The sequence below is a fragment of the Acomys russatus genome, chromosome 5, assembly GCF_903995435.1.
Source record: "Acomys russatus chromosome 5, mAcoRus1.1, whole genome shotgun sequence".
NCBI lineage: Eukaryota > Metazoa > Chordata > Mammalia > Rodentia > Muridae > Acomys > Acomys russatus.
The window spans coordinates 59,918,371-60,040,266 of NC_067141.1; the positions used below are offsets into that span (position 1 = coordinate 59,918,371).

The 121,896-nt window shown below is 48.2% G+C and overlaps 1 protein-coding gene across 1 annotated transcript; it reads right to left on the minus strand.

Annotated features, from left to right (window-relative positions):
- Positions 1–10,809: 10,809 nt before the first annotated feature.
- Positions 10,810–120,144, minus strand: Tll2 (tolloid like 2). Its single transcript, XM_051146539.1, has 21 exons — positions 119,555–120,144; positions 98,157–98,267; positions 73,982–74,056; positions 63,702–63,857; positions 60,467–60,584; positions 54,745–54,923; positions 53,271–53,376; positions 45,757–45,881; positions 42,483–42,598; positions 37,845–37,947; positions 31,436–31,552; positions 30,415–30,560; positions 29,111–29,306; positions 24,167–24,292; positions 23,342–23,502; positions 21,566–21,746; positions 19,346–19,471; positions 17,714–17,841; positions 14,814–15,027; positions 12,494–12,744; positions 10,810–10,984 (listed from the first exon to the last, which is right to left on the minus strand). Exons 1-21 carry the CDS (start codon positions 119,721–119,723, stop codon positions 10,850–10,852), a joined length of 3,039 nt encoding a protein of 1,012 aa, XP_051002496.1. The 5' UTR covers positions 119,724–120,144; the 3' UTR covers positions 10,810–10,849.
- Between the last annotated feature and the right edge of the window lie 1,752 nt (positions 120,145–121,896).

Genomic DNA, 121,896 nt, shown 5'->3' on the forward strand with positions numbered 1-121,896 from the left:
ACTCTGCACCTGACTGGCCCCTTCCCAGTTGTATATGATCAAAATGTAACCGTTCGACCCCACCGCATACCACATTTCCCACACATGCCTCTTCTTCTTTTAACATATTTTTTATTAATTTATTCATATTACATCTCAATTGTTAACCCATCCCTTGTATCTTCCTATTCCTCCCTCCGTCTCACTTCCCCCCTACTCCCCTCCCCTATGTCTGTGACTGAGGGGGAACTCCTCCCCCTGTATATGCTCTTAGAGTATGGAGTCTCTTCTTGGTAACTTGCTATCCTTCCTCTGAGTGCTACCAGGCCTCCCAATCCAGGGGACGTGGTCCGAAATGGGGCACCAGAGTTCGTGTGAAAGTCAGATCTCATTCTCCACTCAACGGTGGAGAATGTCCTGTCCATCAGCTAGTCTGGGTAGGGGTTCGAAGTTTACTGCCTATATTTTCCTTGGCTGGTGCCATAGTTTGAGCAGGACCCCAGGACCCAGATCCGCCCATCATAAAGTTCCACTTGTAGGTTTCCAGGACCCTCTGGATCCTTCTACTTCCCCATTCTCCTATGCTTCTCTCACCTAAAGTCTCAATAGGATGTCCTCCCCTCTGACCCACTTTCCTGGTAAGTAAAGTTTTTCATGGGACGTACCCCTTGGACTACTGTCTCGATATAAGTGAGTATATACCATTTAACTCTTTTTGCTTCTGGGTGAACATGCCTCTTCTTAGGGGCAGGTTCTGCCAAGGCCTCTGAGTGGCTCCTCTCTTCTCTCCATCCCTGTCCATCGTTCCAGGCTGGGCTGATTGGCAGGGATTTCCCTTGCTCTACCAAGTCCTTCCTTGGAGCTGGGACCCTGCTAGGGCTTAGCCCTCCGCCTTCCCTAGCCCTGTCCCCTCTTTCTACCTTCTGGACTTCATGAATCCTGAATCCAGACTCCTGGCTGAGGCCTCCTCTAGCCCGATCATCTGACACCCTGTTCTCCTGCCCCCTAGCTCTTGATCACCCCTGCAGCACCCCACAACTGGGCCTGTCACTCAATCAGCAACACATTTGCTGAGTGTTCACATTAAATGTTTTCCTACAAAAGGAATGCTGAGGTGTGGCGGGGGCCGGGGGGTGGGCAGCAGAGAGATGGCTCAGCAGGTAAAATCCCTTGCCACACAAGCCTGATGACCTGAGTTCCCATGCCTGGGACCCACACAAAGGTGGAAGGAGACAGAGCCAACACCAACTCCACAAAGTCATTTTCTTGCCCACACACAACTGACAAGGCACAAGCATAGCCCTTCCCTACTAATAAGTTTTGATAAAAAAAAAAAATAGAAATAATGAAAAAGAATGGAAACATATGAGGCCTGAAGTGCCTCAAAGTGCGAAAGATCTCATTGCGCAGGAGAGGAGAGAGGCCCAGAGACTCATGAGAAGTCATGGTATGAGCAAGTGAGCACAGTTCTAGCTGCTCTCTGAAAACATGGATCTTGTTCTGGTCCTGAGTCCAGATCACAGAGCCCCGCACATGCAATATACCCCTGCACCCCAAAAATCAATCAACCAACCAAAGAAACAAACAAAACCTCTCACCTGTGGGCTGGAAGTCACATGGGCTAAAGAATGTGAAATCCTTGCAGAATATCAAGTGTTTTAAGAAAGTACAACCTACACTTCCCCTGACTCCATCCTAAAGGTTAGCCCCTTTATTAAGATGGCCCCATCACAACAGTGACTTCCCACTGTCCTGCCACTTAGTAACAGGGAAGCCCCCATGGCCCGAACATGTGGATGAGTCACACAGCTTAGCTGTCATCAGAACTGAGTTCTCGGGTGACCCTCCCCGACCACACCACAGGGCTCTCCTGCAGAGCCTCAGTTCTGCAGGGGAATCAATAAACCTCCTCTTCTGGGCTGCTAGAGCCAGGGTGGCATCTGGGACTCTCAGGTCAGGGTCTCCCTGCCCAAGGGCTCCAACTGCTACCCCTCGTGTTGGCACTACCAGAGCCTACAGGTACCCCAAGGGCACTTGCTGATCACTATGGGGTTTGCAGCTGTCCAGACTTGTCTCATCAGTAGTGATGTCAGGAGGCCATAGACAAAGCTGCCTTTGGAAGAGATGGAAGAGGAGGGCTGTAAGCAACAAGCAGGCCTTTGCATGCGTTGTTTATCAACATTTGGATGACGAAGGGTTTGGCCAGTTTTAGAAAGACGTTCATATTTTGTAGAAACACAGTGCTGTGCTGTCATGGCAAGGAAAGGATGGCACGGTGCCCTCTAGAGACGCAGCTGGAGGGAGAGGGATGTGGTAGTGAGGCAACCCTGCGCTCTGGGCCACCTGATCTGGGTGTGGATATAGCCGTTGCCACTTTGAAGTTGTATGATCTTAGAGAAAACAAACTTTTTGGGACTCCGTATCCTCACAGGCCTTCTATCCTGCCGGGCTCAGATTTTCCATTCTGGAAATGGGGCACTGTTTATCCGGCCCACTCCCAGGAAAAGCCCAAGGGGCACACTGTCTGTGGCAGCTCCTCCCAACCTGCAAGTGCTCTGGGCTGATGGGACTCACATGATGCCATGTTCTTTAAGCACAGAGCTGGCACGGGGAGCCACTGGGCAGCTACTTGTCAGATGGAATTGTTAGCATCAAGCAGCCAGAGTGAAAGGAACTGACTTGTCAGTCAGTGTCACAGCTACAGAATGCTTCTAAAGGCCCATAGCCTCTTCCATGGCTGAGTATCCTTCAAGGGCTTGCTGCTTATGAAGGGAAAGAGGCAACAGGACAGTGACCGCAGTGGACACTGTTCTAATGACTTCCCATGAGGACAGCGCCATCATCCTTGCAGCCCAGTGAGGAAACCTACATCAAGGCCAGTTTCCTCCAGACGTCATGGTAAATATTGGGCAAGGTCTTAGGTCTTCTAACTCCTGGGGTTCCCCATCACTTCTCTTCAAATCCCATGTGAGATCCGTAATAGTAGTTTACAGCACACCTCCTTCAGTGTGATGCCCTCCAAGCCTCTCAGGCTTGTGGCAACCTTCGAATCTCCTCTGTAAAGGCTGGGTAATATTCAGCCAGGGATATTACATGCATATATATTTATACACACATACACAGAATATATATTTAATGTAAGCACTCCACCATCTCTTTAGTTACTCATTTACTGGCAGTCACCTGAGTTATTTGTAGGGAAGTTCACAAACTTTAGTGGCATTGAACCAGAAGTGCTATAGTACATAAACTTCTTCAGCCCACCCTGCAGCAACAACTTGATCTTGATTTGGTTGACTCTGAAATTGTTATATTAATGAAAGAGCTCATCTCTCATCTCAAGCCATCTGAGACAGTGCTGAAAAAAATATAATTTCCGGTAATGGGGCACTAAACGATCATAATTTGGTAAGAGTTTGGCTTCTATATTTTTTTTTTAACTTCGTGTTGTTTCACCTAGAATAAGTAGAAAAATTAATCAGGGCTTATAAACTAATGTTTATAACTAAAGCCACCCTAACTTTTAAATATATAATGTTTGTATATAATATACTTATTATAAGTCCTATACTATTATGTACTTTTATGCTACATATTATATACAAAGCCATTTTCATATAAATATATAGGATACTTTGAGTAGGCCTCTGCTACCCACGATCTCCCCCCTTTAACCACTTCCAGGCAATTTTACCTCTAATTTTAAATTTATATATATGTATATTAATATTACATAATATATTAATTATATATTTAATTATATATTTCAAGGATATATATATATATATATAATTTTATGCCTCTATAAACTCTAGGACTCACACACAGAAATAAAAAAGCCTCCTGATTTCCCTTCTGCTTTAACCAACCTCCCCGGCCGAGTGGTGGAGTGCTCTGGTTCGCACTGCTGAGAAAGCAGCCGGCAGAAGACTGAGCAAGGGAAGATGAGATTGCTGACGCAAAGTCAAGGCTTCCAGCAGGAAGTGAAAAGCATTGTGCGGAAGGCTTAACAAGAAAAGCTTTACATCAAGTAAAAAGCGAGAGCAGCACATTTGCAGTAAGAAATTTTTTTTAGTTAATATTTTGCATCTAGGAAAATAATTAAGAGCCAAGCTCCAGGACTTTGTAAGGGTAAAGTTAGATGTAGTGAACTGGGAGCATTGAGCCCTAAAGTCTTGGAATTGGCTTACAGTGAGAGAAAGGAAGGTTAGGCTGAGAAGACACGACCTCTCACTCACCATCTTTCACCGGCTTCCTTGCAAGCTTCCTCTCACTGGCACTGTGGGCCTGGTGTCTCCCATTTGTAGGACACCAGCTGGGAATGCTAGGGAGGCAGGGCTAGACGTAGTCCCAGGAAAGCCCTTGCCATGTATGGTCAGGGGAGTAGCCAGGCCCTCAGCTGATGAGCCTCTGTCCCCTGCACACGCATGTGCCTTGAGTCTTCATTCTCTTTGTCCTTATTGTCTGTCCTTTTCACTTTGCAATTAAGAAGCCACAAGCTGGCCTGAGAGCTTGGAGCTCTGGCAGCTGGCAGTTCATTAGAGCCAGTGGGTGACAGGGATAAAGAGATGGCACAGTAGCTGAGATCAGAGACCACTGCTGCAGAGGACCAGGGTTCAATTCCTAGCATTCCCTTTGGACAACTAACAACAGCCTATAACTACAGTTCGAGGGGCCCTATATGTTCTTCTGACCTCTGTGGTCAACAGAGACAGAGAGAGAGAGAGAGAGAGAGAGAGAGAGAGAGAGAGAGAGAGAGAGAGAGAGAGAGAGAGAGAGAAAGGAGGGAGGAGAAAGGGAGGGACGGGAAAGGGGGGAGGGGGAGGCAGAAAAAGAGAGAGGGAGTGTGTGTGTGTTCTTTTTAAAAAGGGGCAAGAAGACTGAGGTTAAGTGCTCTACACCCCCCCCCCCCGCCTCGGCAGACGGGCATCACACTAAACATGTTCCTATCCATGACATGGGCAGCATGCGTCACTATCAAGACAAGGTGTGCTGCATGATAGGCGCTGAGGCTCCTCTGTGGGAGGCAGGGTTTTGGCTGCCACAGTGAACAGCACAGCCAGGAGTCCATGGCCAGCCTGGTGGCATCTTTGACTTCCAGATCCCGTTCCTTGTACCTTGAATGCAAGTCTCCTGGAGCTGAGGCTTCTTTCAGTAGTTTATGATTTCTGTTGTGAGTTTTCCCAGTACAATAGTGAACTGTAGGGCTGTGGAGAAAGCTCAGTCAGGAGAGAGCCTGCCTAGCACTGAAGGGAGGGGAGAGGCAGAGAGAGGTGATCTCTATGTTTCCTAGAGCTCATTGGCCAGCTCACCTAGCTAAACTGATGAGATCCAGATTCAGTAAGAGACTCCTTCTCAAAACCTAAGGTGCAGAGAGACAGAAAAAAGCACCTCACATCAGCACTGACCCTTAGCTCCACACATGCATGCACACGCATGCACACACACACGCGTGCACCACATGTACACAAGCACACAAAAGTAGTGAGTTGGTAACAAAAAAGAATTATAATATATATAATCTGATCATTTAATCAAAACCACCAAGAGGAGACTATAGCATGAGGTAAAGAGAGGAAAAGCTGAAATGGTCAGGAAGATCGGAGGAGGCTTGGTGTGGCACAGACCTGTAGGCTTGGCATGCATGCAGACTTCCACCTGGTGCACACTCAAAACTGTCAGGCTGGTATGAACAGGGACACAGACTGGAGACTAGGTGTGCACACAGAGAATTGCCTTCAACTAGGTGGGCTTTTTTCATCCCATCTGCATCCCTCAATCCCATGGGGACTTAGAAATTTCCCGATGCCAAGGCTCTGCCTTCAGAGACTGTCATTAGAATGACCAGAATGGGTCAGAGTGTTTCCTGGATGTTAACGAATAGTCAGGAGCAATAGCCACTGTTGTCATCAGTCAGTGAGCAAGGCATTGGATCCCTCCACTGGACAAGATCCATGTGGCCTCTATTTCTGGGGGCTTCTAGTTCCCAAGACCACTGGTACCAAGAAGTCACAGAGTCAACATAGTGAGACCCGAATGTAACGTCACAGCTGCCTCTGTGGAAGGTGAGTGCACCGACCCAGCCTCCATCTCTGAATCTATAGACTCAACACAACTGTTCCAAGCCACTTCCAATGTATGCTGCTGCTAAAGACATAGAATTATAGGTGGACCCAAGAACTTTGCCAACCTCCAATTGGAGACCCTTGGCCCGTGGCCTGTGGCCTGGCTATGGATGCACTGAGGTCCCTCCTGGCTCTTTTTGCAATGTACTCAGTGATCCCCAACTCTCTCTCCAATGGGCACACCATCTCTTCAGAAGAACGCTTGTCAGCTTGGTTAAGAGGTACATCAGCTAGGTGTCTTGTACCAGACATCATCGATGGATGGAGCGGAGCGTGCAGAGAAGAGAGTCAAGGAACAAGGCTCTGGGAGACAATGGGTTGCTCCTGGACAGCCCCCTGAGGTGACCCCTCAGGGAAAGTGTGCTCCAGAAGGTCTCAACCCTTTTGCCAACAGAAGGAGCAGCTACTTGATCCGTAATGAGTCACATGCCAAGGAAGACTGACTGCTTCCTGGTCCCCAGTGCAGGTCCCTTCCAATTCCTAGATGTGGGTTTGCAGGATGCACTTGGATGTTTTAGGCCAAGGAGACAGGATGTGTGAGGTAAGCTGGCTCCCCTCCTCTGGGAGTACAGACTCCTTAACTTACAATGCATATGTCAAGAATTCGTGGAGCACATCCAATCTCCCAAACCTCACAGCTTTGTAACACCATTAGAGTGTCTTTTTCTGCCGCTCATGACCACATGGTGCCATTGGAGAGTATCTTATTGCCTATTGCTTGCTTGGTCAAAAATGGAAATTAAAAATTTAGAAGCATGGTTTCTACTAAACACATATTCTTTTTACACCATTGTAAAGTTTTCCACCCAAAACAGTTTCATCCAACCACAGTAAGTTTGGGGCTTCCTTTATGGGGCCAGGAGGAGCATCTCCTTAGAAATAGCAGAAGGAATGTCCTTAGTGGGTGAGAGGTTGGGGACTCAAACCATGGTTGTCCAATCATTTATGTTTTCCAGTATTTAAGTTTGGACATGCCTAGACATACCAGTGGTTTGTGAGGCAAGAGCTTGGTTATCTTTAGAAGCTGGTCCTGTCTAAATGCTAAGAGGCTGCCTAGGTTGAGAGAGTTGCATATGCTGGGTGCCTTATAAAGAACAGGGTACCTTATGCATACACTTCTGGAACTGTCAATTCCAAGACCGAGGTCCCAGCAATGTGTGATAAGGTCCATGTCTGGTTCATGGACAGCCATGTCCTTGCTTTGCTCTCATGTGGTGGACAGGGAAAGGGATCTCTCACTTTCCAAAAGAGCACCCCCTAAATACATCACACTGGGGCCAGGATGTCACTGTACTCACATGTGCTACAAAATACTATTGCAGTGGACTTGTTCTGATTTCTCCAAATGTTTCTCTAAAATGTCAGTAACAGAGACTGGAGAGATGTCTTGGCAGTTAAGGGTGTTGGTTGCTCTTAAAGAGGACCTGGGTTCAATTCCCGGCACCCACATGGTGGCGCCCAACTGTCTGCAATTCTAGTTCCAGGGGAATCTTATGTCTTCTTTTGACCTCTGAAAGTACTGAGCATATACATCCACGTAGTCAAACTCTCATATATAAAAAATAAAAACAAATACTTTAAAAAAAAAAACCCAGTGTTGTCTGAAGTAGTAACACAAACCCAGAACACAGCAGAAAATCCATATTCTTTAATGAAACCACCATTTTTAGACAAGGGTTATCATCTCCCCATGTTCCTGCCAAATGACACTTTACATGAAATGTAGTTATTCAAAATAAAAATACACTATGTTTATAGATAATAGCTTTCTTTAAAAAAAAAAAAAAGAACATTTTTAGATATTTGGAGTACTGATTGGAACTTTGATCACAATCTGCAAAGCAAACTTTAAAAACAACTATGGATGCTAAGGGACCATCTCTTCCCAAACTCCAGGAACAATACCAACGTCTATAAAAGGCAGGAAAGGGGCCAAACTGATGCCGTGTTCTTATGTAGATTTTTCTGGGTAACTGTCTTTAGAGAATTATTTAAACAGGCTGGGCAGTTTATGGGTACCGTGACTGTGTAAAGAGAAACACAGAGAGAAGAAATATTGAATCAATGCACAGCCTCCCCCCAGTGTTTGGAGAAGTTTTCCATCCTGGGGTGTAGGCTCGAAGTTCTGCTAACTCAGGGTACACTAGAATTAGATCTGCCTGGAGACGAAGCTCCAAATACTTCCTTAGGTCATTTGTCCCTGAGGTAGTTCTTGGGTCTTAGAGCTCCATGGGACACCCAGGCCTGGCCCCAGATAAAGGGGAAGGTAAGCTGAAGATCCTTGCATCACTTTATCCATCCACATCCAGGGACATTTTCAGGAAGGCCACTGAACAATTGGAAGGACCAAAGTGGGTACCTGGGTCTCCCTGCGGAGTTGACTGTTCTTGGAAAGCAGCCTGTGGTTCTTTGCAGGGCCTGTGTCATGTGTGAATCCCTGTGGGTGTCGGCCTCTAGAGGAGGGGCCCCCAGCAGCCTTCATTGAATCAGAGCCTGTCTTCTGGGAATATGTCACTCACAGGACTAAATAAGAGCTTTCATATGAGCCCCATTGTTGGCCTTTGCTAAAGCTGTGTGCTTCTGAAAACATCATCAGTGTGTCACCAGGGTGACAAATACTGAGGCCAACCCTGTCCCTCCAAGGCTCCCATTTTTCATGGCATTTGCCAATCTTATTTTAACTTCTAAAGGTTAAAAGTACCAAATTTTTGTCTCTGTGGAGTGGGGTTGGCAAGAGATACCTAATGCATCCTGATTTCCACTCTTGACAGACAAGAGGAGACAAAAATACCTAAACACACACGCAAATGTGCACACACACACACACACACAGCATTCATGCATGCAGACAGGCACTCATGCACCCATGTAGGCACGCACACACACCAGAGAAGTGGAGTCTGCTACAGTGGGCCAATAGAACCAGAACCATAGCATAAGCTGTCTCTTTTGCCATATAAAGCTCCTTACTGGGTGTGCTAGCAATTAGAACAAAAAGATGGAGGTCAAACCTCGCAGTTGAGGGCCAAGAGAAGCCAGAAGAGATTGCGGTTTTGAAGGGAGAGGCGTAATATGGGGCCAGCACCATAATCTGATGATAAGCCACAGCCAGTGGGTTGGCGCAGTCACACCACCCTGATTAAGGCTTTGATAGCTGATCCTTACATACATACATAGATACATATATACAGACATATATTAATAATAATAATAATAATAATAATACTTGGATTTTTTTCTGTTTTAAGAACAAAAATTCCCATGCATTTCTTTCCCCTTTCTTTGTGTCATTCCAGTTTTTGCTCCCAGCAGTCATTTCAGTTGGACGTCATCCTCTGGTTGGTATACTGTGATTTTTTTTTTAAGTAGAACCTTTAACTTTCATAAACACTTTGTTTAAAGTAATGGTCCATCACAAAGGGACTCTGGCGCTCGGGAGCCATGCCACTGCTAATGGAAACACTCTCCTGTGCTACCCTGTGTTTGCCACCAACCCAGCAGGACTTGCGGTTATGTAAACATTATTTTAAAATTATTCCAACATAAATGCTCTTGTAAAGCTAACATACCACAGCTTTTAGCTCTTAATGCCCAGAGATGCCTTAATGAAATGCCATTCAGAACTACTTCACTATTTCGATTATACGTTGAGGTGCTAAAATTATGTAAACATCGCCCTCTACACGTCTCTGGAACAAGTGCCAGACTGTTGAGAACTCTGAGTACAAACTGACTCTGGGTCCTGGCTAATCCCAGCAAAGTTGCCGATCCGCTCAACCTATCTGGTTACGCGAAGTGTGCCACAGACCGATTTGCCAGTAGAGAAAGGCTCTTACATAACTTGAAATTACTAGCCTTCTCCTAGCAAGACCTGAATTAGTCATGAGATGATATGGCAAGTCTTGCAGATGCTGTTTGAACTGGCTGTCCAGGGGCTGAGGTTCACTAGAGCAAGTGCCTCTGCAGCTTGGGGTTCTTGGAAGCCAGTGGGAAACCCAGCACAAGTGGCATCTTCTCAGCCTCTGAGTAGAAGGATATTGGGTGAACCTAGGTGTAGTCTCAGCAACCTGGGGCCGCTCACCAGCCAGTGATCTCCTGGGAATGACCATGGATTCTCCTTCATGAATGGAGAGTAATGAGAGGAGCACCCCAGAGGAGGCAAGGATAGCCCATGACAGAGGGAAATGTCCTAGCTCTATTACGCTGGTTCTCAGGCTAAGCCTCCTCTCTGTGCACCGGGATGCCTCTTTAACTCCTGTGTCCACATTCTCAGATTTTCTGACTGGCTTGATTCTGGCAGAGCTACGTAAAACTTCCAACCACACCTGTGAGTAACAACTTAGACATTGCCAAGCTTTTATCCTCAATGCCCAGTGCTGACGGAAGGAAGCCATGTCACCAGGATAAGCTCATGCTGCCGGTTACCTATGGAAGCCAGTCCAGAGTTGAGAATGAGGCAGCCTTTTGTCCCATAGGAGCAAAGGTTGGAGAACAAGTGTGAAAGAGCACAGCTTGTCTGCACTAACTTCAAACCTTGACCTCCTTTAGAAGCTGCGATTGATACTGCTGCAGCCAGAACCAACAGGACACCCTTTCCCCTCCTGTTGGTATGTATGTTCAGCCAGATAGATAATTTCAAGAATGTAGTTTGAGCTTTCATTGTGGAGAAAAATGCTGTACACTGGAGACTGCTCATTCGTAAGTGTTTAAAACATTCTAGTTTCTGTCTTTCCAGAACCGTGGTGCTATTTCCTCATGTGCAAGGCATCCTGGAACTTGGTGCTGGTGTATCGTGCGTGGAAGCCTTTCTTGTTGATGGTGTCATCTGTGTAGAATCGAATCATCAGCGAATCTCCTGCAGAGTAGATTTCCTCTAATGGCTGAGGGAAAGAACGAGGAAAGCTAGATTTTAGGTTTGTCGGTTACTGTTGGGATTTAAAGGAGGATGTACTGAGGAGGTGCCTAAGGATGGCCATGGCTTCCGTGAGGTCACCAGAAACTCTGACAGACATCTCAACAGGCTCCTTCTCAAAGGAAGACTCCCCGGGCCCTGCTTTTACCAGGTTGAACCTATGCACATGACACATATAGCAGCCATTAGGACCCAGGCAGGCCAGGCACTGTGGTGACCACACTCAGACCTCCTCTAGTGAAAACTTCACAAGCTTGTCATAAGACAGGTACTTGCTCCATTTTACACATACGAAAGCTAAGAGCCAAGTTCACATAGGTCAGCAGGATTCACACTTGGGGCTCTGTGATTTGTAGTGTGATATGAATGTAGACCATCATTCAGGCCTATGTCCTGTCCTGGCCAACAAGTGGGCAGAGCTGTTACTCTTGTCTGGAGGCTTCTGCCAGGTGGTCTGCAAGGTGGGAGCCAGATGCCAAGGCCACTGCCTGATGGATCCTAGGGATGCCAAAACGCAGCTTACCAGTAATGATGAACTCCAAGGGGCTTCTCCCCATGGACTCCTTGGTTTCAGAAAATTTATCAGAGACATCGGGAGCTCTCATTTGGTTGTTCTTTCTTTGGGGAGGACAAGAAGAGACATGAACTCTAGGCTAAATGTCTGTTTTGCACCAGGATCAGTAGTGCAAAGTGATTTGCACAAGCCCAGGCAATAACAGAGGCGTGAGCAATCAGCAAAGACTGTGGTCGAAGCCCATGGCAGATGGTGTACAGTGTGCTGTGGCTGGGGAGTGGCCAGGACACTGGGCTCACTGGTTCCTATACAGTCACTGTACAGTCTTCTATGCATAGACTATCCGTCCACCCTGACTCAGGTACTGGGGATACAGTGAGTCCAGGAGGTGTACCAAGGGGGGGGGGGGGACAAAGAAAGAAAAAGAAAAAGAGTGACCTTGAATATAAACATTGTGATTATACCAAGAATGATTTGTAATCTTCAAAGACATTTGGTTTTTCTTAGCATAAGAACTGTGAATACACCACGTGGTGTTGGCGCACACCTGTAATCCCAGCACTTGGCGAGGCAGAGAAAGGCGGATCTCTGTGAGCTCAAGGCCAGCCTGGTCTACAGAGTTCCAGCACAGCCTGGGTGACACAGAAAAACAACCCTGTCTTGAAAAAAAGGAATTGTAAATATGTATGTTTGTATACATAATGAATTAATAAAGCCCAGAGGCCAAATAAAAATTAGGGAGAAGACTCTCTTCAAAAACAGGGGCAAAGTGCGAAAGGATGAAGTGCTCTTCCACTGCTGATAATGTCCTTCCTGTAACTGGAAGGCCCCTGGCTCCTCCCAACCTGTCTCTGGGGAGTCTCCTTTCCTCTCCTGGCTCTTAGTGGCAGCACTAGCTAGGACCCCAGCTCAGATGTGATTCCCCACGCATCAGGAGGTTGCCTGGCTATCCCTCACACTCACCCCTGAGCCACAGAAGCGGCCAAGCCTCGGTGCCGAGCTGTCGTAGCCGTCATAGGCCTCCATGTAGTCATAGCCACAGTCGGCCTCCTCCTCGACTTCAAAGGTCCGGAATATCAGCTCCACACCATAGCCATCCTCTGCCACCAGCACCCAGTCACAGCGGGCCTGGCTTGGGTAGTTGTTGTCCCCAAACTGGGCGTGAGAGTAGAGCTCTTTGGTCTGCACTTCAGCTTTCAGCCTGCCCCCGCACTCTGCGGCAGAGAGAGAACAGCTTACCGGCACCCACTGGCCCTGACATTCCCCAAGAACGGGGCTTAAAAAAGACTAGTTGCTGCCCTCTCTCCCCACTAAGGGAGAAAAGGAGCCAAGGAGTGGATCGCCTGTTTGCAGGGATGTGACTGATCTAACTACTCCCAACCTAGGAAGAAGATCCTGCTCCCACCGGCTCCAGGGCATATTGTAATTTGTAGTGTTGGCCAGCAGAGGGCAATAAAAGCATATCAGAACTGCTGCTGAGCCTGGCAGCACAGAAACCTCCCTCTCTACTGGAAAGGACTGCTAAATGGGGGGGGGGGGGGGGGGGGGGGGGGGGGGGGGGATTGGGGGGGGGGGGGGGGGGGGGGTGAAGGGCAGAGGGATGGTAGTGTGGGGAGGTGCAGGTGGAGTAGGGAGGTGGGAGTGAGGTATAGCGGTGGGGTGGGGACTGTGGATGATTTTAGTTCTTAATATCCATCAGGGTGGGCCCAGCCCTGCCCAACTCTGAGTCTTTACTCCTGTCTTTACACTGGCTACAGTTACCTCATGCCTGACCTGCCTTTCAACTCATGAGACATACAATGAACACAGAGAGGGCAGAATGCCTCCTCCCCCACCTGCGGCAGCACCACCACCCCACCTCCCCAGTGACCTGATGCTCTATAACTGGATTCAAGCGTTGGCAACACTCACAGGTCAGAGGGAGGCTAGGCACCTTGCATGCAGAACCACCCCGACCCCACCCTCACCTCCATCCCCACCCCCACCCCACCTCCACACCTTCCATTCTTCCATACGGCCTTGTGGCTCTCAAACCCCGTCCTGTCCTCTGAGGTGTCTCCACACTCTGCAAGCCCCCGCTATAAATAGTCCTTCTATTCAGTTCTGCAAATGTTTTCCAAGTAAGCCCCAACTCCCCACAGACACCTTAACCCACCCTGAGTGGCTATATTTTATCTTACTTTATTCCGTGTGTCTGGGTGTTTTGTCTGCATGTGTGTGTGCACTATGTATTCGCAGTGTCTGGCAGCCAGAAAAGGGTCTGAGAGGCCCCTGAAACTGGAGTTACAGGCAGTTGTAAGCTACCACGTGGGTCCTGCAAGGGCAGCTAGTGCTTTTAACCACTGAGCCATCTTTCTTACCCAGAGCACCCATATTCTGCTCCATGCACAGGGACAAGAAGGTGAAGTCACTATCAGTGGCCTTAAACTCTTGTTGGGGAAGCATAGATCCTTCAGAGGTTAGAGAGGGTCTCATGAAATGTGGGGCATCTGCCTAAGCAGGGAAGGCTAGACTGCTTAGGCACGGGGACTGTATTTCTGTTTGCTCCGAGCCTTGTTTTCTGGCTCTGATTTAAAGGGGTGGGGTGAGGCTGGGGAAAGAGGGGCTATAAAAGAGCCACAGTGGGAAAGGAGCTTTTAAAAAGAACAGCAGTGCCCCACCATCGATCGCGACCTCCTACTCAGTGCCACAGACAAAAGCCAGCAGGTTCTTGGGCAGCCCCTGGCTCTCCCACAATTAAATGCCAGGATCAAAGGGCCTACATTCCTCCACAGGGCTGACTAAGATGGCAGAGCAGAGTCCATTTCCTTATTGGTCTTCTTATATTTAACAGTGTGGATATTTAACATTTCCTTCCAAAGGACCCAGCAGAGCTCCTGACGTTTGGAGCGCCACGAACTAAAAAACGACAAGCTAAGGCAGCGTTTTCCAGAAGTGGCCCCTTGAGAGTAAAAGGACTGCTTTCCACCATTCAGTTCTCAAACCTTTGCACTTCCCAGGCCAGCAAAATAACAAACACATTTTTAAGGGGAGGAACTGGAGGAGGAAAAGAGGAAGATGGGGGCGGGACGTGGAGACACAGCCCCGACAAAGCATTGCCCACATCTGAGTTTGTCGATTAAAAACATCGAAGGAGAGTCAGCCCATCAGCCTGTGGCAGCTGCGGGTGCTTCAGTTGCCCCGCTCTAACAGGGATGCCTGAGCGCATTTCTCCCCGAACCCTGTCCTGGCAGACAGACAGAAGGCGGTCCTTCACCAGCCTGTGAGGCCGGCAGCCCCGCACCTGTGCTGTGCACAGCCTGGAAGCCTTTTCTCTGCACCGAGGCATCCGAGTAAAACCTGAGAAACAAGCTGCTGCCCGTAGCCACCACGGCATCCGGCTTCTTGCTGCCACAGAAGCGGCCGAGGATGGGGGCCAAACCGTCCGTCCCGTCGTACAGTTCCAGGTGGTCGTAGGCACATTCCTGATGCCGTTCAATCTCAAATTCACTGAATGTCTGGGGATGGGAGAGCAGAAGTCAAGGCAAGGATGAGGGATTGAGAAGGGGTGGGGAGGGGCGCACAAGGCCGGCGGTATCTGTCTACCAGCTTTGCAGGAGTGCCCCCCATTGCCATAGTGATACAACGACCAGTCCCAGAGCCAGGCTCCCAACTGCCTAGATCCGCTCTTCCCCACCGTTCCTCTAATGCTGGGAGCCAGCTAGGACTGAGGGCTCACCCACGCTGGCAGATGTGTTATAAGCTTTACAAACGTCCCCTCATCCAGTCCTTGCACAATTCCTGCAAGAAGATACCAGATGGCAAGGCCTGTGACAGGTAACCTGGGACCTGTGGCTTCAGAGATGCTGCTCTTAGCCTGCGCCCACAACTGCACATTTGAAATTCTACTGGCTTTGAGCAGGGCCACGCCATCCTGCCATCATTCTCAAAGCTGCTGACATTTGTTGGGTATTATTTCCTTTCCGATAAATTACGGGAATTTTCTCACTGAAATTCTAATGAAGTTATGGAGAGCTATTAATATCCCAAGTGAGCAGAAGGAGAAACTGAGTCATAAAGATGCTAATTGGTTTGCTTCAATCTATTCATCTGGAGTGAGAGGGGAACATGCCCCAGAGCCGACCTTTTCCAGGACACCCTATTAACCATAACCAGATCCTGCCTTTCTTCCTGTCCCTCCATCAAAGACTGTCCCTGGTTGCTGGCCTGGGGAGCTGGACAGTTTCAGGCCATATACAGCTCACTGGGTGCTTGGGAGATAACTGAGTGGCTAATGAGCTGCCTGTGATGTCATGGTGAGCAGGGAGTGTTAGGTGAAGGTTTGGACCAAAAGCATAGATCAGGAAGGGGGACACTAGTGGTGTGTGTGTGTGTGTGTGTGTGTGTGTGTGTGTGTGTGTGTGTGTTGGGGTAATCACACTCCTTTAGTAACAAAAGGCAGAATTCAGTCAATATACCCATCAAACATTTTCAAAGAAAATGTCTTTCTCCGACTGAAGCTTGTGTGCAGACACCTCAGATAGAGGCTTCTCACTGTGCAGGTTGGGAGGTCCCACGCCCAGGACACACTGTTCTCTGTGATCATCAGGAAAGGATATTGCCAAACAAAAGTACAGCTTTACTGCAGATGGCAGTGTAGGGCAAAGCTGGCCTTTCAGGGGTACTCCCTAAGTCACCCTTACCCAGATTCCACACTGTTCTGAGGGACCTAGGGCAGAAGAAGATAGTTTCTATGTAGGCAGTACATGTCATGTACAGGAGGTGCCTGAGGAGCATGCCCCATGGTCTGGCATCCCTTCTGTACCCATGATGCCTTGGGAGCCCATTAATCTATCCTTGTACAGCAAAAAACACCCTGGCACTAGCATCTACAAATCACCCTGCTCTTTCTGTTCTCTTCTCCCCTCCATGCATTTTTAGTGTGCCATTCATAAGGTCCATCTGCTCATCTCAACAGTCTGGGGTGTGTGTGTGTGTGTGTGTGTGTGTGTGTGTGTGTTCCAATGTATGTGTGCATGTGAATGTGTGTGTGTGTTCCAATGTATGTGTGTATGTGAGTGTGTGTGTTCCAATGTATGTGTGTATGTGAGTGTGTGTGTTCTAATGTATGTGTGTATGTATGTGTGTTCCAATATATATGTGTTTGTGAGAGAGAGTGTATGTGTGTGTATGTGTGTGTGTGTTCCAATGTATGTGTGTGTTCCAATGTATGTGTGTATGTATGCATGTTCCAATATATATGTGTATGTGAGAGAGAGTGTATGTGTGTGTATGTGTGTGTGTGTTCCAATGTATGTGTTTAAGTGAGTGTGTGTGTTCCAATGTATGTGTGTATGTGTGTGTGTTCCAATATATATGTGTATGTGTGTGTGTGTGTGAGAAAGAGAGAGAGAGAGAGAGAGAGAGAGAGAGAGAGAGAGAGAGAGAGAGAGAGAGAGAGAGTGTGTGTGTGTGTGTAACAGGTTCTCTAACTGCCAGTTGCTTCAAACTCCAAACACTGTGGGTCAGGGGTAGGGAGCTAAGACATAGGAGCCAGAGAACAGACTCAGTTTTTTTTGGTGTTTTCGTTGTTTGTTTTTGCAAGACAACCCATCAGATACACAGATGAGACTTTAAATGATTTGCAAGGTAATTGTTGCTTTTTTAACTGGTCCTATTGTTAATTGAAAAAGATGTAGATTGCAGAAGAGTATGAATAATTGTATTTATTCTATGTGATTTGGGTAATTAAAAAAGTGTGGGAAACTTCTGAAGAGATCCACAAATTTCTAGAGTGGGAATGGGGCACCTGAGGACTTGTGACCTTCCCTCTCAACCTTCTGTGTAAATTAAGTGTTTTGGGCTTATTTTCTTCTTGAAGACTGAAATTAATGTTCTGTAAGAAATCAGCTCTGGACACAACTGATCTCACACAGCACTGCAGACCTGCGTGGTGGCTGCTACCTTTCTGGCGCTGGTGTTACAGAGCTCTGCGCATGCTCCCTTCATCTGCCCAGCAGCCTCCTCCCCTCCCCCCACCCCCCCCCCCCCCCACCCCACTACAAGAGTCACAGCATCGTGTCGTTTCCCAACAGCAAAACTGAGACCTGGACATGCTCCATGCTGGACACAGAGCAGGGATCTGAACCCATGCCTGCCTAACGCCAAAGTTTATGCTCTTAACAAACCAATGAGGGAACTCACAATTTTCACCCTGTGGCCTGCGGTTGACGAAATGTTCCAGGTACATTCCTTCCGACTGGGGTATTTGTCAGGCCAATTTGGGCTCATCAGAGTCCCCTCTGCACTGCTGATCTTGTACGCACAGCCAGCTGGAGGTCAGAAAGGGACACACACACACAGAGGGATCATTCAACTGGGGGCAGCATCATGGGGGGGGGGGCTCAAGGTCAATGTCCAATGTTTGGGCAGCCAGCTTGGATCTGGTGTGACCGGTGTTGGCTTTGTTTGAACTGGCCCAGGAGGAGAGAGGTTTCTGTTATGACTGTTCCCACAGAGGTTGGCATAGGAACATGGTAACATCAGCACCTGGTTAGAGCTTAGATACTGGGGTCGGTGGTGTTCAGTGAGAGTACTGGTTCCACAGCTTATGGTATTAAGACCTCTCAAGTCCTCAAGTGTAAAAGGGGTGCCAGGCTCATGCACATGGGTTAATGTCACAAGTAGAAGGTCCAGAGAGTGCCACCCATGGTAAATGTTAGTTAATAGAGATCCCTATGAGAGCACCGTGCCTTTCCTCCATCAGTCCATCCATGGGACACCTGCTTGGTCCAGGTCACGTGTTATTAGTCAGGCATGGTGCCAGGGCTTGCTTGGTGACTAGTATTTTGAATTTGTCTTCCTCTGTGCTAGGTGGGTTGCATGTACCCTCTCACTTAGTTTCTCACATCCCCAAATAAGAAAACAGAAGGAGGCAGGTGGTCTTCACATCTTCCCCCAACTCTGCTACTGGACCCAGGGCTGGGCAAGGCCTGAAGCTGTGTTCATCACAGACAAACAATTCTCCTTCACTGGGCAAGGTGAGAGCTAAGAGCAGAATTTGTCCACTAAGGCTGGACTTGCAAAGCTGTCTGACTCTGAAGGGTCTCACTGGAGAATGAAGAAGGAAGTGAGCAAAGCTCCTATTTCACTCTCAGTCCTGAATGGCCTTGTTATGACAAGGACATTGGCCTAGTGCTTGCTGACACCTAGAATACACAGTATGTGCAAGACTGTCTCAAACACATCCTTGCAGAATCCTTAGGGAAGAATCATGCTTACTTTATTTGTCACAGAAGAAGAACCCAAGGCTCAGATTATTTAATTAGCTGGCTGCAGTTTGCACAGCTGGTAATTGGCAGAGCCATGGTTTAGATCTAGGTGTATTGATTCTGGAGCGTATTAGATTAACTAGTCTACGATAGGCACTCATTTGGGACCTCCTGAAGAGACTGGCTGTCCCCTGGGAGGGCCACCAGAGTGGTGTCCTGCTGGAGGGCCACTGAGATGAAGATTCAGACAGAGATCTGATGGCATTATGCAGATGGCGGCTCCCCAGGCTGATTCCCACCCGTCCCTCAGCCATCCACTCACACATCGAGAAGGTGCACCCAGACAGTGCCCGCCCAGCAGCTCCCCAGGCTGACTCCCACCCACCCCTCCGCCACCCACTCACACATCAAGAAGGTGCACCCAGACAGTGCCCGCCCAGTGGCTCCCAGGCTGACTCCTGCCCATCCCTCCCCAGGCTGACTCCCACCCGCCCCTCCGCCACCCACTCACACACCAAGAAGATGCACCCAGACAGTGCCCGCCCAGAGGCTGCAGCAGCCTCACCTTCTTTGCAGCCGTGTCCATTCTCATGGAGCCGGTACCCGTTCCTGCATCTGCACAGGTAGCTCCCAAACGTGTTGACACACTCCTGCTGGCAGCCACCATTGTCTTTAGCACACTCGTCCTTGTCTGCTGAGAACAATGGACTCTCCTGAGAAGGGCTGCCAGCTCGCCACTGTCCCTGTGGCTCAGAACACCTGCTCAACAGTGGCTTCCTCCAAGGAGCCTCCCAGATCATAATCCCTTAAAGGGGTGGCAGTCATGGAGGGAGCATCTTTGTTTGTGATGGGCATCCATTGGTCTCTTTGGGGTTCTCTGTGCTCCTAAAGCACTGTCACCTGTTCTTGTCCTGCCTCCCACCCAAACTAAGGCGCTCCCAGAAGGACGGGCTCACATGAACAGCAACAGTGGCAACAATGAAAACGACCAGCATATACTGAGTATTTACCACAGAATAGGTCCCTGGCACCTCCTGTATGTTACTGTTATCTAAGTTAACTCCCTCTCAAGCTTAGAGGAGCATAGATGTACCCCCAGTTTACATGCACAGAAACAGGGTGAGGCAGCTTGGATTCCCAGTCATTCAGCAGGAAGCATTTTGTGACTGGAAGGTCTGGACACACACTGTCCCCTGCATGTGGAGGGGTAATTGCATGGGCCAGGAGCCACATGGTGAGTGCTTGAGGCTGTGTCTCAGGCCTCCTTGGGATGCTGGAGGGGAAAATGAATGGGAGCCAGGAAAGCCCTTGGAAGAGTGTCTGGCCCCCAGCAAGTGTTGGTTGTTATAATTATGATGACACGTGACTTCCAGTGTTGGCTCTTATCCTGTGATTCCTGAGGTTCTAACTGCTGTGGCCACCGTTCTCTGCAGTAAATGAGGTTCTACTTCCACCCCACTCAGTATATACAAGTCTCGGGGATGCTTGGTGTCATCCTTCCCTCAGTACTCTATTGCCACTATAGCCGTGGTGACCTACAACAGTTCACATTGTAGCTTCATCCTTGTATTTCATGGGGACAACCAAGACCCCATCCAGAGCTCTTAGATGCAAACTAACTGCTGCAGCCCAGTACAGGCCTCTCCTCTCCCTCCTCTCTTCCGAAGTCCTCTTGCTGACAGTCGTGGGTCTCCCCCTGCTCCCCAGATCTAGCTTCTCTGTCCCTGGGTTCTGTGTGTAAACATGAAGCTGTACCCCGACATTAGGACCTTGCAGACCCTCCTCTGAGGAGATTTCTGATCCTCTCAGCTCCGTTTTGCATGGCCTGGTTTGATAGCATGGCATTCGTAGGCCTCCCTGCTCAGACCCTACAGAGAGCTGTGCATCCTGTCCCATTGGATCCCATTCTTCAGCCAGCATTCATGGCCCATTATGGCCAAGCCTACATGACCTGGCCCACCTGTGGCCTCCCCAGATGGCAATGGTCCCTGCCACTCTGGTCTTATCTCAATCCTTGTGAACACTGAAGAACCCCCCCCCACATACACACTCCCCCCCCAAATCTAACCTCGTGACATCCCCTCATCTCCAAACCTTGATCACTTCCTTTCTAGCCATACCATTGCTTCCTCAGTCCTTCAGATCTGTCCCAGATCACATGCATCAGGCAGAGAGCTTTACCTGCTGCTTCAAGCCCCCTCTCCATAAATGCCAACCCTTGTCAAGCCTGACCTAAGACGAGGCTTAGCAGGAGGAAGATGTCTTTCTGGCCTCTGCAGCCAGGGTGAAGCTTATGCAATGCCAGATGCCATCCGGGCAGCCCCTGAGCTCAGGTCTGTATTGTGCCCATGACACGAAACAGAACTTGCTCAGTGAGAGACCACCTGATCCAAGAGCCAGAACTCTGAGCACCTGCAAAACCAACACATTATGGGCTGCTTTGACACTGAGCCCTTAGTGACCCAAACACCCCGTTGAGCAGTTCATACGCCAGCGGGATGTGACCAACAGGACCAACATGCTCTGTGGTGTCTTTGGATTCTGATTTCTGGCTCATAGAACTTAAGAGAGTAAAATCCTTTGTTTCAACCACACTTGGTGTGTGACAACTTGTTGAGGTATCCCCAGCAGATGAACTGGGCCACTAGTATTAAAAAAAAAAAAAAAAAAAAAAAAAAAAAACTTCAGGGTGAAAGAGGAAGAAGAAGTTGGAGAAGGCATAGAGGAGGCTGCAGGAACCCAGGGTCCAGGAGCCTTCGGGCCTCTGCAGGCCCGCCCCACCTGCCTGAGAAGAAGTGAGCCCGGAAGCCCCGCTTGGAGACCGTGTTGTCAGACTTGAACTCCACGCGCATGTTGTTGCTCTGCGACGTGATGACCTCGGGGGTCTCGGAGCCACAGAACTTGCCATGAAGCTTAGCGTCGGGGGAGAGGCCACTGCGCACCTCTACGAAGTCATACTTACAGACCTGTGAGGGAACATGGACCAGGGCAGTGTGCTGCCCCTCAGTTTCTCCACATATGTGTCCTCAGGGGCATTGATGTCACCCCTCCCTCTGTAACCTCTTGCCACCATAGTTGTGGTGTCCTAGAATTCTTTGTAGCTTCACTCTTTTATTTCACGGGGACAGCTAAGACTCCATCCAGAGCAGTAAGAGTGCAAACTGACTGCCACATTCCAGTACAGTGCTCTCCTCCCCCTCCTCCCATCCTAAGTCCTCCCACCAACACTCATCAGCATCCTCACCCTAGAACTATACTCTTCCCTGTGGGTAACTGGGCTCAGCAAGTCTTGGACTGAGTCCTCTGGATTGTCACTATGCTGGTGAGCACCAGCGGGTGATGACGACTTTGGCTTTCCAGCCAAGGCTCTGTGAGGTACTGTGAGGCCTGGCAGCAGAATGCAGGATCCCTATTTGCTTCTACTTGGGCTATCACAAGGCACAGGCTTCAGCAATGGGCCCCTGCTGTTAGGAGATGGCAGAAGAGGGGACAGCAAGGGAGGGAATGCCTTCAAGCAGCCCATCTCCATGATAGTCTCGTGCAGACGTACTAATGCTCAGAAGGTGAAAGACATTTGTCTCATGTCACTTGGCTCAGCAGTGAGAGAGCTAGAACTAGATTCCACAGTACCTCAGGTGGCCCAGAATTTTCTTTGAAAACAACTTAAATACTGAATGTCTGGTCAGTCACTTTCAAATGGCTATTATTTTTCTTTCTGTGAAATACTCATTTTGAGGCTAACCTTGATGGGCTCCAGAACCTTCCAGGCACTGTTTTTTTTTCCCCTCTCTCTCTTTTAAAGACGTGTTAGTTGCATGTATGTGTATGGATTTGTGCATGTGAGCGCAGGTGGCCATGGAGATCAGAGCAGTTGTAAGCCCACTAACAGAGGTGCTTGGAATGGCACCTGGGTCGTCTGTAAGAGAAGTATACCTTCTTGACTGATGAGTCATCTCTTGAGCCTCCTGCATTGGGGTGTTGGCATGGAAGCCTCTCTTAGTGCCCTAAAGGGGTGATGGAGTGGGTAAGAGCTGGCTGTGGCTGTTGATAAAGTGACCGCCTAAGCCGGGCTGTGGCAGGGGTACATGGAGAAGCCTACGTATCCTCAGGGGCTTATACTAAACCCAGGTACAGACATGGGGTGTTACTGTCACCATTCTGATGTCATTATCCATAGCCACTTCCAAGAGAAAGGAACGGGCTATTTCTAGTATCCTTGATGGCTGCTAGCCCTCAGCGCCTTTTTTCCCCTTTGGCTGGATGCTAGTTCCCAGATCCTCGCCTTGGAGTTTAGATCTGCCCTGACTACGCTACCCACAACGCCTGCATCCTTCACTCTTGGCTCCATCTTCCTTGCACTCAGTGAAAAGGACATGCAGCTAAAGTGACTCAGTGACACATGCCCCCCTTCTCCCCAGTCCCCATTTCTGCCTAGTCTACCCCACCCCCACAGGTCTCCACAGAAGTGCGCCCAGGCCACCTTCACACCTGAAGAGCAGGTCCTCGCTGTGTCACTTCTCAACCCAGCCACCACCCCATGAGTGATAGGGCAGAGACTTACGTCATTGCCTTCCAGCTCAAATGCTTCGAACTGCAGGGAGATGCGGTACTGTGTGGGGGCCACCACCTGCCAGACACAGTTCTTGTTTGTGGGGTACTCCTTCGGCCAGCCAGGGCTGGTGATGGTGCCATTTAGCTTGGTAAGAAATCCACCACAGGCCACTGCATGGAGGGAAACAGACTTTAGAGCCATCTGTCTTTGGTTCCAAGCGACCGCCATTTCCCCCCAAGCATCGGGAAGACCTGCTGCTGTTCTTTAGTAACCATGAAGGAGTGAGACAGTGAATGGTTTCCGCTGAGGCTTTACAGGAACAAGGTGGGGACATGCCTACTGTTTTTAAAGTGATGATGTCACATTTGAGCTGTCACACGGTAGCACAGTTGGTGGTCTCCAGGGCTCTTGGACCAAAGGAGAATGAGAGGTACCTGCATCAAGCTACTCACTGCACCTGTCTTGTAGGAGCAAGCGGGTTCATGTAGATGGGTAGGTGGGCTGAACCCAGGCCACATGGGAAAGAGGCAGACGAGAGCTCATCAACTGAGTCATGCCAGAGTGCTCACAGTTCCTTGAGATTTTGCCATACTGACCACATGAATCTTACACAATCACAGTAGGCAACAATCTGCATCCTCTGTGCCATAGTGTCAAGGGTGGCTAGAACATGTTATATTTGCGACTGTCCCCACTTGTTTCTACTTCAGAAAAGTAGGTGACTTTTTCTATACACTTATTTCACAGTCAGCTGACTGCCCATCTCTGTCCCCACTTCTCCTAAAACTTGTCTCTCATTCCCTGTCATTTCAACTAGACAGGTCCAACACCAACCTTCACATGTCTTCTTGTCAGAAGCCAGCTCGTAGCCAGGGTCACAGGCACATGTGTAGCTGCCGAGTGTGTTTACACAGCGTTGCTCACACCCGCCATGGTCTGGCCAGGAGCACTCATCCACCTCTGTGGGGAGAGAAAGTGACAGGGCTAAATTGTCACCACTATGCACAGTCCATTTCCTCCCTTCCATGTCCTAGGTACATGGCTCTGGGACAAGAGCTACTCCCAGGGCTACCTCCTAAGAGCTCCCGTGTCTACACTTAACAGTCATGTGCAACTACAGGCAAAGGTGGGATCCTGATCACATAAACAGGAGAGTCTAGTTAAAAATTTTTTTAGAGGGCTGGAGAGATGGCTCGGCGGTTAGGAGCACTGACTGCTCTTTCAGAGGTCATGAGTTCAATTCCCAACAACCACATGGTGGCTCACAACCATCTATAATGTGATCTGACGCCCTCCTCTGGCCTGCAAGTGTACATGCAGGCAGAGCACTGTATACATAATAATACAATAAATCTGAAAAAAAGAGAACTTTTAAGAGACATTAGGTAAGGGATTGTAATGGACAATACATTTCTAGATAGAGAGGTACAAGTATCCTAGACAGAACTAGAAGCCGGCTCCACAGCATTTTTATAGACATTCTTATAAAGTTACAGAAAACATGGGCTCTCGGGTTAGCCACTGCTCCTGGGAGAAACTGTTGGGTAGGCAGAAAGGAGGGTTGGGGTGGGTAGCCTGAGGGGTTCAGCACAAGCCGTGTGCTCAAGGCATTAAACAACACTGAGCAGGATGGTTGGGCTCTGACTGTAGACAGGACACAGGAGTCGCTGGGGAATCCCCCCAGGAGATGTTAGCTCACATTCCACCAAAGTAAAGAAAACTCTTAGCCTTGGCCATCTCCAAGAGGACTTTTAGAAATAAAGAAGAAATTGTTTAGTTGCCAGGCTATGGTGTATCTAACCTCGAGAGAGACAGAACGCTGGGTGTGCTCTGACTGTGCCAGAAAGGCTAATGAAGGGACCACTCAACATCATTTAAAATGCAAAGTGGGTGGGGCATGAAGGGGAGTGCAGATCCATGGCACCAAGGAGAGTAGGGGCAGAGAAAGCATGAAGTTGTTGGCCAACTTCTTGAAAGAATCAATTGCACAAGAAGTCTGAATGGCTAACAGCTGGGAACAGCCTGACAAGTTAGATACCCAGTCTCACCACCATGGCAGGAACCTTTAATAATATCCTTGAAACATGGCCTCTCAGAACCTTGCCTACTATTTCTCAGAGATTTTCTTGAGTTGTCTGACTCAAACTACCAGCAAACTACCTGCAAAGTGCAATCCTCTGTCTACTAGTTTTTCCTCTTCTTCCAACTCAAATGGACCTGCCCTTTGCCCATCTTCCTTGCTTGTCCTTATCAGCCTGATTGTCCCTTCCCAGTGAGAAGAGAGCTTGTCAGTGTCCCAGTGTTTCACTCAGTGGATAGCACACAGAGTAACTCTGAGGATTGGGTGTTCTTTGGCCCAACAATGACTGAAATGAATTGGTCTTTGGGTGCCAAGAGATACTGTAGGCAGGGAGGTTGAGGTGAGGTGAGGTTGTCCACGGCCGCTAATAAATGTAGTATGAAGCATGTTGAAACAATGTTCAAGTAACTATTTACTTATCGTGTTGAAATATGCAAAGCACTTTCTTAGATATCTGCCAGGAATTTCGGAAAGAAGGAAATAAAAAGGATAACACGGGGCGGTAGAAAGAGTCTGGGCTTCCAGCTGAGCTGGGCCCGACTGGACCAACTGACACGACCCAATCACATGGACATTAGCTTCTCTGAGCCTTCCTCTACCTTGAAAATGACAAGAGTAGCCTTGGCTCCTGTGGTGATTGAAAATGATGCCCGTGAGGGACTGGCACATCGTCAGTGTGCAGGGTGGCCATTTCAAACAGCTCTGCAGCAGCTTCTGCGGGGCTAGCAATTGTAAAGACGGCAGTGAGGGGAGTAGAAGGAGAAAGCAGCCTGGGCCCACGCACGAGGAGAAGGGCAGGGCAGACGGAGGGAAGGGATTCAGGATGGGCCAGTGAAGAAAGAATAGAATGATGGGAGGGACGCAGCAGGTTCCAGAAACTGACCAGAGAGCAGAGGAAACTCAGAAAAGATCCCATGATAAAGGACAAAGACAAATAAAGACCTAAGGGGAGGGGAGGGGAGGCCTGATGCCAAGAGATGTGGTGGTTGTGGGCAGGGCACAGAGGCAAGAAAGGGGGGGGGGCGGGAATCACGATTTCTTAGCATAGTTGTTGCCAAGTGAGAGGTGAGAAGCTGGTGGAATGGACTTAAAACAAAGAAAACAGCATTCACATAGAGACAAAAGGATAATCTGTTAGCCAAGGTGATGGAGAAAAGCTGCAAGGGCAGTGGGCTGTGTTACTGTCCTCAGCACTGTGCCAGAGTGAGTAAGTGCCAGGCAAGAGGGCACCATTCTTGCCAGGGTCTGGTGAGCTCCGTGGCCTCCACGGGGCCACCTGCACCAAGCCCACTGGCTCATGGTCACTCCACACAGGGCACATCTTCTAAGGAGACCTGGGAGTGTTCAGGCAGAATCTGCTAGAACCAGAGCTTAGCTGGGTACAGCTGGAGTTTTGGCTTCTCTCCGTCCTCTAGGTACACAGGAAAAGAAGGAGCCAGTCGGCAGCTCAATAGTGAAACCCAGGTAAGATCTTAAAAATCATTGCAGACAGAGGTAAGGAAAGGGAAGTTAGGCCAACCACAGGACTTTAAAGGTATGCTTTGAAGAAAGCCTCCACCACCACCCTCCACCCCCTATGGTCCCTCAGCACTGCAATGATAGTGCCTAGGGATTCAAGATGGATTTCACACTCCTTGTGTAGGGGTGTGGGACCAGCCAAGCCTTGAATGCCACCATCCTCTCTTGAAAGAAACAGAAGTGTAAGGCTCTGCCTGCTGCCTAGCCAATTGGCTCTTAGAGGGGCTGCCATCTGGCACCAGGAGATCAGCGCTGAGGCCAGCTGGCACCCCAGCCAGTGTGATAGGCCAGCTGGGCCCCAGGCAAAGCCTGTTGCCAACTGGCATCGAGGCCCAAGGTTCTCTGGCTCACCCCAGCTCTGCCACAGGCTTTGTGGCTGTGCTTCCAGTTCCTTCCCCCTGGCAAAGACACACGAGCCAGACATGGTGTTCTGGGGCATCCTACTGTGGCCTCCCTGGCTGGTCAGAGGAAGCTGGGCGTTATGCTTTTCATTCTGTCTCTTGCTCTTCCCTGTATGGCACAGAAGGGAAGAACAATAGCCCCGTGTCTCACGTGGGGCTCAACAGCTTACAAAGCGTCTCCAAGCCATCATTTTATTGGAGCTTCACAACGCAACAGACTTTCTTCTTTCCGTTCTGCAAAGGGAGACTGGGGTCGGTAAGGGAATGAGGCTGCCTAGCAGGGTTGTATGTCTTGAAGTCAGTTCTCCTGACAGCCGGCCCTTCATGGAGAACCCAGGGAAAGGTATCTAAGAAGAGGCAAGGCTAGGGATAGCGGCTCACATCTGTTATCTGAGCACACGGAAGCTGAGGCCCAGTGAGTCACAGGCTAGCCTGGGTTATGGTATAATACCCTCTCTCAAAAGCTACAATAATAAAGTAATAAGGAGGCACAAGGAAGATGGGGATGGAGGGAAGGAATTAGGGTTTTTTTTTTTTTTTCTGTCCCAGCTATGGCACATAGGAGAGGAGAAAAGGGAAGAAACAGCTCTCTGATGTGAATTTGGGTGGCTGGACACCAAGTGGTACCATAACAAAGGAGCCATGAAGAAGAAGCTGCAGGGACCCCTATCTTTACCAAGGGCTTATAGCATGCTCCTGGGCACACAGCCACAGTGCACCAGACCTAGGGAGTACTCCTGTGTCTTTGTTAGGGATGATGTGCATCCTTTGGGGGTCCTGAGTGCCCTTCCAGAGAAAACACGAAAGCCCCTTCTTATTCTGAAATGCCTCTGTGATCTGGGTCTGATTCCATCAAGGAGATTTGTTCCCCTACTGTCCTCCCACATCACTATCTTGGGGACCAGCAGGGAGGATGGGAGACGGTGTCTCAGGAATGGAAGACCTGGCTTGCTCCTCTGGCTTGCACCAAGGAGTGTCAAACAAGGTTGTAGAGAGTCTGGGGTCTGGAGCCAGACAGGGTTTGCATCTTTAATCTGCCACTCATCCCCAAGAGCAAGCCTAAGTGACCTTCCTCAGCTCTGACCAATATAATCCAAACCGAACTGGAAGGGTTATCACAGGAACAAACTGGTATCAGGTAAAGCAAGTATCCTCCACAGGCTGTGGGACACGGTGAGCTCAGTTAATGAAGTTGCCTTGAGTGTGTTGTTATTAACTCAGGATTTCGTTAAATGTAGTTTGACTGGCAAAATCACTAGGCCTTGAAGGCTGGGTTCAGTAGGTAAAGTGCTTGTTGTCTAAGTGTGGGGACCTGAGTTCAGAGGCACATAAATGCCAGGTGTGCATGGCAGCCTGCTTATAATTCCAGCATCAGTAAGCTGACTAGCTAGGCTAGCAAAAAGAAGAGGCCCTGATTCCATGGACAGGGTAGGAAGTGTTTGAGAGAGCCTCCTAATGACAGCCTCAAGCATTCACATGTGCATGCACACACGTACACACTTACACACACCCACATTCCTGTGAACATGCTATCTCCCCCCTCTCTTCCCCCTCTCTCTCCAAATATATACATAATTTCCCCAAATAGAATAATTTCCTTGTAGAAGCCAAGTGGTGAACCCCCACAGGGCCCAACCAGCAGTTATAAATGACCAGCCTCCTCCTTGCAAGAGTTTTGCTTGCTGCTAAGGCCTCATCTAGGGGGTTTGGGATTCTTATGCTGGGGAAAGCAATACTTCTTCCCACGAATGCACACAGGAACAAGCTGCCAAGGCATACCCTTGAAGAAATTAGCTGCGAAGCCTGCTTTATTGATGGAGCCGTCGGACACAAACTTCACCCACAGTCTATTGGCAGTGGATTTCACAGCCTCTGGCTTCTCATAGCCACAAAAGTGGCCAATAAGGGCACTCTCCTCTGTGGGACCGTCGCGGATTTCCAGGTAGTCATATGCACAGCTGTCATGCCTTTCAATCTAAAGAGAAAGACAGAGGCCATGTGGTGACACTGGTTGGTGTGGCTTCAAGGTTTTTTCTTTAACTCAGAATCAAAACCCTAACCATCACTCTGAAATTTAACCAGGCCGAGCTCATTCTCAGCTTGTCCGAGTTGTCTCTGTTGCCGAAGTCAAGGCGAACCAAGCTGAAGAGGGTATAAGAGAAACAAGGAAGACGGGCTTGAAATAAACTTTTAGGTTCCTGTTTTTAACCAAAAGTGGGAACTCGTGTTTCTTGTGTGTGTGTGTGTGTGTGTGTGTGTGTGTGTGTGTGTGTGTGTATCTTTGTGTCTATGTATCCATGTGTCTGTGTATGTGTCTCTCTCTATGCATGTGTGTGTGTGTGCATGTCTGTGTGCGTGTCTGTGTGCATCTGTTTTTGTTTGTTTGTTTGTTTGTTTGGTTTTGGTTTTTTTCGAGACAGGATTTCTCTGTATAACAGCTCTGGCTGTCCTGGAACTTGATCTGTAGTCCAGGCTGACCTCGAACTCACAGAGATCCGCCTGCCTCTGCCTCCCAAGGGCTAGGATTAAAGACATGCACTGTTTGTGTGCATATGTGTGTCTCTGTGCATGTTTGTGTGTTTGTGTGTGGGGGGGTGGCTGTTTGGGGGGGAGTGTGGGCAGAGGTATACACCTTAGGTGTAGTTATTACTTTGTTTTTTTGAGACAGCCCTTCTCATTAGCCTGAAGCACACTAGTTAGGAGAGGCTGGCTGCCAGCAGCCTCGGGGATCTGCCTGCATTGCCTTTCAACTGGTGTACAAGGTAAGCCATTATGTGTGGCTTTTTAAGATGGGTACTTGGGATCCAACTCAGGCTCTCATGAGGGCAAGACCAGAACACTGTTCACTGACTGAGCCATCTCCCCAGGCCCCACCTCCAGTCCTTTCTGTTTGTTTTCTGGTTGAGACAAAGCCTCAGGACGTGGTCCAGTCTGGCCTAAAACTCACTTTCCTCCTGCCTCAGCTCCTGCGTGCTGGCATGACAGCATCTTTGTAACACTGTAAGAGCCCAACTTTACAGAGCAGAGAGTGTGACAGAAGCAGATACCAGAACACTGTCTGGAGAGCATCCTGGAGAGCTCACCTCAAAGGACTGGAAGGTGAGTCCCACGTGAAACCCATCTGCCACGGTGATCCTCCACACACATTCCTTGGAAGGTCTGTAGTCGTCAGGGTAGTTGGGAGATTGGATCTGGCCTGCATCTTTGGTGATGTCTCCCCCACACATGGCTTTAGAGAGAACACAGGGAAAAAGAGCATCTGCGATCTCATCTAACAAATGCAGGTGGCTACATATCGCCACTAGGTGGCTGTAAGAGCCAGCGTTTTTCATCTGGATCTAACAAAGCTGGCTTTGGGAAAGTGTAGTGTTTGCTGTAGCCATGTAGCTCCCTCTCTGTACACCAGAACCATGCAGGGGACCGTTCCAACTGTGGGGGCCTGGCCACACCCTTAGAGTCTTACTCAGGTGGGCCTGGAGAAGGCGGAGCTGCAGAGAACGTGTGTGTTTGCACACACTGATGGGCACGCATGTACATATGTAGACGTGTTCCCTTTTCCTCTTACAAAATAAAATTTTGGAGTCTCCAAATTCTTGATGATTCAAGGTAAAGCAGGGGCCTCTGCTACTTTTCTAGTTCCTTTCTTTTGTGAGTTGGGGGAGTTAAAACATACAGAAGCAGGCCTGGGTGATCTCACGGACCTTATCATACGTGAAAAGGGACCTCCAGGCAAAATCAGGTTTTCTTCTCACCAATGAAGCAAGAACCAAGAGAGGCTAAGCCCTCTCTTTGAGCTCACACAGGTGCTCAGAGGTCACTGCCATCATTATAAGACTATACCCTGATGCTTTTCATACCCCAACTGGATTGAGAGGGGAGCTCACAGCAGACACACATGTATGCATGTAGGCAGTGGCAGAGCTCGGCACACCTGGCCTTTGCCTTCCAAATGTGACAGAGGCAGTGTGAAGTCCTCAGCTTGGACCCCATGATAAGAGCTAGACCCTCTCGCAAGCTGCTCATTTTTGGGGAGGAGTCGGGCTGCATTAGAAGGACAGATGTTTGTCAGTGGCCATCTGCCCGGCTGCTTTATCAAGAACAAACCTTCATATACTGCAAAGAAGCCCTTGCCCAGGATACTGCTGCTGCTCCGGAACTCCACCCAGAGCCGGCTGTCCGAAGAGATGAGAGGCTCAGGTACCTTATCACCACAAAACCTCCCTACAAAGGGAAAGGACAGTCAGGACACTGTGGGCATCGAGCTCACCTCACCACAGCCTGAAGGGAAGATAGGAAGGTAAGCAATGACCCTCGAAGCGACAGCCAATCCTGTAGTGCACACAGGGCCAAAAATGGGCTCAAGAGTGACACATCAGTATGCCCAGGAGGGACAAGTGCCAGATTCAAGGCAATCAAAGTACAAGGTAGAGGGCAAGAACCTTCTCCTGCCACATGGCTCCTGTGCAGGCCCTGTGGTGCTCTCAGGGATAGAGAGATGGTGCTGAGTTATTAACGATGCTTATTTTCCTCTGATGCTTCTGAAGACACCACATGCTTCCCTTGTGGGCACTGGGCGTTCTGCTACCCTTGCCTCAGGAAGTAGAGCCAGAGACCAAGAAACCAAAGCTTCTTTGCATTTGCGTTAATTCATGGCCAGATACAATACGGGAGACATGGGGTGGAAGAAGAGGGGATTTCCCAGCCTGTTGGTCAGAGAGACCCAGAGGGGAAGGGAGGGAGACAATGATGAAGACCTTTGGAGGGACACCATGGAGCCCCTATGGACTGATTCCTTGTCTCCTTCCACCAAGCTAAGACTATGGCCAGGGTAGGATGATAGAGACCACAAGGATTTGAATTTGAGCCCCAGGAGTGATAGAAAAAAGCCACCCAGGCATGGTGGTGTGTGCTCACATCTAACGCAGGGGAAGAGTCACCTCGTTGGCCAGCTTAAGGCGGTGGTATCTAAAGAACAACACCTCGAAGTGGTCCTACCTGCATATGCATACATGCTCCTGCACATGCAGTCATCTCCCCCCCCCCCACATACACAGGTCCTACCTGCATATGCATACATGCTCCTGCACACACAGGCACCTTCCCTACCTCCCCCCCCACCCCCACCCCCCGCCACATACACATGTGTGCATATGCACTCATACAGTCAAAGAAAAAATATATTAGGAGCCTATAAGCTTTGGGTAATACCAATTATTATGACATGTTTTTAGAACACAGCAGGCAAACATGAGAGAGAGTACTGGTTTTAGCAACAAGAGAACTGAGCGGTCAGCCAGTCAGCGGGATTCCTTCACCTAGCCCAGCTTTCCAGTCTGCTTCTCATTTTAAAACCCCAGCTGCCACAGCTGAGGACTGCTTTCAAATGAGATGGGGAAGGTCTCCCTCCCCATACTGAGAGATCTAACTCAATGAGAAGAGCCATCTGCCACCCTGCCACAGGATGCTCCACCCCTGGCCAGCCCAGCCCAGCCCAGCCCAGCCCAGCCCAGGCAGGTGCATTGTTTTGCCTCGGCAAATCTCCCAAATCTCTTTGTAATTCTTAGCTGGCAGCTCAGCTTTTTTTTTTTTTTTTTTTTTTTTCCTTTCATCCTAGGATCTATATCAAAGCCCTCTTTTGTCATTGGCCATGTCTGTGTAAAATCCTGTCTGAAGCACTTTACGTGGACTGCCTCATTTCATCCCCACTTATTATGGTTTGAACCTTAAATACGCCCTTAAAAGCTCCTGTGTTGAAACTTAGGGTCTCAGGGCAGCAGTGATCATTTGTAGGGCCTCAGGAAGGCTACTGCTTCACAAAGCCTCTGACCTTATCAATGGATTAGTCCACTGATAGATTGATAGCTTTAGGGGTGAGAGAATTAGGTCATTGGGGGCATGCCCTCAAAGAATATTCTCTCCTCTCCGTACACCCCCATGTCACCATGAAGCGCCACCATTTTTTTTCCTGCCAGGTGCCTCTGGCCTTGTCACCAAACAAAAAGGAATCACGTCAGGTGACTACCACAAGCTCAAATAAACCTTTTCTCTTTCAAGTTGATTCCCCTCAGGTATATTGTCACAGACACAATGCTGCTGCCCCCTTTAATCAGGTATTGTTGTTATTCCCATTTTACAGATGAGAAAAGTGAGGATGAGAGCATTTGCCTCAAAGTTGGAAGCAAGATTTGGAGTTTGACAGCTTGAGATCCAGACATTTACGACTTTCTCTGTCTCCTTCATCACCATTACCAATACAAGGACCTTGGGTGTAATTCTGAACATTGTTCAGTTTTGGATCCAACACCAAATGTGCTTTCTGGGAATGCGAGCGCCACGTTCACTTCCCAGCTCAGAAGAAGATAAGCACAAACGAGGATCAAGCCCTCAGATCACAAAGCACATTTGTGCCAGGGCCAGGCTTGGCTGTTGGCCTCACACTATCATTTCTGTCCATTTGGGAAACCACCCTTGGCTAGGAAGTGTCAGTAGTGGGGCCACGCGACTCCGATGGAGCAGCCTGGCCTTTCTGAACTCCCCTCCCTGTTTCAAGGAAACAGGATAAGGGGCTTTTTGTATGTACGATGGTAACACCAAATGCCAAGGCAGTCTGCAGACAAAAGGACAGTGCTTGGAGTCACTCCTCTGACACCAAGAGGGAAGGAGAATCCTCACTGAGGGACAGTGTTTAAGATTACCAACTGGCTCGTGTAGGCACCACCCCTGAGCCCCTACATGCATCCTGTAGAAGGTAAGTGGCCCCTGGGACAGAAAAGCCCTTCTGTGATCTTTAACTAGCTGTGAATTATTCTTATCTACTTAATTTTCTTTTGAAACCAGTAAGTGAAAAACGTGGGTCACAGACAGCCTCCCTGGGAAGGAAGAGGTTGGGCAGGCTGTCGAGAAACAGGCACAGCGAGGGTGTCAGTCCCTACACTGAAATCTGGTTCCTGGGCTTAGAGGCGTTTAATAAGGATATCAAGAAGAGGAAATGCAGATGAGGACACTCCAAGTGGGCTCTGTGGGGAGTCATAAAGGGTCCATTCATAAAAAGTTATGTGCGCATTATGCCTGGATTTTCACACACTGCCCTGGGGGAAAAATGTGATGCCGAGGTTTTCAGAGCAAAGATGCCTACTTTACAACCCGCCCTAATCCGGTCTCCCTCCTGCCAAAGGGGCATTGACCTGCCTCCTCCCAGCAGATTTCATGGCACTGACCCCTCCCAGGGACCAGCTTAGCCAACACAATGCACTTGTTCCAAACACAAAAATTCACTAACGACTGCATTTGGAAACATCAGAGCAGACCAAATAGTTGGCAAAGGAGGGTGCCTGCAAATGAAGAACGATGGTTCTAGGCACCCAGCCATGCCTTGGCTACATCACTATGTGTGAGAGAACACACACACAGAGAGAGACAAAGAGAGAGAGAGAGAGAGAGAGAGAGAGAGGAGAGAGAGAGAGAGAGAGAGAGAGAGAGAGAGAGAGAGAGAGAGAGAGAGAGAAAGAGATTGATTCAGGAGATTCAGTAAAATATAAGCTCTAACCTCCCCCCAAATCAACCCAAGCCATCATCATCACCAATAAGTTGACCAGCTGCCCAAGCCCCGCCCCAATACTAAGAGTGTAGCAGAGACACCAGGATCTCTATGAGAAAATTCCCATTTGCCATTCAAGCAAAGGGAATGCCTGGCCCTCCCTGGGGAATTTGGGCTCCTTCCTCCAGTGGCTTTAGTCTAAGCCCTTCCTGGGGTGTGGGGCTGCCAGCCTTGGCAAGCAAAAACTCAGGAAGCCTGGGCCACTTTGAGTCCCAGATGAACAGCACATGGGCTATTTCCTCTGACAACATGGGAGGGAAGGATTGCAAATGTTTAGCAGTCACCTGTCGCCTTCTCCGGGACACTGGAGCTCTGCTTTGACTTCAGTTCCTAGCTTGCCGTGAGGCCTTAGGCAGCCAATACACGTGGGAAGCTTGGCTTTCCCATGCGGCGAGGGGGGCAGGGAGGGGGCTGAGGGGTTGGGGACTTGGGGGGTGGGGGTTGGGGGTGGGGGGCTGGGGGTGGGGGTATAGGGGGGTGTCAGTGACTTGAAGGTATCACTAGGCTGAGGGGGTCTGTGATTCCTTGTACTCACGAAGCTCTTCCCACAAAGCCTTTGTAAAATGTTATTGTAGACAATCCAAACCATCGAGAAGTGTGCAAAACCTAACACAGTGCTGCCCAACACCTGCACGCCTCTTTCTTGGAGCTAACCAGTCCGTCCTCTGATGAGCATCCTTTCTGTGTGCTTGGTACTAGACAAGGGCACGCGAGGGGCCGTGATATCAATCTCTGACCCAATCTTGTGGGTTCTGTTTAAGCTATATTCCAGGAGTCTCGTCCAGAAACATTTTCCAGGCCACTCAGACGGCACTCAGACACGTTTAGAAACCCCCTGCTCCTGGGAACCCAGCCTTGTTGGGAGGTGATGGATTCAGGCGAGTACGTATACGTGTGCAGGTGCACTTGCACATATGCGTGGATATGGATGCAGTTGTATGTACATCCAGGTGCACGTGGGGCCAGAAGTCAACATCCTGTGTCTTCCTCACTCTTCACCTTGTTTTTGAGAGCAGGGTCTCTTGCTGAATCTGGACCTCACTGATTCCACTGGCTGGTAGGGCTAGTGAGCTCCAGGGACCCAGCTATTTCCATTACTACCCCCACCCCCCCACCCCCGTACTGGAGAAGGACGCACACTATAGTGCCTGGATTTTTATGTGGATGCTAGGGATCCAAACTTAAGACCTCATGTTGTGCAAAAAGCACCTCACTGGCCGAGTCACCTCCTTGCCCTGTACCCTGTCATTTTAGCCCAACTGACCAACGCTGCTTGCGACCTGTATCTCTGACTGCTACTTCAGTGTCTGTTCATCATTAGGCAGGAAACAGAACCCAGTGCAGACAAGCTCTACCATGTCATGGCCAGTATACCCACTTGTCTATGCCAACATTCCTATGCATACTCCTGGGGAAAACTGGGCTTGTGCATCTGAACTATTACCAACTACCAGATGGATTCCCCGCCGCCCGCTGCCCCACAATGATGGCCATGCAGACCTTGCCTTAGCTGCTCCCTAGCATTTCAGAGCTTCCGAGGATACAAATTCCCGCCTATTTGTACCCTTGAGAATTTAAACTCACATCCTTCTAGATAACAGGTCCATTTGTGCTATTCCCATTAATCGCTGGCGTGATTCATGCAGAAGGCTCCAGGTTCCCCAGAGACTGCCCTGTCTGGTGTGACTGTCTCATCCTGGTCCCCCGAGATCTAACACAGCATCAGGACTTTCTCATCACCACTTGCAGCCAGCCACTCTGGCAACCGTCCCTTCCCAGGCCCATCCCCAGCCGTACAGACATGTGTGGCTTTTTCCACTCACATAAAGGAATGCCAGGGACCAAGTCATCACCAAAACCTTAGACTTGACCAGGCTAGGAGGCCATCATACAGACCGTTCTAGCTCCGTATCAGCTGTCTTCCTCCTCAGACCAGTGAGTCCCAGCATTGGCTCCCAAAACCCAAGTCCACTGATCATCTAGGCAATGTTAATTGTCCCTGATCATCAAGAGAAATCTATCTTGGGGGAACCTTTCTCTTCATAGTGTCTTCCTGGGACCTTTTGCTCAAAGGTCTAAGCTGTCTTTGGAGGATGAGTCCATATTCTTGTCTTTTCCACAGAAATAATACCTGCCCTTCAGATGAGGGCAAGTAAGCCATGAACAGAACAGAAATGTTTAAAAATCCTTGACCAATCTGAAAGAACTACTATGTATAGTTCCATCTCTATTTTTATTTGAGATTTATATCATAAATCATAAAATCATTCCTTGCCATTGGATTCAGCCCTCACAATGGCTTAAACTATTTAGTTCGGAACCATCTGGGGCAGCACAGTTAGACTTCTTATTTTTTCACGTGGTCCATTCTGTTCATCTCTGCCTGGTACAGCAGTTCTTCGCAGCTCCTGGATTATACACATCTTTATACACTCATACATGTTTGAAACAATTCTATTTACTCTGTTCTGTTAACACGCTTTTTGCAGGTTACCTGGTGCCGGGAAAATCTCTCTGTATTGATACACACTCAACTCCAACATTAGTTTTAACGGATGGGAATTTTCTGTTAGAAGCGCGTGTCGCAGTTTACTCAGTTAACCTTTACTGTTGAACACTTAAATTGCCTCGATTCTTCCTGCTTCGGTGCACTTCCCTGTGGCTAGAGCTGTGCACATTTCCTTAATTAGTTCCCTAGGAGAAATTCCAAGAAGTGGAATTGCTGGGTCACGGGGTGCTGCCAGTTTTTAAAAGCCTTGAACACGTGTGGCCAAATGGAGTGCTCAATTTTACAATGACAGGAGCGCCCGAGAGCTTCCTGTGACAGCTGCCACAATGGAACCTTCCAGATAGAAACAACACCTCCCCCCGAGAACACACCCCTTTTCTTCTTCCTTAAGGCCGAAGTCCACTCACCCAACAGGGGAGCCTTTCTCCAGTAACCATCCCGGACCTCCACATAATCGTACCAGCACAGGCGGCTCTTAAACAAATCCATGGATGTGAAATTTAGGATGATCTGTAAAGAATCACCATAAAGTAGGTTTGAACAACAAAGCCTGATTCTTAAAGATGCATCTTCCGTGCCAGTGCTCTCATGTTACCCCTTAGCATGCAGAGCCCTCAGCCCGCAGTAGGAGTGTCTTCTCAAAACACACACACACAGGAAACCTCCTGACATCAAATAATAAACCTTAAGCGGGATGGGGAGTAAACATAAGGAGATGGGTCCTTTAGCTCCGTCTGGGGAATCACTTGAGCTTTTGAAGTGGCTAGGTGGTTTACAGAAAGAAAGACACATTAAAAGATGGGCCAGGGTGAGTCGAGACTGGGGATTTGGGAGGAGGTCAGTGAGGTTCAGAGATATGAAAAGATCTTGTAACACCATCAATCATTCCAGAGGATCTGGGGTTAGCTCAAGTGCATCAGTGTCCCCTCAGCCATGACCTCCCACTTCTAAAGGTTTGTAGTCTCCACAAGCCTTCAGTCCACACAATAATTTATTCATCTTGTTATTCTTACTGGTTGGCCTTTAATGCGTGTTACTGTGTCATTCCTCTGCAATGTCCCTTCCTAATGGCTACCGTTGGGATGATTCCCAGGCTGCCCACAAGTACAGCTTCTAGGTCAGTCTTCCACACCTCATATCTCCCATGCTCAGGAAACCCCTAAAGAAGCCCCTCTGCCACTACCTCATACGTCAAACTGCTTGTTTTCCAGACTCTCCAAGCCCAGCCTCTGTCCCTATTTCTACGCTCTCTCAGTGTTACAGAAACCTTGCTCAGGTAGAACCACATGGCATCTGATCTGTAGGAGTCCCCATTCTCTCTCCCTCTCAGAGGTCTCTAATCGGACAGGTCTGGACTCACACCTCAGCTCCACCCCTCACTGACTGTAGAATCTTGAGGAAATGCTCAACCTCCTCTTCTGGAAAGCAATGTGCACACCACCAGGTTGTGGAGGAAAGCTGCATACAAGGTGACTAGTGCTGTGTCTAGCTGTGTCTGACATACGGTTAGTCTCCATAAGCACACTTCTAAAAGTCAGACTATATTGGATATGCCCTTAGCATATCACAGCCGACACTGCCCACCCTCACGGGCTTTCCTTCTCTCCTGATTATCGCTGAGAGTGCCCACTCCTTCCTTAGGGTCAATACCCATGCAGTCAGATTCTTCCACAGAGCCCAGTGGCCTCCTAGGAAACGATGAGTGAGAGCCAGAGAAAAACAGATGGGGTTGTATGTGGGTGCGTGAGCACTGTGGATGTGTCTATAAGACTCCTAGGGAGAACCCAAGATGAGGAGCATCTTAAATCGGGGTGTCCCTCAGTTTCTACCAAGGCTGCATCGTGCTTGTGATCAGGTGGTGGGGTTCAGGAATGCTTATAAACTGGTCCCGCAAGAATTCTTTAATCTTTGTTCTTTTCAGACTACAGTGAGAACATGTTAGTAAAACTTCCTTGGAAACACATTCATGGTCTGACCGAGAGGGAGAATTATCCAGGCTAATTATTTTAATTACGTTAGTGAACCATAAAGACCAATGGGGAAGAGGTGATGGGCAAGAGGTGATACGAGAATCAATCAAGTTTGCTAATTACCAGAAGCTCTGGGGAAGGCTGGGCAAAGCAGAAATGGGAATAATTGCAGGAATTTCAACGATGTATATTCTCTGTGCCCCCAGCGAGCACTAATAATTGAGACTTAGTGAAGCTTACATGGTCCAAACATATCACATAGCCCTGCTGTGCGGCAAGTCAACAATGTGGGGATTACCAGGCCCCCTCCTCTTCTTCCTCCTCCTCCTCCTCCTGCCTCCTGCCTGCTAGCACCTCTAACAGGCACAGTCATATCTAAGCAAAAGATCTAAGTCTTGGATTTGAGAAGAAAACCACACTGAGTGTGTATGTGTGTGTGTGTGTGTGCGCGCACGCGTGCGCATGTGTGCGTGTGGGTGTGTGCATATATCTGTGCACACACATGCAGAAGGCAGAGGAAGATGTCATCTGTTTTCCTCTATCATCCATCCCTTATTTCCTAGGGACAGGGTCTCTCACTGAACGAGAAGCGTGCCGTCTGGCTATGGTGATAGGCCAGCAAGCTCTCGGGATCTGCTTGTCTCCGTGCCCCAATGCTGGGGTTATAGGCATGCATGGACCATGCTTGGCTTTTTGTGCAGGTGCTGGAGATTTGAATTCATGTGCAGACTTCCAAGCTCTAGCATTGTCTTAATACTTAACTGTGAGCGTGCATGTTCATGTGTAAGTGTGTGTGTGTGTGTGTGTGTGTGAGCTCTGTCTGCTCTGTGTAACAAGTTGATGGCCCAGTGTTCAGGTTCTCAGGCTGTTAACGGTGTGGGCTCACATCCCAACTCTCCATCAAATTTAGTCACCTTGAGTAAGTCCAATTTTCTACTATATGATAAGCAGGGTATCAGCATCTAGTGTGTGGGGTTGATACAAGGATGTAATTAAGTGACCTACATGGTTACTGAGGAAAGACTTCAGTCTATAACAAATGCTTTCAATGGGCCCTAGCCACCGTTCTCTGGCTCTCACATGACACTTAAAGTTATAAATTATGAATATCTGTCGGCTGCCTTGGACACCTGAAAAATATCCAGTGTATCCCCACCACATCTGGTTGTCCAGGTTTCACCCCACCCTTGTACATCTACATATCCATCTGGCAAAGGCTCATTGAGCCGTGGCTGTGCCATACAAAGTGGGAGGCTGGGACTGATGTGGACAATCTCTGTCCTCGGTGTGCTTAAGGGCTCTCATGAGCCAGCACATCAGTAGTTGTGATGTTAAGGCATGCTGAGACCTGGGTGCTCCTAGAGAATCTGGGAACACAGGGACATCCCCTTACCTAGACACAAGGAAGGAGGCCTGATCCGGTCTGAGAAAACTTAAAAAGTGTCTGGATTTGTAGAGCACACAATGAAAAGATAAAGACTGGTGAGCTGGCTCAGTGGTTAAAGTGTATATTGCTAGCAGAGGACCCTAGTTCAGTTCCCACTGCCCATGTTGGGTGGCTGATTAACTGCCTGTAACTCTAGCTCCAGGGGATCTGGATCAGCCTCAGCTCTTCTGGACTCCATGGGCACCTGTACACACACACACACACATACACCACGCACGCATACACACACGTACACACACCACATGTGCACACATGTCCTTAAACACACATATACACATATTTAAAAAATAAAATAAATATTTTAAGAAAAGATAAACTTCAGAGTTCAAAGCCCAGTTCTGTGTTTTACTATGGGATTGGGTAATTTCCCTTCACATTTCTTGTCCACAAAATGGACATAACAATACCCTGTAGTGGAGAGGGGCAAATCCATCATTGGAAGAGAAGAGGCCCTGGGCCTAAGCTCAATTCTAGAGGGCCATGGAATCTTCAGGGCCAAAGGAACTGTGGGTACAGACCTTGCTACTTACGGCTCCTAACGTCTTTTTCCAGGGACCCAGGGCCTTGGCATTCCCTGAGGCCACTTATAAGACATGCCATGGCTTTCTTCCTGGATCTGACAGCAGGCACATGTCTGGCCACCCTATCGGAAGGCAGCCATGCAACAGCTGCTTGCGAGGCTGAAGTGCATGATGCTCAGGGGTGTGGGTCAGGATATCAACACAGGTGGAGAGAGAGGGCTGGAGAAGAGAAGCCAGTTATGTCGGCCACACTGCCACCTACCAAAGCACTCCAGTGAGTCAAGAAACACTTGTCCTCTATAGTATTACAACAGTGTGTGTGTCAAGGTAGAGGACAGAGTGGCAGTTAACTTGGTCCATAACCTATGTGGGCACTTAGTACATGCCGGGTGTCAATTTGTATGGGTAAGACTGGCTGTGAGGGCATAAGGCAAGGACTGCAATGCAAGCCGTGGTGCTCCTGGCACTCGGTGGGTACTCAGAACAGCTGCTACCACTACCAAAACAAGGTAGAATCCTGCTACCCTACCTGACCCAGAGTGCCACAATGGTCCTGAGGGGGATCCGACCTACAGGACCCAGAGGGTCCAGGAGCCCCACAAGGAGCCCATCAAGGCTGGTGGATCTAGACCCAGGGGGCCTGCACAAAGTGCTGCACCAACCAAGGACAGTGCATGCAGTGAACCTAGACCCCCTGTTCAGACTTAGCCAATGGATAGCTCATTCTCCACAGTTGTGAGGAGAGCGAGGACTGCCTCTGACATGAAGTCTGGTGCCCCCAATTTGATCACTTCCCCTTGGTGGGGACTCCTGGTGGCACTACAAAAGAAGGGGAAGCAGGCTATCAGGATGAGACCTGAGAGGCTGCGGTCATATGGTAGGAGATGAGGTCCCCTTCTGTCAGAGGTCTAAGGGAGGGGAATAGGGTGAAAGAGGGAGGGAGGGTCGGAACAGAAGATACAAACAAGAGGATAACAATCGGGATGTAATCTGAATAAATTATTTTAAAACTGGTGTTAACCGTTCATGTGTATGGGGTGCAGCTGATAGCCAGGTGCGTGTGCAACATGTACTGATCCAATCAGGGAAGTTAATGCTCTCACCTACCTTTTCTCCTGGAGTGACGGAGATCCTCCAGACACAGTGGGAGTAGGAGGGATAGCCATTCGGGAAGCCGGGTGCTGAAAAGTTTCCTGTTGTGTCCTGTAACGTCTCCCCACATGCTGCAGAAGCAAAATAACAACTCTGATCCAAGCACATACAAGGCTCCCATCTGAGCTACCCCGCCCAGGCCTGAGGAGTATAAGCCTTTCCCGAGCCAATGCCCTGATGAGGAGACAGCCAAGTAGATGCTCTTTTTTTTTTTTTTTTTTTTTCTGGCCAGGGCAAACAAAAGTAGCATTTTGGGGCCAAGGGGTAGTGCCCAGAGCTCCTACCAAAGGCTCACAGGACACAGTGTGGCTTGACCTGGGTTCAGATCTCAAGTCTCCAGCCAACACAGGGGGGCCAGTGAGATCGCATGCATCACGTGGAATGGGTTCACTCAGGGCTTGGCACCCACAGAGTGTTCCAGAGATTGTAGAAATGAGTTACTGATTGATTGATTGATTATGAGAGAGGTTGAGTCCAGAACTGTGGGCATACAAGACAAGTGCCCTAACACTGAGTTTCATGTCTCCAGCCACACTGGAGCCTTTATAACTGTTCATAATAACAACTGAAGCAGGGAGAACACAGAAGTACAAGTCAGGAGAGCCAAAAGAAAACATTCTTCAAAACTCATTTATGCTGTTAGTTTGATCTTGCCTCCCTCTAATTCTTTGCTTTCTGCTGTTCACCTCTGAGAGAGCCAACAACCAAACAAGAAAGTAGAGAAAATGCAGAGGTACAGGCAGTTATCCCAGGATGCTCCACAGTGCGCTCTTGGGCCCATTTTGTCTTTCCCAAGCCAAAGCTCTGTGAGTGACTGATGAGGAGAGAGCCAAGTAGATGCTCATTTTTTTCTGGCCAGGGCAAACAAAAGTAGCATCTTGGTGCCAAGGAGTAGAGCCTGGAACTCCTGCCAAAGGCTTGCGGGGCACAGTGTGGATTGACCTGGGTTCAGATCTCAAGTCTCCAATCATGAGCTGGACCAACTAGGGGGGGGGGCAGTGAGATCACCTGCATCACATGGAATGGGTCCACTCAGGGCTTGGTACCCACCAAGTGATGGTTACCCTGTAATGAATGAGCTTAGAACAGAGAACCTGCATGAGGGAAAAAAAGTACTTCTAATTTATCCTTAAAAGCAATGAAGAAAGAGGGATTCCTGAAGCTTGGGAGCAAATGATATTTGTATTTTCTGAACCTTTGGGATTAACACCCCCCCTAAAACAAAGGCAGTGCCTTGCTAAGAGACTCCCACCATGGAGGCTATCCACAAAGTGCAGGACACAAAGATCCATCTACTCCGTCTCTTGATGCCACTTCTGCTTGGCCACTGCCCTCGCTTCCAATGACCCCTTGGCTTGCCCTCTGCTGCCTCTGGAGCTGCAGGAAAGGGCATGTGGAGGGCTGCCCATCATTTGCCTCAGGAAATACTGGCTGTCGGGGCCTCAGTATCACATTACAGAACAAATGCCAGGCATAGTGAGGCTGACTCCCAGCAGCCAACACCCCCGAGGGTTCTGTGGAAATTATTTTAGAATAATCATCAGCATTCTGCAAGAATAGACGCATTACTGTGTGCTCCAGGGTATTTACCAGCTGCCTGGAAGCCTTCTGGGAAATAAGCAGCATATACAGTGTAACTAAATAAATACTATGGCATTTCCCAGGGAATGCTATAAGATTTCGCTTTAAATTCAGAGGTTATATGATATGTGTGTCCTGTATTTCGGCCCGAGCATGCACCCAGATGATTGAGAGCTGGTTGAACATATTTCCTCATTCTGTGGGGATGCAGCCTACAAAGAACTTTGCAGTCCCCATGGTCCTGCATGGTAGGGCAATGTCATAGCCCAGCTTTTCTCCAGTGGCCCCAGTTGCAAATATTCCATCACAAATCAAAAACACATCTGGTTTGAAGGGTATGGAAAAAGCGACTGGAGCCGTTTGGTGATGGGACTTCCTTCTGTCCTCCCCAAGCCCCTAATATTTATTCTGCCCCATCAGTGGCACAGACTTTGCTGCTACAGTCAACACTTTGAATGGAAGTGCTTTGGGACACTGACCCCAGGATGACAAGCAAAGAAAAGATACCAAAGCAGATTAGTTTTTTGTTTTGTTTTGGTTTGTTTTTTGGTTTTTTGAGACAGGGTTTCTCTGTGTAGCCTTGGCTGTCCTGGACTCACTTTGTAGACCAGGCTGGCCTCGAACTCACAGTGATCTGCCTGCCTTTGCCTCCCGAGTGCTGGGATTACAGGTGTGTGCCACCACTGCCCAGCCCTAGATTAGTTTTAAATGTCAATTTGGTACAAGATAGAACTCCTGGGATGAGAGTCCTACTGAGGAATTGTCTAGATCAGTTTGGCCTGTGGGCATGCCTGTGGAAAATTGTCTTCATTGTTAGTTGTTATTTGAGGTAGAAGGGCCCTGCCTCACTAGGTAGCACCATGCCCTAGGCAGGGGGTCCCAAGCTATGCAAGACAGGAGAGAGCTACACGAGACAAAGAACAAGGAAGGATCCATGCTCTTGACTGTGACCATTTAAGTTCCAGCCTTGATTTCCCCAAAAATGGATTGGAACTCGAAACCCTAAGCCAAACAAACTCTCTCTCTTCTCCATTGCTTTTTGTCAGGAGATTAAATCACAGCAACAGAAATGAAACCTGAATAGAGATGGAGGCAAAGAGGCCAGTCTGAGGAGAAGGGCCTGCTCCTGTAGCTCAGAAAAAAACCTTTGCTCCACCCCTAAGGTACTCTCAGGTCTTTAACTGCACATGGCTGCTAACCAACCCTGAGGCCACAGCACGGAGGCTTGTTCTGACTGTAGCATTTGGGAACCGGGGCCCCTATTATCCCTAAAGCATTTCCTTCACTCTGTCTTCCTGCCAGAAGCTCAGGGTTCTCCCTTTGCCATATTCACATTCCCTAGAAAGAAGAAGCAATGGGTCACAGTGTACTGGTCCCACTTGTCATCGTCCCTCTGCACTCAGAGCTTTGCCAAGGAACTTCAAAAGCCTTCCATAGCAGGCTATTTGCTCCGAGCCTGCTATGAGCCTCTCCAATCCAGCCTTCTGCACTGCACTGCACACTTCCTAAGGAAGACACAAGCAACCACAGCTGCCAAGGAGCGGCCCTTCCAGTTCCCAGCAAGGGGATGGGGTTTGCTTGCACACAGCATGCGTGGTATAGCATGGGATACTAGGAGTTGCTGGGAATCCCCGTGGCTCTCGGTTACCTGGGCATTTGTACAGCTTCCTGGCTTGAGCTATATCTCCCTGACTGAGCCGCACGCGTTGCCCAATGGTTGGCCTGACGCCATTGTCGTCTCGACGGGGGAGGATGGTGTCTAAGAAAACTCCTCTACAGGAAGAAAAAGAGAGAGAGAGAGAAAAGTCAAGGCTGCCAGGCTATGTGTGAGGAGACTCCCAGTCTTTTTTTCTTTCCTGGTAGCCCATCAACATCTCTGTAGCCATTGCTTGCCGCCCTCCCACTGCTGCATGACTGAGTGGTTTCTTTCACTCTGGGCTGACTTGCAGTGTTCCTTCCCGACGTCTGCCTACTCATTTCCCAATGGGAAGGCAACTGCCAAGTCAAAAAATATACCCTAGGACAGTCGTCTGAAGCCTGCCTTCCTTCTGTGTACTGAGTATGCCCATGAAGCCCTTGACAGGTCCTCGCCTTGGGGCCATCATGTTGCACAAACCAGACACCACCATTCGGAGACCACAGTGTGAGTGGCGCCCCCTGGAGTTGTGCACTAGGCGGTACATTGTGTAAGTTTTGGAGCGCTGCTTCAGGAAGAGCCTGGGAACTGGTCTGGCAGCTAGACAACACGCACAGGTGGATGAGCTGATCAATCAGACTTGGAGTGGCTTTGCTGGCCAGATCAGATAAACCTCAAGCTAAACCAAGAGCGCTAGAGATCATCAAAAGATGCCAGGCTGGATATTCCTATGCCAGACCTGCCTCTGCCGTTGGGTTTAATTTGACAAGCCCTTTCTTTCCTCTGAACCTTTCTGAGCCTCGATTTACTCCTCTGTACCATAGGAGATTGTCTGGTTGGTCATGATGACTTAGCAGCTTACTCTACACTCATGTGACTAAGATCTAAAATGCCAGGGCATTTCTAAAACACAAGAGGACCCCCAGATGCCTTGCTGAGCCCTGGCCTAGTCATACCCCACTGCAGATTAAAAGACCCCTCCTCTGCCTGTAGACTCGGTGTCAAGCTTGTCCTACAGGTTGTCCCTTCTCCAAGTATCCTCTGTTCCTTTCTTAACCAACTTTCTGAAAAGAACCGTCTCTATTCCTTTGTGATGTTCAGCTTTCAATAACTCTTCACTCAGATTGTGATCTCCTTTTAGGTCTCAAACTAATTCCTGTGTATACTGTTGTCTCCCCAAGCTACCCATCCCCACCCTCCCTGCCCCTGTGTCTTGCCTACTCACTGACTCCTCATCAGCTATCTCTCTGTCTTAAAAGCCTTCTGGGACCCTTTCTACCCCTCCCATCTGGTGTTACGGTTGTGTTGGTGATGTTTTCTCCTCTGTCAAAAGTAAGTTTCTCAAGACTGGATTTTTCCTTTCTGTTCTTAGGAAGTAAGGGGGCAAAAATACCAAAAACACAAACTCCACTTTAATTAAATTATGCAGCCACAATCAGTCACTATCTTCAACGAACTTCACAGAATAGTTATTTACATGCAAAAGAACCAGCTACAACATACACAGCCTAGCTATTAACTGTTCTCTCTGTGTGTCTCTGTCTCTGTCTGTCTGTCTGTCTGTCTGTCTGTCTGTCTGTCTCTCTCTCTCTCTCTCTCTCTCTCTCTCTCTCTCTCTCTCTCTCTCTCTCTCCCTCTCTCCAGCTCTGTGTTGTCTTAAATTCTCTGCCACACTGGCCATGACACATCTCCATGGCTTTCTGCTTATATCAATCACCTTGTTATCTTTGTGGCTACGAAATGCTTGTTTCCCTCAGGCAGACTCATAGCACACTTTCTCTCCAATGAGCCCAAGAGAACCCAGCCCAGAGTTGGGGCTCCTTGCCCAACATTTAACCCTCTGGCCTGATTTTCTCTGAGTCTCATGTCCTCATTTCCCAGAGTTCACCAAGACACTTCAGTGGCACCACTGTTCTCCCCTCCTCACACCAAGTTTTAAACTCTAAATCATGACCCCTAAGCCAACTAAAATTCTGACTTTGTTTATCCGCTGCTCAACAGAGACACTTCTGCCCAAACAGACAAACAAAAAAACAAAAAAACATGGCACCCTGTGACAGCTTCCCTGACGAAGGAATTTTACAGCACAGACAACAATGGTGTTGTGTAAGGAGTAGCCTGCGGCTTAGTGGATGACTGGCAAAGCCGCCAGTGGGCTTGGCCTATATAGACCATGTTCCCTCTTCCACTGTTCTTAATGCCTTCCAATGTGTCAGACCCTTCCTGTCGTTTCATCATCAGAGGATTCTGGGAGCCAGGCCTATTGTCACTAGGTTCCCCAAGTGACTTGATGTAGGGACACAGATAAAAGTGGAGAGCCTGGAACCTTCTGCCACTAGACAAAACGATGAAAACGTCTGGCTTCCATGCACAGTAGGTGCTGGCATGAGTACACAGAAGGCTTGAGACAAAGTAGCAGGCTCAACATGGCCTCACACCCAGTCTTTGGAGCTAGGACATCAGTGCAGTTCCCTGAGTTCCTGGATTCTGCGTGTGCTCTCAGAGCCATCCTGTATGGAGCACTGGAGCAATGCTTCTTTCCCCTTTCTGGATGAACAGGGCCCAGCACCGACTTCAGGCTAAACTGAGAAGATTTGGCAGATGCCTTAGGGGATAAAAATGTCAGCTCTGAGTTTTCCAAACAAAGACATCCCTGTACCAGAGAGCTGTCTCCTCGTCTCCTGGACCTGTGCCCAGCAAAACTTCTAAGGACATTACTCCCCACCCGCCTGGGACCAACCAAGGGGGAAAGGAGAAGAAATGGCCATAAAACCAGAGGGAACAGAGCTGAAAGGAGACAGCTCAGGTCGTAAAAAGACTCAGAGACCCCGTTTCCCATCAGCAGGAAGGGCTTTGTCCCACAGGCCTGTGTTCTGCAGGCAATTCACTGCTCTTTCACAAGCTGAGAGGCAAGGTACTATGCAGCCTCAGAAGAGGAATGAGTTGCACTTAAGAAGTGGAGAAGCCGCTAACAAAATGCCAAAAAAAAAAAAAAACCCAAAAACAAAAAACAGGCCAGTAAGAGCCCGTTGTACAAAACAGCCTTCTAAAACTTTATGCAAAAAACCATCATAAATACCAGTGCAGGCAACCATCAGCAGCAAAACATACTTATGTGTTAGGGGGCGGGGAGGGAAGGATTTCAAACTCCTGGGCAAGAGCTAGTAGGAAGGGCTAGGGTAGAAGGTTAAAATAATGCACCTCACCATCTTGATAGTGACATCCCTTTGAAATGCCAGTTGCCGTCTCTCTCATTAAGAGGGAGAGTGTTTTTCTTCATCCACCTGATTTTGGCCTTCTGGGTTGCTCTGACCAATAGAACATCGCAGAAGTGATGTCACGCAGGTTCCAGAGCCTGGTCTTTAGGAGGCTTGCAGCTACTCAGAATGCCCTCTAACAGCCCTGAGTCCTTAAGCAGAGAAGGCCCCGGCCAAATCTACTGAAGGCTGAGAGGTCACGGAAAGGAGGACCATGGGCTATAGCCAGCTGGTACTGAGTACTGGATGTATGACTGGCCATCTTAGACTCCACAGCCCAGTCAAGCTGCCGAACAACTGCTGCTGTGTCTCTGGGCAAGACCAGAGAAGAATGAGCTGGGCTGACCAAGAGTAACAGGGGGAAAAAAAACCCCAAAAAACAATAATTTGTGGTTTAGGACACTAGTTTGGTAAGAAAATTGTGCAGCTGTAGGTAGCTGTAGAAGTAACAGAAGTCGGCCTCAGGGAGCACTGCTCTGCACCCGCTGCCCATCACACCCCACTTTTGTCCCCTAGCCACTCTCCCTCCTAGCAACTCTAGGTATTTTGGATGAGGTGTGATTATTTTGTGGGTTTGGCCCAAGGATTTCCTCTGTTCTGTGCTGATAAGCTAGTTCATGCTGACTTTGGAGGTAGTAACAGTTCCTCCTGAAGGCCAGAAGGGATGGGATTATGAGCTCGAGATCACAGGAGGGAAAAGATATTTGGGGGGGGGGGGGAGGAAGTAAGTTAGGCAAAACATGATGAGTCTCCACTTGGCTTCAGGCTCCAGAACTCAGTGCAGCGGGTGGCATAGGGCCAGGGAGAGGAAGGGGGCTTGGTCCTTTGCCCTACATGCCCTACATAAGGCTTACAGTCTCTGTTTTGGAAAGGAGCAACCACCACACTTGTGAGCATGTGCAAAGACTTTTAGAAAGAATAACGGGAAGGACTTTCCTCACCTGTTCCTCTGCCAGGCAGCTCTCTAGGCCTCTTTGGCCTCACACATTCACTTAAAAACTTCGCAGAGATCTTCTGCGTCAGGGCCCCTACTGGATGCTAGAAACTAAAAGACAATGAGACAGTGTCTGTGGCCCAGGATCTCAGTCTGCCATGGCGGGGAGGAACATGACAGACAAACAGAGAGATGGCTCAGCTACTAAAGGCTAGGCTCACAACTGAAAATTATAAAGTGCTATGAAGAGTCATAGAAGTTACAGAAATAAAACCCACAGCACAAGCTTCTCAGTTGGGCCAAGGTGACATTGTGTCCTTGACAATTGATTCTGTTTCTATATATACCAGCCCATAGCCCCTGCTTGACGGGTGACACTGGGTTATTCCTTGCATGTTTCCTAAACTGGGTCTCTGCCCAATCCCAACACCTAAATCCTCACTCACTTCTCTTATCCGAGGTTAGGCTCTCATCCTGCCCAGTCCACTGGCTTCCTGGGACTCCCTCCCTGTTCCAGGTAGCTTCAACTATCAACTTGACATAGACAACAGTCATCTGAGAGAACCTCCCAGACCAATCTGGTCGATGGGGGGAATGCTCACAGGGACTGTGTTGACTGCTAATTGATGTAGGTAGGTACAATCCACTGTGGGTCTAGGAAGGTGACTAGGGGCCTGGAGATTATGGCTCAGTAGTTAAGAGAACTTGCTGTGCTTGCAGAGGACCCAGGTTCAGTTCTTGGTACCCACATGGCAGCTCACAACAGTCCACAGCTCTAGTTTCTGTAGATCCAATGTGATGGCTCTGAGGGCACCAGGCACAGTCGGGTACACACTCAGCTACATGCGGGCAAAACACACATGCATATAAAACAAAAGTATATAAAGTGAGAGAGAAGAGAGACAGACAGACAGAGAGAGAGAGAGGAAGGGAGGGAGGGAGAAAGAGAGGGAGGGAGGGAGGGAGAGAGAGAGAGAGAGAGAGAGAGAGAGAGAGAGAGAGAGAGAGAGAGAGAAGAGACTAAGCATGGGCCTGTTTGTGAGCCAGAAAGCAATAGGTCTCTGAGGCAGTGGCAGTGGTTCTGTGGGTCACGACACCTTTGAGGCAGGGTATCACATATCGATATTTATATTACAACCCACAGTAGTAGCAAAATTACAGTTATGAAGTAGCAACAAAATAATTGCAGGGTTGGGGGTCACCACAACATGAGGAACTTTATTAAGGGGGTCGCAGCATTAGGAAGGCTGAAAATCAATGCTCTATGGTTTCTGTTTCAAGTTCCTGCCCTTATTTCTTTGAACAATGCACTATGACCTGGAAGTAAAAGATGAAATCAATCATTTCCTCCTAAGTTGCTTTTGTCAGGGTATTTTATCACAGCAACAAAAAGGAAACTAGAACACCTCCCAACTCCAAAATAAACCCCCAAGGGCCTAGTTTACCAGTTTCAGAAGAGGAGGCCCCTTTGCTTCAGATTTCCTGTGTGGCAATGCACAGAATCACATGTCCACCCCTCACTCACCTGTACCAGACTCAGAGATTGCTGCTGCATGGAGCTGGAGCTGGAAGGGGCCCAGAGAGCAGCTGCTTCACCCATCTCAAAAGGAAACCACCAGAAACCGATCTGAGCAGCTCTCTCAGATGAAAAGGCTTGGAAGCCTGCTTGCAGCAGCAGGCCACGACTGAAGCAGGTATGTGCCCAGAGGAGCAGCATCCCTGAGGAACCTGGGTTTTACCAGGTTGGCAACCTCATGGCTAGGACACCTTCCCTAAGAGCCAAAGAGCTCTCAGCAACCGGTTTCCTATCCAGAGCCAACACTCCCAAGGCAACAGCTCCCTTAACTCTGACACATGTGGAGACTCAGGAACGCCTTGTTTTCCTCTTTGCCATGCCTACTAGGAAGCACAGGCAGGATTTGCTGCCTGCACTGATGAGCTTCACAGCCTGATGATATGTTTTCTGGGCACTGACTTCACTCCAGACTTCACTTCAGCATGGCTCTGTTGTCCCACCTAACCTTTCTGTGCAAGCGCACGTGTGTGTGTGTGTGTGTGTGTGTGTGTGTGTGTGTGTGTGTTGGAAACCACCTTAGACCTTTCTGGAGGGAGGATTAGATAAATGAACAGACTAGTGTAGGAAGATGCTTAACAGCCAACAAGGGGAAATGTAAGTGTTTCCTTTAAGGACTGGGAAGACCTACCAGCCGGGACTTGTGGGGACGCTCTTCTGTGCACAGACACATGGCCTAGACACAGGAGCAGTGTGGAGAACCCTTCACACCTCCCTGCTCAGCTCCACGCATGCGACAGGCCCCAAGGGTGTTTGAGGTAAAAGCAGACCCGGCCCTTCTTTGGTGAGTAGCACCCATTCCCTGGGACCTGAAAGCAGGAACCTGTGTCTTTGTTTTCACTCTCATCTGGGTCCTGAGAGTGGAAGGAATATTTTGTCTATTGTATGCATGCAACACTTGTCCATTAAAAAAAGCAAAACAAAACCTACAGCCTATGGCTTAGGCAGGAAATAGGTAGGACATCCAGCAGGCAGAAGGGATTCTGGGATAGAGCCAGGTGCTCAAGACTCAGCGGCAAGATGTAAGGAAGACGGATGCGTGGTGCCTGGGCTCAGGTAACCGGCCACGTGGCAGAATGTATATCGGTATAATTGGTTATTTTAAGTTATGAGCTAGTCAGAGAAGAGCCTAGCCATATGGCCTAGTTATTTGTACAATATTTAATGAGTCTCATGAATCGTTATTTTGGGAGCTTAAGGATGGGAGGAAAAACCACCTGTGAAATAATGGCGTACTGTTACACCTGAGCTCTCTCGAGGTGGCTAGAGCCTGGCCTTCTTTGTCTTTGAAAAGAACCCATGATTTACAGCCCTTCCATGCCTGACACAGCCTAGCTTCCAACACACAGAGCCTCTTCCAGGACAATGGGAAAGCACCTCCCGATGTGTTCAGGATATATATTAGTTAGCAATGCCCCCACCCGATGGGAATTCTACAAAAAGCCTCCAGGTTATCCTCCCAGATGACCTTTCTATGATTTCTCTTTTCCAGATTGCTCCTTGTGATGCGGGAGCATGGTGGAAATGCCAGCTTCTCAACGGGACTCAATCTTATTAGCAAGAACATGATTAGATTGTGTTCCACTGCAGCCCAGAGGCCACTGTATTTCAAGGATGAACAGGCCGGCCATGGTAGGAGCATGCAGGGCCACCCCCACCCCCCCACCCCCCCACCCCCCCGCTCACTCTCCGCGGACCTCAGGACTCCTACCCAAGCCTGAGGCGAGTGCAATAGGACAGACATCCCAGCAAAAGTTCCGACCTTGAGAAGGTGTTCCGGGCGTAATGCATGATGCTGTCAAAGTCGTAGGTCTCTCCCAAAGAGCTCACCTCGCCGGCTTCCATCTTTAAGAAATTATACTCCTGACCTGCGACACAACACTATGTTAAGGACCATAGAAACAATGCAGAACGCAAAGGGAAGCTGGGGAGAAAGCGGGCCCAGGGCAACTGCCTGCAGCTCCTGTTTCTTGGGCACAGACGACAGGGCTTCTTATTAGATTAGAAATTTAAAACATAGGGCAAGTCCTATGTTCTCTCTGTCCCACTGTCCAACGCCCGTCCCCAGTTGTCATTTGAAACTTTCAACTGTCCTTGCAGATAGATTAGCACTCAATCTACTTGCCCAAAATATTTTCTTACAAAGGAAAATCACCCAAAGTTCTGATCTTACAATGTGAAGAAACAAGAAAATAAGCAAGAAATTTAAACCCCAAATGATTAGTCCTTGGAAGCAGGTTTAAAGCAATCCGGGGAGCTTGGTCGGGGATGTGCTCATCTCACAAGCGTTACAACTTGAGTTCGATTCCCAGAACCCAAGTAAAAAGGCTGGCTTGGTGGCCTGAGGTTGTAATTCTAGCCTTGGGGGACTGAACTGGGTGGATCCTAGGGTTCAGAGGCCAGCCATTCCAGCTGCTTTGCCAAGCCCAAGGTTAATAAGAAACCTTGTCTCAAAAAATATTACAGAGAGGCCCTGAGGAACAATACCCAAGGTTGTTCTCTGGCTTCCACATGCCACAAACAAATGGACATACATGTATGCACACACACAAAAAAAGATTTAAAGCAGCCATACAACTCAGCTAGCTACTTTCATGCTTAATATTGACTTTTTGGTTGTAAGTTTTTGTTCACGTTTCTTTGTTTTGAGACAAGGTTTCATTAGTTGCCTGAGATGGATTTGCACTCACTCATAGTCAAGGCTGGCCTCTAACTTGTGATCCTCCTGCCTCAACCTCACTAGCGCATCATGTATAAGCCAGTGCTGCCTCACGAGGCTCTGACATGGGAGAACGCATACATGTTTGATCTGCATGTGCTGTTTGCATTAGGGCAGGGTGCTTTTTACATGCATTTATTTCTTAATCGCATTGCAATTTCAAAAGGCTGTATTGCACAGCAAAGGTGACTTATGAAAGCTGCCAGGAGGACTCTTTTGGCTAACCAGCCCCAACACTGCCATTTATGAAACTGTGGTTGGATTTCACTGCCTCTTACAACGTGGAGAATCATGGTTTCTACTCTGCCGTAAGCCATAAGCTTCAGTATGTGTGTTCTCAGGAAGGCTTCTCAGGTGGACAGCGGCAGAGCACATAACGAGTGCCTGCAGAGTAGGGTCGATGCCGCAGCCACTAGCCATAAGCCTGAGCAGCTTCCAGCAGGTCCTCCTCTCACTGTCCCAAAGCCTGTGGGCATCCGACCTTGCTGGCTTCTAGACTCCGCCCAAGGTTCCTTACCTGGCTGGATGTTCTCTCTGATGATGGTGACATGCTGGTCTCTGTCAGGCCGAGTGTGCTCGTGCCAGAACCCAACTACATGGCCCAGCTCATGAGCCACGATGCCAAACTTGTCACAGTTTTTCCCAATGGATATGGCCTGTGGGCCTCCTCCTCGGCGTCCCACGTAGGAACAACAGCTAGGTGATGAAAAATATGAAAATATCAAAAGAAAGAGGCAAGTTCCGTTTCCACTTCACCTTGCCACCCATGGTGTAAAGGGGCATTTAATTAAAAAAAAAAAAAAAAAAAAGACATTTCAGAGGTAGAATATTCTCATTGTCCAACTCCCCTCAACAAGGCCCTAATTCACCCAGAATGCATCTGCCTTCTGGTGGCCACAGGTCATTTAGAACCTAAAGACGGAAATGAGCTTCCTACCCAGAATATAGTGTGCCTACACCCATCTCTCGTCTGAGTTGGGGCCTTCTTTGAGGACAAGAAATAGGTGGCTGAGTTCTGCAAAGGGCCTCTGGATGTCATTATCCATGGCCTAAGTGAGACTCTATACTGGCTGTAACCATAGGTAAACACTGGTTTTACAAGTCTTTATTATTGTTTAGCTGTTGAGTGGTGTGTGTGTGTGTGTGTGTGTGTGTGTGTGTGTGTGTGTGTGTGTGTGTGTGATGATAGCACATTAGTGTGAGGGTATGCACATCCTTGCATGCATGTGGACTTGTTGAAGAATGAAGTGGATGCTGGAAATATAACCTTAGAGCCTTAAGCTTCCAGGGCAAGCACCCGTACCCACTGAGGTATCCCTCCAGCATTTTAGCGTTATTACTCAACTATGCAGCCAAGAGTAGCCTAGAACTCATTATGTAGCTCAAGCTGACCTTAAAATCCTTGCTATGCCAGCCTCAACCTCTGGAATGCTGGGATTGCAGGTGTACACCACTGCACCAGGCTTATCAGAATAAAGGTATAAAACAGAAACCAAAGGCTCTGGCAAGATGGCTCAGTGGTTAAGAGCACTTGCTGCTCTTGCAGAGGAGCTGGGTTCAGTCCCCAGGCCTCACATGACAACAGCCTCTAATGTCAGCTACCATGAATCTGATGCCCTCTTCTGGCCTCCAAAGGCACTAGGCCTTCATAAGGGCCACAAACATACACACAGGCAAAACACTCATACAGATAGGAGAAATCCTTTTTTTTTTTTTTTTCCCATACTGGGTTTCTCTGTATAGCCTTGGCTGTCCTGGCTTGCTTTGTTGACCATGCCAGCCTCAAACTCACAGAGATCCACCTGCCTCTGCCTCCCCAAGTAATATTTTTTTTTAATTAAAACATCCAATAATCCAGCACCCATATGTTGTATTGAGAATGTAAATCTACATGTCCATGTTGCAAAAGACTGAGCTCTCTCACCCTATATGCCACCCTTATCCAAAGACAGCAAAAAGTTGTAACATTTTCCCATTACTAAACTATATCAGACTGTGCATGAATGAAGAACATGTTTAACTTTTCATTCATTTTGTCATCAGTCCCTTTAGTAGAGTCACTTAGGTGTTTAGTTTCTCACTTGACTTTGACTGGGCTTTCCAGGAACAAGGTCACATTAATTTTCAATAACGCAGCCTTGGCCTTGTTTCTGCCCATCTCCATAGGGTTGACTCCACTCTCCTGCCTAGGCATATTAGCATCCCTAGAATGGTGTTAAATAATTGTGGAATCTCTTTGAACTGCTCTCAATTCTAATAGAAGTACTTCTAGGGTTAATACGCTCTTATACAAACATGAGGCTTACACACGCACATGAAAAAAGCTTCTGTGTACATGAAAATTTGCACTTTTATACCTGGCATCTATTTATACCTGGCATCTATTGTTGCAATACTTTTTTTTTTTTTTTTTTTTACTTTTTTGAAACAGAAGTGCATTCTGGCCATGCAGACGCCTTCAGCTCTGTGGAGATATGCACAGATCCTCTCTCTGGTCTGTCAATCATGCAGCAAACTTCCTGGGTGTGAACAGGTCCTTCTGCTCTAGACAAACTAGTTGGTAGCCTTTCTTCTGCTCTTCCGTCGGAATGCTAACATCTTAGTTGGAATTCTGCAGAGCTATTTGTGTGAGGCGCATCTGTACTTGTTAATTTCTTTATCCATTATAGGTGCTTTTCTCTAAAAATGATTTGGAAATGCTCTTTCTCTTACACACTCCAAAGTTTTAGTATCAAAATAACATTGACAATTCTAAAAGAATTCCTTGTGAGACTCTGGATTTGGTACTTCAAGGGAAAGTCTCTCTTCCTTCTGTTTATCAGTGTCTTTAAAAGTTACTGTTCTGTCCATCTGTACCAGTCCTGCACCCAAAGAGCCCTGTATGCTACCACGGGGACATTGCAATCTGTGCAAGAATATGGAACCAGCCTAGGTGTCCATCAACAGGCTTGTGGAGAGTGGAGAAGTGTTACACATACACAGTGGGATGCTATTCAGCTGTGAAGAAGAGTAAAATCAGGAAAGCGAATGGCTCTATAAAGCGTAATGTTAAGCAAGATGACGCAGACTCAGAAAGACAAAGCCTGCATGTTCTCCCTCACACGCAAATCCTATCGTGTATGTGTGTGAACAGGCAAATATGAGTAAAATAGAAAAACGTAGGTGCTAAGAGAGGAAACTATTTGGTGATGAGAAAGGATGGATAGTGGGCAAAAGGACATATGGGACATTAAAGAGGAAAGGAGTCTGGGAGGAGGAGACTACAAGCGGATTGGGGAGAGGGAGGGACAAGAACTACAAAAATACACGTTGTTAAAATATGTCCCAACGGCATCTAACACACTATACGCCAATTTGAAAAAAAAGTGTATTGGGGCCAGGCATGGTGGAGCTCACCTTTTAAGGAAAGGCCCTAGAGGCAGAGTCAGGGGAGGCCAGCCTGGCCTACATAAGTCCCAGGCCAGCCAGGGCTATGTGGTGAGCCTGTCCCAGACAAACAAAAACAGGCTATGGGGTTGTGCCTGTACTATATATTCACCTTGGAGCTGGCCACATTCCTTACCCTCGGTGTTGCCAGCAGCTATCTGAGACTCTGCTGCCATTTCTGTGGCTGTGTCCCTCTCCTCTGTTTCTGTGGCTGTGTCCCTCTCCTCTGTTTCTGTGGCTGTGCCCCTCTCCTCTGTTTCTGTGGCTGTGTCCCTCTCCTCTGTTTCTGTGGCTGTGTCCCTCTCCTCTGTTTCTGTGGCTGTGTCCCTCTCCTCTGTTTCTGTGGCTGTGTCCCTCTCCTCTGTTTCTGTGGCTGTGTCCCTCTCCTCTGTTTCTGTGGCTGTGTCCCTCTCCTCTGTTTCTGTGGCTGTGTCCCTCTCCTCTGTTTCTAGTTGTGTGTGTTTCTGCACTGTTGCTTTTTCTTGCCTCAAGTAGTTATCCGCTGTCTTTATTTGATCAAAGAATTCACTACTGGGTTTATTAACCCTATAATGTTTTGCCTTGTGTTCTCATTAGGCTTATTCTTTTGTGATGGTGGTTTACACACACACGCGCGCGTGCACATGCACACACACACACACACACACACACACACACACACACACACACACACGGGGAGGAGCACAATTAAGAGATCACCACTTCTATGAATTAATGATGCCATCGGCATTCTTAATTAGCAATGTGGATATTTTGTGAACATATCTTTAGCTTTATCTCCTTCCCTTTGAGTTTTAGAAATTACTAGGCATTACAGTTTTTAACCTTGATTGCCTGATAAATAATGCCTATAGAACAAGTGGAGTTTTTAACAAAAGAGAAATGTTTATTCTATTTTTATTTCCATGCCATTTGCTTTGCAATGTGAGACTGTTTTAATGCTGTTTCTAACTTTTACAACCTATTGAGATGTTCTTCTTAAAATCAATTGTTTATTTTTGTTTTTAAAATGTGTGTGTGTGTGTGTGTGTGCGCGCGCGTGCAGGCATATGTGTGCCAGAGCGCTCATGTGGAGGTCAGAGAACAGCCTAGCATGTTGGCCTTCACTTTCTGCCTATTTGAGACAGGGCCTCCTGCTGTTCACTGTGGAGTTCACCAGGCTACCTGGCCAGTGAGCTTCTGAAGGTTCCTCAGAACCCTCTCTGCCTCTCATCTCTCCATAGGGATGTTGCAATTACAGAATCCCATGCTCCCTCTGGCTTTACGTGGGCTCTCAGGGTCTGAACTCAGGTCCTCACACTGGTTCAGAAAGCACTTTACCCAGGAAGCCAGCTCCCCAGGCTACTGGGCTATTTAATGGACAGACAGGTCTCTCAGTCTTCCATGTGCATTTAAAGACATGGCATCATGGTATAAACTATCAGACCTGCAGAATCAACCCTATTAATTATATCTTCCAAATTCTCTACAAATCTCTCTCTCTCTCTCTCTCTTTCTCATCAACTTGATGCTGACCTATTTGGTCTTACAGAAATAAAGACAGTGTCTTAGTGCTGTTTTCCCCTGCATTTCCCTCTTTGGTTCACCAGGCTTGTCTCATGACTCCTGAAGCTATGCTGTGGTGCGTGAACACGGATAACAGCCTCACCTTTACCATAGTTTGTACCATTTCTCATTATAAAGATCCTATTTTTTTTTCAGTTTCTGACTTTACAAATGAGAAGAAAGCTGTGGGTGTGGGTCAGTAGTAGAGCACTTGTCTAATATGCACAAGTCTCCAGCTTTGATGCCCAGCACTGAAAAATTAATTAGCTAATTAATTTAAAAATTTAAACCCAAGCAGAGAAGGTCTTCTTTGTAGATGAACTTGTTGTTGGGCCTCTCCTTCTTCGCTCGCACTTGCTGCCAACTTCCTTCCCTTTCCCTTCCAAGTTCACTTGTTTACTTTTGTAATCATCCAGGTGAAGAGTATGTGCTTGGGATTTTTTTAAAATTCAATATACAAGGCTTTTCCTTTTGGTAAGAGAGCATATCATGTACATTTATCAGCATGATAGATATCAGTGTGTGTGTGTGTGTGTGTGTGTGTGTGTGTGTGTGTGTGTGTGTGTGTGTGTGTGTGTGTGTTGTGTCCACTGTACTTACCCTTGCATGCATGTATGGAGACCAGAGGTCAATGTCAGGGGTTTCTCTCTATTACTTTCCACTTTGTTTTTTGACCAGGAACTCTCATGAAACCCAGAGCTCACCATTTTGGCAAGCCTGGATGGGTAATGTTCTGGGGATCCACCTGGCTCTCGGCCCCGGCGCCGGAGTTATAAGCACACCCACCACACCTGGCTGTTACACAGGTACTGGGGACCTCAACTAATGTCTTCAATGCTTATGTGTCCAGCTAGCCTAACAGGTTTCTTCCATAATAACCCACTCACTTAATTGTACATTATGTTTTCTTTAGAAAGTCTGTAAGCTCTTGGGGCCTCTAACATGGCAGAAATGCATACATCTGAACACCCACTTGAGAGCAGGGTGAACCTGACACTTCATCAGCTATCAGTTCTTCAATGGAGTCACTTTCTTCACATGAAACATCAGCCATACTGTCTGGGTGACAGACCCACCAACAGTGAGCCAGTCTTCCAGGAGATGGACTCACCTGCTTTGCAATTTCACTGGGGACAAAGAGCTTCCAGCAAGCCCTGTCCTCTTGTATACCACAGCTCAGTGGAAATGCACAGTATGACAGAACATTCCAGACCCAGGCATCCTTCCATCTGTCACTTATATTGTACTGAGGCAGTCTTCCTACTTACCCACAGGTCCTATAACTGAAAACAATAAAGCTTTCCTCATCTGTCCTCTCTACGAAGGTCACACAGGTGTGTTTCTCCCAGTGTCTCATGGCCTGTTTGAAAATGGCCCTCTGGCTGCCTGAAATGACAGAGCAAAGATGGTCACTTCATTCTGGTCACACTTTTTTTAGGCAAGAAGGCACAGTCTTAGGACAAAGTTTGCTCTGCTTTTGAAAAATCTCATTGATAATGCTGTATTTTTTCACTTGAGGCTTAAGAGAGATTTGAAGTGTCATCATCACCTACACACACACACACACACACACACACACACACACACACACACACACACTCCAAACTTTAACTAAGGGAGGTGATGAATGTATTCATTAATTGGGTTGTGGGGATCATTTTATACAGCACTTAGAATACTTTATGCACATATAGGTTTGTCAAATACTTCCAATTGTTTTTAGAAGCTTTTCGGAGAACCCAGAGTAGAAATCCACTGGAAATCACAATTTCCTTTACTGAGGATGCTGGTGCAAGTCAGCAATCCAAGCACTCAGGAGAGAGAGGCAAGAGCATCACCATGAACTCAGGGCAAATCTCATCTACATAGTGAGTATCATCCAGCTAGGGCAACTTCACAGGAAGATGGCTCAGGGATTAAAAGCACTTGCTGCCTTTGCGGAGGATGCAGGTTCAATTCTCAGCACCAACAAGGCCACTCACAATCATTTTAGCACATCAGACACCCTCTTTTGGCCTCTGTAGGTACTCCATGCACACATGTAGGCAAAACACTCATAAGTAAATAGATAACTGTTTGACTTTGTGGGTCGGAAGGGATACTAACAGTAGACAACATCTTAGGATCCCCAGCTTTTCCTTTGTATTAAAAGTATTTTTCTAAACTTTTGTCTTACACGAGTCATTTAATTTGTTGCAGGTTTCTGGTTTGGAGGAAGCCTTCCCCCCAGCATGGTATTTTGCCCTCATTTTTTGTCACACCTGCAGAGATTGTTGCCATGTACTCTCTAAGTTTATTTGCACACCTGCAGTAAAGTGCTCCCATGCACTCTCTAAGTCTATTTGCACACCTGCAAAGAGTGCTCCCATGCACTCTCTAAGTCTACTTGCACACCTGCAGGAGAGTGTTCCTGTGTACTCTCTAAGACTATTTGCACACCTGCAGAAGAGTGCTCCGTGCACTTAGTCTATTTGCACATATATCTGTGCACTTTGAATGGTGTTTCAGTGTTTCCTGGGGTCCTCGATCTTAGCTTCCTGTAGGGAAACAGATGAATTGTATACTTTTTCCAACCCTGTCTGCAGAGCTCCTTGTTTGAAAAGTTCTTAACTAATAGGGCCCCAAGCTGAAAGTCATGTAAAGTCAGTAAGTATCCACCAGCATCTATCAAGATAACAGAATAAAGAATATTTTAAGCTGGGGGCAGTGGTGCACACCTGTAATCCCAGCACTCAAGGAGGCAGAGGCAGGCAGATCTCTGTGAGTTTGAGGCCAGCCTGGTCTACAAAGCAAGTCCAGATAGTTAAGGCTACACAGAGAAACCTTGTCTTGAAAAAAAATGAAAAAAGAAAAATAGAGAAAGAATATTTTAACTTTGCTAAAAGCAACAAAAACAATAATTGGGAAGTACAAAGGAAGATGGAGCAGAGACCTAAGTTTAGAATGATGCAAAATAAATAAATAAAATGAGGAAAACAAACATAGTCTATAATACAATATGCGTATGATGTTATATTGTCTCTCAAAAAATATGCACATAAGATTAACTTAGCTGTCTTTTTAAAAATCTATCTAGCTATTTGACATCTTGGTATTCCTAAAGGTTCACATTATTTGTAGCTCAACCACTTATCAAACTAGCAATCCTATTAAATACATGATAATATAAAGCCCTGTACAAAATATCCTAATATAAAAAAGTTAGCTCCTGTTGATGAAGGTAATATAAATCTCCAGTCAGAAGAACACAGATCACGCCAGACCAGACAGCGCACAGTGAGTGTGTGAACCAAAGAGTGGTAGCAACTGCTCACAGGGCTGCATCTCAATCTCTGGGCGTGTGGCTTTCTCCGTCAGGCATCCTGAGTGACAGGGAGAAGACTTCACCTTTTTTCTCATGGCAGCCCCTGATTAAGTACATCTGGAGTAATCTCACCTAGCAGAGCAGGAGAGCAGCCTAGGAAGGTCCGCATCTCTCCCAGGCTCTGCACATTCACTCTCAGGTCTGTCAATCAGCTCCTAACTTGCTCACTCACGGTTCTCAGTGCTTGTGGCAAGTCATTGATCCACCTGCCTCTGTTAGCCACTGCTTATGGAAGCCATAGTACCCCAAGGAGGTAAAAAGCTAATAAAGGCACCGAGAGGCTGGGAGGTTTTTTGTTCAGGCATCCAGCCAGTGACTGCTGTAAGCAGATATGGAGAGCCCCTCCCCTGTAGCAGGCACTGTCCTAGGTGCTGGACACATAGGCATGGAAAAAAGGGTTTAGTGCCTGCTCCCACAGAGCCTAGGCAAAGATAAGTGAACGCAAATATAAGCAAAGAAACTTTGGGCCATGGTGAGTGTTGTTAAGGCTACAGAAGGAGCTAGGACGTGTCACAGCTGGTCGGGGAGGGGCTCGAGGCCAGGGACAGCAGCCCCAGCCTCAGTCTAGGTGACTGTTACATAGTCCAAAGACAATGCCATGAGGCAGTGGGCACAGTTCTTATCTGTGTTAACTCATCTAATTCTGGCATCAGATCTATTTGTAGAACAGGGAACTGCAGACAGAGGTGTTGAATGATTTGTCAGGGGTGGATCCAGGAGACAGAGCAGGGAGTCATTCCAGATCGTGTGACACCCTATGTGTACTCTCTGGTTACTAAGGGGAGCACTGCTTCCAAGCCAAGAGACTACCAGGTTCATGCTGCAGAGGCTGGGAGCCACCATGGACAGCTCCACTCTTGTCGTCCACTTGCACACTGGGTAGGCCCCTGACAAGACACTTAAGGCTGACCTGATGAGGACCCATCTCTCCACCAGGTCTTCAGAACAGAGTGACCTCTGCAGACACAGTTCCAACAGAGGCCTGGTGTCAGCCGGCTCAGGCAAGAGGGAGCCTTAGCTGGTGGGACTGCTGTGGTTCTGGCAGCCGCTTATCCCCGCCAAGTCCCTTCTAGGAGGAACTTATTGAGCCTGAGTGCCTAAACACTGACTCCAAAGGGGTAACATCTAGGGCTACTGACCAGTAAAGTTCCCTCCGATGACATAAGGAATGACCCCTCCGGGCCATATCCGCTCTGTCCTTGATGTTGTGGCTCTTCTGACGCGAGCAGAGACGGTCTTACGTGTGGCGTTTGAGGTCCCAGGGCCAGGCAGAAGTGTAGTATCATTCTCGCCATCTGCAAGGCAGTCAAAGGGTCAATTACTTTGGCCACAAAGCCTTCTGCAAATTATGCTTTAAACTTAAGATTGTGTTGGTGATGGACTGACACAAAGGGTAGCGGAAACCTGTGTTCTAAGGAAACATGTCACCCACAAAGGTTTTCGAGACCCTGGGAGGTAATGTTCAATAGTTTGTTTTTAGGTGAATTGGCTAAGATCAGTTCTGGGGAACAAACACCCTCTTCTGCCTTCCATAGGCCCGCCCACCCACCTCACCTTTACACATATACATAACTGAGTTTTAAATATTTTCTGACTTTAAAAAAAAAACCCAAAAAATAATGGGGATAAGCAGAGAAGACTGTTAAAACTGGCATTCTCTGACTGAAGCTACACCATGCTGGACCTTAGTGTAGTTACTTCCTTTTCTCTTCATTTTTTTATGTTTCTTTTCTTCTTTTTTATCCTTTAAAATGATATATAATTCATAACCATAGCATTCGCTTTGATGGTGTTTAGTTCCGTGGGTGTTAGTATATATACCAGGTGTGCAGCCATTGCCCCGGTCTGATTGTATGAGTTTTTCGTCACTGTAAAAGGAGGCTCTGTCCCCATTGGCAGTCACTTCTGATTTCCCCCTCTGCCTTGCCACCCAGTGGTCAGCTGGGTTTCTGTGTCTGTTCTGGTCATTCCATATGAGGGCGATCAGACCACAGCAGCCTCTGCCCTTTCTTTTGGCTTATTTTCAAGATCCATCCACACTTTTAAGAAGAACAAGTTCTTCTTCCTACTTTGTGGCCCAGTACCATTCCACTACAGAAGTTGACCACAGTTAGCTATTCCTTGGTTAGACATCAGAGTTGTCTCTACTTTGGGATGATTATAAATTACACCACTGTGAACACTCGTGTAGACATTTGCTTCAGCAGGCATAGGTTTTTCCACTCTGCTGAGCATGTGCAAGATGCAGAATGCTGGATCATATGTCTCTATTTAACCTTTTCAGGAACTACAAGGCTGTTTCCCAGAGCCAACTGTACCATGCATGTCCTCACCAGCAAAGAAAGAGAATTATACACAAAACCAAGTGGGATTTGTTTTGATTTGCAAGGCTTGCTTAACATTATCCGTATATGTATATTAGTATATCAGCAAGCTAAAAAACAGTAAACTCTTTCATATTATTAAATTTTCACTTACTATGTTTTGTTTGTTTATTCTGTGGGTGTTCATGTGTGTATGTGTGTAAATGCATGCCATGGCATGTGGATGAAGGTCAGAGGACAATTTACTGGAGTTGAATGAAATTCAAATTTTCAGATCAAGAGGCAGGCACCTTCACCCACTGAGCCATCTTTCTGGCCTCTATTCATATTTTTGAGGTTTATTTTTCTTTAAGTGGATGTGTGTGTATGTGAGAGAGAGAGAGAGAGAGAGAGAGAGAGAGAGAGAGAGAGAGAGAGAGAGAGAGAGAGAGAGAGAGAGAGAGAGAGAGAGAGAGAGAGAGAGAGAGAGAGAAGAGAGAGAGAGAAAATTCCACTTGTATATGTAGGTGCCAACAGAGACCAGAGAGGACACTGGATCTCCTGAGGCGCATTTATAAGCAGTTATGAGCCACCTGACAGGGGTGCTAGAGGAACTGAAAGGTCCTCTGGGAAAACAGGAAGCACTCTTGACCCCCGAGACATCTCTCCAGCCCGAGTTGTTCTTATTTCACTGATGGCTGCTGCGTTTGAGTTTAATTAGACTTTGGGAACATCTCTCTTCAACACAAGTGTCACCAATATGCCCAAGCTGATCTCCTCCTTCCCTTGTGTTCTCCTTTTTGTCTTCCTCTCAGTCTCTTTCTTGCTTTTGATTGGATTAAGAAAACTTTCTATACATGCTTTTAATTTCCCTTGGCTCTCTTTTCCATTCATTAACATTGGTTTTCAGTTTTAATAATCATACACAACTGAATGGAGAATAAAGAATTGGCGGACTAGAAGATCTGTCTGAAGAAACCAGAGTCCCAGGCTTCATTCTGAGAGCCAAGATGCTTTTCATGATGCTGTTCACATGCCTTAAAGCTCCAACAGCTTCTATTAGCAGCGCCTTACATGTTTGTGGGACCCATGCCGTCCGGTTCACCCATTTCCTGTCCATTGGCACCTACGCCTTTCCTGCCTGGAATCACATTCTTTAATGACTTTAATTGTTCTTTCATGAGGATAATAAAATTTCTCAGTCTTTATCTGTAAATACTTTTATTCCCCCATACTGAAAAAAAGTTCATCTGGAATGTATTTATTTATTTATTTATTTATTTATGTTTACTTATTGTCTAATTATAATTCATTGTTAGTTTATTCCCTCCCCCCCACCCCCATCCCTCATCTCAGTATTGGGGGTTCTCTGACTTTCTAGAATTTCTATTGATTGCCCATTAGACATGATCATTCAAACCTCTGTGTGTGTGTGTGTGTGTGTGTGTGTGTGTGTATGTGTGTGTGTTCACGTTTTGTGTCTTTCTCTGAGTATTAAACTTGCATGGTTTCCTGGGATGTTTTTTCTACTTCACTTAGTTTCTTTTCAGTTGTATTTAGCACACTATTTGTCTTATGCCTGCTTCAATGAATATAGCTTTCTTCTACTAAAGACCTAGCAGAATATCTTCAAACATGTCTTCTTTTTAACAATATCCTTTTTTTTTTTTTTAAACCCTCTGTGTAGTGGAAGCTTTGGTTTCTTTAAAAACTCAATTGTGTTGTGTAAACATGTTTTTGTTTTAATCCCAAGTGTGGGACATGGGGCTACCTTTAGTTTGTTCAGGGCTGATAACAGCCTCTTGTGGCTCGGAGAGCGGTGCAGTATTTGCCAGCTGCAGTTAGTTTATTTAATTCTGAGCATTCTGAGAGCATACAAACACCAGATCCGAGAGACAAGGGTGCTCTGTGAGCAAGGACACCCCGAGGAGCAGTGGGAGGAGGAGGAGGAAGGCTGCTTGTTTGTCCTACTGCTGCGTTTGCTGTTTGCTGGTTACCTGGACTGCTGAGACTGGTATTGCCCCCAAAGAACCCGGAAATAGTAAAGAGGCCTACACCCCCTCTCCCCACTAACCTTCTTTCTCTCCTACATAGTGTTGGTGGTGGGGGTGGGGGGGTTGGTGGAAGGGAGGAAGAGGCATAAGAGACCCAAATAAAATAGATAATTAATAAAAAGTAGTGACTACCCCTCTGTTTTAAATTCTTCCTTTGGCTTGTTCCTCATTTTAGTCATACTTATTAAAATTCCTTCTGACTGCCATATTCTTGGAGGAATTCTCCAGTTTGTTGTCTTCTGGCCTTTCCTTCATTGCTTCATTTCCTGTGTTTCTAATATCTTAGGGCTGTTTCTAGCCTAGTCACTTTTTTTTTAATTTAAAATTTTCTGGGAATTTAATACACAAATATTACATTTACATGGTTTCCGCTCCTCCCTCTTTTCCTCCAACTCCTCCCATGTGTCCCAGACTCCCTCCAAAATATTTGACTGCTTCTCCTAGAGTTCCTGTTGTTTTACACGTACACATTAAAAACCCTACTGAGTCCATTTAGCGCTGGCCATATGTAAGGGGTTTGGGGCCTTTTCTTCCAGGGGTACTATACACTGTAGATCTTGGCTGTGGACTTGCTTTTTTTTTTTTTTTTTTCCCCAGGACTCTTGAGCGTCTGTGGGCCTCAGGTGAATTTTTCACATCAATCTCTGAATTGTGATGTTCTTATACAGGAAGACTGAATGTTATCACATGTGTGAGGAACAGACTTTGTGACGGAGACTCTTGCAGAAGATATTTCTGCACCCATTTGAGCCTGAGGCAGACGGCAATGTTACGTTCTAATCTCCAAGTCTTTGAGGACCTCTGTTTTATGTGAAAATTCATTCACCACTGCCTGCCTCACATGGCGTGAGGGGCACATCTCCTGAGCCTGTGTTGGCTCCGTTGATGCTAGCACCATCTCCTGAGCCCATGTTGGCTCCGTTGATGCTAGCACCATCTCCTGAGCCCGTGTTGGCTCCGTTGATGCTAGCACCATCTCCTGAGCCTGTGTTGGCTCCGTTGATGCTAGCACCATCTCCTGAGCCTGTGTTGGCACTCTGTTGATGCTAGCACCATCTCCTGAGCCTGTGTTGGCTCCGTTGATGCTAGCACCATCTCCTGAGCCTGTGTTGGCTCCGTTGATGCTAGCACCATCTCCTGAGCCTGTGTTGGCTCCGTTGATGCTAGCACCATCTCCTGAGCCTGTGTTGGCACTCTGTTGATGCTAGCACCATCTCCTGAGCCTGTGTTGGCATTCCGTTGATGCTAGCACCATCTCCTGAGCCTGTGTTGGCTCCGTTGATGCTAGCACAGCGGTTCTGGCCCCTGAGTGCTGGTCCAGTTTCACGGTGAGGCTCTTTACCCTCTGAAGCCTTCAGGGAAAACCCCTGGTCTCTCCTCACCGGCCCTCTTACCTGTCCCTTTGAACCGGGAGCTGCACTTCATCTGTGGTAGATAGAGCACTGCACACATAGGCTTGAATATGGCTTCCTAGAAGCTCACTGCCCTATTTCTGCACCTAGAAAGTTGCTATAGAATACATTTTAAGCCTGAAACTGTTTTACTGCTCAAATTTTTAGAACAGAAGTTGTACACTTGTGGTCTTGGGATCAGCCCAACCCACAGATGTGTTTTATTTGGCCTGGACACTTTTGGCATGTAATACTTTTCTTTTCTTTTCTTTCTTTCTTTTCTTTTTTCTTTCTCTCTCTCTTTTTTTAAAATCTCATTTTGGAAGGTAACTCTTGAAAAATCCAGAGATCCAGATATTTCACATAATAGTTTCTTTTTAAAGGCAAGAGGGCCTTTCTCTATACCCCAAGCTTGCCTTGAACTTGTGGAAATCCTCCTGCCTCTGCCTCCCGAGGGATGGGATTATAGGTATATGTCACTGTACCTGGGATCTAGTTTGTCTTTGTTTATGTTAAAATGAAAAGATCTGGATGTGGCAACAGTGGACCCATCTACTACCGGGTTAAACCCCACTGGAGCGGGGGGGGGGCGCCTTACCTCACAGTCAGGCTGCAGGCCCATGGTTAGAACCCCTCCCACAGTCAGACTGCAGGCCCATGGTTAGGACCCCTCCCACAGTCAGGCTACAGGCCCATGGTTAGGACCCCTCCCACAGTCAGGCTGCAGGTCCATGGTTAAGGCCCCTGCCCACAGTCAGGCTACAGGTCCATGGTTAGGACCCCTCCCACAGTCAGGCTACAGGTCCATGGTTAAGACCCCTCCCACAGTCAGGCTACAGGCCCATGGTTAGGACCCCTCCCACAGTCAGGCTACAGGTCCATGGTTAGGACCCCTCCCACAGTCAGGCTGCAGGCCCATGGTTAGGACCCCTCCCACAGTCAGGCTGCAGGCCTATGGTTAGGACCCGCCCACAGTCAGGCTGCAGGCCCATGGTTAGGACCCCTGCCCACTTCCCATGTTCACCCAGCCTGTTTACGTTGCCCCTACACTTATTCTATTTTGCTGTCCAGCCATAGAGTCAATTGTTTCAAGATTTCAAATGATCTTGCCAACCGGAAGCCCCATGAGGGCAAGAACTGTGGCTGGCTTCTTTGTTGCTCTGTCCTTGACTCCTGCACAGTGCCTGGAGGGTGGCAGCAGTCAACATTTTTGTATTTTGAATGAATGAATTAACAAGTAGACAGGCTGTTCTAAAAATAAACAGCCCAACAGTCCAAATATCTCTGTGGCGGAAACCTCTCCAAAGGGTTGGCAGCAGTGAAGCCCACAACGCTAACGTCCTGAGACTCATCCTGTCTTAAGTAATCGCAGGCAGAGATGGAGCAAGTGGAAGTTTGTTATTCGTATCCCATATGGTTTTCAACAAGTCTCTTAATTTTCCTCTGCTGCCAATTCTCCTTTGGAGAATGGGCAAAAATACTTCTCCATTCGAGGGACGAGCGCGGAGACACTCCATGTTGCCTGGACAAGCTGTGCTATGTGGACACGTGACCCAGCATTGTAAGGGCCGATTTTATGTGGCCAAGTCAGCATGGGAAAATCTTAAGTGCACCTGGAAGCAGGCTGGGGTGTAATTTCCAGAGATGGCTTATTGAATGACAGCTTCCCCTTCGGTCCAGTGAGAAATTTAATTTGCCGAGGCCTCAACACAGGAAGCATTTGCCGATTAAAAATATGTCTAAACAGATGTTCTGCTTAGCCTGGAAGAGGGATCTTAATGCAACTGTCATTATTGGATTTTCTTGGATTACTACTAGCTGGAACCAGAGTCCAAATAGGAGGATGTAATTATTTATTACGGCCAAGAGCTCTGCATTTCAAGAGGAGCTCAGGGGCATCTGAAAGGATTTAACACCCTGGGGGTGGAATAGGGTGGGGGGGGACACAGGCCATTTAAACTCCCTCTCTGAAGGAGCGAAGAGGCCATTGCTGTTCAATACTTCATTTCCCTAAACCAGAAACATGACTAGCCGAATTTCTCAAAGAGCTGTAATTTTTACATAAGACCAGTGGCAATTCACACACCAGAAGTAACCTGAACATCCACCTGCAAAACTCTTACCCCAACAGGCAACGGCTGGAACCAGCACATCATGATGCCCACTGTCCAAAGACTCAAGATCAGTTCCTTGCTCAAAAGGGAGCTGTAAATTTTCTGATGAAATGGCTCTTAAACCTGGGTGCGCCCTAAAAACACTGAGAAACCTGTTTTTAAAAAAAAAAAAAAAACCAGAGCTATCTGCCCTTGCCCTGAAACTGTGACCCAACAGGCCTGGAGTCCAGGCACCTGTGGTTTTGAAAGCTCTTGTTGAAGCCAAAGCTCAGCGGAGTTTGCGAACTGTTGATAAAGCTCAAAGGCCGGGATTAAGAGTTTTAGGGGCAGTGAACATAAGATAAATGCTCACGATAGATAATTGCTGCCATTTACTCCCCATGTGTTTCTGCACAAAGTTCTCCCTTGAGCCTGACCACTTCCTGAAGCAAGTCTGTGGGACATGCATGGGACCGAGCAGAGACTGTCAATCACTGGCAGTTAGGAAGGGCCATGCAAGAGCTTCAGAAATTGCCTGCAGTCAGAACAAGTTAAAATGGAAGCCTGGAGTTAGTGAGGCTGTGGTTTCACCTGCACACACAGACAGCGACACTCAGGGGTTCAGGTATGGGTTGCCATTTTTGCAACAGGGGAGGAGCAAGACCCCAACAGTGAAATAAAGACAGCTTGTTCAAGCCAGTCCCTTCATTCCTCCCACATCGTCCCTCCAGGACACTGCTGGACGCCTGCCTGGGGGCACATCTTGTTTTTATTTGAACTGAAGATCTGAAATGCCAACCTAAGGTTTCTCTTTCATTGCAGCCTGCCCGTTTTTTCACAAACCCAGAATGATCCTTGTTTTGGGGTACAAACGACTCCCACTCTTCACTTCAGGACAAAGGCTTTATAACTTGGTTCCAGAAAGGAAAGGACCGTGTTCTTTTATGAATATGGTTCCAGATATCAGACTCCACGCAGCTAGCCAAAGGTGCGCCCTTCCAGCGGTTACACGCCCACCCCCCTCACTAACAGCATTACAGACCCAAGTGTATGCTGAGCTCTCAGCTTCTGGGAATGGGCTGCTCTGAGCAAGGCTTTATGGGAATGTTGAGTGAGCAATCTAGAAATCCAGTCCAAGGCAGTGGGCACAAATCCCCACTTTTGGGACCAAAAGGAGCCACATAGTTTCAGGAAGCCAACCTCTGGTAAAAACGAAGCCAGAATTCCCCTCAGCTTCCCCTTTCTGCTCAGGCAGTGTCATTCTGGATTTGTAGGAAATGGGCAGACCGCAATTAAAGGGAAATCTAAGGTTGGCGTTTCATATCTTCAGTTCAAATAAAAACAAGATGTGCCCCCAGGCAGGCATCCAGCAGTGTCCTAGAGGGATGATGTGGGAGGAATGAAGGGACTGGCTTGAACAACCTGCCTTTACTTCACCTTTGGGGTCTCGCCCCTCCCCTGGATTAAAGACCTGTTTGTCTGTGGCTGTGATATAGAGGGAAGAGACAGACCCAGCTTCGACATGCATTGACCTCTTTGGACAAGCCAGGGTCATTCAAGGGGCAGCTGTGTGGACCTAGCAGGCTTCAGAGCTGTGTGGGAGGGAAGGAGAAAGTGGTATCTTCACCCTGCTTTAAAAAAAAAAAGTACCCAACATCTGCTGCAGCGCTGATCCTGTACACAGCCCAACCAGAGGCAGCATCTTAATGGGCTGCAGGAGGCCTATTCCTTCCTGTCCTCTGTGCAGCTGCAGAACAGCTGTGGGATCTCAGTCCAGGGGTAGATGATGCACTCTCAGTGTCATTCCTAGAGGGGATGGTGGGGAGGAAAGAAGCGGAGGGAAGCGGGACCTGGCGGTGTGCACCTGTCATCCCAGCACTTGGGGAGGCCGAGGCAGGAAGATCTTGAGGTCAAGGCCAATCTAGACTACACACTGAGAACCTGGCTCCAAAACAAAATAAAAACTGGAAAACTGAGGTGCACTTAGGCGCATTTAACGTTTGCACTTTGTAGGAATATTTCTAATTCTGTCCAAGCTTCGAGTGAAGAGTTAGATAAAGTTAACTAAAAGGCTGAGCTGGGATACCTACCCACACAGAGACATGATAAATACCCAGTTTTTAAAAATTCTCTTAAAATCATGCTAAGGAAATGAAGGCATGTGTTCAAGGATATTTGTTTCAGGCATGACTCACAGCAAGAGCTGGGAGTGGAGTGAATGCTAGTAATAAGGGAGCAACTGGATAAACTGTCGTCTATACTGAGAACACTTTGTAGCTGTTCATAGGACTAAATTAATCACAACTACTTTGGAGGAATTTCTCACAAATCAGTGGCAAAGCATGATGCATTACAATCAATCTTATATTTTTTAAAAAAATTGCAAAACTTAATGCATGCATGCATGTTGATGTGCATGCTTATATACGTACATAGCCTCATGGGTTTGTATGCTAAGTAAATGCATGTGGGAAAACGTGTAAGGAAGTGAAGAAATGTCATTATCTGGGAAAAAGAGAAAAAGGCAATTGCAGGAAGTTGGGGAGATAGCCAAAATCAGGGGGAAAGGGCAACAGTAAAATAAAAAAAGTACATGATGATATCAAACCATTGGTACATTTTTGTGAATGTATATTTTAAATATTTACATCTGTGTGAGGAAACAATATTGAAGCAAAAGCATAAACTACAGCAAGTTTCTACCACATCCCTGCAGGGGCAGTCTTAAAACACAGGATTCTGGCATTTGAATCCTTTGCTCTCCAGTCAGCTCAGCACTGCCCTGAACAGGAAACGCTTCTCCAAGACTGAGATGCGTCCAGACCCCACCAGCCTTGGGCCTCTGAACCTTTACATGCAGAGCCCATTGGGATACTCCTGGGAAGGGTTTAGGCTGGCCACAAGCCGGTGTCTCTCTTGTCCCTCCCTGGGCAGCCAAGGACTCTAGTCTACAGTGGTCAGCCACCCCTATCCAAGATCCACTGTCCTCTCTTGCCTATGGACCCTCCTCTTCTCTAAAATGCAGTCCCCTGAGTCTTGCCATCTCTCTTCTCAGACCTTGAACTCACAAGCCGAGTACCAGAGAGAAAAACAAACTCAGGGGGCAGAGTTTTCCAATGGTCTCCAACCAATAGACCCTGTCTTTCCATACCTCCCACCCCCACAGCAAAACAGATTTGCATACCCAATCTCCCCCCACACACACACACACAGCAAGATAGCCCCCCGCCCTGTTCCACCAAAGGAAACACTTCCCTGTGCCCACTGCTGGCTATGCGTATGCCCAGCCCATCTGCTGACACAGGAGGTTCCAGGTTTCAGAAAAGACACCCAAAGCTGGGATTTGGGGCCATGATGGTACCAATTGACGGGGACAGAGTCTCCTTTCAGAGTGATGACAAAGGTCTGAACAAGATGAAGAAGGTCACACCACATTGTCAATGTACCTAATACCACTACACAGTGCACTTTGAAATCAGTAAAATGCTACGCTAGATTTAAGTTATTTATCAAATCTTGCCACAATCTGAAAGAAAAATAAAAGGTCCTCAGCGGTCTGGGGGCCTCACATACATTACCCTTTCTTGCCGCCTGGATGCTGGTATTGGAGGCTGTACCATTTGGCCACCTGGCAGTTGGCTCCTCAAGCCCACCTGAAGGAGGACAAGAGAAGAGAGTTAAGGACACACCTTTCAGAAGCATCAAGGGAGCAAACCTGCCCACTGGGTAACAGTCAGATCAGCAAGGATATGGTCAACTAACTAAGGCTTATTAGGTCAGTGAATGCCTTTTTTTTTATTTTAATAGCCACCCATAAATTAGTAAGACTACCATCTTCCTTGGTCAGTCAAGGATGCTCGGAGTGGAATTCAGAGCAGCCACGGGGTGGCGGGGAGGGTGGTCCCAGCTCAGTTCCTCCACTTGGAGAAGATGAATGAACGCACAGAGAAGTCAAGAGTCAGGTCCACACAGGTGGATCACATCATAGCCACAGGACTACTGGTAGAACTCCATCCTTGTGCTGGCTGATGCTGTTCTGGGCTTTCTCTCTGTGTTCTGGTTTCCCCACAGGGAGAATCTTCTTCAGCAAACTGCTGAGTGACTCTGAAGACACCACACAGCAATGGCAGTAAGGATCAAATGTATTTCTGGGCAGCCACAGGTAGCCACCCTGCCAGCATTCACCTTACCCAGAAGATGTCAGTCTCCAAGTCCTAACTGGCGCCTGCTGTGTGCTGGGTGCAATCCCAGGACCATAGATTTAGCTACAAACAAGGCAGACAGGGTTCCTGCCTCAACACTAGAACTCTTTAAATGGCAAGCTGGCAATAACAGTGGAGGAGCTAGCGCTAAGTTCTGAAGACCAAATTCAGGAGAAATGGGCTTCTATGGGAGGGTGAGAGGGGTCATCAATGGGTGCTGGATAGGGCACCAGGAGATACAGTGACCACGAAAGCATGTCAAAGCCTCCAAAGAAGAATCTACTGACAAACAAGAAGGCATTTCTTGCATTGGTTGAAAGCCATGACGCTTAAGAAGCAACCTTCCCTTGGAACATTCTGGGCTAGGTGTTATCTAACTCCCTTAAAGAAGCTAAGGCTGAGGTACAAAGCCCAGAGTAGCCTGGCTCAGGACATGGTCTCTTGGTCAAAGACTTAAGACCTATCCTCTGCCACCACTGCCTGATGAAGGCTCACATTTGGCACCACTATCCAATAGGTAGCCTGTGTCCAGGTCCACACCAGTGAAGGCAATGTTCATCAATTCCTGAGTGGCAGGCTGCCCCCTCCACCGCTGTGACTCAGGGAGGGCCTACAGCTGCCCTAGCCTCCTGTAGAGGAAGGACCCCAACACCAGGCAGGGATGGGAGACTCCCTGCATCCTGCCTGGCTGGCCGGCTTGGAATGCGCTCACACAGCCCCTGCAGCTGCTGGGGTCTACGCTGCCAGCTCTCGGCCCTCGGGTATTCCAGTTGCGATATCATTTCCTCTCGGGCTAAAGGTCAGGGGAAATCCTGACGGTATGAAGTCCTTCTGCAGGACAGGAATGTGCCATCTGCAGAGAGAGGGGCGGGTGGCCGCCATCAGGCTCCGGGTCCAGCTCAGCCTCCGCCCCACTGGCTGCGCAACTGCTGCTGAGAACCTGGGCGTTAGCATCTTTGGTCTGTCAAATGGGCTGCTGCGGGAACCAAAATGAGGTAATGGGTTTGTTTAGGTATGTGTTCATTCAGAAAATATGCATCCGACACCTGTTATGTGCCAGATTCTGTTACTACTGCTGGGGAGGTGACCTCAGGAAATTATATTCTGATGGAGGGAGGGGAAAAAGGGAACAAATAGAAATGAAGTATTTAAGTTGGCTGCTGGTGAGTAACTATGAAGGAAAAGAAGGCAGGTTCTAGGTGCCATTTTATGTAGGAAAAAAAAAAAGCAGAAGTCTGAGGAGAGACAAAGTCTATAGATATCTGGCAAAGAGCATTCCAAACTGAGGAGATAGCGGGTGCAGAGGCTCTGGGATGGGAATGTGCTCAGCAGCAGGGAGCTGGGTATGCCAGGAATATAGGGTAGCAGAGAGCCTGTCCACCATCCACTGCACAGCCCGCTAGTGTGGGGTCCTGTGGGCATTCTCTGGGCTTCATCTTTTATTCTGAGTATCCTAGATAGGATGCAGAAGACACCTAACTGCACCCACGTGTTGTAAAACAGGAGCTGTTGACAGTGGACAAGAGGGAGGCATGAGAGCTGGGATTTGTATTTTTGACTGTCATGGCTCTAACATGGTGTCATTAAGGTCAGGTGTTCTCTCACAGATTGCTTTGACAAGGCTCTGGGCTCTTTGGAATTGCCTGTACCTCCCAGGCACCTCATTTGTTCTTGCTCTGATGGGGTCCGGGTCTGAAGGGAGAACAAGCATCTTCTATGACAAATCCCAGCTTTGAGTGGAAGCACATGTCTGCCAACCCCGGCGGCACTTGGGAGGTAGGGACAAAGGATCAGGAGTTCAAGGCCAGTCTGAGCTATGAAGCAAATTCAAGGCCGGCCTGAGCTGTGTGAGCTCCTAACTCAAAAGACAAAAACAAGACACCGCTATCAGAATGGACAAAAACCAAGAACACACGTCCCTCGTCTGACCTCGTCCTCAAGGGATGGAAATGCTGTCTTTTTCCTTTGAGCGGCACAGGCCCAGGCTTCTAGTTCTGCCTGGGATCCTCCTAGCATCAAGAAGCCTTGTCACTTCCCTGTTGGAAACACTCCCACTACCTTTTGGGATGAGTTCCCGCTCTGTATGTAACTGAAGAGGCCTTTAGTGACATGGCCCTCTGAGCATCCTCTGCCTCACCTCTTGCCTCCACTTCCACAAGCTGAGCCACACTAAGCTGTAGGGGCTAGGTTTCTATTTCCCATTTTCCTCCTTTGTTTTGGTTGAAATGAGACCTTATTATGCAGACTGGGCTGGCCTCGGACTCAAAATCCTCCTGCCTCTGCCTCTGCCTCCTACGTGCCGGTACTCCAGATATGTACCACCTCGCTGTTTCCATCTTAAACATCTTCAAGCACACCATTGGGCCTGGCTAGCTCTTACTGATTCCTCAAGCCTCTAACTGGATGCCACTTCATTTGCGATGCTGCAGGATGGTACCCCTGCTCCTCCTGGGTTGTCAGCCCACCTCCTCTGAGCTTCCTTAGTGCCCCCTCACTCTGTCCATAGCTGTCACTGCATGTTCCTGGCACCTCTTTTGTGCTCAGCAGAACCCCCTTGGCAACCTTTTAGGTTTAGTGACATAAAGGAAAAGGCATTCTTTCCCCCCCGCGCCCCCAAACTCTAATATTCAGAACTTGGCTTGAGGCTGGTGCCCAGTTACATAGGTGATGGATGGACCAGGGAGGAAAAGACTGGGGCAGCTTCATGGTGTCCCAAAGGAGGATGGCAGTCATTTCCAGGTCAATTTAATACTGTGGGGGAAATGTGTGTTTCTCAGCTTTATTAGAGAGAAGGAGGCAGCTGTTGAACAATGGCTCTCAACATTGGCCATAATTTTGAATGACCTGAAAAAGCCTGTGAAAAATACTGAGGCCTGCTCCCCCCTGGGACTCAAACCTTCAGAAGCTCTGTTTTAATTGACCTGTGGCATGGCCTGGACGTGGGGACTTTGAAATACCTCACGGGTGATCTGAAGATACAATCAAGGTTGACCATAGTAGCCACGAAAAGAGGCATCTGCTTGTAATTCCAGCTGTCACAAGCCTGAGGCAGGAGGATCACGAGGTCCAGGCCAGCTGTGCCACCCCTACCTGCCAAATAGAGAAGTTGGCCTTTAAAAACTCAGAACTGTAGAAGAGGACTCACCTTGTGCTACATTCTTTTTGTTTAAATGTGTATTGGTGCTTTTCTTGCATGTACTTATCTGCACTGTCCATGGAGGCCAAAAGAAACTGGAGTTACCGATGGAGTCACAGGGTTGTGAGTGCCCATGTGCGTGCTAGGAATTGGAGCCTGGCCCTCTGGGAGACTAGCAGGTGTCCTAAACCACTGAGCTATCCTCCAGCCCATCGTATGATATATACATTTGCGGGGGTTGCTTTTGTTTCTTTTGTTTGACTGATTTTTTTTTCAAGACAAGATTTCTCTATGTAGCCCAGGCTGTCCTGGAACTCACCCTGTAGATCAGGCTGGCCTCGAACTCAGAGCTCTGCCTGCCTCTGTCTCCTGAGTACTGGGATTGCCGGTGTACTCCATCCCTGCCTGCCTGAGCTTGTATGATAATGGAAGTCTTAACAACTGAGCCCTTTCCTTCCAATCTCACTAGGAGCTGAAGATGTGGAGTTGGGGTTAGACCCACACAACTCTAGAAAAAGCTGTGTCACCCCGAAAACGATGGAAACTGTTCCTTGACAGGTGGGGCTCAGGCTGAGACTACAGCTGTAAGCTGTAGAGAAGAAAGACAGGAACTGAGCCAACGACTCCATTGGTAAGGTGACTGTCTTGCAAGTAGCAGGACCTGAGTGTTACCCCAGAACCCAGGTGAGAAAACACGATGGTAAACTAACCCCTGCATCCAGGGGCCAAGACAGGGGACCCCTGGAGCTCGCTGGCCTGCCAGGCTAACCTACTTGGCAAGCTCCAAGTACATGAGAGAGACTGTCTCAAAGGGAAGGCGGCCGGTATCTGAGGAATCACACCTGAGGTTGTTCTCTGGCCTCCACGTGCACATGCACGCACATGAACATGTGTGCACACATGTGTGTCATGTGCACACCATGCAAACAAACAAACAAACAAAAAAGGTGCCCGCATGTGTGTGCACGCACACACACATATATATGTATATGTATACACATGTACATACACACATGCACATATGTCTGCACAGTATATACACACATACATCCAAGTATATCTCATTCACACATTTGGCCGTTATTTAATTACCTCTTCAGTGTAACAATATGCAAAGCCTTGTAAATTTCATTAGTCACAGGGGTTTATTCAAACTGTCTCCTTTGCATAAGAAACCCAGGCTTACAGCTGGTGTCTGGGAAAGAAAGCCCTCCAGGCCTTGAAAAGAGAGCTTGGCCTGTCCAAACCCTCTCTGAAACACAGTGGAGGTCAGCGGCCCGTGATGCATGGGGCCAGACTGAAATGTCTGTAACCAGCATCTGCAATTCAATCCCACAGCTTCCTCTATGGAACAATTCACTGAACTCCAAGTTGTTCTTTTTTCTAATTCACCATATAATTCACCTCCCAAGTTCAATTAAGAAGCAATCTGTTAGCAACTTCGGGAGCAAGCTGCTTTTCTTTGGGAAAGTCCAATTTTCTTCCGCTCTCAACAAAAAGTACCTTAATTACATGCATCATAATAGACACTGGTGTACACACAACGCCCTTTCACCATAATTAAGGAAATATCGACGATACACAGCCAAGATATGAAAGCAGGAAGAAACAGGATTCTTCAAACCCCAAGGGGATGCTGCCTTGTTTCATAAATCAATATTGCCCATTTGAATAATAGTGACTATGAATATTCATTAATATGGAAATGCATAAACAAACTGTAATTATTCTTTCTATCCTTCATTCTTTAAGCATAACATTACTCGATCCCTAATTTTCTTAAACACAAATCCATTCTTAACTACAGATTATTTTAGGGTGCCCTTATAGATAATTATAGCAGAAAATGCCTTTGATTTACTTTAAGAAAAAGAAAGAAGAAAAAAAACAAAACAAAACAGCACAAGATCCTAAAAGCCAGTTAACCAGTGGCCCGTTCACTTCAGAAAATCTTGGGTGAGCACCTGCCCTGGGCAGCATGATGTGGGCTCCTGTCCACATGGCCTGCCTTCATGGTGTCTGAGCTCTAATGGCTTAGCATAAACAATGAGCTCGTTTTGGGGGAGGGATTAAGCACTTTGGAAAAACTGTAACTGAGTTTTATGAAAGACGGTAGGTGGGGTGTGAGCCGAGAGTTAAGTGAAGAGAGGGAACACCTATGTCCCCACCACCACCAACAACAACAAAACCAAACTTCAAGTCAAAGTCCCCAAGAAAGACAGAGGAACATATTGCTGGAATTGGGGCTCAGTGCACACTGTCAGGCATAACACTGAGGGGACACTTCGTATCTGGGGACACCTTACCACCTTGCCTAATGGTCCATTTAACACATAGCAAACTTCTAAAGAAGTGTTACTACTCTTATTTTACATAAGAGAAAATTGAGGTCTGTAACACACAACCCGGGTAGTCAGGATTTGCGGTTCCCCATTCCAAGGTTGGCCCTTCAGAGCCCAGAAGCCACAACTTACCCCATGCCTTCACCCCTCACCAGGATAGGTGTGCCTAAGCCACACTCCAGGCAAGGCCCAGTGGGGGCACACCTCCACTGAAACGTCGCAGGAACCAACTGTTCCACTGGGATTTTAAATACTCGGCAGGGAAAAAAGGCAAAGCCCCTTTAAAAGGTCGACCCAAGAACAAACAAGGCAATCACTATGGTAATCAATGTGTGATCTTGAGCAACCTCGAGCCAAATAGCTTTCAAATCCCAAATGCTACAGAAGAGAAAGGGGAAATGAGTTAAAAGATCATTGCCAGATTGTGTTAATGAAATGATTTAATCCTGGCGAGGGAATAATGACAGGAATTCTGCTACAGTTCCGGTGGAAGAGAAACATCAACTGGTAGCATTTTGTAATTTCGTAAAATATATCAATGTCTTCTAAAACAAGCAATGGTCTGTCTTCAAGGTGTCTGCTTCAGGCAGGGGGACAAGTGTAGCTCATCTCAACCTTACAAGTAGATTGTAGCATCTGTATCCACAATAGGAGAGTGCTAAAACCAAGTATGACACAGTGGCACAATTTGTAACCTTTTAAACTATTTTAAATGTTTGCTGAGTGGAAAAAATGGTATAGTGTAAGATAAAAAATGTAAAAGAACAAAAAAAAGCCCCCCAAAACAAACAAACAAACAAAACCCACACGAAACAACAGGTTAGGAAATAGTGCCCAGTATAACTGAGGTAGACTCCAGTGTGACCCCACAGACACATAAGAGCCCCAAACACAGGGGACAACTATGACTAGAAAAGGCCTCAGAGACCATTGTGGAGGTCTTGGGTCATTTTGAACATGTTTTGTTCATTTCTGCACACATGCACACACACACACACACACACACACACACACAAAGTTGCCAGGGAAACCTTCTGGTGAGGAGGAAACCTAGTCGTGTTTATGCAGATGGGAAGCTGTAGGCCACCCTCTACTCCCTCCCCCACCCCACCCCATCTTTTTTCTCTCACCACTGGAAGAAATAAGGACCCATACCTTGGCAGGAAGGCATCTCATTGGCGGGATCCAGAGAGAACCTGTCAGCATCCTCTGAGGCTTTGTCAAGACCCAACCCTGTTTTCTAAGTTCATAGGTAAAATATTTGTGGTTTTGGCGCAGCTTGATGAAACCTAGAATTTGGTCCTATCCCTAGGCAGAGGATCATGGGGGACTATTTTTGAGACAGGACGCCACTCTGTAGCTCAGGCTTAAATGGAGTGTACTACAGAGCCCAGGCTGGTCTCAAACCTGTGGTGATTTTGACTAGCCTTCCATGGGCCCCTAAGTGCTGGGATCCCAGACCAGAGTCACCATGCCTATGGTGGCTTTTTATACTGGGAGACTATCCAATCATGCACACGTGAGTCCTTCTTTTCCAAGGACCACCAAGCCACATACCCATCCTGCTTGGTACTGGGCCTCCACTCGTCTTGGATGCTGTATCTGCATGTTTCTGTTGCCTGATTGGTGGATGAGTTAACACATAGGCCCGTTGCTTATGCATGCTTCACACTTCCAACCTTCTTCTCCTGCCCCTGGGCTCCTTGTACCCTTGTCTACCCACTCCACATCAGTCATGTGCAGCCTGGCCTTGCCTTCTGGGCTGTGTCCACTATCTTTTACTGTGCAAAAACTGTCCTTCCCTGTAGGGTTGTTACATAAGAGAGGGATAATGCACGCAGTGCACACAATGATACCCGGTGCACAACCTGCACTCACTGAAGCAGCTCCTGGAGCTTGGGATACGGTGCTTAGGACAAACCCAGGGTTCTGCGCATATTAGGCAAATGCTGTAGCACCAAGCCCTAATATATGACTAAACCACCAGTGGTATCATTGACTGGCCAAATCTTCTTGAAGTCTGAAGGGGTAGAACTGGATGGAATAGTCAACTACAGAGGCAGTTACATTTCATACCCGAAGCATCACAGGCCAAGGTAGAAGTTCAAGTTCTCCTTAAAACAGTCAACAAATGCAAGTTAAAGTCAGAAACTCTTGCTGAAACTAAGGCCGCTCACTGTAGCTGGCATGGTATCTTTTTAAACCCACTCCAGATGGTGCCTGTCTCTAATAGTGGGATAGGGAGGTGTTAGACCCCAGAAGCCACGTTCTGTGTAGTCATCCTGTTACCCCTGGATAAATGGCACAGAATGGCCAAGATTCCCTATGCAGTTCTCACACTGTAGGCTAACACTCATAGAGGTACTGTGGATGTCTGTTGGGCACTTTGCTAAGTGCTGTGCTCCTATGTGTTTTCTCATTTGCTTCTAGGCATGGTTGTATGAGGTCGGCCCTACTGCTAGCTTTCACTTAAGTGAAAGCTGAATCTTCAAGCCCCTCAACATTACCTACAGGCACCCAGCAGGTGAGAGGCCAGCCTAGGGGCAGTCCTAGTCCCATCCTCTTCCCCTGGTGGCCTTCGTATGCCAGGACTAGAGATGCCAACCTTGATTACGCGTGCCAATGGCCCAGTGGAAGAGATAGAAAAATCCCTGCTTCCTGGGCAGCTAGACAATAACAGGTTGTGTTCACAGAAAGAGCTCTTTGAGTTTATCTCAGGGTAGCTTCTGGAGGCTCAGGGGAGCCTTGTGCATATTGTGAGAAGTTCCCAAGTGATGGAGCCTTGCCTCCGAAGAAGGAGAGCAGGGAGAAGAAGAGCAGAGGAGAAATGGAAGCTGGTGTCTCCTAGAGGCTACTCTCTGTCTCCCCAGGGGACCCTACCACGGGGTCCTCTGGTAGGCTCAGAGCTCTCAGCCTCCAAACCAGGCATCAGGCTAGACAGCCAGGAAGACTGAGAAGGCCCCCTCTGGATATAAAGAAAGGCTCTCTTCACTCACACCTCCAGAGCTGTGTAGGGCACCCCCACCGTGGCCCGGAGCCACATTCGCTTTGATTCAAGCTGGTTCTGTGACGCGATTGACCAGTTCCCGTTGCGCAGGAGACACAGCTGTGGAGCAGACCTAACCCAGAGTTAGGGAGAAGAATAAGAGCAGCCTGGGGACAGAACTCTGTTTCCCAACCTGAAAATCCAGGAGGGCTTCCCAGGAATGACATTGGAAGACACGAAGGGCTTTAAGACCCAGGGAAGGGAGGGCCTGGCAGAATAGGACGCAGGAGCGGAGTGGAATGACCAGTTTCACAACACAGAGCCTGACCTGAGCCATCTTTGGCAGGTACTTAATGTTCTCTGGTTCGTGGAATGGTTAGAAGAGGATGTACCGTTTCACGTGTCCGTAGCATGTAGGACGATGTGGGGGATGTGATCTCATTGTCATCCTTCAGGTTGCCTTAGGAGACCTCAACCTTTTTTTTTTTTTTTTCTCCTTGATGACTGAGCTGAAAACAGGACCTTGTTGGTCCTACTTCCTTCTCTGCCTGCTCCAAATGCAGCTTTCCCCAGACAGTCTGCAGCCCTGAGTCACCCTAGCTCACCCTAAGCCAAGGCTGCCCAGTATGCACAGATAGAATGCTAGTCCCACTTGGTGGGGTGTAAGACTATGGTGTAGAGTCACTGAGATGGAGCAAAGTGAAAGAGAGGGAAGGTGGGACAGAGGATGTGCCCATTCTCCCTCCCAGAAATGACTGTTAAGTTTGGGTTCTGTGAACCCCAGAGGGAAACTGCTACTCCTTTATGGCCCTTTGTGGGGGAAATCTTTTTTATACTGACTTCCTGAAGCTTCTGAGAGTCTTTTATGAAGCAAGGAGTGGGCGGGGCAACAGCAGTGGGAAGATCAGTCCCCAGGACTGATAGGAAAACAGGAAGAGAGCAGCAGGGACCATAGTGAACCAAGAATGCCCAAGGATGAAGCAGGCTAGAGTGGAAGGCGTAGGGGCATCCACAGGCTTCCTGAGAAGGGCTCGCTGAGCCTGAAGCAAAGGCGGGTTGAAATGGGGAGAAGAAAGAAGGGATTCAGACCATCCAGGTATTGCTATGGAGTAGGGTAGTCTTAAACCTCCCTGGGTCTGGTCCCACCCACCTATCCAGCTTATCTCCCCATCCTCATAGCCACCCACCAGCTATCCACCCTGAACTGTCTGCTTCCTGGCCTGTTGAGTTTCTCTTGCTTTATCCTGCAACGTCTTCCCCATAGCACCTCCAATCAAAACCCTCCAGGGCCCCCTGGGCCTCTTTCAGGAAGACACACCCCTTCTCTATGCTTTATTCACACCTCTTTCAAGTCTCTGCACTCACTAGTCCATCCCCCTCCCCCACCCCCATTCACCTTGCTTCTGTAGTACCTCACGTATATAAGCACATGTGTATGCATGCCTGTGTAGGAGCATATGGGGGTCAGAGAATGACATTGAGTGTCTTGAGGAAGAAGACAAGTCCCCTTCTGACTTGTTGCCTTGAAACGGTGTCTCTTGCCGAGCCATAACTTAACATTTGGCTGGGCTGGCTAACCAGCAAGCTCTCAGAGTCTACCTGTCTCCACGTACCAGGCTTTTTATGAGGATACTGGGGGGTTAAAATTCGGGTCATCATGATTGCAAACCACTGACTGTCTCCTCTCCCCTGGCCTATGGGATAATTCTCTGTGAGTCATTCCTACAAAAATGGTCCACTCTTGAGGATCAAGAGAACGGCTTGGGTATCTGAAACCACATGGTGGTTATAATGAATGCCCTACAAGCATGCCCCAGGCCTAGAAAGCTGGCTCAGTGGCTGTGAGCACTTACTGCTCTTGCAGAGGACCACAGTTCAGTTCCCAGCAACCATGCCAAGCGGCTCCCAACCACCTGTATCTCCAGTTCCAGAAGATCAAATGTCCTGGTCTCTGTGGGTGCCTGCATGCATATAGTGCATATACAGACATGTGGGCACACTAAAAATAAACCATAAATATACACAAAATCTAAACGCACAAGTGTGTCTAGTCCAAGTGGCACTATGTACATGTATCTGCAATCTGGGTTAAACACATCATTTTCCCCCTTAGGAAAGTGAGGCTCAGAGAGGCACACATAGCACATGGCCTGTAGGCACCAGCTGCTCCTTAGAGAGCTGAGGGTGCTTGATCTCAGCCCGTGCCTGGTTGCTCTGCAGGAACAGAGACAGAAACCTTGGGGCCATGTGGACTATGTAGCTAGGTGTTGTTTGCTCTTCAGAAAGAAGATGGAGTCAATCCTCATTGCTTGCAGTGACATTCTTCAAAGCGGCTGTGAGCACTCAGCTAGTGAAGTGAGCCCTGAGTCCAGTTCCTAGGGAAGTGAGACCCTGTCCTGTGCACAGCATGGCACTGCCAGCTACATATAACACAGCACTTTTCATGCTATACCGTTCAACCCTCCATCCACGGATGAGGATAGTTCCGTGTGTGTTTCTGCTCAGATGCCTTATTTAACATCCAGTATGCACTCACCAACACTGACTTTTCAGATAGCAGTAGTGTAATTTAGGCCTCAGTGCCACTCATGGGTTCCTCTTTAAGGCCCCTTGTGACCTTCTTGGGATCAGGAGATGCAGGCAGCACTTCAGTACCATGACTGGGCATCACACTAAATGGCAAAATCACCAGCAAGAGGCACAGAAACTCCCGATGAGCTAAAAGCAATGCATGGGAAACCCACCCTGTGGGAGCTGACTCGGGACACTGCCCCCCCATAGCAGGAGCCAATAAGAAAATTCAAGAACACAGAAGCCCCAAAGAAAGGAAGAGAAGACCCTGAGCCCTCTCTTGTGAGCTGGAGAATCTCAGAGCTGTGTGGCAGGAACTGGGAAGAAGCCAAACAGAGCCTGCTGGAGTGTGAGCAGTCATTGGCCCTGCACTGCATGGTGGCCTTGTAAAGGGTAACAGTAATGGACAGTGACAGGGTGCTTGTGGGCACAGGCCAGCTAGAGTGGTGAGCACAGTGGCCACTGGGTAATATATCCAACAAGTGGAGGTTCCCTGAAGGTAGCCCCTGAAATGGCAACTCCTGGCCAGTGCCCAGTCTCGTCCTGTAGCATCTATACTGTCTGCTTTCAAGAGAAGACACATCTGTAGTGCATGCTTAGATACAGAAAGAGAAAATGCTCCTATGTGGACAAAAATGCAAACAAATATACCACCAAGACAATGTGTATAGTGGCTGAGATTGAATTCTGAACTGAACTCTGAGCTTGAACTTGGAGGAGTAGAACACACGGGGACTAGGACTTTCTCACTGCCCAGCCAGGGCTTCAAGAGAAGTTGTAGAAGAATTTTATCCCATGCTCTCTGCAGAGATGCCCAATAAAGATTTACAGATATCTCAAAGGGCGAGTCCAATATGCTAAATCACAGAAAAAGACTTCAAGAAAGGAAACAGACCCAAGCCATCTCTCAGGCAGGAGGAGCATCATGGGTTCAAGACCATCCTGGAGTACATAGTGTGCATGTTCATAAGAGAGGAAGAGAGAGAGACAGAGAGACAGACAGAGAGACAGAGAGAGAGAGACAGAGACAGAGAGAGAGAGAGAGAGAATAGACAGAGACAGAAAGAGAGACAGAGAGAGAAAGACAGACATAGATAATCAGAGAAAGAGAAAATGTGAGCACATGAGAGAGACAGACAGACAGACACAGAGATAGACAGAGACATCAGAAGGCAAAGATTGATGCTCTGGGTATTGGCATGTCGGTGAAATGTGACAGAGAGATCAATGCACACTCATAGTCACCACTTCCAGAGCTCAGGAGGTGGCATGCTATATTACAAATGGATGCCCAAGACTGACTATTCCTTCTCTCAGGATGCCAGGTAATAGCTGAAGTTCCAGGAGCTGACCTTAAGGAAGAAAAGAGAAGTGACCTTAACCAGCATTATGAGACTTGCATTAAAAACCTAAGGTTGTGCCTTTTCCTTGCTGGCTCAATGTGCAGGTTTAAGTGACTAGAGCCAGGGACCAGGCAGGTGACACATGAGGATGTCAAAAGAGGACTCAGAAATGATGGGGGGCTGTGGCAAGTCACAGGGAAACTGCCCCTCTGAGCTCAGATTCCATTGTGCAACCCACTGATTGCTGCCATGTGGACTCTGGACCTGTATGACTGGACCTTCCAGCTCTTCAAGCCAGTGTTCTGGGTTTTTATGAGAAATCTGATTTTTAAATGTTGGCAGTAAATTGTAAAAATGTAAGCACACTACAAAACAAACAACACACATCTGCAGACCAGATTTGGCTTGGGGGAGGGGAGGGGACTGACAGTTTGGGACCTCTGAGCTGGAGGGTGGAGGCGGAGGGGACAGTCATGCCTGTAGGCAGGCCAGAAGCGAGGCCCTGGGCTATATTCACTGGGGCCTGGGGATGAAAGGGTCTTAAAATGCACAGAGGCAGAGAGCAAGGGACACAGAAGCAAAGCCTGGCTCATTTCTCACTGTTTGTAGACAAGCAAAGGTCATTAAAGGGGATCCTAGAAACAAGATAACCAGACCAGAGTGTGATTGTCTGGCAGCTACACTGTCATCTCCTCTCCAGAGACCCTTGGAAACTGCAGAAATGATTGACATACCAACCTCAGTACAAACAGTCCTATAAGAACCACACCCTGGTCCAGGTCATCCAGTACATCATCCTGTAGGAAGCAGGCCAAAAGCCTCACCCTAAACTCACACCGGTCGATTGACCCACCTGCCACCCAAAGCAGTGTCCCAGCTCCCTCAGTCTCAGGGGCTTAATTCCCATCCCTTTGAGGGAAGCAGTCTGGGCTTTCTTTGGCTCTTCTGTCTGGCCTATTGATGTATTTTCTACGAAGGAACAAAGCAATCCCACAGTCTCACATCCTTCCAACTTCTGGGAGCCCTCTGGGTAGTCTTTATACGGTGCCGTGTCAGATGCATTTTAAACAGGAAGCACAAGGTGAAGGCTAACCAGAGATATTGTTGTGACCCAGTCTGTACCAGGAGCAGCAGGGGTCACATGGCCAGTTCTCACAGCATTCAAGGAACGTACCAAAACAAAAACCAAAGCAGGACACCCCCAAATGACTCATTCCTGGCTCTCAGGAGGAGGAGTCCAATCATCCATTTCATAGATAAAGAAACTCAGAGTCCTAAGATGCCCCTAAGAGTCCATCACAGGGAACTCCAAGGCTGTGACAATGGTTTGTTAAAAAGCCTGTTCCACCTGTCATAGTATAGCTGGCTAGACTGCTAACAAGGAACATATTTATCAGGGTGGGGGCGGGGGCTACGTTCTATAATTATCTTCTTTGGTAAAATCCTCTACTCTCAGTACCCCTACATAGGTAGGTGCCAGAGTAAAGGACACTTGATTTGATGAATCATAATATAGCGGCCATATTGGAGCAAGTGTAAGAGCAAGGAGCATTTTGCGGGCCCCTGAAATCAGCCATATTCCTTTCTTTCCACCTTACAAGTCCTGGAGAAGGCAGCCCTCCTCTCTCTCCTTCTCCCCCTCGTCCTCTCCTAGCTATCAACTGACTCCCATCCTCTGTGTATGTGTTTGTATGGTGTGTATATAAAGTGCGTATATGATTATGTGTGCACGTAGTATGTGTGCATGCGAGGGAAGACACACGCGTGTCATAGCACACATGTAGAGGTCAGAGGGCAACTTTAGCTGTAGGTCACCTCCTTCCACCTTATCTGCGACAAGTCTCTTTGCTGTTCACCACTGCACGTTCCAGGCGAGCTTCCAATGAGCATCAGGAAGGTCTCCTGACCCAGCTCTCCCATCCCACAGTAGGAGTACTGGGATTACAGATGCACGGTTACCACTCCTGGCTCCACGTGCATTCTGGGGACCTGAACTCAGATCCTCATGCTTGCACAGCAAGAATTTTATTCATTGAGCCATTTCTCCATCCCTCATATAGCTATCATCCATTATTAATCAACCATCCAGCTCCTCGCAGAATAACTCCTTTCTTTAGAGTTACCTTGAGTGAATTCTCTGTCTCATACCTGGGGACCTGTTGGCTAGAATGCCACGCATCACCCACTTGCTTATCACAGCTTCTGGTTTTGTTTCAGACTCCCAGATTCATGGCCCTGGAGGGCAGTGAGTCCTGGGATAGATTGAGAATGCCTGCCTGCCTGGCTCAGCACCCACTGTGGCTCCAGTTGCCACAGATGCAATGATGATAAATATCAGCTCCAAGGTGAGCTTGCTTTCCCCAACACTGGAAGGTTCTCAGTGAGCTCTGGCTGCTGTCCAAGGTGTAAGTCAGCCTTGAATGAGGCCCCAGAGGAAGAGATCGACGATAGAATTTTTATGTTGTGTTCTTTCTTCCTTCCCAGAGAGCAGATGTGCACTCTATCAAATGTCTATCATTTCAAACGGTCTCACCAAATAAAAGACTTCATGGGTAGAGGCATTGCCAAGCCATGCTGGTCCTAGTGCTGAAATCCTGGCCCTAGAACTTGCTGACCACCAGACCCTCTTGAGCCCAGGCTCTGGCCCCGGGGCATCCTGACCTCAATAGTGGCTTTAGGAGCAGTTCACCCTGCCCTCTTATGGCTCTTACCTCACCCTCCTGATTTTTTTTTTTTTTTTTTTGGTTGTTTTGTTTTGTTTTTTGTTTTTTGAGACAGGGTTTCTCTGTGTAGCCTTGGCTGTCCTAGACTTGCTTTGTAGACCAGGCAGGCCTTGAACTCACAGTGACCCACCTGTCTCTGCCTCCTGAGTGCTGGGATTAAAGACGTGTGCTACCATACCCGGCTATCACCTCCACCCTTGATTTTGATTTGTGGACTTTTGCTTTAATTTTGACTCTTGCCCTGTCACATTCTCCCAGGCCAGTACTTCCTTATGTCCACCCCAAACCCCACTTCCCATAAGGACCAGGGCCTGCTCTACCCTCCTCTTCACAGCTACCAGCATGGAACTAGAAAGTCTGCTAATGGCCTCCCTGGTGCTCTCTGCTTGGGTTCCTGTACTCCCAGGCTGGGCACATACTTACGCCTGCCTGGAAAGCAGTCTTTGGGGAGATGGGTGGCTGTTACAGTGAGGGACACTTCTGATGCCATCTCCTACCCCTCCAGTACTCCAGAGTCACAACAACAATCACTTGCTACTGCAGCTCCCCCTCCCTAATGGTAGAAAAGGCATGGATATAGCTGTGTCTGGGTACTGAGTACAGATTAACTTTTTTTTTTTTTTTTTTTACATGAAAGAAGGGAGACAAGAGAAAAGGCTGCTAATCGTGAAGTTGACATCAGAGAGACGGCAGGGCTGTGTGACACAGCCCAGGCCTGGCTGTGGATGACAGCACATGAAGACCAAGTTCCATGCTGTGGAACTCCAAGAGAGGTCTCCTGGGAGGGCAGGCTGACCACGGGAGGTCAGCTGGATGGCTTCAGATTACAAAAGGATGGAGCAGTGGGCAGGAAACTGGATGCTCTCTCTGTCTCAGAGGTGTCCTGAGGACCATGTTTTCTGACTGAGAATCTGTAGGAAGGGACCAGTGAGATAAGCTGCTGCCCATATGGCTAATGGGTATCATTTTCAGGCACTCCATACTAAGTGATGTGGATCTGCCCAGCCCTGGGCCAGCACTCTGAGGCTGAGACCACTCTCTGAGCTTTCACTTACTCCTAGGCCTTTTAGACATCACACAGTCAAGCACACAAGCCTAACCATAATGGTGTCTGTGGAAGTGTGTGTGTGTGTGTGTATGTGTGTGTGTAGGGGTTGAAGGTGAGCCAGGATCTGAGCTCCTGGTCAGATCCAACCAGTGTGTGCAATATATAGTCCAAAAGTGGCATCACTTATATACTCAGCCTGATATGGGCACTAAGGAAGAAAGGTCAAGACCAAACTAAATAAGCCACTCCTGTTGAGAGTCTGACGAGGAGAAATGCAAGCTGATTGCAAGTTGATGCTGAATGCAAGCAAGAATTTTGTACAGAGCCAGGTGTGGTGGTTCACACCTGAAATCCCAGCACTCAAGAGGCAAAGGCAGGCAGATTTCTGTGAGTTGGAGGCCAACCTAGTCTACAAGTGAATCAAACAGAGAAACCCTGTCTCCAAAAACCACAAACCAGGAAAAAAAAAAAAAAAGAATTTTGTGCAAGATGAGGATGGCTCTCCCACGTGACTGCAGAACTCATATTTTCTTTGAGGATGGTGACCAAGGGACTGAATATTTAGCAGCTCAAGGGGACAGGTTAGAGCTAATACTTGAAGCTGTTTCTAGAAGCAGTAAGTTATAGACCTTAAAGTTTGACTCAAGATAACAAGAGACATAGTTGCTGCCAGACAAGTGTCCAGGTGAAAGGTAGGTAAGTGGATGATTCTTGTGGCATTTGGTGGAGGATCCATAGCCTATGTATGTGACTGTTGGGCCAACTTCTTGCTGGGGCAGCACCGAGGCTTGCTGGGCTGGCACAGAGATTTCCTGCATGTTAGTTAGGATCAAATCTAAGAACCTCCCAGGCGTGTTGCTACAGGAAGGCTTTAGCACTTCCACTGGGTCATGGCAGGGCATTGCAAGGAATTCCTGAGGAGTTCAGGGTCTGGGACACAGATGAGGACCAGAAAGACCAGGAGACAAGGAAATTAGCAAAATGTCAACCAAGGGGGACACCACAGCTTTTGGCATCATGCTCTGGGAAAATGTTTCCGCTTACTACCTTTATTTGATTCTCCCATGCGATAAAGAATATAGAAGATGCCATGTAAAGTATCCCATCTTACAAATAGGAAATGAGTTAGTCTAAACCCACAGCCATGCAATACAGAACCAGGAATGCAATTTTGAGTCTGTCCGACTCTTATGCACAACCATCCACAAGGTCAGATCCACAAGGTAGAGGCCCAAAGTAAACATCTTCAAGGCTGCAGAAGCACGCAGAAAAGGGAAGGAGTGGCCAGAATCTTAGAACTTAAAGACCAATAATGTTTAAACATCTTGAGATTCTAAGCAAAAATGTGTGTATGTGTGTGTGTGTGTGTGCGCGCGCGCGCTATCTCTGTGTGTCTGTGTGTATCTGTATATCTCTGTGTGTCTGTGTGTGTTTCTGTGTCTTTTTCTCAGAGACCTATTCATTGATGTTCATAGACTGCCCCCAAAATTGAAATGTGAAGCCCAACACACCTCAAGAATAAAAGGCACCAAGCCTATCAGTATGGGCCCCTCCTCACCCAGCTCCTGGGGATCCAGTGGGAGAGATGTGGATGAGGAAAGCTCCCTAAGCCTTCTGACCCTCTCCAGCTTCCCAAGCCAGAGGCACCAGCAACCCAGAGCTCCAGCAACCAGGTTGTCTCCAAGATGGCACTGGATAGTATCTAGTGTGTGAGCAGACAGAGCTGAATCTTGGTGCTGCCCCAGCAAAAAGTCGGCCCGACAGTCACATACATAGGCTATGGATCCTCCACCAAACACCACAAGAATCACCCACTTACCTACCTTTCACCTGGACACATGTCTGGCAGCACTCTCACCCCAATGAAGAAAATTGTTAAGATGGGGAAGTCATGTCTATCCAGGCTGGAGAATGCCTCCACATGTGTGTGGATACTCAGAATTCATGGTCTGTCTATGGGCCTGTTTAAAGTCACCCTATCAATTAATTCCCTCAAGGACCCTAAGGCTAGACACCATGTTGGGGAGCACATACACGCAAGTCTGTTTTCAGCTCCTCCATCCTTGGAAATCTGAGCCCAGAAAGCCTGAATTGGAGTATTTGATTCAGATACCCACAGCAGTCTCTGATGTCTAAGTCTTTGGTCACGTCCCTCCTGTGGTCTGAAACATCAGTATTTAAGTAGTCTTGAGATAAGTGAGAATGGGGTTCCGTCTGCCACCCCAAGTTGTGGTCAGGATCAGAAGTAGCAATCTAGAAGCCAAAGAAACTGTGGGCAAAGGCTTTATGATTCGAAGATAACACTCAGAGAAAGGACACAAGTTGTCGCTTCTGCCTGTTTATTTACTTTGAACCCTGAAGCCAAACTGCTGGGGCTCTGCAGATGCTCTGCACAGACGGCAGGAGCTAAGGAAGCAAGAGTTACCGCTAGGCTGGCCTCTTCAATGGGGTGGACACAGCCCAGTGGCTCAGAATGGACACGGCAGGAAACACCGGCTTCCATCACTGCCAATAAGTAATTAAAAGTACTTCCCCTTTCAGAGTTCTCATTATAGAGATCAAGAACTCAGATCCATTATCCCAACAGAGATAGCCGCAAGACAGAACTTCCTCTAAGGTACATTGCAAAGACGGTGATGTTCAAAGCAAGCTTCCTCCACCCTTCAGGGAAGAAGGAAACAAAGAAAAAAAAATGCACACATTGACCACACAGGCTTCTGCCTAGTGCCTCAAATTCAAAAACAGGGCTGCCAGGTCCTGCCAGGCATACGGGAAGAGATGCAAGAGGGTTGGAAAGTGTGTGTGTATGTGTGTGTGTGTGTGTGTGTGTGTGTGTGTGTGTGTGTGTGTGTATGTGTGTCTGTGTGTCTCCCGCTAAGTACTTCCTTCACTACACAGCTAATCCGATTAGCAGCTTTAGGAAACTCCGCAATGTTAATTCAAGAGCTCCATTCACAGAGAAGCTAGGTCCGTGCCCGCCCAGAGCTCCGTTCTTCTCACAGCAAATCAAAAGCATACAGAGGAACTTTCCCTGAAGGATACGCTCTTGCCTCCTGGCCCCACGAAATCCAAATGCCACTGCCACATCCGCGAGTCAGCTAGCTGCCCGGACTCGGGAACGAGCCCATCCCAAAATGAAGATGCTGGGAGCGCTTTTCACAACACACCCACATGAGGCCATTTCAACAGCATTGTGGGCCAGGTGGCCTCCTGCAGCTGGCAGCTGTGCTGAGTGAAGAGGTGTCACAAAGGCACCCAGAGTGGAGCGGAGCGTGAGTCACCAGCTCTCTGGTCTTCATTTCTTTGTCTGTAGAATGGGGACTTAGAGCAGAGCGAGTTGTTGGAACAGAAGGCTGGACGGAAGGAAGCTCAGGGTGTGGACAGACACGATGTCATTGGGTTGGACAGAGGACAGGAGGGGAAAGGAGCCTGTCTCTGTAGACTGTGAATTGGGAGCCAGACTAAGAAAGCTTTCGGATAAGCAATGGGGACATCTGAAGGGGTTTAAGGGGGCAGAGTTGTGTTTGGCTTGTGGCGTCATCCCTCCAGTGTCTGCCTCCATCCTTGCATGCCCTTTTCTGTGTCCTATGTCCTCTCCAACTCTTGGGAAGACTTTGGCCATTAGATTTAGGGGTCTACTCAAAACCAAGGATGATCTCATCTCAAGATCCTTAACTAACTAGATCTGCAAGGTCCCTATTCTATGGGGTCACTTTCTGGAGTTGTAGTAGACCTGAGTGGGGGAGCACTATTCCAAATAGTACAATATAGTACAGTGGCCAGGAAGATGACTTGAAAGCAGGCTGAGGGAAAAGAGAGCTGAGGCAGGGAAGCTCATTAGAACTCAACTCAAGCCTGTGGCCTAAGTAGACAGTGACAGAAGTCCCTACTGGGAGCCCCAAAGCCTTCAAAGGCTTCTTATATGCCATTGCAGAACCCCCAAATGGACCCCTAAACAAAAGCACGGCTCCCCATTATTCTAAACTCCTTCCAGACTGTTCTCCATTCCTTCCTGGTGGCAAAATGGCAATGGGACGGTCAGGGGAAGATGCAGCGAGCTGGCCATTGGGACATCTGTGCTCTGGATCGAATGCTGCCACTGAGTGAACACGAGCACCTCCAGGGCATCTCTAGACAAAGAGGGTCGCTGGTCCACTTAGAAGAAATTGACATCCCTGTGTTCTGTAGCCCGCAGAGTGGCTCCAGCTTGGCAAGAAAAGTGGCCTGTGGGCTGCTCTGTGGTGACAGCCCTGCCCTAGTGCCTCATGCAGGGACTTCAGCCCTCTCCCACTGGAGCTCCTTTTCAGCCTCCAAGAAAGAAGCCTGCCCTTATCAAAGCTTGGAAAGTTGGTGAGCTGTGATGAAGAACACATCCCTCCCCACATTCCAACCTAGTGAGAGTGGGTTAAGGGGTGGCTCCTTTTTAATTTATGTTTTAACCCAGAAAAATGCTCAAAGATCTATGTACAAATTTCTTCCCTGCAACATCATTCTCATTTAAACATTACATTAAAAGGGAAACAATCTTCTTACCCATACCTAAGGGCTCAGATGTGGTGTGCCAGGGCTGCCTGTGGATCACGAGTGCCCTTGGCATCGTACCAGCTCACTGGCATGGTGTGAGAGGCATCTGTGATGGAATTTTACCGAACACATTCCAGTTTAGTCTTTGTGTTTAAAAAGTGTGTGTGTGTGTGTGTGTGTGTGTGTGTGTGTGTGTGTGTGTACAAGGCCATGACACATCAACACTTAAAGGAATCCAGTGAATAGATAATGTCAGTGATCCCTGGGGCTGGATAACAGGGTTTTCATTTTCCACTTATGCGCTTTGCACTTAAAAGAAAACCAAGAAGTATTAGTTTAATCAGCAAAATCAATAAAAAGAATATTCCCAACCCCAAAATAAAATAACTATTCTAGATGGTTACAAAGCGCAATTGACCCTCGGAGAAAAGCAAATGGAATAAAAATCATTTTGCCATGGAAATACACTGAGAAGAAAGCCTGAGCTAAGCTGAGAAGGGAGGGTTATCACTGGTGCATTCAGAGCCTTGGTGTCCGGCCCCCACTGCCTGAACCCTTACATATGTGGCAATTTCCCCCAGTCTTCACTTTGATTGCAATCCTTTCCTACATCTGAGTCTATGTTGCTCATAGACTCAGACACCACAGAGGAAGTCCTTCTGGTCCCCAGCCACTCACAGTGGTTCCAAGACCCACTGACAGCACTGGCCTTCATCTGCTAACCCCTATGGGGAGCTTTGTAGCCAATCCCACTAACTGTTCATTTTCCTCATATGTCTTGGAGCATCTGACTCTGGACACATCTCCTCCTCCTCTCTCTGGTTTTTAGGAATATTCCTGGCATCACCAAGTACACTGTCGGGGATTCACCCGTGCCATCACTGCCAGCAATCAGTGTGACCAGGTGTTCACATCCTCAGCCAGGACTTGGCACCCTCAGAGCAGCTGAAGGGCTATGGGGAGTAAACGGTTGAGCTCCTCCACCAAAGAATGACCAAGTCCACGTGAGCAAGCCATAGTCTTCTTGAGACCCTACGGGAAGGGTTCCTGTTGGCCATAGGTAAAGCCCAAGTTCACTGGGGAAGACAGTAAAGGAGCTGTTAGCCATCCGTCCTAGCCATTCTCTCCAGATGCAGCTCCTGCTGCAACCTACCCACAGGGCCGTCCTCTGGGGACCATATCTTACTTCTGTCCTACACAGAAGTCCTCTTGTGTTTCTTAACTAGGCACCTGACTTCACCTCCACCTGAAAAGTCTTCTCTCCCACCCTCTCTCCCAATTGGCTTTCATGGCACAGGATGAGGGTGCCATCTATGTGATGCCCTAAGACTTTTCCACTCACAATTCTCTTCTCACTGGTTTCAGTTTATCACACACTCACCAGTAAATCCCTCTCATTTCTTGAGCTCTTATGTGCCAGGTACCAGACTAGCCTGTTACCTTTATCAGCAACCTCGAAAACTCTATGAAATGAGTCTTAGTTTCACCTCTATTTTACAGGCAGGAAAACAGGGCCAGATCTACACCCATCTGCCTGGGGCTGGGGTCTCCAGGAAGGCTAGGGTTGGGCTGTTTTCTCTCTCTCTCTCTCTCTCTCTCTCTCTCTCTCTCTCTCTCTCTCTCTCTCTCTCTCTCTCTCTCTCTGTGTGTGTGTGTGTGTGTGTGTGTGTGTGTGTGTGTGTCTGTCTGTCTCTCTCTCTGTGTCTCTGTCTCTCTGTCTCTGTCTCTCTCTCTCTCTCTCTCTTTCTCTGTGTGTGTGTGTGTCTCTGTCTCTGTCTCTCTCTGTGTCTCTGTCTCTCTCTGCCTCTCTTTCTCTCTCTTTCTCTCTCTCTCTCTCTGTGTGTGTGTGTGTCTGTCTGTCTCTCTCTCTGTGTCTCTGTCTCTGTCTCTGTCTCTCTCTCTCTCTCTCTTTCTCTGTGTGTGTGTGTGTCTCTGTCTCTGTCTCTCTCTGTGTCTCTGTCTCTCTCTGCCTCTCTTTCTCTCTCTTTCTCTCTCTCTCTCTCTCTTTCTCTCTCTCTCTCTCTCTCTCTCTCTCTCTCTCTCTCTCTCTCTCTCTCTCTCTCTCTCTCTCTCTCTCTCCAGCGCTGAACTTGACCCAGGATGAGGTTCCAATAGCTTCATGAGAAAGAAGCATGTGTGGGGGAAAGGCTCACAGGTAGTAGGCTGCTGCAAGCCTTGGTCATCAAATGACCTGCCACATGAGGATACCCAGCGCCACACTCAGTTCCCTACACTGCTTCTAAGGACCAGGAGGGCTACAAAGCCCACTTAACAATTCTCTCCAGTCTGGGACAAACAACACCTCAAGCTAGAGCCTCAAGAGCCAACACTGGGCTCTAGGCTGAACCCTCCAATGGAGGCAACTAGAGATTTTCTTAGACGGGTCAGCTAAGTTGAACTAGGGCAATGGCTCCACTGATGAAATGCCCACTGTACATCATGAGGACCTGAGCTTGAATGCTTGGCCTTCACATAAAAACGCTAGGTGTGGTAGCACACATCTGTAACTCCAATGTTGGGGCCAAAGTTCAAGGAGAGGCAGATCCCTAAAGCTTAATTGGCCAGCCAACCCAGCCAAACTAACTGATGAGCCCCAGTGAGAGACTGTACCTTACAAAAGGCAGTGACACCTGACATGGACCCCTGGCCTCCACACATGTGCACACATAATTGTATATAATCTTGTATTATGCACACATGCACAAATATGAATGAGTACAGTAAAGTTTTAGCTCCTAGATCCATGCCTCCATCAGAGGAGGTGGCGCAGTCCCTCCAGGTCTTCCAGAGGACCTACAAGTCAAAGATACCAGGGATTCCTAGCCAAGTCCTCAGGCATCCCACTGGTACACAAGCAGATCAGGGAGCCAATACTTGCCAGTGTCATGTCCCGCTTTTTCTACAGATGGCTTGGTCCAGTCTTCAGCCTTGTCAATGTGAAATAACTTCAGGTCATCTTCATCCAGGGCAATATCTCCCCAGAAGACAGCTAGCAAGAGAAAGCACAGTGCGTCAACTAAGCCTGCAGGCCAGAAAAAGGGATTTGCTAATGAACCCTCCGAAGTCATCAGATGCAGGAAGCAAATCCTAGGAAAGACAGGCCTGCCGATCTTAAATTACCTTTAAATAAACCTTAATTGTATTAAGGTTATAGTATTTGAGACAGCCACCACGGGAACCCAGAGCCTTGGCCTACAAACACCGCATGTCACCCTAGCTCCAGGAAGCTCTGAGTAACACATCACTCAGAGACAGCTGTTTCTCTCCTCTTCTGCCCCTAGGATAGAGACGAAAAAGCACAATGCCTTCACTTACAATATTGCTCACGGTATCCGTTGCCCTCCCTGGAGAATGATTGCGGCCTTTCTACATTTTTCATTTTCCTTCTCTAAGGACAAGCAATGTTCTAGACAGTCAGGTCCAGTGCCTGGGATCTTGAGCACAGGTGGTACAGACATGGCTTAGCAGGATGCTGTGTACGTCTGCGTGGGAAGCATGTCCCCATAGGACTGAGTATTAAAGGTGAGGGCCTAGATGGGCGCCACTGAGGGGCAGTGGGGCAGAAGCATGATCCCAGGCCCCTCCCCCCCACCTAATCCCTCCCACCCCACTCCCCACCCCTGTTCCCTTTGCACTATGATGATCTGGTGAGCCGTTCTGTTCTACCAGGTGGACTCTCACGGTGCTGTTTGGCAAATCACTTGACCCCTTTTGGCTTTGGCTTCTCGTCTGGGGGTGCAGTTGTAACTGGATATCAGGGTTGCACGGGACGTAATCAGATGTTTGCGAAGAGCGGGAACAGGACTGGACAAGGCCAGCACCTGGTGAAGCACAGAGCTACCCTGATTTTCACTGAGTTCCCTCTGGCACCTGCTTCTCCCCCTCTTCGCCCTCTCCCCTGAAGACCCCTGCCAACCACAACTTCCACATCTCCTCTGGTGAATTCTCCTTCCGCCCAGACACACCCCTCCTGAGTCTATGTTGCTGTAGGGTTAAGCTGTGTCATCTCCTCACTGGACAGATGCCGTATCTGGGCCTGACAGGCTTCAGGCAGATGAGGCTGGGGACCAGGGCAGCATACTACAATTAGGGTTACTGTGTTTTACAGTTATCAGTGGATTCAATCTGTGTGTCCGTTTTCCCCCTTTCTTATATTGATATTCCCACATAGGTTCTATACCTTCTTACAAATCAGAAAACAGACCTCAGCAAAGAAAACCATTGTCCTCAGGGTCCCATGGCCAGCAAGTGGCAGAGCTGACTCCAGCCCCATCGCTCCATCTCACTGCCCCCTCAGCATCTGGATCTATGCACCTTCTACCCCCCCCCCCCCCACTTTACCACACTCTGAATGCCCTAAAGACAGGCTCGGGTTTATGCACACATATTTTGCCTGTCAAAAACCACTTCCTACACTAAGAAAAGCCACACCAGGGTCACAAAGTACGGGACAGAATCACAGAGCTACTGCCTGAGAGATACCACGCACACAACTCTACCTCCCTTAGTCTTAGCTTCTCTCAGATGGGGATAAACAGTGATGTTACTTCCTTCCAGGGTTGCTGCAAGATGGTGTGGACAAGTTTTAAGCACAAAGCAGGTGCCTCGACCCACTAAGTAAATACAAGATATCTCTGTGCTGTAGACCTCAAGATTCTCAACAAAAAAAGGCCACATGAGTAGTGATGTATACTTAGACTGAGTAATATTTTTAAAGGTGACCCTCACCGCAACCCCAAACTCTGCCCTTCACAAATGTCCAGCCCAGGGCAGACCTTACCACAGCAGCCACAACAGGGTGCAGGCTGGTTTTGAAGCATCACAGAAGGGGCAGTTCTTGTGGTCAGATAATGGGTTCCATCCCACCTCAGGGGCCCGAGAGCCCTCGCCACAGTTATGTTTCCCTCCCTGTGGCCTCCACCTGTGATCCCAAACTCTGCCTTCCTCTCCTGATTCCATCCCAAGACCTCCAACACTGAACCAATGGCTGTGCCACCCAAGACAGACCCCACAGATGCCAAGGGAAAACTGTACATCTAAGAAACACTGAAATATTAACAAAAGTCAGAGTGTGAGCTATGGATGCCTTCTATGGGAAAAAAAATTCTCCATGTCCATCACCCCTTCTACTGCCAACTGCTAGTGAGCCAGATTGTTATCCATGGGCCAGGGGCACTAGCAGCATCTTGGAGCTTGACAGAAGTATACAACCTCAGAGGCCATCCTGAGCTTGCTGAGAAAGGACTTTCATACTTAAAAGATCCCGTGAGTAAATTATACACACACTAACCTCTGAAAAGCACTAGGAAGAACAAGGGACTGTCCCCAACACCCGTGACTCTAGAATCACAGGCTCCCTGCCATTTATGTTATGTCTTTCATGGCTGTGAAATCAAGCTGGGTAATCTTTGTGAGATATAGAACTTAAAGACACAGTCATAGAAAGACTCTCAAATGCACTTCCACGAACATCCCCTCTGCCCTCATTTCCAGTTGGCTGAGAGTTTCACCCTGCAATTCAGGGAGCTTCCAAAAGGAGGCACTGTTTGGTTATGGCATCCTGACTCAGAAAGTAAATGGCATTTCAGGGACAGTGAAGGATCTATATTAAGAATGCTTTTCAGAAATTAAAAAAAAAAAAAAAAAAAAAGATATAAGAAACCTTGAGCTGGGAACGGAGGCTTGTGCCTCTATGTGACCCTAGTACGCAAGAGGCTGGGAAAGAAGGACCTCCATGAGTTCAAGGCTAGCCTGGAGCTACATACTGACTTCTAGGCCAGCCTGAACCATGAAGAGACACCCTGTCTCCAAAAATTAAAAGAAAATAAAAGATGGAAGGAGGGAGGAAGGAGATCTTCATAAAGTGGTCAAAAGAAATTTGTGTATGCATATGTGGTATAAATACAGTTAGTATTAATGTGTGCATGTCTGTGGAGATGTGCATGCATAAATAGGTGCATTTACATAGAGGTCAGAGGTCAACATCAAGTGTTTTTTTTTTTCAATTACTATCTTCCTCAAATATAATTTTAAAGTCGATACATGTGAAATATAGAAATATACAAAAGAGACTGATTTAAAATATATACTTTCTTTTTTAAAATGTTAAAATTTGTTTTACTTATTGTTATTGTCCACATGTGTATGATGGGGAGGCATGCACATGCTATGGCAATCATGCGAAGGTCAGAGGGCAGCTTTATACAATGAGTTCTCTCTTCCCGGCTTTATGTGGGCTCTGGGAATTGAACTTAAGTTGTAAGAATTCACAGCAAGCCCTCTTACCTCCTGAGCCCTAAAATCAAACTCTGTAATAATACTTAGTAAGTAGCATGCCGTCGCTGATGGTGTGCAAAGTGCTTCTCACAAGCTGGCGAAGCAGTGCTGCTGCTGTGGTGGTGTGTGCAAAACATCACAGGTCCTAGAGTGTATTCTTTCCTGGGGCTATTGTGTGTCCCTGCCCCTAAAGGAGGAAGGCCCACAGTTTGACTGTTGCTGGGATAGGCTCCTGCCTAGCATCCTCTGCCCTAGAGTATGCCCATCATAAGACCTCACCCTGCCTGTTCTTTTCCATCCATGGTAGCACTGTCTCTGTCCCCAGCCAGTCAGAGGGAGACCTCCTTCCACCCCGATGCCATCAGCGGCCCCACTTGCCAAGGTGTGGCTCCTTAGCTCCCAGCAGGACATCAAAGGGTGGCACTTAAGCACGAGAATAGAAAATGAGCCGAAGCTGGGCAGGTGGCACAGTTAAAAGCCTGCTGGCCAAAGGAGTGTCATGTACAAAGATGTGACAAATGGCAAAGCTCTGTCAGAGCAGGAACAAAAGTGGTCCTAGCGAAGAAAAGAAAGCACAGATTCCTGAAAATGATGGGACATGAGGTCACAGGCACTGAGAGGTTGAACAGGGACAGAGGAGGAAGAGCAGGCATGGTGAATGGAAAGCCAGGGCTGGGAGAGAAGCCAGGGTGGAGAGAGCCTGAGGGGTTTCTCACCTTGGGACAGCATGGCATGGTTTGCTACCCCTTCCATGCACACAGCCTCCCTGGCATGGGGCCTGGCCCTGACCTACAGAACTGTTTCATAAATGAAGGAATGAATGACTGTCCTGGAAGAAGTCCCGAGGGAGGTTGTGTGCAACCTATGGAGGCTATTAGTGAGAAATCAGATCTTTGGCTCCAATTTCAGATTTGAGCCCAGTTCTGTTCCCATACAGGCCCTAGGATCCTGGGTGGGCTCAGCAGGAAGTGCTCTGTTTCAGATGAGCACCTGGCATGGCCAAGACTGGACAGTTGGGCAGGTGCTTCAAGGGGACAGGGTGCCGGAAGGTGGCCCTGAGGGTCCTTCACCGCCCCCTCCCCATTTAGAGTTCCTAGGAATCTTGGAGACACTGGGATTCTGGTAGAGTTGAACGAAACCAGGTGCCTGGCTCAGGGTGCCAGAGCCACAGAGCTGGGAGTCTGTGAGCCAGACAGCGGCCGAGCTAGGCAGAGGGAGATCCCTTCCAAAGCTGTTGTCAGCACCAGCCACCCTCAACAAACTACGCCTCACTAGCTCCCAAATAGCACAGATCTGCTGGCCCCTAGCCTTCCCAGAGCCTCTTCGGTACAGGCCTCATCCAGGGACTCTCTCCAAACCCCAGGAAACCTAGCCTCTGCGTGGAGAGACCCTTCAGCAGTGACTACCTCTCATACCCTCCCCTCTCCCAACCAGCCATTTCCTGATTCGCTCATCTACACTTAGAGCCTGGGGACTTTTCAACCCCATTCCTATCTACCCACAAACCTCACACTATGGGGCTACATCTTAGGATGTCTACACTGGTGAAGAGGGTATGGTATACACATCTGCAGCTTACACAGGAAGCTGTTTATGATCCCATATAAGTAATATTTGCCTGCCTAAGCATTTCTTCAGCAGCACATGAGACAGCTGAGCAACTCCAAGCTGCTGGAGGTCTGGCCCACAATGCCCTTGCACTGAGCATCTAAGGAGGATGTTGATGTACAGAAACTCCAGGTCCCAACCAAAGTGATGAAATCAACACCTCCAGGGAGAAAGTCCAAGAACACACATTTACACGCAGGCTCTGGCACACCTGATTCTGGTTCACACTAAAGTTTGGGGACCGATGGTCCTCTAAGGACCACCCCGCCCCAGATCAATTGTTTGATTTTCTTCCAACATCTCTTTAAAATACACCGAGATCTGCCTTGGCTCAACATTTACCCACCCTGTGGCAGCTCAAGAAGCTAGGCATCTTGCTTAGGACTCTTTTAGATGGGCTCCTGGGGATGAGGCTAGGTTACTGTGGGACCTAAATCTGGATGGTTCAAATTATTGCTATTCCTCTCAGGAAACTTGGAGAAGCAGGGTGCAGGGGCCAGAGGCAGGAGACTTACAGGGAAATCCTACCCAGAGATGCCTTTAGTTCTGTGAGTTTCCAGCAGAGGGATTTGCCAGGTCTGAAGCAGTTTTGTGTGAATCTTTGTCAGGACAGTGTATGTACAAACAAACAGGGAGGGTTTTTTTTAGTAAAAAGTTAATCGGCTTAAAGTGTGCAACTAAATCAGCAAAGCTTACATTAAAGTGACCCACAGAGAAAGGACCCCATGGAAGGCAAAGCTCTAGGGAAGACAATATGGCCTCTATGTTCTTTTGTAGTTCCCAGCTATAAATATTCATGGGACAGCGTTAATGGGGTCCACAGCTCTATGCAGCCACAATAGTTTTTTTGTGTATCCTCAAGACCATGAACTTTGAAACCATGACCCTAAATTTCAGGACTCTGCATTCAGGCGCACTCGGTAGCAAATGGGTGGGGAGAGGTTTGGCTTGGGAGGCCAGAGAGGAGGCAGGCAAGTGTGAATCATGCCTCCTGGATCTTTGGGTGCAGATTAAAGGGCAGGATCTGTTTAGTATGGGAAACCTCTTGTCTGCGGGGTCCACAGCTGCTCCCGGGGAAGTGGCCTTCTTGAGGCATGGATGGCTGAGCTATGCGAGCATATGGCAGAGAGGAGTGGGAGGCAGTAAATATTTTAATTGGGCAAAACAGATTCATTGTGAGTTTTATATTGAAGTGTTAAAAAAAAGTCATTTGGATCCAGGAATTTCTAAGACAGCAAAAATGGAAAAGCGATCTAAACAATGTACTTATTCCCCACTGGAGGAAACCAGGGAGATAAAGCATCATATCCAGGCACCAACTTCCCATCATGCTTTTCTTCCTATGAGGGATGACAAGTAGGAGGCACACTTGGACCTCTTCAAATTTGCTCTCACCCAGACCAAGTGCCCTTCATTGATCTCAACCTTCCTATCCTTAATCCATCTTAGCACAGAGTCACATAGGTCCAGTGCTGACTGAGAAACAGAGTACAAGCGGAGACTTGTCACCTCCACCCTCCACTGTACGCTTGCCCATTAACTACTTGCTTTGGTTAAGGATGGTTTAGTCACTACCCCCTATAGCCTGACTCAGGAGTCAGAGACCCTGTAGGATCCAAGTGTCCATGGGACTCCTAGGTCAGTCAGGACCCGGGAGAGCGCCCCGCACAACAGGGTCCTATAGAACAGCTCTTGAAGCTGTTGGCCTCTCCTGGTAGATGATCCAAGAGGGTCTGGCTGGTGCGTGTGCTGCGGGCCACCTCGCTCAAGGTGGATGTGGTCTTCTGCCTTAAATCCTCATCTATCGATCACAGTACGGTTACACTGATGCTTCTGTGACCATGCCACTGTAATCAAAAAGTACCTGTCAGCAAAACAAAGCTATAAAATGTACACAGCAGATTGGTGTGGGCAGGCCTGTGATAGCTGCAAGGTTGCCAACCTTTTAAAGCTCCAGATAGATCTCATCTGATGAGCCTTCCCCACCCAACTGGTGACTGCTTCGATGCACTGAAAAGAGCTAATGTGTTACACATATCACGGTCCCCTGGCCCTGTAGGCCTGCTCCTAAGCCTGCATCTCCTGGTTCCCCTGCACATTTTCACTATGGAAGAAACACTGACAGACAGCGCAGAGGAATGAGGAAAAGGAGGCCTGGGTATTTCTTCTCTGCTGTGGTGCTCCAGGCATGGCCGTGGTACCTCACACATCTGCCTCCCCTCCTACCAGCTCTGGCATCAGTTGCATTGCTTCCTCCCTGGTTCTTCAGCTCAGGGAGAGCTGGCTTGTCTCTGGGGCCGTCACTCCCTTAACTCTGTGTCTCTCACTGCTTTTTTCATAATATGAACTGGCCCATGGCGATCCCATGTCCTGCAGGACATCCTCACTCACGTAGCTGTGGTGAGAAAACCTTTTCATTATTTCTACAGCTAAGAAAGAAGAAGGGAAGATAAACAATTCCTCTGGACCGAATGATGCTCCTCATAGCTAGACTCTGGCAGGATATGATTTTCTGCCATCTCACACCCGAGGCCCCCAACAACAGAAGCCCTCACTGACTGCACTCCGTAACAGGGAGGAAAACGCAGTTTACATCTCTTAAAAGCCAAGAGCGTCTCAGATTTTAATTGTACATCATGTGTGTTTGACTTACAGGACCAGGCACATTTCATGAGCCCTAATCTCTCCACTGTGGGATGATCTTTCATAGAGCCATAAATTACACGAGCAATTGCGCATGACTCATTCTAAAGCGGAAGGCCACTGGGGACCTGAGCAGTGAGCAGAGTGGAAAGATATACTAGGTGGAGAGAAGAGGAGGCCAGGGCCTGGCTGCAGCCGAGCCACAGCTCCGCCCCCCCCCCCATGACTCTCCAGAAGATGCTGCCCTCCACTCCACAGGATTCCTTCACACTGGGAAAATGAAACATTTGGAATAGACACCGCCACGGGTTCCTCCCAGCCCTGGTGTTTCCACAAGGTTTGGCAACACAGCTGGATAACAATGCCTGTGGCCTGTTGTCTTGACTGAACCGTCTGCATAAAGGCCCAGCGTGTTTGGCTGACTGTGGCAGAGGCTGTCTTTGCTTTTACCAGTTCCCTTTCCTGCTTCTACAAGAGAAGAAACTCAGACTTGAGTTCAAATGCTCTTGATATAAAACTCCCAAATTCCCAGGGGCTGGAGAGATGGCTCAGAGGTTAAGAGTGCTGACTGCTTTTCCAAAGGTCCTGAGTTCAGTTCCCAGCAACCACATGGTGGCTCACAGCCATCTATAGTGAGATCTGGTGCCCTCTTCTGATGTGCAGGTGTATGTGCAGGCAGAACACTGTATACATAATAAATAAATAAATCTTATTTAAAACAAAAAACAAAAAAAAAAAAAACCTTCCAGATTCTCAAGTGGCTACCTGTGGCCACGTGACTAAGTTCCAGCCAGTGAGGTGTGCATACACATATACACGGCAAATGGGAAGCCTCTTCTGGTGTTCTTTATGTGAATTTCCTTTCCCTGCCTCTCACAGCCAGATTGCCAGTGGTGCTCTGGGCTCTGGCTGCCATCTTGGATTGTGAAGACAAGGGAGAGCAAGTGGGAAGATAGAAGGGCGTGGCCCCTGGAGCCTGCCCAGGATGGAGCATCCATGAACCTGGACCACAGACTCCATACTCTGATGTGACAAAGAAACAGATGTCCAGCTTTTTCCAGCCGTGGACACGCACTGCCTGTGAGCTCCACTCCTCCTCGTTCTCTCACGTTCTGCTGCACTCTGGAGCTGGGAGCTGTAAAAATTCCCCCTTTACCTTCTGTCACACTGAGAGAGAGGCCTGCATGACGCTGCATGATGGAGGAAGGACCTCTGCCCACTGGTTCTGGCCCTTGCAGGACTTGCTGCCAGCCACATTCAGGAGAACCACAGGCACCAACCATCTGAGGTCTCCCAGTCTCCACTGGGCAGTTCCTAGACAGCAGGCTTTTCCCTGTTGTACATTTTCCCCACTTCTCCAAAGCCTCACTCACCCACAATCACCGAAGTTGAAAAGAAATTAAATGGAAAGTTCTAGAAAGAGATTATTAGTGTTTTAAAAACACACACTGTTCTGAACGGTATGATGAGATCGTGCACTGCAATGCCCTGCCCTGTCGGGCACATGGGTGTCTATTCATCACACACATGCTATACACACTACCTGTCCATTAGTCACTTAGTGGCCATCACAGTTATCAGGCCCACAGACACAGTATATGTGAGTGACTGTGTGTGTTCCACCTGCCCGTATCTTCCTTGACCATAGTCAAGGGACAAGCTCAAACATGGTGGTGACAAGGAAGCCCCAAGGCACGAATCATGAGATACACTAGCTTTGGCAGTGTGGCCTATAAGGAAAAAATAAGTATAAGCCAATTCTGTTCTTTCAATGGCTTCACTCACTCATTGAAGGTCTTGGAGGACAAACCCTGAAGATAATGGAGTCAGAGTTTTCTCCGTGAACTTCAGCCTCCAAGGGTCACAGCCACACCCTCTTCTGAGAAGCTCGAGTTTTAGCCTGAGGGATGGAGCGGAAGACCACTTCTTTCCCAGGGGTTGCTTCATATACTACCATCTCTGCTCTCTTCTGAGTTCCTCTACCTTCTTTGCAGGTTAACAACAGTGTACACTAAATTTCCAAATAAATGCCTGGTGTGCTTTCATCCTCTCACCTGCACTGTGATAAACATACTGAATTGGGTCAGTTAGTGAGTAGCCACTTAATCCTGACTAATACAGTCATGGGCGGTGAGGGGCAGAACGGCGGTATAGGATGAAATGCTTTTTCTGCTTTAAATAAGTACGTAAGTAAATAAATAAATAAATAAAAATCTCCAAAAATTACCTGTGGCAAATATGACAGAGAGCAGTCGACATTCTTACTCTTTAAGAGGGCACACTCAGTACTAAAGGCGTTTGAACTAGGTGTTCAAAATCATTTGGAAAAGAAATGCGAACCAAATTATAACTAGAAGTTGAAAAACCAGACCAAACCAAACCAAATGCTTTTTTCCCCAAGACAGCACTCATCTTCAAAAGCTGGAACACATGGTATCGATCCTCATGGGAATTCAAGGAAGAGAGAACAGTGTGGTTGCCAATTTAATGCATCCTGCTTCTGCTCTGCCAAGGATCGCCCCAGAGCCTCAGGTGTGCTAGGCATGTGCACTACCACTGAGCTATGTCCACAGTCCAAACCCTCAAAGCATCTGTTTCCAGCAACTCTATTTATAGGCACCCAGTATAAAGAAATAAAGATGCGTATAAGGATCCAGTTAGCTAAGCGGTGGTACCCGCGCAGAGTCCTAGCTATCCGAGGAGCGAGGCAGAAGGAGCAGGAGTTCAAGATCAGTCTGGGCTGCACAGGGAGTCTGAGGCTGGTGCAGGTGACTTAGCGAGACCTTGTCCCAAAATAACAACATGAGCCATGGGCGGAGTGTTTCTGTAACATGTTCAAGGCCCTGCCTGGGTTCACTCCCCAGCCTTCAGTAAATAAATATTCAGACACAAGGATGTTCATCGCTTACAAAAGAAAAAGAAAACGATTGAGGGGGAAAATCTGTCTGTCTTACAAAGGGAACTTGTTGAGCAGATGATGATGTGTCTATGCAACCTTGAACAAAACAACTTAAACTGATGCTATGTAAGTCGGCTTGTTACATAAGCAGCTTCACTGCCATAGAAAGAGGTTTAAGGCACTAAGAAAGTGGGCTAGAGGGTTCAGAGCTGCACAGTACATTCAGAAAGGGGGACTCCCGCTCCAAGCATATACAGGGGGTCTGAAAGCACATATGCCATATTAATAGCAGCTACCACTAGAAACTGAGATGACTAGATGGTTTCAGTTCTTCCTATACTTAATTTCTAAATGTTCTACCATGATGTGTAACCAAGAAAACCCAGTTTGTGTTAGAACACAATCTCAAGGATGCCTCAGTGCTGGCCGAACATGTCTGGACAACCTCATCATGTTGCTGTGGGGACCCTCTCAGTATCCCTCTCAGCACAGAGTGCGATCTTGCCCAGTAACCTCTCCCTTCCCATCCCAGGATACAACGGTCCTCATCTCCCAGAGCTAGGTGTCCTGGCCAGGTGCTGCTGGTTTCTGTAGACCCTAAGCATTCTGTATCTTCACCGGAACAGTCTTCCATTCAAAAGCAACCGATAGCTCCCCATTTCCCGTAAGATATGTCTCAAGTGCCTCAGCTTTGCATCCGCTTCTTTCCAAGTTTATTTCAATCTTGTCACCACTGTTCTCCAAAACAGGCCAGAGTACAGCCCCAGCTCCATCACATCCCGAGGCCCTCCCCTGGGCTTGCGCTGTTCTCTCCATCGCTCTGCCTGCATCCATCACAGCTTCTCCAAATTCCACCCACCCTTCTGGCCCAAGCTCGCCACACCCTTCTCCAGTAATCCTTCTTTAATTGTCCCATGGTTAGTCCCACGTTTTGGATCCACATCGTATCCCGTTTACTCAGGTTTTCATTTGACAAATACTGCTGACACTCACCAGGCGCTGACACCGTGCTGGCAACAGGAAAGTGAGCAGGCCTGCTGTCTCCCCTTAGCAGCTTGGTGTGGTGTGTGGACAGTCATCAAGGAAATGGCCACACACCAGTGACTCTACCCTGGTCTATTTTTTTTAAGTGCCATATGGAAAAATGAAGGCAATGAGCAATCTATGAAAAAGAATCAGCCTGGGCAGGCAGCATAGAGAAACGGGCAGGCTGAGTCGTAGAGAAGAGGCCAGGAGCTGACTACGTGGAGAGCCCTGAGAGGCTACTAGGAAGATCCTCCTGTGAGGGAGAGTGGCAGGGGAGGAGGAGGGGCTTCAGGAAAGGGCAGGCAGTGACCCCTTCTCATCCCAAGCATCCTAAACTGGGTCTGATTCTACAGCTGTAACTCTGATGTGAGTTTTAAAAGGCCACTCTGCCTGCAGCTTGTTTAACAGACCTGGGGAGCGTGGGAACCCACATAGGAGCTGGCGGAGGCTTAGACCAAGTGGGTAGCAGTGAGGATGGAATGACACAGACACTGGACACGGAGTTGGCAGGACTTGGGTCGGACTACATGGTAGAATGAGGAAAGTCAGTGGCTTGCAACCAGGTTTCCACTAAAGCATCTGGGTGGACTCTGCACCTGGGACCACTTCTGAGCCAATGGGAAAAGGCAAAGAACTCACAGCTGGCTTGACAAAGGGGACAACAGGCCAGGACCTGGAGAGCAGGTAGCTTGACATTTCTTATGGGAGCAGTCTTCAAGGGCTTGCACCAGTAACCCAGATGGGAGGAAATGGAAGAGTTGGGGGTGGGGTGGGGTGGGGGGCAAATTGCAGTATGAGGAGGGGAACTAAGTGCCCCAGCTGGTGAAGTGGGCAGACCCAGGCTGAGCATCAACACTTGAGTGCTCATGCAGGCGGGCCTCAGTATATTGATTGGCAATTGACAGCGGTGGTTAGAGTATGGCGTGATCATAGACAGGTCGCTAGCCAATCAGCAGGAGAGCTGGGCTTCTGTTGCTAGGTTAGCATCCAGGCAGAAGTAGACTATGAGCAGGCGGAGTGGGTACCAGGAAAAACATCTCATGCCTATCCGTATCTGCCACCCTCTTCTCACTTCAGGAGTAAGAGCCAACAAGCAGTGGAAATTAACACTTGTCACTTGCTGTGGATCCCAAGAGAACTCTGCGGCCTTGAGAGGGAGAGAGAAGCACACAAGAAACTCGCTCTGTCACTCACAGGGAAATTCTTAAGAGGGAAACAGTAATGGAACCGCAGAGATGACCTACCAAGAACAGCTCACCAAACTCGACACAGTGACAGCCACATCCAATCTCCAAACTAGCCGCCACGGTGGACTTGAATGCTATTCTCATTTCCCAAAGGAGTAAACTGAGGCTCTGAGAGGTTAGGGAATTTGGTTGAAATCACACAGGTAGTAAAGTCACCGTGGACTGCAAGCCACGGGATGCCTGTTGAAGGCACTGCGCTTGGCCGCAGGTTGGTCCATCTCTACCCTTTCCTTCGTGTGTGTGTGTGTGTGTGTGTGTGTGTGTGTGTGTGTGTGTGTGTGTGTGTGTGAAGGAGGGGTCAGGGTCATGGGTGTCAGGTGATACCCAGGTCTTCTGGAAGAGGGTTAAGGGAAAGAGAGGAGATGCTTTTCAAGGTCTTGCATTTATTCACCAACTCTTCCCAACATCCTGCAACCAAGAATATTGTGGGCCATAATTCTCTCATCTTTATCAAGGTCTGGACCAAGGTAGAAAAAAATGGAGAGATGAGGGGCTTGCCTATGGCATCCTGAAAGCCTTGAGACTGAGTGGAATAGAGGTGTTTGTCCATGTTCTGGATAGAGAGATGTTCTGGTAGGGACTTGATGTTCCTGTCCCTATGCTAACAAGTTAAATGCCCCAGCCCAGGTTCTTTCCTGGGCAACACCTAGACCATGGCCTGCAATACCCACAAGAACCTAAGAGCCCAGGTCATACCCCATCGGCTTCCAAAGAATCTCCCAGTCTATGTGGAAGACTGGCAATTGGTACTTTATAAAAGGAAAGGTGTGGCCCGAGCTCAAAGTCAGAACAGCAGTGGTGGGTTAGCACCATCACTCTTCCTCTTGGGACCATGGTGAAGGTGAGAAGCGAAGCTCTGAGGACTCAGTAAGTGACAGCTTCTTCTTAGACTGCTTGACAAGGTCTCTGGGGAAGATGTACCTCACTTTCAGATGTGCTGTGGATGCCAATCTCACTGGTACCTAGGCTCTTGGAAGTTGGAGACCATATGGACACAGTTTTGGAGAGGCCAGGAGGAACCAGGTCCCGTTGTTTATCCCCAGACGTGGGGCTGGTTTCTTGGATATCTTGCTGGCAAGCTCTCAGCTCAACATCTTCAATGAGTTCATGAGATTCATGGCTGACTTGCAGTTTTGACAGGCTACACGCACCAGCATGACAAGAAAACAGAACTGTTAAAATGTCCAGCCACTGGGCCTCCTGCCTTTCAGCAAACTTGCTGGGTTTATTGAATGATAGTATGAGCAATAATAAACACTGTTGGAAGTAAATATCTCCCATGTTCCAAGCATTCTCCTAAGAGCTATGTCTATATGAAATCATGTAATCTGCCTAGAAATCCTACGTAGTCAATATTAATATAGTGTTTTATTTGTCCAACAAGCCAAGACATGTCTTCTTGGGGTTTAACTCTGAACTCAGACATTTTGCAGTACAGGTACACTTGCTTTGTCCCAGCTGTCTCTCAATAATGGAAACCAGTGATCACACAAACAGATTCACTCTGGAAGCTCGGAGATGTGACAGGTCATTAGGGAGCCACATAGTTGTACAATTATTCACATCCACTGAGTGCTTTCCTTCGACAGGCACACTATCAAGTGCCTTGCACATAGCAGTGACCTAACCGCAGTATGCAGTTGAAGAAATGGTATCTTTAAAAGCCAAGGACCCTTGATGTCTCACAGTTAATAAGTGACAGAGAATAGAAAGTATGAAATGGAAAGCCAGGGCTGAAGTGTGGGTGTGGAACACTGCGTGAGAGAGTCCTAAAGTCTTCTGGTGGGCAGCCAGAGGACCATAACTGACCACAGACGCACTATGGAATGATATGTCCACTTGGCTTCCATCCAGACGCATCATCCTACTGAGCCAACTGTGTCCAGCCTGGGTGTCAATCTGCAGGGGCCACTCTTCAGGTCTGACAAGCTCTTAGAGACCTTTAATGCCAGCAGAGAGGCCACCCATTCCAGAGTGCTGCAGATCTAGGGTTATTCCAGATGATGGGCATGGAAAGCCCATCAAGGTGAAGAGGAAAAGGTGGATTCCACTGACGTAGGATCTGGGAGCCTACCTCTCATGTCACACAGTGCGTATTCCTGTCTACTGAGTGGCATCGAGATGGTGTTGAAGAAACTCAAAGCGCCAGTGACAAACAGAAAGTCCAAGGTGGGAACTCAGTTTCCCCACATGCAGAGTAGCAGCCACCACACTGCATGTCTCCATTGGGGGTGATGCTGAGGAGCGTGAGGGCGGTGCTACTTGCTATGGCTGGGTCCCCAGGGCAGCCCCATCTACCAAGGGACCCGACAGGCTCTCCATTCTCATCTCCCCATTCCCAGACACTGCAGACCCAGCAAAAGTCTCGGCCATCGTTGGGAGCCCTAGATTCCATTTGATGCTACGTGTACTGCATCTGTTTGCCTAAGCAGATGTAAGAGCCGAATACTGAGCTGGCTCTTACAGAAAAGCCCAAGGCAGCCAGTCTCCTCCCTAGACATGTGTCCTCCCTTAGTCTTTGCTTACTTTTATTTTTATTGAAATTTAATGAATATGGCATGAAATTCATGCTTTAAAAAACAGTTTTCATACTCTTTTAATTAATTGTTTTTATTTTATGCGTACGGGCATTTTGCCTGCATGTATGTCTGGGCACTTCTTGCATGCCTGATACACACAGAGGCCAGAAGAGGCATCAGATCCCCTAAAGTGGAGTTATAGATGGGCCCTGGGAATCAAGCACAGGTCCTGTGGAAGAACAGCCATGCTCTTCACTGCTGAACCATCTCTCCAGCCGACCCCCTTTACTTTTGAGACACTGTTGAACAACAGTGGATCCCGACCCCTGGTTATGCATCTATGAAATCACTTATTGCAAGCCCTTCCACAAATGCACTCAGGAAGTATCGTTATGAGCACCTGCTCTGTCTTCTGATGGCATAAATGTCAATCACGGGTACCTCCTGGTGCAAGAAACTGATAACACTTGTACCGTGCAGCCCATGCGGCAACCCTGAAGGCTGGGTAAGTAGCTCTTTGCAAGTGAGAAAACAGGATGAGAGGGGTTAAGTAACTTTCTCACGTTCACATCGCCTCACAAAAGGGCAGACAGGTGGACCAGGTGCTGGAGACTGGAAAGGCATTTAATGTAGAAGGCCTCCGAGAAATTTAATTCCATTAAATTGGCCATCTGCCCATCAGCAAGGACCTTATGACATGAGAGCATGAAAATAAAGATGTAAAAATGCCAGCTGCTCTCACCAGGATATAAGCCTTAGGAGCCTCATAAGGGACAGGAAGACAAGCTTCCAAGGGAGACCACGTGACCCTCAGCTTTGCTTAGAAAAGCAGGGCACTTGCCCCTGCCACAAAGCACTTGACCATACTGTCCCCCTGCCTCCTCTCCTGACACTCTTTGGTAAAGGCAGCTGCAGGCCCAGACTGAGGGCAAATGTATGGTTCCTTCAGCCATGAACCCGATCCACATACTACTCTCGCATCCTTCCTACCTCCTCCATTTGGCAGATACTGGCAAATACCACAGTGAGCTGGATGCTGCTCTGGGTACCAGGCACAGAGACTGAGCCCCAGATATTATGAAGTTGAATGTTCTGGCATCACATCAAGACCTGGAGGGCTTCTAACAGCAGCTGCCCCAGAAAGGTCTCTGAGCAAACCTTCAAACAGATGTCATTAGTAAACCGGACGGTGGTGATGCATGCCTCTTTAATCCCAGCACGTGGGTGGCAGAGGCAGGGGGATCTCTGAGCTTGAGGCCAGCCTGGTCTACAGAATGAGTTCCTGGACAGCTAGGGCTACATAATGTATCTTGAAGCAAATAACAAGGTAGAATGAGACTCCAAATTCCAGACAGAGGTGAAATTTGAAATTATGGGCAGGGACCAGGGATACCCCAAACTGAGTGGTGAACCATTTGTCACACCGCAACTCTCACTCATACTCCTGAGCCGTAAGTCATCAAGGACCAACAACTCCACATATATTATATAAATCTAGGATTCACAGCTGCTGGATGCTTTTGGCATTTGCCAAGCCACTAGCTAAATAGTAAGTAGGTGTGGATTCGCTGGCAGAAAGTTCCCTTGAATTTAATAAGTCCAAAGGCTGCCCAAGCTTCATGCAGTGTTGGTGACCTGAGTCCCGCACTCTCCAACCAACTGTGAGAAGCTGCATGTATCTACCGCCGGTTTCCCCACTTTTCTACTTTAGAACTTTCTCTAAGTCTAGAGAACCCAGTTAATGCCTCAAGAGTAGGGAAGGTCATTTTTGTAAAACTGGCTGCAATAGTATCTCCCACTCCACATGCTTTTTAGTGTTATTTTTACAGCTGTGCCATTGGTGAAAGGGAGTCATGTTCCTGCCGCTGGAACAGGGCCAGAGGCAAGTCATCATGCCGGACGTGAGGATGCAAGGTGGTCATCAAAGGCACTGAAACCTCCATCTGGTTCTCTTAGATACACCTAGCATTCCATTGCTGTGCTGTGAGGAAGCCTGCCATAAGGCCACATGGAAAGACAAGCTGAGAATTTCCATCCAACAAGCCAACGGACGATACCCATAGGCAGACACAGGGTCGGGAAGACATCAGGTGGAGCCAGCCCTTGTCTATCCTTGCAAGTCTTTCCAGCTGACACACACAAACACACCACCTGATCTGTCCTCAATCCACTAAAACACAGATGTAACGACATGGCAGTCAGGTTGCTCTACACCAAGAATAGAACAGGAAGTGGAAGAAGATACAAACGGCTACAGCCTTTGAGTACACTTCAGTCTTCCACTCTCTAGAAGGTACTTGGAAGCTTCTAAGAGGCCCTGGAGAGCCCAAAGCTCACTGTCTATAACAGATATCTGAATCCCACCCCCTCATTGAATTCCTCCATCCCTCCCTTACACTTCCGGCTTCCTCCCTGCTGTTCATTGGGTCACCCTCCAAATACCCTGTCTACACACGGGTCCTTATATTATGGCTTTGTTTCCTCAAGAAGCCAGCTAAAATTGGTTCCTGGTTACATTACAAAGCAAAAGGCTGCTCCCACCTCCATTCTGCAGATAGGGAGAGTGATGCCTAGCAAAGTGACACCCTGTGTTAACAGCCATATAGACAGCAGGGGTAGGGATGAAATGAGGAGCCAGGTCCCTGGCTTCACTCAGCTGGGGAAATGTGGATGAGAGCAGGCAGACAAGTGTGTGTGTGTGTGTGTGTGTGTGTGTGTGTGTGTGTGTGAGAGAGAGAGAGAGAGAGAGAGAGGGAGGGAGGGAGAGAGGGAGAGAGAGAGGGGGAGGGAGAGAGAGAGAGAGAGAGAGAGAGAGAGAGAGAGAGAGAGAGAGAGAAAGAGAAAGAGAAAATACTGCCAGCACAGAAATGCAGAAAATGTCTGTGACTTCTTGTACAGTGCCTGGCTATGTGGGCAGTAGCTAAGAAAAAGGCAGTGATAGACCTATGGACCAACAGACACTGTGCCCAGAAGCCCATGGCTATTCCCCAGCTGCATGCTAGGAGGGTTCCCACTCCCCCACCATCTGACTTAGTAACCACCCTCTTTGCAGCATCAACTGTTAGTAAATTTAGACTTGACAGTTTAAAACAGCATTAAAGCTTCAGTAATGAAGATGCTCTTTCAACACATCTCTAGGAAAATCCATTTATAAAGCATACAATAGACACACCTGTCACTCTATGTACTTTAATCTGTCAGAGACCATTCCTGTCCCCAAACTAGGACACAAAGACCCAGGGAAAGCAAGGGACTTTTTCCCAGGTCATGCAGCTTGAACATAGCATGGTAGGGAGAAGTCATTAATGGCTGTGAGTGGTAAAGTGGTAGGAACAGTAAGCAGAGCGTAATAAAATGATTGTGGTACTTACTAACTGACACAGCGTTGATGGCTAGGCTGGAACAAAAGTCACAGAAATATAGAACACAGAGCAGGGAGAAGGCGGGGTCTCAAATATAAGTCCCTACATGGTGTCATGTAGGTTCAGGCTAAGACAGGCGATGTGGAGCAAGAAACGAATTTCTTGGCTAGTGGGATGGCATAATGGGTGAAAGCACCTGCCACCAAGCCCTGTCACCTGAGTTCAGTCCCAGGACCACACAGTAGGAGACAACCAACTTCCAAAAGGTATCCTCTGAGCTCCGCAACACCACCAGCACACCCCACCAAAACTCAAAATAAAGGAAGAAAAATGTAAATTTAAAATGTTTAACATGTGAGAAGCTCCTCAGATCTGTCAGGTTACAGCCCTAACCAACTCAATATGTCCATACTACAGGGGGGAAACTGAGGCCCAGAGGAGACAGAACTCCACTGACAGATGGGGAATAGAACCAGTACCCACCCCTCTGCATCATGGATGTACATGGAGACGCACAGCAGTGAAGGGGCAGGTGGGAAATGTTTTCTATGTAAAGTGCTCACTCTGGCCAGAGCTTCCAGGGAGTTAGGGGCTCACTGGGATAAGGCTGTTTCTGAAGGTAAGCTTTAAACATGCTACCAGGAAGTGCATGCCATTCAACCGAGACTTCAGTGAAGTGCCACCTGCCTTTTGGCCTTCTGTAAGGGTGCTCCCTACCTGACAGAATTCCCAGGAGGGTGGGCAGACTGAGTTGCATTCTTGCTGCAGGCTTCCCTTGCCATCGCTCTCTTAGTATTAGGCTAGTTCAGGGAGCGGCCAGGATGGGAGTGGAGCCTGGAAGGATCCAGGCATGGCTGCAGAGGATGCACTGACATAGCTGAAGCGCACTCAGGCCTCTCTACCTTCCAGCCCTGTCTGCCCACTCCATCCTGTCTATGAACAGCCAGAGCAGTCATGTCTTTGTTCCCGGCATTTTCTCTAAAGTCTCTGGACAGCCAATAGACAAATTTGCCTTGGGGTTGTCCCTGGAGGCTAGGACCAGGTAGGAACTCACAGTCAGATCTGCAGCATCTAAGCTATCATCCTACATACAGGAGGTACCCAAAGCAGCCCTCAGATCACTCTCCCTCCTGGCACCACTGGCCCCTACTCCCCTCCCAGAGGCAACTGTCCTCAGGCAGGGTCCTGGATCTGACAGGTGTGATTGTTGGTCCTGTTCACTTGCACCTTATTTCAAGCCAAGTGTTCTGTTTTTAGGACCAGGTCACCATTCTAATAGTGCTCAGGAGACTATCCTGGCTGGATGTCACAGTCAGGCCATGGTGACCTTTGCTTATGCAGAAATCACCCTTTCTACTTCCTGACTGAGGTCTTACAGATAGGTGGAGTCTTCAGGAATCTTCCCTGGCATAAGATCAGGTCCTGCACACACAACTTGACCTTCATCCTGCACAGGACACTCTGGTCTCAGGAGCTCCTGAGGCCCTCCTAGGAACCTCATCTTCCCCAGAAAACATGCACTGTGAGGCGGCTCCAGTCTGTACACTAAAGCCACATTAATAACAGTAAAAACAAGAACAACGCCCTCATTGATTCCATTGGCAAAAAAAAAAAAAAAAAAGATCCCACACGAGCCCTATTTGTCTTCCAATTTAGAGATGAGGATAGAAGTCTCCATGAAGTGAGGGAGCAGAAGCACTGGCCCAGACCTAGTGGGTCACTTTGCGCAGAAGCAGCACTCTGAGCCGAGTATCCTCAAGGCCTATTTCTTGCCTCCTATCCCTTATCTTTTCCCACCAGCAAGTGAAACAGGTGGGGTAATGGCCAAAGGAAAGTACTACTCGCATGACCACCATCCTGGAGCGCCCTGGAGGTGGTCTAAGCCCAGCACCTCCCTGGGTTCAAGCTGGGAACTGTCCATTCAGCTCCTGACTTGGGATATGCGTGGGGCATTCAGGGAGAGACACTTAGGAACCTTTGCTAAGGTGCTTCATCACTCCCCTCTATCCCTCGCCACACATCCCAAGCAGGCTTGGTAGCTAGAGGGAACCAGAAACTGCAGAGCAGGGACCACGGTTTGCACTAAAAGGCTGGTGCGCCTGGTGCTGTTCTGGGGCTCAGCTTCCTGGTGGAATTAGAGCACCTGCTGACTTCCATCTCGGTGCTGAGGGGGACTGCGGGGAAACGCTGGAGCAATACAAGTCACGGGGATTCTCCCTAGGCGTCTCTTTTTTCTGCCTTCCGTGAAGCTTTTCCGTCTTCTAATCTCTTCCCAAGATTAACTACAGACCTTGGGAAACTTCGCGGGAAACTTCCAGCTGCTGTGAATTCCGGTGAAGCCAGTTACCCTAGAACACTGCGCCCAAGCCAGGCTCGACTCCTGCAGTGTCCGTAGGTAGCGGGTGCTGACAGAAGACCCAAACCCACCCTGTCCTACGCAAGCTTTGCCTGCCGCATCCGCCAGGATTCCCTTTGGGGCCACTCCTGTACAGGCTGCCACCCGATGTACAGTTCTAACCTGGGACCAGGATGTCCGGGACTTGGAGTTTTCCTTGGACATTGCCCCCCACACCCCGCCCCCTGGAGTCCGGGACATCTCCCAGGAGTGGACTGGCCCGCCTTGCCCACCACTCATTTGCATTTCAAAGGCAAACTTCTGCCCGACTTGCCCGGAGAGGGACAGTGGTTGTACCTACCGGCTTTGCAGGGGTCGTGGTAATGCAGCTGCTGCTCCGTGCCCTCCTCGCCTTCCAAGGCCCAGTAGTCCACGGCGACATCCGAGCTGTCCCCAAGCACCTCAGCACCACGGGGCAGTGGTAGCAGCAGCAATAGCACTAGGGTGCCAGGAGCAGTTGCCTGGGGCATAGTAGCAAGGGGTTGGCGGAGCCGAGGGACTTAACAACGTGCACGGAAAGCTCAGATCCAGAGAGACACCACACACAGGGTCGGTCGTGGTGGCTGCTGCTTGGCTCCCAGGCACTGTTAGGGTACTGAGCAAGCCCAGTAAGGCATTCTTGTCCGGCCTGGGCACCCGGGAAACCGCTGCTCAGCACGACTTGCCCAGTGGACCAGGCTGCTGTGGCTGCGACTGTGTTGGCGGCAGCAGTGGTAGAAACAGTGGCCGCTCCGCCCCTCTCCGCCAGGGCTGGACCACACGCCCTCTCCAAGGGCCCCGGACAGCCAATCACTTAGGCGCCCTAGGCGAGGCCCCTCCTCTTCCCTGCACCTCGGTAACTTAGTAGGAACCCAAGCAAAAGGAAGATGCTGACAGGACAAGTGTTGGGGCCCCTGGGGGGCGCGCCCACCTAGGCAAATACACCCGTGTACTGACACTGACAGGTAAGCAGCACTGCTCAACACTGAGGCGCTCTATCATGTTCTAATAACTAATTTTACAACTCCCGGATGCATGCGTGGCACGCGTGGCAGGACACAGGACCATCAGCCTGGTGGGAATTGTCCTGTCCACGTCGCTGCCAACTTTGTGCTTTCAGAATTCATTTCTCTATAGGATGCAGTGTTTCTCTCACATCCCTCATCAAAGGAAACATATTTGAGGAGTAGGATTCTCTTTCTTCTCTCAAAAGCCCCAGCAAACTCACCCGCAGCACCCATCAAACTCCCAAGTTGTGCTTGAGACACTTAAGGATACAATGTAGGACACACTTGCCTCTGGATGACCTTATCCTTCAGTAAGCCAGTCCCAGTTCAGGATGCTTTTGAGAGTCAGACTCACAAACGAACAGCACTGTGTTATTTAAAGTTACAGACATACCAAGCAAGCATTGCCATTAGTCTGATAAAATAAAAATGAGTGATTCAAGTCTGGTTATTCTTCTGCCAGTAAAAACCATGCACCCAAATTACTTAGGGGTAATCAGAAACTCACTTCTGTGATGTAAAAATTGTCAGAACCAATCCACTTTGACATACATTATTACTGCAAGGTTTTTGTTTTTCAAAGATCTTTTTATATAAGTAAATTGCCCTAGTCAATGTACAGATTTGTGAGTGAATCACATCCAGATTTTAAAATAAAAAAAAAAAAAATACTAACTGCAAGAAGAAACATGGACTGAGCTTGTCTTTGAGATTTGTTACCACATGGCTTCAGAGCTGCTAAATGACAAAGCAGTTACTAGGTCCAAAGCTGGGCTTTAGACCAGATCCCACATTTCTCACACTATGATCATCTGTCTCCTCTATTAACAATTCCGTCAAACCAGGAAAGGTAGTGATTAACCACCAGAAGGATGCTACATGGAGTATTTTATTTTGTCCTGATTCTCTCTCTCTCTCTCTCTCTCTCTCTCTCTCCTCTTCTCTCTCTCTCTCTCTCTCTCTCTCTCTCCTCTCTCTCCTCTCTCTCGCTTCTCTCTCTCTCCTCTCTCTCTCTCTCTCTCTCTCACACACACACACACACACACACACACACACACACACCAGAGGCTGACCCTGTTGTCAAATGAGCTCATAGAAGTAACAGGCAGGTTGGGCAAGATCTGTTAGGAACTGGCAGGTGAGAGGAGGGGGCTTGGTGGGAATAGCTGGCACCACCAAATGGCAAGAAAGGCCAAGTGGCTGCTAAAGTAGCCAAAAGTGTAGGAGGTTAAATGGCATTTCTGCTTGACTGCTGGAAGGAGTCAAACCCAACGCCACTGTTCCCTAAATGCACCCCAGTGAAGGTCACCACCTGTCATAGACAAGTCCACGAAGTCGACATCTAAAGGGCTAACAAACTTCTGTGACACTTCCAGGCTTCCAGATGGCGCTATGAAAACAGCCAATTGGCTTCCTCGTTAACAGAGAATTCTGGAAAACAGACATTAGAGGTTGGTCTTTGGCATACACAGAAGTTGGAGCTTTTATTGCCTCTAATCACCACCTGGTGGGTTAGCTGCCAGCCTTTTCATCAATACCCTTTATCCAAATATTTGGAAGTCCCACTTTCATAGAGAGGCAAGCAGCACAGCTTTGTGTCAGGATTGTTTGGATGTTTCTTTGGCTACCAACCAAAGCTTATGCAGCAAATATCTGG

What these genes read in the sequence shown, in the direction of transcription:
- Tll2 (XM_051146539.1), bottom strand. Translation starts at nt 119,723, where the DNA reads ATGCCCCAGGCAACTGCTCCTGGCACCCTAGTGCTATTGCTGCTGCTA. An exon ending in CCGTCACTCCAGGAGAAAAG is followed by an intron (nt 37,948 to 42,482) that starts GTAGGTGAGAGC and finishes GATTCTTTACAG; the next exon opens with ATCATCCTAAATTTCACATC. An exon ending in TGACAAGAAGACATGTGAAG is followed by an intron (nt 23,503 to 24,166) that starts GTTGGTGTTGGA and finishes CCCTCCATGCAG; the next exon opens with TGGCCTGTGGTGGATTTCTT.